The sequence below is a fragment of the Athene noctua genome, chromosome 1 (genome assembly GCF_965140245.1).
Source record: "Athene noctua chromosome 1, bAthNoc1.hap1.1, whole genome shotgun sequence".
Taxonomy (NCBI): domain Eukaryota; kingdom Metazoa; phylum Chordata; class Aves; order Strigiformes; family Strigidae; genus Athene; species Athene noctua.
Genome location: NC_134037.1, coordinates 148,266,339 through 148,374,643, shown reverse-complemented (window position 1 = coordinate 148,374,643; position 108,305 = coordinate 148,266,339). Strand labels below are relative to the sequence as shown.

Sequence of the window (108,305 nt, the reverse complement as noted above, 5' to 3'; positions counted from 1 at the left end):
TACAGATACCAGAAAGCTCAGAGTCCAGGTGGGCAACAGCCCCGCATGTTTCAAACCAAGCAGAAAATCGAAATCTTAAATAGAGGCAAGACCTCCCCCAGAGGAAGGGATGCTCTGGACGAGGGAGGCAACAAAGCACTGAAGGGACTCCTTTACCCTTGTAACAAACCATAGGCACTTTATGAAGCCCGAGACACCAACATCTCACTGCAGCAACCTCCACTTAGTAGCTTTCCTGAAAACCTCGTTTACTGCAGATACCCTCTTTGCCCCAGTCTCCACAGCATTTTTCTGGTGTGTTTTTTCAAAGACCATGATTCACCAGTTCCAGAATTGCAGGGAGTGCTCCAGCTCCCAACAGACAGCATCCACTTCCAAATGGGAGAATCAGAAAGAGGGAGATAGCGAGTGCAGTGTAGTTAGGTCTGCAGTTATCTATGGACAAGTTAAAGAACTGATCTTTACAAGCAGTAAAGTAACTGTTTGATAGCTTCCATCATCCCAAATTTCTATAAAACTTCCCCTGATCTCCTTGGAGAGTTTTAAAATGTTGACAAGAGTAAAGAGAATTGGGGGGAAGACAGAGGACAAGGGTAACCAGGAAAAGGAGGGCACCAAGAACCATCAGCACCAGTAGGAAGAACGAGGGGGATAAAACAGGAAAGGGAGTACTGAAACCTATAACATACATGAGGAAGCAGGATGGCAGCCAAGGGGGAACACAGAAATCCCTAATAAATTTAAGTCAAGTGGATGTGGCCTAAGGCAATTTGCTTGTTCCCTGATAAAAGTATTAGTTATGCCAGAGTGATGTCACCACCAAGTCTTGAACCAGAAGATTCACAGGAACCAAGGAGACATGAACCTGACGACTGCTTTATAAGGTCCAAGAAAGGCACAGTTCTCTAGCTTTCACATATATCAAAGTTATTAGCTACTATGCTAAAAAGATGCTGAATAGCATTGAAGTGGTAATTTGTGCAGACTCACTGGTCCCCCACATCACTGCCAGGAAAAGAGAAGCAAAGATTTGAAGAGACAAGGAGTGGAATGTGCACCTCCAGGCACTGGGTTCACATTCACCCTGGGGTAACTTCACCAAGTGCTGCCGGGGGATGCCAAGAGGCAGCTCCAGTGTTACAAACAACCGTGAACCCCTCCAGGTAACATCAGGTTAATGACATGGTGGGGCGATGCCTTCACCCACCTCCCTGCTGCAGCTCATCTCCAGCCCCGGCAAGGCCAGCGCTGTGTCAGCTCCTACAGCCGTGGCGGGGAGAGAACAGGCAAGACCAGTTCAGTGATGGTTGGACTGGATGATCTTCAAGGTCTTTTCCAACCTAGACAATTCTGTGATTCTATACTGCCCACTGCACCCTTCCCAGCGTGCCTGCACCTCGGCATCCAAACTGAAAAAGATCTTGTTTAGCAAACTCACAGTGAAAATAGCCTTCATTTAAACAACAGATTGTCGTTGCCACATTCAGCACCAACCGCAAACCTTTGCTGGTGAGGTTAACAGGGTGACCGAGTACAGGTGGGGACAGAAGCTACAGGGGTAAGGGGCTGTTCCCTCCCTCAGCAAAACGGTGCCATTCACAGCGAACTGGAGGGAACTCGAGAGGGCGGTTTCTCCCGCTGCTCGTGCTACATCCACACAGGCCGATTAAAGAGCAAAGCGCTGTGCACAAGTCTATAAACCCGTATGAGATTTGAGCCGAACGAACCATCGCCCCTCCCCAAAATTTCCTTCTCGTCAGCGGCTGTTAATAGGCGGGACACGCAACCGGGCGGGGAGGAACTCGCCCTCCTCGCAGGCTCTTCCCTCGGCACTCAATTCAATCCACCGAGCCTTCGTTCAACCCAGCGCGCCTTCAGAGGGAGACGCTGGAAGATTTAAAAAAAAAACAACAAAAAAACCCCACCACCCAACCCCCCCAAAAACCCGCAAAACACCAACCACAAACCCCACAACAACCCAGACGGGTTTCTCCCTGGCGGGACACCGTCCACTCGCGCCCGGTGAGTTCGCCCGCAGCGAGAGCCCTGGGGCCTCTCCCCGCGGGGAAAGAACTCGTGAAGGCGGAGAGAGGAGGCGCGCCGAAGCGCCGCTGACGGCCGCCGCCCGCCCCGGAAGCGCGGCCCGCGGCGCAGCGCCTGCCGGGAGCTGTGGTCCGCGGCCGGGCCGGGCCGCCCAGCGGGGCACTCCGCTTCCCGCCCCGGAAGCGCGGCGGTGCCGGCAGCGAGCGGGTCGCCGCCATGGGCTGGGGGACCCGCCTGGGCCTCTTGGGCGGCCTGGCCCTGTGGGCGCGACGGCGGCGGCGGGCGGCGGCGGCTGCCGCCCAGGAGGGCGGCGCGGGCGGGGAGCGGCGGGACCTGGAGCTGAAGCTGGTGCAGGTGGTCTTCCGGCACGGGGCGCGCACCCCGCTGCGGCCCCTCCCGGGGGCAGAGCCGGTGAGGAGCGGGGCGGCGGCCGGGGCGCGGCCCAGCTACTGCCTTGCTCCCATCAGCCTGTAAACGGGTTTTTTTCCCCCCTTCCTACCGAGAGTAAATTTGGGGAAGGCGAGGGGATTTGGGAGTTAAAAGTGGGACGGCGCCGGCGTGGTCCCAGGGCCAGTTGGTGGGACGGTGATGGCAGAGGGAGGGAGGCCCCGGGGATGGGCGTCCCGGCGCGGCGGCGGTAACACGAGTTGCCGCTGCTCCGCGGGGCTGTCGTCGCTAAGGCCCAGCACCGAGCCGCTCCCCGCAGCACCGCCCGGTACAGCTGATCCGCGGAACAACGGGCGCTTCCTCGCTTCCGCGTCGCTGCCCCCAGCCCTGAGAAGGCAGCCGCTTGCGCGGGCAGATGCTCGTTCTGGTGGTTTGCTGAAGAAGCAGTTCAGCGTGAGACAAAGAGCCGCAACGGAGGTTTCCTGCAGATTCTTCTCCTGTAAGGGGAGGAAGGCAGGTACTGCTTTTCACGCACATCCTCTGTGCACGATGCACGGCACAGCAGCAGATCCGAGACGCAGCACTGCTGCCATTCCTGTAGGCGCTGTATGAAGCGATCAGTTCTCCTTCGCTCCGTGTTGTGGTATTGGCAAGGCAGCACACAGTAACAGCCCAGCACTGGTGTAATGCTCCTGAAAGTCCACGTTTTCCACTGAAGCACTGTTTGTTTGTTTTGAAACAGGTGGAATGGCACTCCTCCCTTTTACACGTACCTGCTCAGACCAAGTTTGATTACACGGTGACTGCCCTAAATGGAGGGCCTCAACCTCCCTCGCCCTATGACGAGCAATACAAAAAGACCACTTTCAAGGTGAGGCTGTATTTCATGGTGGTTTCATGTTCCCTCTGTAGACTTGTTTACTTCCCTATTCCACTGGAGACCCTTTTTCTTTGCACTTAGGGTGGTGCAATTGCAGGACAGCTGACAACAGTAGGGATGCTGCAGATGTTTGCCCTGGGGGAAAGGCTGAGGAGAAGCTATGTGGAAGAAGCCAACTTTCTCTCGCCAACATTTAAGCCTACTGAGGTCTTGTGAGTCTCAGTTCCCTCCTGGACTTTCCCTTGCTTTCTCCCTCCTAACACATAGCTCCATGCTACCCTTCTCCACCCTGTAGCAGACTGGCTGGCCCCTGGGCTTTCATCTTTGCTCAGGCTGCAGAGCCCAGCCCTAGAACTCACTGGGGACACAAAGCATCCAGTTGCCCAGCAGTCCTGAGCAGGATGCCAGGGACAGATTCATTCACCTAGGCTTAGCTGTTGACAGCAGGATTATGTATCTTTGCCATGAGTAAAGAGGAACAGGCATTTCTGGAGTACGGTTTTAACTCACTGTAGATGAAATAGCTAAAGTTCAGTGAGATGAAGCACACCCCTGCTGCTCACATCAGTAATGCTGGGAAGGTCTGGTTTAGGATGCGATAAAAATTACACCAGAGAAGGGCCAATTCATTAACTCTGCTGTCTCTGAAGGAAAGTTAAAGGGCAGTTCAGATATAGGTGTCTATTTAAGATAGCTATAGTGAGGCAAGATGAATCCCTCCACAGGTTTCCAAAGCCACAGCGAAAGCAGAACCCTCAGTTCCAACTTCCCCAGCTGCAGCAACATCCAGCATGAAGGAGAAAGTGCTGCCTCACAAATTGCTTTCTCTCTTTCAGCATCCGTTCCACTAACATTTTCCGGAATCTGGAGTCCACACGGTGCCTGCTAGCTGGGCTGTACCAACAGCAGAAAGAAGGTTGGGGAGTCTTCTGACCAGTGCCCTTCCTTTCTCATTTTCCCCTAGAGGCACATACCTTGCAGATCCCAACTCTCTCTAACTCCTTGTTGTTACTTCTTCCCTGGTTGTTTGCACCTGGCCCTCTTCCTCATACTCTCCTGGTTCTGTATGCTCTTTATCAATTTGCCACTTGCTCCCTCTTTGTGTAGCTTTCTGCTGGTGCTCGGATTGGATCTGTTGCCGTGAATGCTGCAATTTCAGACCTATTGATCAGGTTAGCATTAACCCGCTGCAGAATCAAGAAGGCAAAAAGTTCCAGGTCCAACATTCATGAGATGCACATGTGAAAAATGTTTCTCAGAGAAACCCAAGTAGCTCGGCCAAGGTCCTTTCCAAATTTGCAACAACTGTTTGTATGTTCTAGAAATACACTCTGGGTCTTGATGATCTCACCTCTGCTCCCTCCGTATTCAGTTTCAGGAACAAAGAGTAGAAGTGACTTATCAGAGGTCCTCACATGTCATGACACAAAAACTGATTTCTGGCACGTACAAACACTAGAAAAAATGAACACACGACTAGAAAAGTTTTACAAGGTGTGCAGCAGACATCCTGGTGGAATTAAACACTGTGTGCACAGAAACAAGCACAGGGGCTTGCAGGTGATAGCTCGTGGGGAATTGATAGTTGACAATAACGGACTTGAGCAAAAAGACCGTGGGAGTGATTAAAGCAGTCTAAAGACAGCAGATGCACTAGTGATCACATAAGCTTCCTTCTTGTTCCACAGGATCTGTTGTCATTGTCACTGATGAAGCAAGCTCTGAAATGCTCTACCCCAATTACCACAACTGCCAGCGCCTGAAGTGCTTGAGGAGGTAATTGCCAGCCATACCTCCCCATATGATTTCACTGCTGTTTCATTTCAGCAGTAGTAATCTCAAAACAGCACATTTTCTTCCCATTTCCCAATTTCTTCCCCTGCCACTTACTGTTCTTTGGGAATGGTTAGCTAGTTGTATAAAATACTCAGTGAGGGGAGTCATATACCAAGCAGTGGCAGCAGAAGAAAAAAAATAGACCTTTTTCTTGAAAGACCAATTTAATTTAGTCTGTGTCTAGCAAACACTCATTACCAGCTAATGTGCAGCATTGCTGCAGGGCAGAATTAATGTCATCTACATCCCTTAACAAGCCTTTCAAGTATAAACATACTGGGCCTCCTTTTTATATTCAGCTTCTGGTTTGGGGGTTATTACAACATTCCTGTCGCATTTATACCGTGAAGAAACTGAAATCAACTCAGCCTTGACACATTTAACAAAGACTAATGAAGTAAAATAAGGAACATCCTGCATTGAAAGAACACTCATGTTTGCAGAGTCAAGTACTCTAAATGCCAGGTTGGGCATGGGGTGGAAACTCAACAAGAGAGGCAAATGTATTATATACTTGGGTTAGGTTATACATTAGCATGTTTTCGTCCAAAATGGAAGAGTTGTCAGAATTCACTTACAAAACCTCATTATATAGCTTGACTCTTCAGGCAAAAGGTGGTTCTGGCAGTGGTGAGGCAACAGCCCATAGAAGCAGTCCATTCAGCCTCCTCTAGTAACAGCAACTGTCCAAAACCAAGTAAACTGCAAGCTCTTCCAGTCCCCGCCAGCCCACCAACTGAGCGCACTGTGACCACGTCAAGCTGGTTTAAGCTGCAGTGAGAAACATTGCCTCAGCTTACAGGCTACCTGTGCCAGAACATCTAGAACATTTGATTTCAAACAGAAACTAGAGCTGTTCCTAAAAAACCTAAAAAGCAAACTTAAACTTTTCCCACCTCCTCCTCAACAGTTCAGGGTCAGAGAAAACAAAGCCTATGCAACATAACTGTGCTTGAAGTACATGGCCAGCACGGTTATTCTCAGCTAAACTTTTAAAAATAAAATTTAAAAACTGTGAAGACGCAAATGGCTTCTAACAAAGTGAGAAGTGAATTTAAGCTAGAAGTGAGTATCTAGGTGTTTCCCTTTTCCCACACCATAGAGCAATCAGTTCAAAGCTTCTACCCTTTCTTCTTTCACAGGCAGATAAAGGCTACTCCCTGAAGACAGAGACTTGCACTGTTCCAGTATGACCAGATCTGTTAACTGATACACAGTCCTTATGGGAACCACTTCTGAGGTGTTCACATCTCATCTTAATTTTTTCCCTCGCCTTTGTGAGAACAGATAGCCAGCTCTGATCATTGACATCTAGACACAGTGTCTGTCCGTTTTGCAACTTAGACTCCCAGTGTCAATAATCCATCATTATCATGTAGTGCTTCTCTTCTACCCCTCACTGATGTGAGACAACTCCACTGGGCTGGGGTCATAAAAAAAACCTAGGAAGTCTGATTTATGAAAAGTTTTTGTTTTGTTTTCTTAATTCCCTGACAGGCATAAGTTGAAGAATGCTCTGCAACAGCCAGGTATCTCTGATGACTTGAAAACAATTAAGGAGAAGATGGGCATTGATGGTGATAAGCCTGTGGATTTTTTTCTCCTCCTTGATAATATTCTTGCTGAGCAGGTGAGCTGAGCAGTTCTGTTGCGCTGTCACAGAAAGAAACATCCCTTTACCATGCATATGGAGGAAACCAGAGAGTACCAACGCCCACTGATACCAGTGGGTACCCCAGTACCTTTCTATGCAATCCAGAAAGTTTATAGAAATAGCGTGGCCTTCTTAAAAAGCAAGATGTAGAGTCAGCCTTGCTCTAGGGTGGATAAAGACTCATCTCCAGTATTTATGTGCTTATGTTGAAATCCAGTATCTCTTTCAAGTGTAGTGAAGTAGAGCTAAGGGAGCAGTTGGGCCTTGCTTACCCCATTAGAGTGATTTCCCTTTTTTGGCAGTCAGCACCTAACAGAGTCATCTTAATCCTGGTTCCAGCATACTACCTGTGAGCCAGACTGCATGTGCTACTGGAAGGAAGCTAAGCATATTTATAGCCCAGTTAGTATCTCTTTTTTGCTGGAGCTAATGGTAATTGGTCTGGCAGTTGGTTGAATAGCTCAAGGTGTTACACTCCCTTCACACAGAAATACATCCCCACGAACAAACATCCATCCTTTTGGTACACAGAGCAAGTCTGTATGTTTAAAACCATCCTAGAACTCCTCACCTAAATACCATAGTACAAATGCTGTGACAGGAACAGCTGTTTTCTGTGGGCAGTCATCCATGTGTCTTCAGCCTGGGTTCAGAAAGGGTCAAACCCTGTTGTTGTGCTACATCTTCTCCTTTCAGGTGCACAATTTGCCAAGCTGCCCTGTGCTGAAGAACTTCCAGCAGACAGTTGAGCGTCGATCTGTTGACTCGCTGCTTTTCCTTCTGGAGTATGGTTCAAGGTGATTGCTGTATCCATGCCTCCAACCTTAGGGGTTGTCTTAGGCTTACCCAGGGTGGATGAGCTACACCAGCTTACTGTGGCAGACAGAAGTCCTTTCTGATCTGCTGCATTCCCCCCACAGAGGCTACTGCTCCCTCACAAAGTCTGTACTTCAGCCATCTCAGTGTAAAGTCTGGTGTCTTGAGTCAGGAACGTGAGCTAGGATAAAGGAGTCTGCACTGAGGAGGACAAGATGTGAGTTTACATTCTGTTTTGCTGACAGTCATGAAGAGACAGTAGTAAGCTACTGAGGTAGGCAGCGAACACCTCAGTTGCCACAATTGTTAAGTGAACCTGTATCAAAGGCAAAAGCAGATGAGAATAGGACATGCTTCCAGCCTGAGCACCATGGCTGCACAGATGAGGCTGCCCTTGCAGCTGCACAGCTACAATCTGAATTCCAACCTGGGAAGTTTATCCCAGGAATGGCACCTGCATAGCTGGGCTGAAAAGTGGTGGTGGTAGTGGAAAAGGTGATGCCAGGCTCTGCACACATGTAACTACTTGCAAAAGAATCTGCTGCTACACGTAGTTAATTACCTCCTCCACAGTTTTTTGTAAAGGTGGCCACGTTGCCAGCCTAGCAGCTGGTTTCCTTTCAGATTCATTCACAGCTGCCATATTCTCCAGCTCTTAGGTGGTGGTATAGGACTGCCTTTTCTGTTAGGGCAGTTGCCTTTAGCCTTTTCTTTAACTTGTATTAGAGATCTTGGGTACTGAAAGACAGATTTCCCCCACTCCCACAACACCTGGGAGAGCCACAGTCACACTCATCTCCATTTCCACTGATTTATTCATTGAAGTTTCTTCACACTGGAAGTTGTCTGAAGATCTCCTCTAATACAGGGATAAAACCTAATTTTTAAATATAAGTCACCACTTCCTTGAATCCTGCCCCTCCCCTTCCCACCAAAGATTCCAACCACTTCAGTCGCTGTTTTGCCTTCAACTACAGTCATCTTCCCTAGCTGAAAAATCACAGCCAGGGAAACAAAACAGCATTAGAGAACATCAGGTGTTTCTAGACTTCCCTTTATGTGAGCCACACCTCATGAGACTGCTTGTTAACACCTCCCCCCTCCCAATCTGCAATCACATTGGAATCTCTGTGGTGACGATGCATCTGCTGAAATAAAAAGTAACCACAGGAATTGCATGTAATAGTTCTTAGCTACACTCAGTGCATGTTATCAATTTGCAAGAGTTTTGTTATCAATTATGTTATCAATATGTTATCAATTATGTTATCAATTTGCAGGTTTCCAGGTGCTAGTTTGAAATTATTTAATTTGAAAGTTTAAAAACTAATAATTTATTTCTGCTGCTTTTATAGAGAAGTTATCCAGATGTGTGTTGGTCTCCTTTTCTATACCTTACAGAAGAACATTACAGAAGCAGTAGATCCCTCATCTCCAGCTGAGAAGGCCAGGTACAGGGCAGATCTCTTCCTCTAATCTTTATAAATTCTGACTTGTTGTCAGTGTGAAAAGCTGGTTCAGAAAGATGTTGAATGTGTGGGGTAAAGAGACTAAGTGCTCATCTGCTAGAAAAAGCATGAGTGCTACTGGCTATCCATGGAGGAACACTGCTAACGTTTTAGGTTTGTTTTTTTTTTCCTTCTCTTTTTATCAGAAAGCTCTTTCTCTATGCTTCTCATGACACTACCCTTGTTCCTCTCCTGGTGGCACTGGGCACCTTTGATCACAAGTGGCCACCTTATGCTGCAGATGTGACCCTGGAACTGTATCAGCACCGGCAGTCCAGAGAGTGGTTTGTTCGCATGTCTTACCATGGAGAGGTGAGATCCCAGGGGAAGTCCATCTTACAGACCTTGGGCTTTTGGTTTTGCCATGCATGAGTGCAAAGCTATGAAACAAGACTTACTCTGATCGTGCCATCAAGCCAGCTAAGAGTAAGACACCTAGAGCACATCCATGATAGCCAAGGTATCTTTTCTGTTGAGCTGGCTATTGATCTAGCGTGAGTTTAGGCAAAGGCTTTAAACCTCTGACTCTGTGTCTTTGCCTCAACTAGCATGTTTCCCTGCCACAGAATGCATCAGTATCAGCACAGAAGGGCTTTGGCAATACATGTGATCTGTGATTTTGTCTCTTTGCCTTTGCAGGAGCAAGTGGTGAAAGGATGCAGAGAAGGCCTCTGCCCACTCGAAGAATTTCTACAAGTTCTTTCACAGTACTCAGTCAGTCCAGAGGAGTACAGTAACCTGTGCTCACAAATGGAGGGGAATCAGCAAACTGACTCATGATTTGTCTTAAATTAAAATTTTTATTGTCACAATCTTTGAGTATTTTTCTTTATATTCCTGCTAGTCTTCCCTATTCTAAAGGTATTTTAGATGAGGGGACTTTTTCCTACCAGACACAGGGTGGCACAGTGTCACTTTTCACTGTTACCTGGCTTCTTTCATCTTGCTGTTAACAGAATGGCTCAAGTTCACTTCTGAGATAGCCACACAAAAGCACGGGGAGGCTGGAAACAGCAAGGGAGAGAACAGACCTCTTTAAATTGCCCTGGTGCTTCAGGAATATGAGGAAAAACATACCTGTTCCTCATATGCTGGGACTGTGGGATGATCTGTGCTACCAGACCTGAGAGCTTTGACATAACGATTGCTTTTATGGATGGTGAACTGCAGAAGCCGCTGTGCCTTTCCCTTTCTTTTGTCACGTTGGAAGGTTGCTCTGCAGACAGATGAGCCTCACAAATGGCACAGCATTGAGCTGCCCCATCTTCTTGAGGGCATTTCTGTGCACACAAAACCTCCCCAAAGGGACAGAAAGCCTCCAAACCTCTTCCCTGCACTCTTGTAATTACGGAAATTCTGCTGTGAACATGCAAAACAACCACAGTGGGCCAAGTACAAGAACACGCGCTCTTGGTGAACTCCATCTCATGTGCTTTAAACCAGGAAGTCCGGGGAGCTGCTATTGACTTCAGCTCTGGGCAGCACTGCGTCTATTTTGCACTTGCTGAAACCGGAATACACTAGCACAGCCAACAGAAGTACTTCTAGCTGAAACGATGACACTTTTTCCCATAAGACAGTACTAAGGATCACTGTGTTGCTAAAATCCCCATTTTTCAATCAGTAAATAGAACTTGGATCCTGACCTACTTTCTTTGGGATATATAAAGGCTAAAATAGGGGGTCCACTTACTAAAATGGCCCTGCAGTTTTGGGTCTGCATTACCCCCTCTCACTTAGCAAACAGACTGCAGTGATGTTAATGTAAGTCACTGACAAATATGTAACTGGAGGCACTACAGTACCTTCTCCCTGAGAAGCGTGGGCTGGATTTACCTCTACTCTTTCATTAGCCTGCCCCCACCACAATTACATGTTGACACCATGCACAGTGAACAGAATAATTTGAATACTAAATACATTGCTGGAGGTCTCACTGAACTGCTATTAGAAGCTGTCAAAAAAGCAAACAAAACATTGTTATTTTCCACCAAGTTTTTATACAGCCTAAAAACATAATGCCATTATATAAAAAAATCAATGGCCGACTCTTGCTTAAGAACAGTTTGTTCTGCTCTAATCAAGCTCTCTTACGCACGATATAAAGTATTTGGAGAATGGTGATGGAAACATGAGGCATATGATTGCAAGTTATTTGTGAGACATGGACTGCTTGGGAAAAGGGTATCAGGGAACAGCATCAGCAGCTTTGGCCATACCATTAGACAAAGGGGGAATTTGCATACTTACTCCTAAAGAAGAGCTAGGACCACTTCCCAGCAAAACTGACCAGTAACCAGGTTAAAAACTGCAACACAGTCAAGACCCACAGAACTCGGCAGCGTGAGCTGCCCTAGTGCATGCAAGATTGTTAAGGGGCACTGCATTCACACCATTAAAATAATCATATCGCTCTAGGTAGGGTAACATGCATTTTAGTAACAGCAGAACTCAGAAACACAGGCCAGCTTCTTGGCAGTTGCTAGGAAGAAACCTCTGCTGGGAACAGGTCACTTCATCGTCTCTTACAGGTTTTCTGCGGTGCCCTGTGCGCCATGCTCCAGCCTTACCCTTCCTCCTGGTGTGGAAGTGGTTGGGCCATGCATTGGCCTCATCCCACTGAGCAACTCCATGGTAGTTGTGGCCCACAGAATGACAGAGTTATAAATTTCTGACTACAACTAGCATAAATAATGGTTTCCGAAAAGGACTAGTGGAAGAGTTTTAAGACCAAAGGACAGAGGTAAGTAGGAAGTGCTGAACTGCAAACACAGCAAGGAGGAGCTGAGGCATTTCTGAGAACATGGAATAAAAATTTCCAGAAATCAACAGTTTCCCAAGGAAGCAGTGCATTTACATGAATAGGCCAATTCTTTGCAAGAACTGTGAAAGACAAAAGCCAGGGGACTGAAAAAGAAATCCAAAACTTTCTTCCCCTGGGCTGTTAATATGAGAACTGATGACACGAGCAGCTAGCATACTCAACCTCAGGTTCCTTCAAACTTGAGCTGGAGCTCCTAACCCAAGTTAGTCTACCTCTCTCGCTATTTTAGTCCAATGCAGTTAACACAGGCTGGTCAACTTAAACCTAAAAGACTTCATTTTGCATCGCAAACCTATTCTCATACAGTATGCTTCATTCAAGACGATGTTAGTATAGTAGGTAATTGACAGGAAAGAGGTCAGCTTAAATTTAGGGGTTCATAAAACGTGTAAAACATCCTCTTTTAAAGTTTCCAGAATTCTATACAAAATACCATCGCTATTCTTTCCTGCCTCATGCTCTGGCTCAAACAAAAACAATTGTAAGCTTAAAACCTGAGTGCATAATGCATCATGAGGACCTACATCTCTCAGCACAAAAGGTTTGCTGGTTGAAAGTCAAAATGAAAACAAGAGGATTTTTTGTGTCAATAAACTCAACATAATAAAGCTAGCAGGGTCTTTTGGGTCTTTTTAAAGCCTGAAGAACACTCCTGATAATGCACTTTAACCTTAAACAGAAAGAGCATGATAAAGCTAAGTGTTACACATCTACCACAACAAATAGCATTAACAGAAAAGACTGTAAACTACGTGGACTGGCTAAAAACTGTAAAGTCTTTCAGCCAGAGGTCATCGCACAGGAAAGATGACACAGCACATATGCAAGACAACTTACCTTTTTTAGGTTGAGAGTTACAACCAATCAATACAGCGAGGTGTGTTCTACTAAATAAGGCCTATATCAAACATGGATCATTTCTCCTCAAGAAACATCAAAATAGGGAACAGGTTTCAGCCAACAGCCTGCCAAGACTCCATGAGGAAAGCATTCACCATCGCGAGTGCAGAAGAGCACCACAAATTAAATGTAGCCTTTTCTGCCACTAGAATGATAACCAGCATAGCAGTCAGCATACCAAGATAGTAGACAGTCAGCATACCAAGCACCTCGAAATTAAGCCCCATGTATACCACATTTGTCATAGCTCCAACACTATAGCACAACAAATGCTGCGTTCCAACAGTTAAAGAGCATGTTTTGGATTCACACCCTCAGGAAGAGCTGGGCACCCACATCTACTCCAAGTCAGGATACATGTACCAGAAGCACCACCAGCATTCAGATTCCAACCAAAACTGATGCAGATGAGATCTCCACATACTGATCTGTCTTCTGAAACATTACCCATTAGATACCACTAGGAGGTCAGGACTAAACTCGTAATGCTGGCTACTTGCTTCTCATGTTCTTTGGCAGATAAGCTAGCCCATGCTACAGGTACAAAGCTTGAGTTTATTTGGATGGTGCTTAAAACTGCCAGTGTACTTCACAGATGACCTGTTTGCAAAAGTCTACTGCTTTAAAATAAACAGATTTCAAATATCTTAAACTTTTGATTTAGCAGGCGCATTACTTTGCGTTTCAGAAGTTCACCATCTGCTGGGTTTACCTTTTAAGTCTCTCCGCACTCCGGCTGCGCAGCCATCTGGGATGAGATAATTTGAACAGCAGACTGTTTCCTCCCATGTTACTAGAGAGGAAGAGCAGCCAAGCATGTATGAATAAAGTCTATTTCATTCTTTCAAACAAAGGTGGAGGAGGATGATTTGAAAGTTTTAAAAAAAAAAAAATAAAGAAGAGGGGGAGGGGAAGAAAACTAAAAATGGCAACCTCACTTTCTGTCTTCAACTGCACCATGACTACCAGAGCTGAGTCACAGTTACTATTGATTATAAATAAGCAGGAGAGAACAGAGCCTGACTTACAGATCCCAAGGTGAATTTGCAAAGCTGGCAGCTAGAAAGCTTTTTCATTTGCAAAGCAAAAAGGGGAGAAGTAGCATCAGAGAAAAAGAAGTTCAGTCTACATCTACTGAGTCATTTTTCCAGCCAGAGCCAGTTAAGGCATTAGCATCCCTCATCCATCAGCTGGTGCAAAACAGGCAAGGCCACTGAGGTTAAGTGTACCTACGTGGTCTCAGGAAAATCCACATCATCTGCATTTTTTGTAGGGAAAAATCTTGTTAAGATACCAAATGCTAGCATCTTAAGGTAGATCAACAAGAAGAAACTTTAATTATCCAGCATCTTTAAAATGTATCCTTTCACTATCAAGCGGCTTTGAAATAATGAATCCCCTATGCTAATTTTTCTAGAATAAGTCGCAGTCACCTCAAATCCTTCACTATTCAGAATACCTCAACAGGCATGGGAGGCACTGAGAAAGACCATTAAAAAAACCCCAAACCCTCCAGGTTATTTCTGTGTCGATCAAGAAGTTTGCTTTGTTGAACATGGTAAAAACAGTCAAGAGGCATGGCAGAAATGGCAACACTTAAAAGGTTGTACTGTGACAATTCCTGTGCAAGGCAACCATTTAAAGAAGAGGTAACTCCGCTCAGCAGAAATAACACTTACTGTGTCATTGTCAGCTTTTTCTAAAATCTTGACAAGCCCATGCTTCAGGCAGGCTGCTTGTCTTGTTAAGAGGGAAGCACCACAACATACATCCTACACTTTGTCAAAAGAGTAATTCTCACCCAAAATCATTGTAAATCTGCATGACAGAACAAAGGTGAATTTGGAAGCAGGCAACAGAAGGCTCTGAGGCTTTCATGCCTCCAATGGTGCATGGCTTCACTCATGTTGTAACACTAGCAGTAAAACTTTGGTAAGCCAGCTACCGACAGCAATTCTTTTTCCACTTGTTAAAGAACAGTTAACTCTGAAAAACTGTCACACACAAGCATATTGGAGATATTCATTCTCCACATAAAAGTTTCACACTAATAGCCCTCTGAGGAAACTACTCATTGAAACAATTTCAAGTATCAGTAAGTGGACGGAAGAACAGTTTACACATTCCCTATACAGTGCTGGGGGACTAGAGAGCAGCCAGCCACGGAGTCCACAGCCTGCCCTACAGATCCACATCTGGCTCATCCTGGTCTTCTGGAGCAGCACTCCTGGAAGGATCCATATTTTTCGCATCCAGTCTTTCACTTCTCATAGACAAAACCATAAAACCTTCTTGCTGAAAATCTCTCAAAAGGCAAGTTTGGAAAGACAGGGGATTAGGAAGCGATCGATGAGAACTGCAGCAAAGCAACAATTTACCCAGCAGGGTTGCCTTGATAAAAACCTACTCACTGATGATTTCTCTCTCACCTTTGTTATTTAAGTTAATCGGTTCCCCACTATCTTGGCCTCTGAGTGCTGGCAGTCAGAGACCCTACCCAATCCAAAGGCCCCAGGGGGACACACAACCCCAGTGCCCCGCACAGCGTTGGACTCCAGTGCTCAGCAATCAGATGCCGCTGCTTAGGGAAAGCTCAAAACCACGTACCTTGTAGTGCTGCAAACACACACCAGGAGGAAGTGATGGAGACAACAAGTTTCATCTATTCCTTGACCCCCAACAAATTGAGGAAGAAAGACTGTAACTATCGTCCCTAAGGCATTCTGAAATAAGACCTCACTCAGAGGAAAAACAAGTTAGTTCAGGATTAAGTGAACAGAAGTGCCTTGCAAGTAACACGCAGCTGAACACAGACTGGACTTTTAGGAGCTGCCAAAGCTTACCCCACCTGGCCTCTAGACTGGCTGTGATCATAAGAAAGAACAAACAGTCATCTGGCCAGCTGTCTGATGTACACAGAAACAACTGGACCGGATAAAGAAGACAGTTCAGTTTTGTAAGAAACAATATATTTTATTTTTCTGACACCACAGCCCTGGCGAGTGGTTTTGTACCAAATTTAATGGAGGTTACACAGAACGTTTTACGCTGGGGAGGAAAAAAAATAACCACAAAAAAAATCCTGGATAACTTTTAGTGTCTGTTCCACTCCCACATTAATAAAATCACTTGGGGTTTCTAAGAAAAGGAGAATAGGAAACAGTGAGAGAGACTACTGTAGGATGTAACAGTGTCTAAGTCCAGCCCCTTCCTAAAAGTGGGAAGAGTCCCCACGTGAGGAGAGGCTCTCCTAGATTTACTCCCCAAAATAACACAATGTATTGCAGCTGCCATAGGAGTAGACAGAAGGGGGACGGAGAGAGAGAGAAGCCTATTTAATAAAGAGTGGGAGGGAGAGACAGAAGGTGCTGGACAGCACGCCATAATTTGAAAAATATGTCCTTAACTTACTATTTATTTCTTTTAAAAGATTCCCCTCACTGAACTTAAGTTCCTTTTTGTGCTTTTCATTAATACTCTGCTCTGAGGTCGTAGTTTGGTTTTTCTATACATTGGAGTTGAAGGAAAATAGTCCGAAGTTCTGAAGATGGATTCTCCACCTAAAGTAAACAGCCTAGAATCCCATTCTCCTCTCACCCCAAAGACTAAAGTCTCTGCTAAAATCCCTTTTACAATATAGTACAGTACACAAAAAACCCCAAAAATAACCAAGAGTCCTGGGAGAAGCCAGTCCGAAGGACGTAAACATACAGAGAATGGTGCAACTTGTGACAAATGGCAATTCTCAAAATACAGCTACAGATTCTCAAAGCAGGTGCCGTCACGGGATACCCAAGTCCACAAAAATAATTTTTAAAAAATAAATCTTAAAAAAAAAACAACCTGTTAAAATGAATAATTTTTTTTTTTCAGGTAATTCCATACATTCGAGATTTCCCAAAGCATCCTCTGGTCTCTTTTCACCTATTGCATGGCCAAACTGTACTCCTGAAGCTCCCAAAAAAGCCCTCAGGACTTGGAATCTCATCTTGACAAGGATCAGAACATCCAGTCTTATGGTAGCAGCTTAAAACATCATGTTCCCTGGGTTTCCAGGGCCTTGGCTAAATCCTCCCATGCCAACGTCAGCAGCCATACCTCGGGGCCTCATCTGGGGGGGAATCATGATGTTTTGTTGGGGTCCCATCATGCCCTGCATTGACATCATCATACCAGGTGACCCTACAGGGCCCGGGTGGCTGTACAGCCCTGCAGGGGCTCGGTCCTTGCCTGGGATCATGCCCACGGCGGCCACGGGGTTACTCATGAGCGCGGGCTGGCCAGGCATCGCCGTTTGTGCTGGTGACATCATGCGGTGGTGCGGCCCCATCATGCCTTGCTGCAGGAAGGCAGGCGGTCTCATCGGGTTATGACCTGGCATGGACGGAGCCGTCCCAAGAGGGATATCCGGAGTTCCCACCGGCCCAGGGCCCCCCATGCCAGGCAATGTTAGTCCCATCCTCGGGGTCTGCTCTCCTATCATCCCCTGCATGTGGGAGAACCCAGGCCCAGGACCCTGTGGCTGCTTGCGGCCTGGCACCTCCCCACGAGGGAAATACTGTAGTGTCTGGCTGGGCTTCTCCGACGGGATAATCCTGGACAGGTCAAACTCGGGTATTCCCGTGGCTCCAGGGCGGATCACCTCCTGCAGCTCTGGATCAGTGAAAACTGAAGGCATATTGTTTCCAAGAACAGTGAAGGAGTCTGGACCGCCAGGGCCTCCAGTCTTGCAAAGTGCTGGATCTGTCGAACTTTGGGGCAGGTTGGTAGGACGCCCCAGGGGTCCTTCTCCGTGGAAGCCCATTCCCGCTGGGAAGTTGCCTTGTCCACCGCTGGGCCCGTTGTGTGGAAATGGCACCTGCTGTGGAGGGGACTGTACGGGAGGGAACCCCTGTGGGAAGCCCAGGCGTCCTTGAGGTACCATTGGAGACTCCTGGGAACTGTGCCCCATCATCGGGTTGTGTGACATCAGGCCGGGTCCCACAGGGACCCCATGAGGAGGTATATTGGGTCCCATAGCATTTGGAGAGGGCATCTGGTTGTTATGGGAAAGAGGCTGGGTCATTCCCATTGGGCTAAGGGTTGGCATTGGACCCACTGGGTTTGGACCTGAAATTCGAGGATTCTGAGAATTAATGCCCATTCCTAGGGAAGAAATAAGGAATCACATTTAGATAACAGCCAATAGTAATCAATAAAGCTATCAGAGAGCTTTCTGCAAGGCTACCAAGTTCACACACACACAAAAAAAAAATCAGTGCTAGTAAAAAAACATCAGTAGTGGCCCTGGAAAATGTTATTTTAACCAGAAAATTGATGCCACCTGCACCACTGACTCCCTAAACTCGTCCCTGCCCTATCAAAGAGTGACTAAAGGCTGCTCTGTAAGCAGGATCTCAATCCAATCCACACCTTTACTACTTTCCTGGCAGTCTAGATAACACAGGCAGTAACAAACATGTCTGTGACAGATTATCAGCAGATGGACGCTTGTCCACTGGGAAGTGACTGAATCTCCTTTCAAAACTCAAGTGATAAATCAGGTAACCCTCGTAAGAGTAGGAGGCGGCCATCAATGAGGTTAATAAGCCATTTATCATGAACTTACTCAATTAGCCAACTTCCCCAGGTATATTCAGCCACTCCGATCATTACTGTGTGAAGAAGACAGCAAATCTACAGGTAAACTCATCAGGAATTCATTACCGGTTGCCACTCATGAAACATCCACTCACCCTCTCTTTCAACTATGTTAATTCAATTGGGTGGAGGAGCTACAGCCTACTTTCGTACTAAATACGTACCCACGAACATTATGCTATCAGTAGGGATTGGATTTCTCATATAAACATGCTCACCCACAAGACAGTCCCAAAGGAAAATGTTTTAATTTACTTTTCCTTTAACTCTCAGGTAGGGACCAGGACAGTTTCCCTCAGTTCTGGCAGAGGCCACCTGCCATTAGCCATTACACATTTCCTACACGAAAAGATGTATGTTTTGAGAAAACACTCTTAACATTCTCTTCTGTAACAAAGGCAATCCACAAGACCCAGGAGAAGACCAGATGATTCAGTGTCCAAAAAAAACGTGTGAAGCTTCTATGACACCACCTTAAGACAGGGGAAGAATGGTTTTCTCTGGATAACACGTTGTAGATCTGACCCTTATTCCCATGAGCAGCCTTCACTCACACGACTAATTCCAGTGTATCTGACTGGAACATAAGGGTTTTCCCAATTAAACACTTTCTGAAGAACAGACACTTTCCAGACAGAAAAAAATAGTTGCAAGGAGAATTTCTGTCTCCTCACTTCAGAGAATTGCAACTGCCTTCCTCAAAAACAACCCATGGCTACATATTCTTCAAGGTTTTCCCTCTCACCATCTTCATTTGATGAAGCTTCTATAAAAACCATATTGCCTGATAGCTTGGGCTTACGTTCCTTTGAGTTTCTTACCTGGTACGCTGTTCATAGGTGGCAAGTTTGGGGAGCGTGCTGGAGGGGAGTCATCATCCGAGCTGGCCACAGTTTTGATGGCATCATGATAGAGCGGTGTAGAGCTGGGCATGGCAAATTTGGACATCCTGGACATCATAATGGAGAGGGGATTCTGGGAGAGGGTCGGCTCTGGAGGCATTGTGTAAGGACTGCTAGAGGGAAGATTTCCAGGGAGAGTCACAGGAGCAGACTGGCTGACTGTGGAAGGAGGTGGACCACCTTAGGTAAAAAAGAAAACAAGAGAAAGAAAAATACTTTTAATTTTTTTCCTTAATTCCCACCCTCTTCTCCAAGAAATCTCAAAAACCAGAAATCCTTTTTTGTGCAAGAGACCACCTGACTAATGCAGTCAATGCCTGTGAAAGGTAACCAGAAAAATAAGTCTGTTGGTTCAAGATGGTTAGCATGCATTATCCTGGATTCTGCACTTCTACTGGAACTACCTTGAGCCTCTACAAATCCACATGAAGAACTATCAGGTAAGTCTGAAAAACCTACTGTTCAGCTTCCATACACTGAACACAGACCTGTACCAGGTCTGGCCATGAAAGTCAAAATCTATAGTCCTGCACCCGCCAATATCAATTGCAACTCTCTTCCCTTTTTCTTTAGGAGGCAAACATAGGCAGCACAATGGAAGCTGTAACAGGTATTATGCAGAGACATGCAAGCACATTTATGACAAGCTGGATCAGCAGCAGCTGATCCCTGTTTGTTTCATTTCAGGTTTTATAAACATGCATTTACTGCTCATTCCAGTTAAAGAAGCCTTCTCTGCACCTGTTAGCTTAATAACACCCTTTGCTCTCCCAAAACTAGAAATAACTTAACTGCACTTCCAGTGTCTTTTGTTGTTCACTAGTGAATTTCATGACGCCCAGACCACATGTGAAGGAAAGATGCTAAACTGAAGTTCTACTATCACTGAAAATTCACTGCACATTCCTCAGCCCCCCCTCTCCAGAGAAAGGAGAGCAGAGAATACAAAAATCCAGCAACGCCAAAATATTTGTGCTTTAGAAGAGCTACATGTAAAAGCATTCGTTAAGGACAATGTTAGGCACAGCATAAAGCACTTGGTTCTGACTTGTAGGCGCTGGGGCTCAGGTCTGGCAGGGCCTCAGCAGCCTCGAAGGACACAAACATCCAGGCTCCCCCTTCCCGAGCACAGCTGCGAGGGGTTACAGGGTCACCCTCCTAGACGTGGCAGGCACTCCCCGGCCACCGGCGCCGTTACCGGCAACGGCACTAGAGGGCAACGTGGGCCAACGGCTCCGCTCCAGGCAGGGAGCCCGGACCGCTGAGCTCTGGGATGGTTTGAAAGCAGGGAGGGGGCAGAGGCCCAGAGCTGTTCAGGAGCAGACAGGGTAGTGCCAGCACCTGCGCCCCAAGGTGCTGGGCATGGCACGGCTCCAACACACTACCCAGCGGTGTTTAGCTCTCTCCAAAATGGTTGAAGCCTGAACAAATGTTAGCACAGCTCCCTGCCTGTGGCGGTAAACCTAGAAAGCACTAACCGTACCTAGATGCACGACTGGCTAACTATGCTCAGCATGTCTCTGTAGGCACCTTTTATCTTCATCATTTTTGTAACATCAGCCAGATGATCTCCACAAAGCTACAATCACCAGGAGCCATGGCAGAAAAGGCAAAAACCCCTCCAAGGAGATCTCTCCCCTTAATACTCTGCATCTTTTCCCACCCCTTGATCCCACCCTCTCACTTTCATATCCTCCAAGTGACCAGCCCTCCCCCTGACACACGGGAGGCATGGTGCAAACCCACAAATACAACGGTAGGAAGAAATGTGCTTGCACTCCACTCACGTAGCCACCCACCAGACCTTCAGCACAGACGCTTTCAATCAGGCAAATTGCCTTGTAGCTTCTGCCACCCCACAAGCAACCCCCTCACTCCCCTTGCTGCACACCTTAGGGCAACCCGAGGTGAACCAAAGAGCCAAATCTGGCTAGCAGACTCAGCACTCACCCGACTCCACGTTCCCCAGCATGGCTGGAGAAGACATGGTGAGAGATGCCTTGTGGTTCGGGGGAATCCCAGGGCTCTGCAAAGGAGGCTTTGGAGATGAAGTCCATCCAGGAGAAGGTGCAGGGAGAGACGGAGACTTGAGGTGGACAGGAGAAGCAGCAGCAGACCCCAAAACAGGGGGGGACTTAATAGAGGCAGCAGCAGCTGCGGCAGTGGGGCCCGCAAGCATTCCTGCCAACTGGGAGGGCGTCTGAGGGGACTTGAGGTTCCCGGAGGGAGACCCCATCATGGGAGACTGGACCTGGCGCATCGTGGGGGACTTCAGGGGGTTGATTCCTGGCGAATGCACCTGACCGGCTGCAGAGATATCCAAGGGCTTGCGGCCGAGGCTGCGCTGCGCAGGGGGAGCAGTGTTGAGGCTATTAGGGTTACTGGTGGGATTGAGAGGTAGTGGCGGCATGTGGCTGAGCCGGTTGTTAGTCCTTTGGTCAGGCCCAATCTGTTCTCTGAGATTTCGGAGACCGACTCCTGGGCCCTGAGACATGGGAAGGAAAGGCCTGGGACCCATGCCATACTCCTGCTGTGGGTGCTCCCCAAATGGCAGCGGCACCATTTTCTGCTGAGATGAGAGCATCTCTGAAACGCCGGGGCGCAGTTTCATCATCTCTTCCGGCCCGACTCCTGCCTCCCTCAGCTTCTGAGGGACCAGGGGTGGGTTGGAGCCCATGCTGACATTCAGGCCCATGTCCCCCTTCATGCTGCCGGGGCCCATCCCAAACTCCAGCTCCCTGCTAGAGGCCATTTGTGGGGGTATTCCTTTCGGAAAGTCCCCCCTGGAGGGGCTCATCGGCCCTTCCACGGGCATGCGAGGGAAGATGGGGTTGTTCCCAGGCTCCATGTGTCTCTGGGAGGGCATCATTCTGTTTATCTCCATGCCAGGCCTGATGCCTTCCATGTTCAGGCCAGGAGGGAGGCCCATCTGTTTCTCAGCCAGCTGCTGCTGATAGAGCTCTTCGGGCAGGCCCTGCGGATTGGGGAACCGCTCCCCTCGGCCAGGGCCGCTGAAGACACCCTGGCCAGGAGGGAAGTTTCGGCCATCTGGGATTTTTGGCACGTCATCTGGCCAACTAACTCCCGAAAGCCCAGGCCGGGAGGCGGGATTTGGGACACTGGGGCCTTCCATGTCAGGGTTCATCATTCCTGCAAAACCAGGCAGGCGCATCTGGCTCCCGGGCACGTTGGGATGAGGGGCCATGCCCCTAGGGGGCAGAGAGTGCGACATGTTCATGCCTTCAGGGAAAGGCTCTGGGCCCCCAGGTCCCCAGCCCTCCCCAGGGGTCATCTGGTAGGGAGGGGGAGGACCTCGGACTACCCCGCGAGGCCCGTGCTGATGGACCATCATGTCCTGCAGGGAACACTGCTGCACAACCACCTGCTCTTGCTTTCTTCTCTTCTCCTCGTAAAACTCCTGCTGCAGCTTGAGCCAGGCCACCTGCTCAGGAGTCATGTGGTCGAGGTGGTCTGGGCCTATGGGTCCTGACTGGGAGTTCATTGGTGGCGGCCCCATTTCATCTGGGGAAAAAGGCATGTCCCTGTGTCCTTGAGGGCCAAACGGAGCCCCTCCATCTGTCCGAGACCCTGACCCTTTGCCTAAACTTTGGGATTGAGCCATCATGGCCTGTATCGGCCCTTCGGGTTTCTTTTGGGGACCATCCAACACCCCAGCATTTGGGGGTGGCCCCCCACTTTGCCCTCCCGCAAACTCCTTCTCATCAGGGAAGAGCATGCGCTGTATGTCTCTCAGGGTCTGCAATGAGCGCTCTCGATGCTCCAGCTGCTCCTGTGACAGTCCATCTGGATTCTCGCCCAAACTGGATGGGTCCCCACCAGACACCTGCTGGGGAGGACCTTTGGGGTCTGCAGCAGAGCTATTGCTACCTTGGGAAACTGGGCTAACTGCTCGATTATTGGGGGTCGAACTCTGCCCAAATCCTTCCGTCTGCAACGGGGTAGAGTTGGCAGGGCTGCCCACAGACATCACTTTGCTTTCCACACTGGGGCTGTCCTGATCTATGGGACACGGGGGACCAGTGGATTTTGATACCGGTGCTGACACGGGTGGAGTCGGCTGCATTTTGGCGTTCTGGGGAGGGTTCTGGTCCTGGGCAGCGGGGGGCTGGGGCTGCGGCAGGGGCTTGGGTTCAGTCCGAAGTGCAGTGATCTGGGGGTTCTGCAAGAGAAAGCCACACGCTGTCACTCGCTCTTCTTACAGCCATGTCACATAAGCGGTGGTGCAAACGAAATGCCCTGTCTCAACCCCACCAGCCCACACTTAGCAAGAAAGGGTAGCCTTCATGCAGATTAGAGAGCAGCATCTTGGCCATGCAGAACCCTATTTCTCTAAAACATTATAGCAGGTACCCCTTGCTTATGTGCTAGCTCTGCATGAGCAATGGGTTGGAAATACACTACCCAAGTATTGCAAGACTCAAGCTCTTCTTCAGATGATCCAAGACATTTATTTGCAGAAGGCTAGAATAACTCTCTCTCTTCCACCCTAAAACTTACTTCAGAGTGTAAATAATCACCCATCTCTCTGAATCATGCACACACAAGCACGTTTACCATTTCCCTTCCCACCCATATGCAGGTATTCCCTACCAAGGGTACAGTGTTTCGTTCCGCCTTGCTGTTTGAGATGTTCTGGATATGAAAGGACACAATGGTTTCCACCTGTCCCTTCAGCACAGCTTCTGCAGCCCTGCAAAGACAGACAGATAGATGCACATATCCAATTGAAGCTAAAAATCAATTTTTCTTAACCGTCCTCCCTTCTACCCTTCAGCTCGCAGAAGGGAGAGAGACTTAACCACACATATTTCACTCTAGATGAGTAGCAAGAGAAAAATGCTTACATCTACAAACTCATCAGTATTCAGGGTTCATGTCTCAGTTTAAGCCATCTTGGCTGCTACTCACGGCATGGATTGCAAAACAATATCAAGCAGCATTTGCCAAAAAAAACCAAACCCACACCTCAGATGAATAAAAAAAAAAAAAATCATTTCTCAGAGGGCAAGAGGTAGTGACATTCTCCATTCCAGCCCCTTCAGCATCCCCTAAACGAGTAACGACCTTCTGCTACAAGAACACACTTGAGAATCTCCTAAAAAGGGAGCACAAATAGAAGCCCTGCTCCCTGAAGACATTCAAGCATCTACCTACTTACTTGTTGGCCATCTCAGTAGAAAAGACGTAAACCACTTTGGATGGAGTCTTCTGCCCACTTGCTGGCTCCAAAGCGGCAGTCAGGCCATGGGAAGGTGTGGAAGACCTTGGGGCTGAAGCACTTGAAGGAGTCATGGAGTGTGGTGTGTGCTGAGACTCCTGGGACTTCACATGATCAGCAGAATTGCAGTCTGGAAGGGGAAAAAGAGGAAAAGAGAGGAATCACTACCTTGGGAATGCTTTGGAAACCATTTCTGGAAACATATCAGGGTTCTTCCTCCTCTGAAATTTCCTGCTTCTCCCTCAAGCAGCACTAAAGGCAATTCTATTACACCATGCATCTTCCCTCTAAGGCCATGCTGCCCCTTCAGGAATCACTGGAAGAAAGCTCATCTTGTCCCTTTCCAAGGCAAGTGGTAGTTCCCAGAGCTAATCCCTTTGAATGCTCTAACGGCCACACAGAATAGCAGGAAAACTACATACTAAAATAAACAAATATAAATATGTCTGAGCCCAGGGAGAAGGCTCTGTGCAAAGCTTTACTTTTTTTTTCTTCAGACACCTTATAGCCAGGCTGACCTAGCAAACGGACATCAAAAGAAAGACAGACAACTGCACATCTAGTCTTGTTTTTACACTACCTCACAGAGGCAATGTTGGAGCTGGGAAGAGAACACAGAAATCCTAACTCTCTGGCTTGTGTTACCAGTCAGAGTGCTACGCGTTATGTATCTGTGTTGACAAAACAGGCTTGCATATTGTTCAAAACCCCAGTTACAACAGAACAGTTCCTGAAAGGCCAAAGGCCAGAAGGAAACCAACAGGTTGCATTTGTACTTTCAAATCCTCTGGGGAGTTTCAGAGTTACAAAGGAACTTTCCCACCAGAGTCAGGTCTGTGCTTTAACTGAGCGTGAACGGGACATTTACCGATGTCAGCTATGACAATCTCTCCTCTTCACCCGCTCTCAAGACCTTTAGACTTTGTTGGTTGCAACTTACAGAACTCCAGACAAATAAATGTTTCGCTAACACTTGCATAGCAATTCTCCATCTCAGAGGACTCAGACTAATTGTCTGCATTTGCACACGAATCCTAGCAAACATACCTTTGATTTCAGGGTCATCATTAGGAGTCCCAGCTTCCCTCTGTTCAAAGGAGTCTGCCGAAATGCTCCTCTCTCTCTTCCCCTTCCCCTTGGCACCATTTCCAGCCCCATTCTTCAGCCCCATGCTCCCACCTGGGCCAGGGAGCACTTTGGGGGGGTGACCTCCACTTTTGGGGTCACAGGGAGAGGGCTGGGATTGGCTGGTGGAGCCCCCTTGTTTGCCCTGGTTGGAAAATTTGGAATCCAGCTGGGGGTTGCCAGACGGGGACATCACTGTAGGGGGACGGACCATCACCTCCTGCTTTGATTTGGGGCTACTGGGGACAGAGCAAAGAAAGGAAAAGTGACAAATCACACCGTTGATTCATTCAACCCTGTAGGAACAGATTAGAGAGAAGCAGAAACAACCACTGCCACCTTTGCAAGCTAAGACAATTGCTGACAAATAAAAAATGCCTGCAAGCTTAGAGTCATGCAGGTGCTTTTTTGAACATGCCCTGAAAGGGTTATTATCCAAGATGGGATCTCATTGCTCAAGAAGACACCAGGGCAAGCTACAGATCTACCAGATCCCAGGAACTGCTGTCACATGAGGACCTACCTCTGGGGCTTCTGTCAATAAAGACAACGGTTTCTATGTGCACAGAGAAGAGCCTCACACCAAGACCAGCTCAAAGTAAACAAACAAGGCACAATAAAGTTTACCTCACTACTCTCCTGGACCACAACTATATGCTGCAGCTCTGAACAGAGCAGACCACCTCCCCCCCCCCGCCCCTTGCACCTCCCTATCCAGTTCTACAGGGAGCACAAGGAAAACCCAGCATTACTGCTGCATTCATCATACATTGGGGCGAGCTGCCAGGAAAACACAAACCTCTGACCGTGAAAACAATTAAACCAGCTACAACCTGCCTCTGAATAAGGAAAGAGAAGGATACCATCTCCCTGCACACTCCTGCAAAACGGGGCAGATGAAGCTTCTTGGATTTGTCAGAGGAGATCCAGTCTTAACTTCCCTTTTCCATTCAGAAAATTGCATCCTAAAAATATTTTGCTCCTCTGGGTTTTACAGAGGTATTAGACACTCCTTCCTCCTCACCCTACAGTTACTCCATTGCTATCAGATCTTCTGCACTGTGTTTTCCCATCATCATTACCACTTCCAACAGGCAGCACTTGCTATCATCCTCACTGCGGGACTCACACAACCCACTTCCTCCTTTGGACACTGCTCATCTGACTCAAAGGCATTGTCTCTGAATGATGACCTCTAGGAGTAAATAATCAAACTTGAGAATGCTGTCAATCAGACCATTCTGAGTCCCTCGACACCGCTTCACTTCCATATTTTTCTCCTTCCATATCAGCAGAGGAGAGATGTTGATCTGCTGCACTGGCAGGTGAATGATGCAGAGGATCTCAGTGTACAGCTGATCAGTTCTCCAGTCTGTTCAGGCCAATAATATGGAAGAAGCATTTTGTGTGAAAGCACAGACAGAGAGACCTTCTGCTGCCCAACTATCTCTCAGGGAAACAGATAATTAGAAGAGGGGGAAGTAAAAATAAACTGACAGAAACAGCATGTTTACTCTCCTACAGCCTCTTCCGCCACCTGATGGAAGGGAGGAGGCCATGAGGAGTGGAGAATCTGCACCTCATGATTTTACAGCTTTCAGCTCCTCCTGAACCTAGCAAATGGGGAGGCTCGTCAGCACTGGGCAGCCAGTGCTCTGGTACTCAGCAGGTCAAATGGGAGCACAAGAGAGGACAAGTAAGTCACATGCACCAGTCCTTGGCTAATCCTGCAGCAGAGCAGGGACAGGATCATGCACCAGTCCAGAGCAGCTCACTGCAGGCTCTTCTTACCTCTGTGTGTTGCCTGACGGGGAGTTCCTCACTTTGGGGTTACTGGAATGCATTGACAGAAATCCTGAGCTCACAGTCTCACACGCACGCAGATGGGCTCTTGTCAAGTTCCTCTGGGGAGTGTGCCGCCAGAGGCAGCGTTGAAGCACTTTCTGCCACCCGCTTCTCTCAATGCTGGCTGCCTGCTTGCCTTTTTTCTCCTTGCTCCTCTCTGGTTTTGCACTGGGTGCTCCCCTCCTGCAGCTCCAGCATTCTCTAGACGCGTGCCTCCAGCTGCCCAGGGGAAGTCTCGCATCTCCAGGGCACACTGTTAAAACCACGCCACAAGAAGAGAACAGAAAACCAGTGAGGGACTTCCCAAGCAGATGTGTCTGGTGTGAAGCAGTAAATGACAATTCTTCCCCCGTTGCTGAGAAGACACAGGAGAAGAGCTGCTTTCGGACAGCTCAGTACACCTGTGTATTTCAAACCAGAGGCAGCCCTGGCTGGCCATTCAATTTACAGGCAGTGAGGCCATCTTTCCTTCATCCATAGCAAATCACCCTGGAGTCAACAAAACAGGGAAGTGCCTCGCATCTGGACACTTTGATTCCGCATCTGTGCTCAACTTGAAGACACCTCACAGCAAGTCAGTAGGAAGCCAAAACTACAAACGCCCAGCGTGATTTAGCTATCCAGAATTCCCCTGTGAATGGCCATAATCTGATATTTCTTAAGAACATAAACTCTGCTCAAATCTTTTCTGTCTCCTTGGTCCAATACAACTAGACATATGTTCAGTGATGTGTGCTAAGGGTTACACAAAGGGAGGAAAATAAAATAAAATGCCTTCCTGATCACCTGTAAGCAACCAGCTATGCTGTGATTACTCTGAAAATACCAGAGGTTAGTCACTCATTGTATCTGTTTGAAAGGCTAAAAGATCACTAGACTACTACCCCTCTAAATTTGCCCAGCAACACTATATAGACTATTGAGATTTTTTTTTAAAAAAGCACTTTTTTTTAAAAATAGAGATCTTTATCAGATTTTTTTTCCTAAGAAACAATATGAATGATGCAGGCAATAAGGCACACGAAACTGTTTCTGGAGGAGGAAACTTATCGAACATTACTGTTTATATCCTTTGGGCTAAATTATTTTGGAACAAATTTCTGTCTTGTTTATGTTTCAACAAAATCTCTCCTGTTCATCTCACCTACTCAGATGCAAATCCACTTAATTTAGAATCTAACCAAGATTTATTGTTAATGTATTAAGCATTGCTAGTTAAATATTATTCAAATGTAAATATTCCCAGTATTCCTTCTCAGCACCAAAGAAGCAGTTTCTTCCTGTGTATATCAAATGAAACAAAATAAATCTCACTGGACTGGGAGTGTCTTGAATTTTATGAAGAAACTACTGTTCAAACTGCATTTAGAAAACAAAAATTGGTTTGCTTACATGGTGACACCACAGGATTAAGAAACATGGGCACTATATGACCACCTGTGGCCAAGGAGAGTTATCAGAACTTGTAGTATTGAGCACCATGGTTTTCCAGTTCCCCAAATTCATCTTGTTGTGAGGTTGTGCCATTACACTTTTTAGTGACTTAGCACTCCTGTACACTGCAGTTGTTCCATGAAGCTCTGCATCATCTCCCAAAATTCTCCTCCCTACCACATGCCTCCTTCACAAGCCAGAGAAATCACCCTGCTCCCTATTCTCACCTCCACTGTGTTGCACAAACCCATTAATGTAGGGAATGTTTCTGCAATAAAGGTCTCATTTTTAACGCCTCCTATTAGGCACAATCACATGAACTCTAGTCTGAGCCACACGCTTCTCTGGGGGTATCAGCTGGTTATCACACTGATTTTGAGAACAATGCTGGAGTTACTCTATTAATATAGTTACTGCTATCATGTTGTAATTGGAGCTGGTGCTATACAGACACATTAAAGTCAAGAAAGAACATCTTCACAAGCATCTAAATTGTACCATCTTTGCATGCAAATTTGGCTGTTTTGACAACAAAACCGTAACATTAACAACAGCACCCAATTCCACTTTTCAAAGGAGATTTATGCATCTGTAAAAGTCAGCATGACTTTTCAGTATGACTGAAAATATGCTGAACTTCAGGTAAAAAAGAAAGGAGGAAAAATAGCATTAAAGTAAGCAGACCTCAATGCTAAAAGCATGGCATAGATGTCTGTGTGATGAACTTAACTATTCTAGTTGTATCGTCCTCTGCTTTTCCACTTTTCATTATTTATGCATTATCATGTTACCTTTTACTATAAGATGAGAATTTTCTCAGACTCCCAGGCTTGCAGAGTGCCATGAGAAAACATGAAGAACAGAATCAGGATTAGAGTGGCTGCACAGCATTCCAACATCACCAAACTTTCAAGTGCTTTGTTGTGTGGAAAAAACCCTCCAATTTTTTTAACCCTATTTTTTTATTACCCTATATACATGTATCTTCCATCTATTACAATTGATGCGCTCTACAAGGGAACTGTATTTTCCAATCTCAGTTTAAATTTCTTCTTACCAGAGAGAGCTATAAAGGACACATCAATATATTCATCGGTGGAACAGCAGCAACTCAACCTCCTCACTTCTCATTTCTGCACACTGGGAACGTACCATCTTTTATAATGTGAAATGGAATGCCTCATGATTTTTCTAAATGCACTTCTAATGTATGTATGTCTGGGAATCTAGGGTTCAATAATGGAAAAGCTCTACAGAAATGTATTTTTGCAGCTGGAGTCTGCCTGCCACAGCAAAGCCTTTATCGTTGCTCTAAAATTAGAGGTAGGGGCAATGACAGTGAATGGTCAAGCCACTTTTCAAAACATTTTGGCAAGCTACATCCAAGGCTGTATTTTCAGGATTGCTTTAAGGTATGCCAGGCAACAGCTGCAGGGAAAAGGGATGGTTCAACTGGCTACTCATTCTCACCACCTCTCTCCTGACCACATCAGGGAAAGATCTGAATGGGAGCTAATCCAAGGGAAACACCAGAAATCTCTATTCAGCTGGATTAGTCGCCTGATTCTGGTTGATCATGTAACCACATCAGTGCCACTGCAAGCTCAAAGGAGGAGGTGAGAACAGGTAAAAAGTAGCCTCACCCCACTTGTTTGCAGCTTACATTTTGGATGGCTTAAAATGGCTTCAAACCTCAATTGCAGAGACAAAGGAGACACACCCACATTTATGGAGATGATAGGTCCTTGCCTTTCCAACAAGTAGCTTACCAAGACCCCTGGTGTCACGATACAGCAGTACTCATTGTGGAAGCCATAAGTTGCAAACCACTCGTCTCACAAGAAAAGATCACCTGGAAAAAGAAGAGAGGAATAATTTCACCACCAAGAATGCACAGCCAAGCATCAAGCCACAGAAGCAGAGGAATCATAACTTGCTCTGAACCACTGACAAGAGGAAGCCTCTGCTCAAACTGGCAAGATTTGTCAGCACCAAAAAAGCTACCATCAGACTGGAAGAGTCTGACGATGTGTGCTGCACATGGAGGGGAAATAGGTCGGACCTGCTTTAGCACTCCCACATCTGAGCTAGCTGGATTCCCATGAGCTCATCTGTGCTTACAGAAGCTGGCACAAAGCTCAGACATGTTACCTCCCCTTCTCTGCACCCATCGCTCTTCAAAGGCTCACCTTCCCCTCACTATGTGCTCAGCAACTTCTGCCAAACCCCTGTCTTTTGTATATACAACCTCCTCCACAGCCAGACAACGTACAATAAAAACATCAAGCATCAGGTAAAGCCAGGCAATCACATCTAGGGGAAAACCAGGCAGGTTTTAGAAGGAAGAAGCCCTATCTACTGTTCTGGCAGCTCCTACCTCACATCACTGTGCTACAGTACAAAGAGAAGGGAATCCAACTGCAAACTTTCCCGAGTCAGACACACTGTAAGTTTGCTCAAGATAGAGGAGTTGGCCCCACCTTGCACTACAGTTATTTCCTATAAGGCCAAAAGAGTTCATGGCCCAGAAACCAACCAGCCACACTTTCAGTAATGGAGACAACCCTGCAACAATGAATGTTCACTTACATGTTAAAGCAAGTTTAAATGCCTGAAAGTTCAGTAATACAAGGAAACGTGGACTCTGAGGAATGGCTTAATGGTAAATTTGAGGTCAGTAAAGAAAGATAGAGCAGCTACCTGCCAGCTTCTCCCTCACCCACTGTGAAAACTGGAGAGGCTGTAAGAACAGTATGAATCCAGACAACATTCACACTGTCAGGGCCAGCGTGGTCTCTCAGAGCACTCTCAGCTATTTACACATCATGGACCGCCTTGCAGCCAAAGTACGACTGCAAACTGAAATCGCTACCAGAGGTTTTCTGTGTAATCCCAATGCATTCTGCTGACCAGATCTCCCAACAGGAACACGGGAGGCTCAATTAGTTACGCATTGTGAAACCCTGTGTGCATACTCTCTTCCCTCCAACATTCTCCAACTATTATCTACTGCAGCTTCACCTTAATAATGTAGCAATGCGCTGCCATGTAATCCACTTCAACAAAACCAAACTACAAAGCTAGTCCCAAACAATGCAGCTACATTCTCCACCCAGTCCAGCCAAATCAAACAATGAAATCATCAACGTGATAGACCATCCTTATCTAACCAAGTCACACCTGCAGACAGAAGCTGAAACAAACACCTATCGCAACAAGCTGCTTCATCCAGTAAAACCTACCACAGCAGTACAATCATCCCTGGATCCAATTACTCAGTTATATCTTCTCTCCCCTTTCCCCCACCCAACGAAACAATATAGGCTAAGCCATGCCAGTGCCAGTGCTGACACACCTCCATCAAAGCAGGGACAGAAATCACCGTTTCCCTTGAAAGGGAAAACATGCGAAACCCGGCATACATCAGGATGGAGAGAATCTGTCACAGCAAACGGTTGGAGCTCTATTGCTTGAAACATTCAAGTTCAACTTGGCAAAGCACTGGAGCAGGGCAGCCTTACATATCATAGCTCAGGACCACAAGAGGGACACAAATGCTCAGCCATGATCCACATTTAAGGCTGCCCAGACAGTTACCGCAATGTAATTCCATCCCCTAGTTTACCATCTCTGCTGCTCACCTGCACAGTCTTCGCCTGCAGGCAGCACAAGACAGCTTGCTTCACAGCAAATTAAGAGCAAAAGGGTGAGAGCACGTACACAGGCAGGCACCCCAGAGCAACTAACAAGACACAAATGCCCACCCCTAATACCTCACAAGTATTCGTGAACCATCCCTGCACTTCTATGAACTTGCCACCACACTGTATTGCAAACAGAAGGGAAAAAGACATCCAGACTAGCTGATTCCTACTTTATGACCTTAAACTGCAGAAGCTTGATAGTGACAAGTGGTCAGGTACTTGGAGGGGTACAGGATTACGGCTGCTTCAGCACGAACAGCTGCAGTTATCACTGATTCACTTCAGTCTTTTCTCCCTCTTTGAGAAGGAGAATGTGGAGAGATGAAATAAAGGCATACCAAATAGATAAAAGTATCAAACTTGTGGCCTTACTGTGACATGAAGCATTAAAGGCAAGAAACCTCTTTCTCTGTGCACAAGAAAGAGCACACTTCTTTTTTCCCTGTGGCCTTTCTGAGGCTCTCAGTCTGTGCTGGACTGAGGGTGGCAAGAGCCCAAAATCAGCATGGAAAAAAGAAAAAAGGCTAGAGACCTGCTGCTACAGAAAACAAATGGTAACTCTGAACGCAAGCTGAGCCAGCACCCTGGATTGTAGCTTTGACAGTGGAGTGGGCAAGAAAGGAGAGAGGGAGAGAGAGTGGAGTAAGAGACTACTCTGGGAAGAGCAGCATCACCAGCAGCAGGAGCTGAGGTCTGAGCAACTGCTCATCCTGACAGCCACCAGGAAGCGAACCAGTGCATGTGCATCCACCGGTGGATTCCCTGCGCGACCAGAGAGGTGGGGTAAGGCAATGAATCAACCCATGCACTCCTTCAGAGCAATTTTGCTGGGAAGGGCACATCCTATTTCTCCAACTCTCATCCAACCACATAAGAGGGAGAACAGCTGCACTGGCAAAAGGTGACTCTATGACAACCCAAGACAGCCCACGAACTATCACTGGTTTTCACCACATGCTGCCCTTACCAGTTTTGTTAAGCATTTGCTTATTTTGCACACTTGCAGCTGAACTGCACGTTACTTTTTAATATGCTGCTGTTTAATAAAGTACTTGATTACACACCTCATTGATAAAGAGCGCAACTGGGAAACAAGGAGGACACAGGAAGTGTTATTCAATGCTTTTATTGAACTGTCAGACTCCTTTAAGATCATATGCAAGTAAAAGCAAATAAATTGATGTATTCTACACCCCACACATCTTGCCATGACACCTGAGGATACAGGGACACAGAACACTCTTCAACCCCTTGAACCAGTCCAGCTTCTAGATACGGCCCCTACTAAGGTGGGCTTTGAATTACACCTTTAAATCCGCCCCATCTCTTAGCAAGAGGTGTCCTCCTCATCCTTTCCCATGAATGTATAAAGCATGTGCCTGTACTACAACTAGTATTGGACCCACCAGCATTCAGATAGGTTTGCCAAAAATGCCGTCTTACCCTCTGTACACCAAGTGTGTGCTGGACCCAGGAAAGCAACTTCAACCAGACTACCTCTATCCAACTCTACCTCTTCCAGCCATGGCTAGCACTTGCAACCTAGTTGAAAACTAACTCTAGATAAGATATGATTAATTTTCAGGAGACAAGCTTCCTGTTTCAGCCAACCAGGTGGCCACATGTTCACTGGCACAGAGGAGGAAGCAGTGACTGATGGCACAGTCATGGATAGGCTTAAGCTGGTTGTTCAAACACACTTGCATCCTTCTCCTGCCAGGTCCCTCTGCTCCTTTTCTTAAACAAGGGCAGAAAATACATCAGGATCGGGTACCTAAGGCACTGCTGAGGCTAAAGACACATTAGCAATATGCATGTCATCCGGACAAAACACAACTCTGCTTGTCCAAGCAAGTCATCAGTAGAGGGCCTGACTACCTACTGTCCCAGCTCTTTTCATTGCAGGGTGTGCAGATCTCATCCTTTAATCAAACTACAGTTATCACACAGTAGACCTTCAGCTGATTTGCTCATGTGTCCCACCTGCCAGAAAGGCAGTGGCTACTTGCACCAGGGGCTCTTCATATGGTACATGGACGATACTCTACCCAAAACAGCTGCTGATTTGGGGAAAACACCATGTTCTGTCATTACCTAGTAAACCACAAATTCCACTTACTTATAAATCATTTTCTCAACATCAAGAGCTAACTTGTTAATACTAAATTGATTAGATAGCAACTGGCAGACAGTCACCAGTTTCTAGATGGTCCTAACTTATGGACTTCTACTATATGTTTATGTCTTGGCAGTAAAGAACGGTGGCATACAAAAAGTCCTCAGTTTCCCAAAGCCAAGAATTCCTCCTTATGCACATCAGAGAAATCACTGCTAATCCCAAGTCTGCACAGCATTACCTCTTTGCTCATGGTCTTGTACTAGAAGTGACTCTAAACTGAAAGAAGAATCAAGACTTCGTCACCTAAGCTCATTTTGCTACATGAATGTGGGGACTACATAATCTTCACCAGGCTCGTTACAATCTCCACAGAGAAAATAACTCTTCTTGTACATGTGGTATGTTTGCACCTCTCTGTTAGCCTCTGAAACGCAGGCAGGTTATTTCCCACAACTACCTCCATGCCTTGAAGCACTGAGAAAGGGGTTGAGCAAAAATAGGTTCACTTAAAATTAACACCTTGATGATCTACAAGCACATTGACGGGGAAAGAGCAGACAAGTCTTTATGCCATTACAAGGAAGAGAAGTTCGTTCAAGTAGCTCAAATGAATTTAAGAATTTAGGACCACAGGATAAACCTCCCAGAAACTATAAGAATACACTTAATCACCCCCATGCAAATTCAGTATGTGTGGTCATACAGATGTATCTGCTAAGCCTACCTGTGCCTGCCCATCCACATATCTTCAGTAAGACAGTGCAGATACTTTCTCCTACGCTTTTCCCCTCCAGCTCCTATCACCAGAGACATGGACATTTCCCAAAGAACCAATCTCTTCAGAAGTCCGTTCAAAACATGGACAGCTACAGGAAGTCCAAACTTTTACTCTCTACCCTTAAAAAGCGTAGTCAAGATAATCACTGACAAATTACAATACAAACACGAACGCTCAGAGAACAAATTCTTTTATGACATTTCTCATGTAACCATCTCCTCCTCTCAGAGAATGGTATCTCCACCAACTATTCTCTTCCTTCCTCCTTCTGACAAGCACATGGATATCCAACAGTAGCCACGATGTAAAGGCTGTTTAAGTAATTATTCTTTTTATATATTTACAGAAATAATTCTAAAATAACCTTTTGCACATTGTCCACTACACTCATAACAATTACTTTTAAGAACTGTAACACTAACACTTTTTGACAAAAGACAACTACATGCCATTAAATTTTATTTTTAGTGCATCTAACAAACACTTCAGTGTGTTTTTAATGCAGTAGGGATGAACAGCTGTCCTTATACCATTTCTGGTTTTGCACAACTCTTTCCCCAAAGTAATGGAGGAGACAGACACTTATGGACACTGATGAGCAGATTCAAGGCAGAAACTTGAAGTTCCTTTCAATTTCCCAGCTGCTATTATGTAAAAAACAAAAAAACCCAAACCACCCTGAACTACTTGGTCCACCTGGGACTAGAACCACCACCTGGCAAATTCTGACACAGTTTCAGAAATCAATTGGGGAAAAAAGGCAAAAAGAAAAACCCTAAAAAACTCCCAAAGCCTAAGCTAGAACTATCTTCTGTACAGGAATGTTCTTAACGCTCCCCCTCGCTGCTCACACCATTTCAGCTTTACCCAGTGACATCTGCAGGTGCAGGCCAGCCAATGCCAGCCAGACTGCTGCCAGGGTACTAGGCACACTGTCACACAAGCCATAGTGTGCCATGACATCATGCCGACCTCAGCTCAGCCTTGGTGTACTCCAGCGCAGCTGCCAACATCAGTTCAGCTCCACCTATGTTAGCAATGCTGGGAGCAGTCTATGTACATTACGACTGGAGTTCCCAGCACTTTACGTGGAGCGTCGCTTACCTTAGCAGCAGCCTGTCTGCTCTAGGGTTCCTACTATTGTTAACGCTGATAAAGATCAAAAGCTCTAGCAATAAGCAATTTTTCAAGAGATGTTTTAACAGTATTTCCCTAATATATGACAGGCTTCTGCAGCTTACTACATCATGGTAGCAGTTAACAGCCCCAGCATCAGCCAGCATTGCATGCAGGGGTCCGGTGGATAACACTACAGCTTTCCGCGGGCTGCTTTCATAGCTCTGCCTCTGTCAAAACTTCATCTACTTTTCAGGAAGTAGGCAATGCATTCAGAGCCAGAGGCGATCTCTTTTCCCTTACTTCTCTGGTTTATTTTTTCTGAAATTTAAATAGGGACATCAGCATGTACAACCGTAGGTAAAAAAGAGACCTGTATCAAGCTTGCCAGCAGCCCATTCTTCAGAAACTAATCTGCGGAGAGATAGGAGGAAAAAAAAAAAAAAGCTGAAATAATGGATAAGAGAGGACTGAGGAGACACCAGTTTGTTCTTCAACACGTAGTAACACCACACTGTTTAAGCAGAAGGCTTTGGAGAAATAAGCCACCTATCACGGAAAAAAACAAGTGCTTTTTCTTTTCATTTCAGCATCCCTTCACTAGGCTTCCAGAATGAAAGATAAGAAACAGTCCTCAGGCATAATTCCTCAGGCTGCAGTCTTGTCAGTTTTCATAAGCTAAGTGGGGCTAGGATGGGTCAGTACAGGACAGACCTCCTCAGAGGAAAACTCAGTGCTACAGCAAGCAGTAATTCCCCAGTATGCTGTAAGGGGACATCACACATGACACCTCTCAGAATTGCTGGGGGAGACCCACACCCCCTCCTTCATGTTAACCTTCACCTTAACAGGTGTCTGGTCTCTCTCATCCCAAATAAGCAGGTTTTCAAGGCTTCCCCAAGGATTGCTACCTTCCAGCACTATCCATGAGACCAGTTTTGGACCAGGACTGTCACCACCAGCTATCCTGCTGCTCTTCTCCCTTACACAAGCCCTCCTGCTGTTTTATAGCACCAGGCACTCAAGCCTGGGGAGCTCAGCACTGCAAAACAGGCATTCCCACAGGGGCAGAGCTGAAGAATTACTATATCCTATGCAGCTTACCACTGGGTAAGATGTGTGTTAAGGGCTATGTGGTCCTGGCGTATTGAACCTCTCGTTTCTTTGCTTTCAGACTCACATTGGGTATGTTGGATGTAGCACAACCTTTAGCAACACAGTGCGCTGCTTCCGTATACTGGTTTCCTTGTCGTTAAATGTAGGATCTTCAGCAGAGCAATGACTCTTCTCAGGAGTAAGGCACTTCAAAGAACTCCAGCAAGCAAAGACGGCATGTACACAGTATTCCACGATGCTACATGATTATATCAAAGCTGCTGGGATGAAAAACTGACATTTGATAAATAACATGAGGTCACCTAAAAGATCTCAAAACACTGCATGCAAAAATGTTATTTTGACAAGAAATTAAGCAACTGTATAATCAGGTCTATTATCAAATCTACTGCTTTGACATGATCTTATAAAAGTATGAAGAGCCTGCAATTCCAATTGCTGCAGGATCCTCCCTCACTCAACACAAGATGTACACGTTTAATATTCTTCTAGTTAGCCACGCATGTACAGCAAAGCCTACCATACTTCAAAGTATTTACTGTACTGTATAAACAGAGCGCTATTTTCAAAGACTCGTAACTGTCAAATCAAAGCTAGCTTTCACAAGAACATTCAGAAGCATTTCTGCTGGATGGTGGCTATTTGCCTGACAGTTTCAACTTTCCATCCCCAATCACAAGAAGGTTACAATTTTTTTTCATATTTATTTATTTATTTATTTTAAGAGACAGAAGAAAGCATTTTCTTGCTAACGAGCTGTCAAGCCATTTTGGCCTGAAGTTCTTTACTCCCTTCTCATACACGCATACAAAATGTGGTGGAAAACTTCAATTTCGCTAGCAGAAGTTCCAAGAAGAGTTTCTCCATACAGAAGACTGCCTAAACTCTCCATCATAACAGCTCTCACTGTAGAAGCTGTGGCTGCTCACCTCAACAACCTACAGCTTTGTTTTCTATTACACTGCAAATACATTTCTAATCAGTCCTCAAACAAAACCAGATTGGTACATAGATAAACTACTGCCATTTCACAGGCAGTGGAACAGTTGATATCAAGTCACCTGAAGAAGCCAGTTCAGCAAAATGCAGACAGCGTAGCTCTGAGCAACCTGAAGAAAGGTCTACTGCTTGATCTTACCCAGTGTTTTTAACAGTGAACCACTAAACTAGAACTTTCCTTCAGATTTTGCATAATTTTATACACACTGCAAAGGTGGCAAAGATGGCTTCACGCAACATACAGGAGCAGACTTAGAGATTTAAATCAATTTGTAGAGTGTAAGTAACGTGGTCGAGTAGATAAATCGCAGGCATGTTAAGAGCCAGGTTCTGTTCTCAAATTCACCACCAAATCCAACCTAACCTGGTTTTAGAAGAGCCTATGGGCCCCAGCCACCCCACTGATAAGGTAAAACAGGTATCTGCACCCTTTGTTCAGAAGGCAGAGGACAACAACAGGCACATGCAGACCATCCAGTGACAAGATGGCTCAGAGATTTAAAAGCTCCCTTGCTCTGCCATTAGGCAGACTGCCCCACCAGAAAGACAAGTAGCAAGAATACAGTGGCACTGCTTTCTCAGGAGGCCAGGCAGCCATGACAGCAGGACAACAAGCTCAGAATAACTGCAAATGCTAGCTGAGCAGGCAGCTGTATGTATGTCTATCTGTGCCCAAGTCACAACTGCTCTGAACTCAATACAAAAAGAGGCAAGCTCTCCCACAATTCTATATGCACTTATATTATTGCATATATCATACACTCTTTTTGCCATAGATTGTGCCACTAAGGAGCACTTAAAAATCAGTATTGTTTTCAAGACTACAGCACCCAATTTTCGGTGAACTCTCAGAGGACATTGCTCTACCACCTCCCAGCCCTGCTTTGTTGAAAGAAATTATGTCAATGGTAAAGCACACTTTCCATTTTTCTTCCTTCAAAAGGATTTCATTGATTCTGTTTAGGCTTTAAAAACAAACAAGCCAACCACCTCATAGTTCCACTTTTCATCTCTCTTCCCTATTCCACAGGCTCCTTCTCAGAGGCCAAACACGGAAAAGCTCACCTCTGGTTTTAAGTCTGTCTGAAAAAAAAAGGGGGAGCATGTCTATCTACTCCAAAAAGATAACATTCATTCTTCAGATATAGTAAACTGCAAGTTCATAAAAGTCTTTAAAATAAATTCAATGAGTGTTGTCAAAGTATTATCAAAAACAGAACACCGAGATCTGACTCTGCCAAAGAGCAGGCAAGAACAAAAGTAGCAGCAGTTTGCTTTTCACAACAGGCACAGTTTGGTAGCTCAGACCAGATTTCAGGATGGGTCACCAGGATCCAGCCAGAAGCCTTATGCAGTTTAATGGCACATCTCACACACTGGTCTCAATCAAGTTCCCAGAGAAGTGTGTGAGAACCCTGCAGCAAACCCAGGCACAACCTCTCTTTCCCAATATAGAAGCACATCTGTTAGAGCAGAATAAAAATCAAGGTTTAGACCACAGGCTTCATACCTCTTCCAAAATTTCTACTGTCACTGATTATGATAATTGAATATTCTTCATATTCCTACAGACATCTGATCCTTTTTAACTCTTGTTGAATTCTTGCTCCTGATGATTCTCACAGCATGAGTTTCACTGCTTAATTGCAACCATACTAAATAGCCTATCATCAATTTACACTACATGTTCTGTATCATCAGATAGTCTTGAAGCGGCAGAAACTCTTCCACAGCTAAACCACCATACTCTTCTTTTTTGCTCTGTTCAAAGCTTCTTAAAGAGTCTTTCTCTTTTTCTACATTGTATATACGTTCAGAGATGAGAAACATTTTTGGCAAAAAGAACAAGGTAAGCTGAAGGAACTGTTCTCAGGCAAGGGAAACTGTAACAAATAGGTGTAAGTAACATTTAGCAAGTTTAGCAGACTCTTAGGGGTATAGTTAGATGAGCACTCCTTTTGGCAGCAGCACCAGCTTAAAAAAACTGCTGCTACCAATATTTACTTCCACCACACTCTGATGTACCCAGTGAACCAGTTTGGCAAACTGATGGGGGCTAAGTATAATAATTTTTTACCTATAATCCAGATCAATTTCTTGATCCATTTTAGCATACAGCTGCTCCAGCAGCACCATCAGCATAGAGGGGTAGTGCAGAGTCAAAATGGGCAAGTGCTGAGGACTCTTCAAAAGCCAACTCTAGCACCAAAAGAAATGCTCACAGGCATACAAACAGAAGCCAGCCAGGCTTATAGGTAAGGGAATACTCGCAAAGTACAATCCTGCTTCTTCAAAAATACAAATAATGCTCAGATTAAAATCAAAATTTGAACAGTTCGTTTGGTTTCAGCACACATTAAAATATCACCTTATGTTTTGCTCTTGTTGTTAACTAGAGTTTGTAAGACTGCACGGTCTTCAACGCAACTCTTCAGAAATCTCCCAACAAATGTGGGGTTTTTTGCTAGTTCTTCAAGATTATCCAGAAATCCTAATTATGTATAAAGTCCCTGCTCTTCTGCACCTGTATAGTCCCTACCACAAATGAGGTCCAGCTCCAAAACGATTAACTTTTAAAACAGAAAAAAAAAAAAAACACAACCTAACAGACAAGTAAAAGTACAAGGGGAAAGCTATTTTAAATACAATAGGCAGAGCTGTGCTCTGACAAAAATTCACCGATGAAATCTCCTTCCATTCACAAATTGCCCTGAAAACCTCAGTTAACACCTTCATTTTGCCAGCAGGAAGACTAGAGGGACTCCAGCAGAGCTTGTAAGCAGGAAACCCAAGCCCACAGCAAATCATGCTGGGTTAAAGGACTTCATATCTATGTAAACAGACCACAGACCTTACCGAGGCACAGAGATTTCTGTGAAGTCCAAGGCCACATGAACTAGATAGAAGGATTTTATGAAGGCTGCCAGCACCACTCTGAAGAAATTCTGGTAAAATTCTAGAAAGCGCAAGAGATCAAACCCCGCTAGGTAGCACAGCTGACATTTAAAGTGGGAATTAGTTTGAATACTCACTTGAGTGTAAATTGCTCCACATGATAAAGTTGTTGGGTTTGGTGGTTTTTTTTTGGTGGGGTTTTTTTTTTTTTGGTCCATTGAATTTATAAAAGACCAACAAAATTCCTAAGCCATAGGCACAGTTTGTAAGGTAACAGAATTGACACAGCATGTCAGAAACTCAAGAGGAAACAAAATCTAGAAAGAAACATGTAGAAATAGATCTGGGAAGTCAACATATTACAGAGTAGCAAGTCTTTGAATAGCTAGCAAATATGGATCAAAGGTACTCCATTCCACCTCAAACATAGAAACTGTTCAGGAAAGCTGTTGTATATGAATATTTTAGCCTTGTGACTTATAGTTGCCTTAGTTTCTATATTTGGACATTCAGTGACAAATGTAGTTTCTCTGGCTGTGGACTAACCCTAACTGAAAACAATCCAAGTACACGAACTGTAAAGATGAAATGCAAGATGGGGGGAGGGAGGGGGGAAAGCACAGGGAAGAAAGAGTCCACACCCTTTGCATTCATAATAGAAGAGATCTACAAAGTTTCTGGTTGTATGAACAGAAACCTATTTCTTTTATTTCACACTAAAATTCAGGTCCTGCCTATCTTAGAAGACTGTGTTGACCAATAAACAAATTAACTGATCACAAGAGAGGAAAGCAAAACATCTCCTCAAAACCACAAAAACCTAAAAAGATGCACACCCCTAGCCCACAAAGAGATGGTTAAAACAGTACTGTCATAGTCTAACTACTTCCCTCACACCAGAGCTGATCGCAGTTTCTCCCAAAACATCTTTATTGCATCCATGAGCTAAACAACCTGTATTGGGAAAACTATACTGGGAAGTCAGCAACAGAACCTTTACCAAACATTGCCAAAACCAAGTACATATACACACGCATAAAATACATACCCAGAAGAAATTCTAATGTTAACCTGACCAAAGATGAGCAGCTGAATGGGAGGGGGACTTAGACAAAAACTTGTTTAGGGTGGGGTTTTTTTGTTTGGTTTTGTTCACACTTATTTAACGTCAATGATTGATTAACATTTTGAATAAAGGAGGTCTTTGTTAGAGATTCAGCATCTCCACCCCTTCAATTAAGGTGTTAAGAGTTCACAACAGTGCTGTGAGACCCAAGATCCCCAGACCCCTCTCCACAAAAAAAAACCCAACCCAAAAAACCCATCAACAAAAAAACCCACCCACCCCACTGGGAGAATTCCAAAATCCCAAAACTGACATCGTTGCTAACTCCAACTTAAAAAAAGCTGCCTTTCTTTTGTTGTTTGAGGAGGGGCCAGCAAGGGAGACAGGGAAAGAATATGAGCCCTTGAGCCATTTTTATGCTCTGAGTAAGAAAAAAGGACACATTCATTAAAAATAATCTCTTTAGAGATCACTGTTAAAAAAAAAAAAAAAAAAAAAAACAAAAAAACAACCACCACACAAAAACCCCACAACAGCACACAGCAGAGCCACCATGCCAACTTGTCCAAAATGGCTATAATATCTCACCAAAGCAACTCCTGTGATTGCCAGGAGAAAGCAAATCAGTCTGCTATGGGATATGGGCATGTGCACTTCTGCTAGCCCAGCTCTGCTGCAAGCATAGGATGAACACAAAACAACTGTGTGTTAGCCTCTATTTAATTTCACCAGTTGAACACCTGAAACACCCCACTGTAGACATCAATCGGGCATGACAGCCCTAAAATAAAACAGGAGAGAGGTAAACAAAAAGAAGACAGGAATAAAGCTGCTTAGGTATGTTAATTCTTTCATTCCATACACTGTGATTTTATTTTTTTTACTTTGATTTCTTGTAATGCCTTGCCTAGCTTTACAACACTTGTTTTTGTAATATCTTGAGCAATCACTGACCAAATACTATCTTCCAACAAAGCAAAAGAAAGAATAAATCTACATCACTTTTTTTTCCTTCTGCTTTTAAAGCTTGATACATTTACGGATGCTTCCGAGCATCCTATGGTGTCTGTCTGTGTGGGCTTTTCACACAGAAATTGAGGACAAAATACCTTCAAGGAAAATAAAAATGTTACTGGAACCCCTCAAAACTGGCGGAACTGTCTCCCCCACTTCCTCCAACCATATTTTGACAGTGGAGCCACTAGTCACCAACAGGGAGGCTTAATGAGACAAACCTGACTTGGCACAACCTTTTCTTCTCTGCCCCAAAGTCTGCAAAGCTAATGTCCAAACTAAGGCGATGATGTTACTTCACAAGGTAAGAGCTACAAGAATTGACACTCCTCTCCCAGAAAGTGAGGTTCATGGTTATTTCCAGACCAGTTTCAGAGTCCAAGTTAGGTTTGGCATCTGGAGAATAAAAGCATCTTCCCTTTCACATTGGTGGGCTTTGAACTGTTCCACAATCAGCTCCCTACTGCCATTTATTATTTCATACTTTCCCTCTTCGCCGCCTGACAATTTGCTGATTTCTCATTTTGTTTACTATTAAACCACTAACCATGTAATCATCCCACCTTAATATTTTATACCCAAATAACAACCCACAATTGACTGTCACATCGGATTCTTCCCATCTCTGTCCTCGTGCTTTGTCTACCCTCCCAGAGTAACATCCACCTTCCACATCCCAAATACTCCATCGTTGGAGGCCTTTTTAGTTGCATCATCCTATCATCTACACAGTGGCCTCAGGGACAGAAAGCTGAACACCACAGAAATATAGGGTGCTCTTCTCATCCTAGAAGTGGAACCTTGCAGCCTGCATGCATCCACCTGTGCCGTCATTTCCCTAAACATTTGGGGTCTCCAGTGTGTTTTTTTGCTGTTGTCCAACCATTAACCTCATGAAGTTGCTATATCTCTGCAGATTTAGCCTCTCTCATCCCACTGACAGCCTCCCATACACCCCTTAGCAGTAGGCCAGGGCACAGACTCCCTCTCAAGCCCACGTGCCTCTTCTCTACCTAGTAGGAATACTCCCGAATAAACACATTTCTCCTGCCTTGTCAGACACCGCTCTTCCCCACGATCCCTATATATACACAAGAGCCTCTCCCACACTCTTAGTATCCCACAAACTCCTCTTGCACAACTATCACATGTACCAGTTTGACACTACACACTTAGCTTCCCTGGATTCCTGCTCCCCTGAACTACCTACACTGCTTCCCAGCTCTGTACTTTTACAATTCCCTTTACAACGACATGCACCACTTCTTACCCCATATTCTGGCTCCCAGTGCTTCCCTACACCACAACCCCACTCCCATATCCCTCTCTCCCAATCACATCCTCCCATCACATCCATTCTCTTGTGTATCAACTTATTTCTCCCCGACATACCCCATACTCCACATTTCTCCATCCACCTCTCCACACCCCTTCCTGCAGACATACACATTTCAGTTCTTCCTGCAACAAAGCCTCTCATCCCTTCCTCACAGCATATCCCCAGGTGATCTAGTGACCCACGTACCACCTCCTATCCCCTCACTGCATGCTGCACCTCACACCCCACTACCTACATCCATATCGTAGACCTCTGTGCTGCAGCCCCTCACTTCAGCTCCACCGCAGAGTCTGCGCAACCCTGCTCTCACCCCACATGTACCAGCTTCTTTCTCCTAGCACAGCCCACACACCCAACCCCACCAGCCTAGTCCTGATGTCAAAGCCCACCCTACCCTATGCCCCAATCCCTCACGGGGATTAAACACTCAGAGCTACCTCTCTAATCCACCCAACACCTCTTCTCCATACAGCACAACCCCTAGGGCACCTCAGCATAACACAGAGCACTCCATACACCTACTCAAACAGCACGGCCTCCAGAACACCCTAGTGCTGCAACCCACGGCACCCCACACCCTGACACACAGCACAGCTACGGGAGCACCCAGTGCCCCCAGCACAACCTAGAGCACCCCACACATCCCTCCAGGCAGCAGAAGCCCTAGGGAAACCCCTGCACCCCAAGGCATCCCCCACACTCCTCCACGTAGTACAGCTCTTAGGGCATCCCATGCACCGCAATGCAACCCCGGACACCCCGCACACCCATCCACACAGCACAACATCCATGGCATCTCCTGCAAGCCAGAGCAACCCATACACCCCTCCATACAGCACAGCCCCCAGGCCACCCCTGCACAACGCAATGCAAAGCACCCCATGTGCCCCTCCATACAGCACAACCTCCAGAGCTTCCCATGCACCCCCTGCACCCCACACATCCTTCCACAGAGCTCTGCCCCCAGAGCCCCCCCCGCACCCCACACATCCTTCCACAGAGCTCTGCCCCCAGAGCCCCCCCCGCACCCCACACATCCTTCCACAGAGCTCTGCCCCCAGAGCCCCCCCCGCACCCCACACATCCTTCCACAGAGCTCTACCCCCAGAGCCCCCCCCGCACCCCACACATCCTTCCACAGAGCTCTGCCCCCAGAGCCCCCCCCGCACCCCACACATCCTTCCACAGAGCTCTGCCCCCAGAGCCCCCCCCGCACCCCACACACCCTTCCACAGAGCTCAGCCCCCAGAGCCCCCCCCTGCACCCCACACATCCCTCCACAGAAATCAGGCCCCAGAGCACCCCCCGCACCCCACACATTCCTGCACAGAGCTCAGTCCCCAGAGCACCCCCCGCATCTCTCCACAGAGCTCAGCCCCCAGGGCATCCCCTGAACCACGGAGCGCCCCGCACCCCTTCATTTGGGGCACCCCCCAGAGCACCTCTTGCGCGCCCCGGCACCCTGCATGGCCCCTCCACTGAGCGTAGCCCCGGGGCACCCCAGAGCACCCTCCAGCCCCGCCACGCAGCACACCCCCAGGACACCTCACACCCCTCCACGCAGAGCAGCGGAGCCCCCGGGGCGCGCCGCGGAGCCGAGCAGAGCCCCGGGCGCCCGGGAGCCGCCAGTAGAGCCGCCGGGGCGCCGCCGTCCCGGGGGCAGCGCTCCCCTCAGCCCTCGGCGGCGACCACCCGCCCCAACACCCCCCGATCCCCCGCCACCCTCGGGCCTCCCCCAACTCTCAAACTTTGGGCGGGCGGCGGCGGCGGCCGGTGCCGGTGGTCGCCCGGTGCCCGCCGCGCCGCCTCCCCCTCACTCACCGCCGGGCCGTGGGGGAGGGGCGGGGTCGAGGCTCCTCTCAGCCCCGGGCGGGAGGGGGCGGCGCAGCGTCTCCCCCCGGCGACGGCGGGTCCTTCCCCCTCCCGCAAACACACACAGGCTCCATTGTCCGCCAGCGCCTCCCCCCCTCCTTCCCGCACACATGGTACCGCCCATCGCAGCCCCTCTCGCCCGCTCCCCCCGCCCGCTCCCCCTCCCCCTTTTCCCCACACCGTTCCCCCCCCCCCCCCCGCCTCCCCCCTCCCGCCGCGTCCCGCAACCCGGAGAGAGGAATGGTACCGCCCGCCGCCGCGCCCCGCCCCGGGAATGGTACTGTCCCCCGCTCACCCCGCCGCCGGGACCGCCTCCTGCTCCCCGTTCCGGGCAGTGGTCGCGCCCGGCCCCCCGCCCCGCCCCTCCCCGGCGAGGGGGCGGGACTGCGCCCCTTCCCCCCCGCACACGCTCGCCTCCCGCCCTCGCCCACACAGTGGTAGCAGCCGGGCTCTTAAAGGGACAGGCCCGCCGCGGCGAGCGCCCCCCCGGGCCCGCGGGAAGCGCCTCCCGCCCCTCCCCGCCGGCCGCGGCGCCGCCCCCGCCATTAACATAGCCCGTGCCCGCCCCGCGCCGGCCCCACCCCTCCTCCCCTTTTAAAGAGACCGCGCGCCCAGGGCGCTTCTTAAAGGGACCGCCCCTCCCGCCACCCCCCAACCCCCCCCCCGCGGAGCCGAGTGCCGAGAGTACCAACCCCCCTCCGCGCTCCGCTCCCCGGGCGGGGCCTCGCCGCCGCGGGGGGCGGGGGCTCCGCGTGCCCCCGGTGCCCGCAGCCGCAGGGGAGGCGCCCGGTGAGGCGGGGAGGGGCCGGCGCGGGCCCCTGTCAGCGCGGGGCGCGAGGGCCGGCGCGCTAGCACCCCGCGCTCCCCTGAGGCGGCGCGCGGGGCCCGCCCCCTAACGGCACCCCCGAACGGAAACGGCGCCGGCCCCGCGGGGAGGGAGGAGAGGTGGGGTGGGGGGAACGCTCCCGCCCGCCGCCAAGCCCTGAGGCCTCGCACGGCCGCGGGAAGGCGTCCCCCCGGCCCGGAGCGGGTGTCCTGCCAGCCCTCCTCAGCACCGGCCTGCCCGGAGCCGCCTCGGCTGCCAGGGGCAGGCTGCGCCATGGCACCTTCGCCGGGCGCCGCCTCAGCCTCACGGCAGGCGCCCGTGGAGGGGCTTCTAGGCACCGGGAAGCCGAGGCGGGCACTGGGCGCTGCGGCCAGCCGCGGGCCCAGCCGCCAGTCCGACGGGGGCACAGCCCGGCGGGGCCGGCTGGCGGGCAGGCAGAACCGCTATGGAGCAGCACGTTCGCTCGGCCCGCTCACACCGAGGGTGGAATTTCCCTTCCACGTATTTGTGAAGAAGGAAGGGGACGGCTGGCCGTCGGCAAGGCAGGAGGAAAAGCGGGAGGGAACTTCTGGAGGAGAAGCACGTTTCTCCTACCTGGTGGCTGAGCAACTTGACTGCCCACCAGCTAGCTGCCAGCGGGTTGATGGAGCCGCTTTGAGAGATCTGAGGGCCTTTGCTGATGGGAGAAAGCACTGGGTTAAGCATCAGCTTGCAACTAAACAGGGAGGAACCAGACAGTAATGACAAACAGACACAACCTATCAACTCCTAAATATGCTCAAGGGCCCTATCCTGAACAAATGCTCCATGTTTGGGGGATTAAACGACAATGTAGTTTGAAAACGGTTGGCAGTTAAGAGTTTTGAAGATTTGTAGCAATTCCCCGCCCTTTTCAGTCTGCAACTTACTCTGTGAAAAGAGCGCTTTCAACATCCCCTAATCCTTCTCCTTCACCTCCACAAAATGTTCTTAAAATGGGCGATCTTGTGGGTTGTAAGGAAGAGCTTTCCAAACCACCAGTGGCACACAGATGCACAGAACCGCTGCAGTCTAATGAGAGAAAGCAGGCTGATCATTTTTGCATATCCGCGATGCCTGAATAACCTGTTTTGCCAATACAACATAAGTGAGTAGAAATGCAGAGTGTGTCCTCCCTCTTCCTTTATCCTCAGACGACCCACTCTCTACCCTGTCCAACTCCCGCTTTTAAACAACACAGCTCTTTGGAAGAAGACCCTTTCAGCACTGAGCATTCACGCTGGGTGTTGCTCTGGCAGATAAAACCACCTCCTCTCTCTGCTCAGCCCTCAATCCCCAAGGGGCTTTACCTCTTTTTGTCCCTCTCTTCTCCTCGCCTTGTCCTGGTAACGTCCTTAAAGAACTCTTTACAGCTTCCTGAGCTAAGTCACACCTCTTACCCCAGGTAGGTGCTCCTCCTTGAGGGGGATACTTCTTAACGAGCAAATTTTCAATCCTGTCTGATTTGCAGACCAGGCCCCCTGAACGCTTCTCTCCGGACAGAGTTTCAGCCCACTGATGCCTCTTGCTTGCTTCTCTCCATTACTTTTTCCAGACAAGTCCTTTGGGCTACGTGTTCCCAGGATCCATGTCCTGAAGGTGGAAACCGTAGGTCTCTGGACAGTGCTTCCAACTCATCCACCAACACTAGCCTTACCTGTACCTTTCCACAGAACACAGCAGCACTTTCTGAAGCTGAAGTGTTGGTGAAGCGTAACGATGGGCTCCACTTGAACTCCACCTTTGTTTCCATCGGTTCAGCCCCCTCCTTTACCTGATGTATAAACCTTCTCTATTTTGGCATCGATATGGCTCTCTTTTAATGTAACACCTACAATTCCCCCTCTCCTTTATGCACCCCACACCAGAGAGGGCTCAGTGGACTGAGCCCAGGAAAGGCTGCGACAGCAGTAGCTGTACAGAGTAGACCAGCCAGGCAGCAAAAACAGTGTAAGAAACAGATCGGCATCGCGGTGCTTCAGACAGAAGACCCAGTCCTGCTCTCCCCGACATCAGGGACCCATCATGGTTTGCTTAAAAGGAAGTCTCTTTCCACTGGGCAGTAGAGGCTGGGATCTTTCTAAGGAGCCTAAGGAAGCCAGGCACCCAACTTCCATTTCCTGAAGGTATCTTTGAGAATCCTGCTCTGTGCTTCAATCCTGACACATGCAACAGCGGCGATAAAAATACAAGGTGTTAGCGGACTGCGTTTTTTGTTCTCCTCCCTCCTCTGATCCGGTACTTCACTGTCTTGTCCCTTGGGGAGTTAGACCAGGGAAAGGGAGCATAAAATGCTACTAGTTCGCAGATGCTGTGGTTCCTCCAACTCCCCTCCCATCCCCCCGACCCCATCCCCCCACATTTCAAACAGTTATAAATGACTGTGCAACTCTGCAGGCAGCGGTCTCAAATAACCACACCAAGCCTCTCCCCTCCAACGGCTTTATGTCTCTTCCTTCCTCTCTTTGGGGCTCCGGATAGCAACTATCAAGGTGTTTTGCTTCACTCTCAAGAGTTAAAGCTGCTGCTTCACCCACCACCTTTGGGAATCTGCCACAACAAACTGACACGAGCAGTGAATTCCCAAGGCAGGGATTCTCAGCTGAGAAATCCCTCCTGCTGTCCTTGAAAGGTTTTACCATGGGAACTGACAACAACAGGCTCCCAAATGATCTTAACTGCGATGACAGGTTGTAAGGCAGGATTTCAGGTAGTGGAGCCCCAGACCACAGGACTGCCACTGCCAACCTCGAGAGCATCCCCCTGTACTGGGCCTTACCCTCCCTTGGCCAAGCTCGTAAAAGCTGCCCCAGAGAAGCCAGCTGTCCCAGCTCTTTAGAGCACTCCGGCAAATCCAAGAACATCTTGGAAACATTACAGCTCTCACCACACTGTGTACACTCTCCTCACAACTCCCCAGCGGTGGCAGGGACAGAAGATCAGCCTTTCTATTCGAAAGCGGGGTCCTCTTCCATTAAAGCAAACCAAGCCTAAGGAAAGTTCCTACAGGAACTCCAGTTCTGCAGAGCAGACAGATCCGACGAGATAGGCCAGCCAGCAAAATACATTTGCATTACACTTTCTACATATGGTTCAGAGCATGGCACACCCCAATCTCAGCTTCTATTCTCTTTAAGGGCCCAGCCCTGCAAACACTTAATTTTACATGTGTAAGTAGAGTCCCACTGAAACACAATGGAGCTACTCATGCAAATAACGTTAAGAGCGTGTAGGGCTGTGGCTCTGTTTCACTATTCCATCTGCAGCAAACCCAGTTTAAGAGGATCCTGCCACGCTCGCTCACTGTTACTGCCGCTCACTTGTGCCAGTTAAACTATTTATGTAGCCACACTCATAGGTGAGCTGTTTAAATGATCTGACTTTTCTTTAAAAGCCCTACTAACAGGAACAAATCCTTAACGCCAGACCAGCTCCGATGTAGATTTCATCCCCACAAGCAGCTGAACTGGCACAACTGGAGGAGGTGGAAACATCTGAGGAACAGGAACTTTTGAAGATGGGATTGAGGGCAGGCCAAACGGCGACATGGAGCCTTAGCATGTGAAAGCTGGAGGTATTACTCTCTTCTGAAGTTACACCCTGCCCCTGACCATCCACTCTCTGAAGCGGAGCCTCTTCCCCAACCACGCAGTTGTTTCACATGAAACAAGCTTCACCTCAAACGCAACAGCAGATTGAGCCTTTCCAGTCATCAATGCTGAAAAACCTTCCTTCAAGAAAATCTGTCATCATTAAGAAGAATCTGCCAGCAGTCACTATACCAGGGCCAGGGATGTGTGCTCCTCCCTGCAGGTGAAGTACGTAGTCACCACGTGCATCCGTAGCCAGTACACCACTGCTTCTGCAGCCAAAGGAGACCTCGCTATTAGCTTTGACATGGCACATTTGGGCTGTGCAAAGTGTCCCCTAAATTTTTTTTATTTTACGGGCTATTTTATCTCTACCAACTCTGTGCTGAAATTGCATCACATACTTCCTGTCTGCTGAGGCAAGATCTCCCTCTTTCCGTGTGATTACAACCTTCCAGCAGGGAAGCTCCACTAACTCCCTAAGAGCTTTGCTCTCTATACTGCCTCCCAACTTCTGCATTCGTGTACACCTGCACGAAATGGGTGTAAAACGCTATTGCTGTTGGAAATGAAGAACACACATCATGGGGAGGATGCTTTGCTTTGTTTGTTTGCTTTAGGTTTGGGTTTTTTTTTTTCCTCTTTTCCCTCTGGTGTAAATGATCAGAGGAGTTGCAGGCAGAGAGATCAGGCTTTAGGAAATCTTTTTCCTATGAGCTTTGAGTTTTACATGGCTGCATGCTCTAATGAGCCTTCTCGAAAGGAAACAACCCATTTCTGTAAGATCCAGGTGATTATGGTTTGCATACTGCCGTGATCTCTCTGCATGAGCACAGGGGAGCTGCCTTCACAAATCTGGCTGCAGGATGAAGGCTAAAGCTGGGCAGTGTGGAAAAGATGGGAAAGGACCACAGGGAAGGGTAGTTTAACATCCCCTGTTAACTTGGAAAAAAAAAAACTTTTAGAAGGTCTTTTATTTACTGTAAATCATTCCTAAAAGGTTAGGAAATCAAACCTGGGGGAAGGGGAGAGATTGTTGTGGTTTGCTGTCTAGTTCAGTGTCTTTTGGTATTAGACGTTACCCTGAGTCTCGCCAGTTGTGCCAAACCTCAGTCCAGCAAACGCCAGAGAACATTTCTAACTTGGTCCAGGTGAACAGTCCCTCTGCACCCTGACCTGTATGGCACTTCACAGACTCAGAGAGGAGGGAAATGCACATATATCCCTACCTATGTCAGCATCCATCCACACACACACTCCCCAGAACACACATACACACGGCCCTACCTCTGTCCCCACTGCTGGTGTAAGACCACCTGTAGCTCACCTCCACGATCGCTACTACCTCGCTGGCTGCTCAGCCCACAGAGCTCTGTTAGGAAGGAGACTGGCTGATGGATCTGACCAGCCCTGGCTGCACAACACCACCCTCCAGCAACAGCATGCAGATGATGGCAAATTCAGCTGGGCAAGAAAGGCCTTGCTCTCACTTTTCCTATCGACACTGAACAGAAAAATGGTTGATCTTGTGTTTTCCTATTTGCACATGAACATCCAAACAACCTGAGCCTTAATCAAGCTTAGGCTGGAACATGGAACTGGGTCTATGGTTAAAATACTCCTCTGGATCTCCAGAGAGCCTTCTAGTTGATCTGCCCCCCTTCAAGACATCATCCCACATCAAAACTCTGACGTGGTGAACAAATCCCACGTATTATAACATTTCCAATTGCAGGAAGCTCTTGCCCTATTTAGAAAGTCATCTCTCAAGTCAATAAGCAGGTATGAGGCAAATACCACGCAGCCATAAAGATAAATGCTCAGCTTTATCTCCTATGATTAAAAAATGGGAGCAGAGGAAGGAGGAGAGAAGAGATACTGAATCAGAAGGGAAATCAGGTAAACAGAATCTGGGGAAACATATGCTCATGCAACACAAAAAATATGAATTCATACTAAACAAAGGTGGGAAATTTTGGCATACAGAACACTCCAAAATCAATGTTTTCCTAGGAATGCTGCTCCCATTACACCATCCCCATGCTTTACAGGGAACCACTCACACACGCACAGTGCTGTGGTGCCACCAGGAAAATTTGGCTGTGGAATTGCCTGATCCTTGAGCCTTTTAAGATTCTCAGCCATGACTTTACACTCCCTTTGTATGTGTATGACCGTCTTCGACTTCAGTGAGAAAAGACACGGCAGCAGCTCAGAAAATTGCCAAACTCACCTCCTGTGTCCATTCAGCCACCTGCTGAGCCTAGTCTAGGACAGCAAGCCCCCTTTCACCACCACACAGCTACGTCCTCTCTAGTGCCTGCCCTACAGCACCGAGGCACGTACGTGTGCACTACCATGGTTGGTGTAAAACCAACCAAAAGAAATTTCATTCCCAAAGGAATACTGAGAAAGCCATGACCAGCTGAAGAAAGTCCTTTTCATTAGAAGCATCCTTCTCACAGGATAAATAGAAGGACAGACAGAAGAAGCCATCTTTTGCCAACACGTAAAACAGCTCTCTTGGCAAAACAGGCTTTTTTGTGCCTTCCAGTGCTGCTCCTCCAGCATCCGGCTGTACCTGCCTGCTATACAACAGGGCAGCAGCACAGATGGGTGATGCTCACAGACTACAGCTGTCCCTCCGGCCAGCGCAAAGGTGCTTGAGGGTAAAATTTTGCTCAGGTCTCTCCTGCAAGGCTACAACAAAATAAAAATAACTTCAGCATGATTTCCCCTCTAGATGGCACAGGAAGAAGAAACCAAGCCCCCACTGTACTGCAGACTGGCCCATTAAAGCGAATGGTTAAATGCTTGCTATGAAAAAGTAGGCGTTGTTGTCTGTTTTGTGAGGCAGAAATCAATATTCCCGCCTCCTCTCCTTCTGTTATTTCACCTTGAGATACTCATGCTCAGATAGATGAGATCTGAATCTTACTCACTGTTACTGCAACTTTTCTCTCTCCAGCATTTCACAGGGTCACAGATGTTCCTGGAGTCCTAACCTGCCTGCAATTTACCACTCAGCTCCCTAAACTGAACACCACTGGTGACTGAAGTAGTGACTGATTTTCCTTCCAAATCACACCACTGCGGCTATTTCTAACTATTTATCTACACCCTCTATCTCAGTCATTTTGCTCCCTGTGTCCTCCAGTAACAACCTTCTCTCTGCCACAGCCTCTTTCTTCTCTGGACCCCTATAATTCACTCCCCGGTGCTAGCCTCTTCCATACCGCGGTCATCTCATATAAATGATGTTATATTGTGAGATGCCCCTTCTGCTCTCTGTTTCCCTTTAATCTAACTGTGGGGGGTAGCTTGGTTAAGCCTATAAATGGGGGGAGGGGGCGAGGGGGGAAGGACCTGGGTGACTGATGCTCAGCCCGGGCAAGCCTGAAGCAATGTTGGCTGGGGAGAGACAAGCAGGGTGAGATAAGCTAGCACTGTACCTCAACAGCTGCTCCTTCGACCAGGTTTCCATTCAGCAGTTCAGATTCAGGGGCCTGGACCGATTCCCACAGACCAGGTAGCAATAATGCCAGGCTGACTGGGCTGTTCTGATGAGTCCTCTTGGATGCATCTCTGTCTACTATCATGCCTGCCTCTGTCACCTAAGGATTAGACAACTGCAATATGCTCTGTTTGGCACCATGCTTTAAATCCATTCATAAACTGAAGGCAGTGCAGAACTCAGCACTCTCTTAGATAAGCCGTGTCTCTCACCCACAATCATTCTCGCATTTGTGCTCCATTTTTATGCCATCTGACCACTGGTTTCCAGACAGATTTTAACATGTTCCTGTTGACCTCTAGTGCTTCGCATACCAGAACCCTTCCCACCTGAGAAATCACCTTTTATATTTCGAGAAGCTGTAGAAAAGACTTTGGGTATTCTCACACAGCTACCTAGGAGAGTAGAGCTGAGGGTTGTTCAGTCTTTAATTTGCCATTGTTTGCTGGTGACAGTCTGATGAAATTGCTTGAGTTATAATGAAGACAGTTTTCATTATCTGTCATTTAAAAATGTCAAGGGAGCTTAGACTGAATAGATAGGTGCTACCTGTTGTTTCAAATAGTTTTTGATGAAGGAAATACATTTCAAAAGTACCAGTCACTGATTTACAGGTGCTGTACAAAGATTACATAAAACACTGAGATCCCTCCAAAGAAAACAAGCAGGTTTCCCCCTTGCTCTTTAGTTTAGACTTATCAGTGTGGTGCTGACTTTCTTCTGCAGTAATCATCAGAGCTTTCAGATCTGCAAGATCCTAGATGATAGAGGATGATACCAACAAAAGCAGGAGCCTTATTAGAGGGCACTCGAGAGTTTTGGCTTAGCTACATGAATGCTTCACTCCTGTTCTTGTGCATTTTTACTTGTGCACTTTTATCGTGCAAACTCTGGACCACTTTAGCAACAGATGCCATGACTGGACATGCTTCTGCCCAAACATTTTGCTAGTCCCTCTCTGCTGAAGGTGTTGGCCTCTCACAGATGAACTGCAGTAACAGACTGCGTGAATGTTCCTAGTCCATCTGAGCACAAAATCTGCCAGCTTATTTTAAATCGTATCTGTTTATTCCCTAGCATGAATACATCTGCTTACAATACCTGCCTTGCAGGTCCTGAGAGACACCTAGGACAGCATATTTTTTTCTGTCTAGATCCTTGTATTTTAGAGCATCCAGTTAAGATGTGAGATGGTGCTGCACAGGGGACCTGCCTGGGTAATATAACTGATGGGATACACTCCCTGTGCCTTAGCCTGCTTACAAGATGGGCTATTCCAACACACAATCCGTACCTTTTGCCTGTCCTTTCTGTCAAAGCAAGACAAAATGAATGCCAGCAGTCCAGCCAACATGCAGGGAGTGCAGGTAATACTCTGTCTACAGTGTCTTTAAGAACCACTTGCATTTTTGGTAATTGCTTTTATATGAGTATCCAGCATCAACGACTGTACCATGAATCTCTTGTGAACATTGAAATGCTGAAGCACAGGTACCTTCCACTTCAGAATCAGATAACAAAGATTGCTGCTGCTTTGTCCAGTAACACAACTTCAGCCTGCCTGGGACCCATGCAAGTCAGCTGGCTTCCTCATCCAGGTCCCTATTTCCCCCATGTGCAGAGACTGCCATGTCCCCCATGGTGTCCCAGCTCTTGGTGGTATAGATGATGTTCAAAACTAAGATTTGATGACAAAGAGGAAGGAGAGAAGGACTGAGCCTTAGGATGGTGGACTCTGAAAGTCACAGATGTGGGGAAGAAATAAGAGTTGTTCTGATATTTGATCATTTCCATGTCTTGTTTTCATTAGGACATTTCCCAGGCATGCAGTTGAACCATCCTTACAAAGCATCTCCCAAAGAAAAGGGTTTACGTTCCTGGCAACACATTCCAAAAAAACACGTCCCCAGCTCCCTGCTGCCATAAGCAAGCACAACTCCAATGATTTCAATAAAGCTGCATTTTCTGTGGCCCTAAGGCTATAACACTACAGTAAACAAAGCCAGATATTGTAAGCCTTTAGGGTCTGAATGCAAGTCTTCAATGTCTTAACACATACGATCCACCAAAAGATGGCTCAACCCACACCTTCAGCTGGCTGTCACAGAGCTCTTTCACCCACCAGCAGAACATGAATCCCAGGGCCTCATCCTGAGGCAGAGCGGTGGCTGGTGGACCTCAGCCTGCTCCTCACGGGCACTTCCCCTTGAAAGGGCAGCGGTACCTCCGCCTCTGTGCTGTGTCAGCACTCCCAGCCTCCCCACTGAGTCCTCTGCCCTCTCCAAAAAGAAACCCCTCACCTCACTCTAATGGCCATGAGGATGATTTCGAGCAATAAAATGCTGATACCAAAACCAAATGACCTTACAGTTTCAGCTGCTTACCACTCTGGTTTCTTGACTTCTCCATTATACAGCTTGTTTTCCCTTTACATCTAAAACATCCAAACAAACACCACTCCCTCCAAGCATGGGACAGCTCGAGGCTGTTACCAGACTAGGTCTGGTATCCGCTGGCACATGCTGAAAGCAGACCCATGGTTCAGATGACAGCCTACATCCTGGAGTAAGAAGGATGTAATTCTGGATAGTTGCTCAGGACTGAGTGAACACAGCAAATGAATGGTCTTTCCAGCATCAAAAGTGGTCCCTGAAGGCCAGCAGTAAGGGACTTGGGCTTGATAATACAGTCTGGGGAATGTACTGCACACAGATCCAGTAAGTAATGTTAAAAATCCATAGGCAGAGGAAATGTTTTAAAACAGAGGAGGAAAATCTACTTGAAATCAATACCATGAAGGTCTCTAAAAGGAAACACTCTGCAAAAAAAGGACACATTTGCCACATATAAATCTTTAATGATATCTTGTAGTTCTAACAAAGCCTTTTTAAAAATAAAAAAACCCCAAACCAGATACTGTAATACACCTGATAAAGCAATCATCCTCACATGGCAAAATATGATTTTCACACCTGGTAAATGAAATGACTCTGCTGCATCCTGAGGCCAGGGTTAGGGGCTAAGGTGAGCTGTTAATGGAAGATTAGAGACCACATAACGGCTCTTCAGGGAGCACCTTTCAGATGCTCTTTTCATGTACAGTAGCGCACAGTGATCAGAAGGCACTGGCAGCACATACTAAAGTCACTGTCACTGACAGTGGTTCTAACTGTGCAGTCGCCCGTTGATAGCTCGGGTTAAGATAGCCAGCTTGCATGCCAGCACTCCTCTGACTCAGGATAAGGCTCACTCTCTTGCAAGAGCAATCCTGTATTCTTTCATCTCCCTCCTGGCATGCCTGCTGCAGCACACCAGGGTTAACCACTCACTCTCCTCACAAACGAAGAGTGAAGCTATAGAGCCAAGACAACAAACTTTTTGACTGCATACAGCTAAGGCCTCTGAGCCGTTAAAAGAAAAGCATGCAGTGAAAATCAAGGAAAATATTGATCACAGACCATGCTGGCAGAAACCGGATGGCATCAGAATCTGTCCTGTATCAGCATTCGAGACTGCTAGATTCAGGCAGGATGGCTACGCAGTTTGCCAATCACTCGGGAACAAGAGAGAAGAGAGACCCGCAGGGAGGCAGCAGGCCCCAGGGACATGGATATTTGCAACAAAAAATCCGAGTGGAATGAGCAAGAGGAAGAGGTAAGGAGAGATAGATACACTACGTGCTCTAGCACCAAACAAGACACGTGGCTTAACAAGACGCCTTAGAGTATCTGGCTCCATAAATTAGACTGTGATTCCCAGTCTTTAGCTCCCAGCTCCTGCTGATTTCTGTGGATAAAGGGGATGTTTGTCACTCCCAAGATCAGATGCCAGATCGAATGCTTTTCAAGAAGTACACAGATGAGTATGTTCCTAGGGAAGAATGAGCTAGAGCTAAGCCTTCAAATGAGCACAAGGAGAACCTCCTGCCCACAGACAGGAAAGTGGTAACCTCCTTCACTTCCTTTGTGGCTTTAACCTAAACCACAACTCCTCCCTTTGGGTTAGGAGTCTCTTCCACTCATTCAGATGTTTGTCAGCTTGTCTCTATAATACCCAGCATCCGTCGCTGCCACATAAGAAAAAAAAAGGTCTCTTCTTTTTTCCTCTCTCCCACACCTCTACTGCTGTTTCTTTCCTAAACAAGAATGGCTTCAATGCATGGCAAAGCAAGTTTAAACTATAGCTCTTTGGGCACAGGCAGAGAAATCAGCAACTGCAACACGAGGGAGCAGGGAGAAAGGAAACGTTGGCATACAGGCTACACCAACATTTGGGAACGCTGGCAGTGAGGAAATGTTGCTGCCAGCAAGAAGAGTGATGCCAAACCAACTCACAGGGCTTTTCCATGAGCACTCCTTCCCAGGCCAGGGTGCAACATCCCTACTTCTCCCCAAAAGAGCTCCAGAGCATGGATGAGGTGCTGAAAGCAGGGGATAGAGGGGGCCAAGTGCAGGGAAGAGCTGTGCTCACAGGAGGCCTTTTGCCCGTGCATATGGAGGTGAGAAGGACAGGTTCCATCATCCCTAATGTGGGATATCAAGTAGGGAGAGGCGGCAGCTCCCCCCCCCCCCCAAGATTCCATCATCTGTGGAAAGGAGGTTTAATGATGGAGAGACAGTAACTCCCACCCAAAACCCTCTGGTTCTAAAGCCGGGTTAGATACCCTCTGGTATCTAACCTTATGATACACGGGTGATGTTGGGGTTTTTTAGACAGAGTTGGGCCTTGTGAAAGATTTGAGCAGTACTGCACAGGCATTTTTTTCTACCTTACAATTGCCTATACCAGGCAGGCAGAGAGGTACTCGGGAGGTAATCTCTCCCACTGCTCCAACTGCAACGCACCAGGCAGCCACACTAGTGTCCAGTGATACAGTCGCTTCCTTGTTGCCCCCAACTCCTAGTGCAGTTTGAGACTATCTAGGGTGAAAGGGAATGCTTTTTATTCCTTCGAGATTTCAAATCATTGTTCTATATCTGATCAGGGAAAAAAAATAGTTTTGGAAATTTTCAAAACAAGAAACTATGACCAAATGAATTAAATGCAAGACTTCATTTTACCTTCCCGAAGCACTTCATTTTCACAGCTTCACAACTTTGCTCAATTTTTTTTTCAAGATGGGACAGGGAACTGGAATCAACTTTTCCCAAAAATAGCAACAGTTTTTGGCAAATCAGCAGTTTTCTAAGAAAAATGTATCACTGGAGAAAAATCCTAACAAAACCTAGTTCTATTATTTCCTCCCAGTACCACACAAGAATATGCCTCCGTGGTGTAATTCAGCCTTAAGTTTCATAGCAACTCTGATTCAGACATATTGCACACACAGATATTAGAATATGCCTTTGACATCATGAAAGCAATGCAAAATAGTATATATACAATATGGCCAAGCAATGCTGCTATGGAAACCCTTGCTTTGAATTCCCACATATGGGGTGTTTAAATTCTTATCCCTAATATTGCTTTCACAGAATTTTGTGTATTTTATTTCCTTGCTCAAGACACGTCCCTCTTTCTGGACTCTTCCCCTTAGAAAAGAAAGACGGTTTTGTGGGTGAAGCAGAAGGTGATGAGATCTGCACCGCATTCCTGGTGTTCCTTACACACCACCTCCATGATCTACATCAAGAGGAGTAACTGATTTGTGCCTCAGTTTATGCAGCTGTAAAATGGAAACAAGCTGATGTTTTACTTCGGATATGACTTGAATGTGCTCTGAAATCCTTTGTGACAGCCAGAAGATACATGCATCCTTATTCCTATTTGTTACTTTCCGTAGGCGAGGAGTTACTGTCCTCTACAGACCTATGCTGATGATCTCTCTATATTGAAGAACCAAATCAGGAAGTACAGTCGCCCACTCATGTAGCGAACAGATAAGTAATAAAGCAGCGCACTTGCCAACTCCTAAGGAGGTGGTTTCTTAAAAAGACATAAGAAGCTTTCATGTTTTGAAGCTGACTAATTTCAGAAAGTTCCCGTTTCGCTCTCTTTTTCTTAAACTTCTTTGAAAAATGTCTGTTTACCCGCTCTTCTGAAGCGTCTTCTGCTAGGGAGGGTCAGACCAGCTAGATTAAAGGTAACAGTGCTGGAAGAAAAGCGGACTCTTTATCTGTCCATCTCCTCCACCTGCACGGTGCTCCTGGTGACCCTAGCGGTACCTTTCGGGTTTCGCCCCGACAGGGAGAGGATGCTGCAGCCAGCAGCAGCCATCTGAAACTCTGCCGACTGCTTCAGGGTGCAGCGCATCCCAGGACCCACGGCACCACCTCCTGCAAAATTTGAGCAGAATGTGCAATCTAATAACGATCACCCAGCAGCCAAACAAACTCACCCGTGCAATCCAGTGATCGCAAATGCAGATTAAGTTACTTGCATTTGTCTGATGGTGTAATTGCCAGACTGCACATTCAAATGAGTATTTGTTTAACTGTGTGATATACAGATAGAGTTTATGCACTTGAGGCCAAATTCACCCCTGTTGTAATTTCCCTAACTCCAGTAGCAATTACTCAAAGGATTAATTTGGCCCACAGTGTTTCCTAGTATATGTGATTCATCATTTCTTTCCTATAACAAAGAATAATACACTGTTTCAATCAGTGGTGATGTCCTGGCCTCCTTGAGGTTGCCGGACTCCCTGTTTAATCAGACATAAAACAAATCACTTGCAGAGGCAGAGGCGTATAAGCGTGCTTTAATTACAATATTGTAACACCAATTAGAGATCTATCTAATCGAGGACTCAGTACTTCCTACTCGGGTATTACTCCCATGTTGGGATAATTACTGCTAATTAAGCTCGGAACTAATTAGCCCAAATGATCTCATTTATACCAACATAGATGACTTCTAGGAGTTCACACACACAAAAAAAATCCAAGGGTGATTTTATCATTCCTGGACTCATCAGCACCTTGCTTTTGAAATGGACTGTCCCTCCCCAATGGATAAGCCCTGTTAAAACTCAAGTCCCAGATCTCAGATGATCTCAGATTCTCCCAAGGTAGAGAAATGCTCTCTGAAGGCCTTTCAGTTGGTTGGTCCAAGTCACCTTCTGCTCTAATAGACAGTGGATTAACAGAGCCGTGTCCCATCACGGCCTGGTTCATTTGAAACCTACAGGCCGTTCTCACACAGCTACACCTACAGCTTCTCAGTGCACTTAGCACTACCTATACCACCACGGTTGCTGCACAGATTAAGGAGGTTTGCTATAGGGTGTTCACTGATAATAACTTAAAAAATTATTTCTTAAACACACCAATAGCCGTATGTACTTGTTGCATGATTTGCACCAATGCTGTGAGCATAATTAGAAATTGCATCCCAATACTGTTTAGTAATGGTGACTCAACTGTGCTGTATGTGCTGGCTGAGGGAAGAGGCTGACTCTAGCTAATGGTGTTCCTTGCAAAGCCTGTCTGTGCTACAGGACTCCCTGTGTTCACACAGTCCGACTGTTTCTAACAAAGTTGGATTTCCACTGCAGTTGGAAAAACAAAGGACAGCCCATGAGGCTGGGTTTATGTTGCAGCTTCTCCACCTCTCCTCTAAGCCCAGAATTTCTGCACCAGCTCAGCACTGAGATTCTCAGATATAAGAGACGCCAAGGCAACTACCGTTTAGACCTGGCTTATGGAAACAGTTGCAGGCAGGCAGTAGGTAAGGTGTTTCCCACATAATGTTGACATGGCTGAACTGGTGGGTAAAACAAAGCTTAAAAACAAAACCTCTAAGCACTGCATTTTTGTCTGGGTATTTTGGAGACTATGACTTGGCCAGGATTTCAACAGCTGCTTCTCACCCAAAGATGGTTTGCACCAGTAGTGTGACTTCCTCTGCACTCTTTCCTGATTTCGGTTTCATGCTGAGTGAAAGAAGAATGCCACCTACCAAAATACCAGTCCCACCTCTCAAAGTGACTGGACATCTCTAAAATGCAAGCAAGGACTAGTACGCAAGAACTGGCTGGGAGCACCCATCCTGGCACACACCTGTCTGAACCACAAACGTGCACCTTGACACCTCTGCTTAGCCTGTCACATCAGCCGAGGCTGCAAACTGGTGGGTCTCTGCTATCGTAAAGTACTGGTAAGTCAAGAACGGTTCAGTCACGTTCACTGCACAGGCCATCTCTTTCTGTACATCCCTTCTTCCAACTCCTGCCTCAAATTCAAGCCTTCCAGGATCCACTTCAAGGCGCAGCATGTAGTAAAATCTGCTTTCTCTTTACTTTTGGCTTTCTCTCACCAGCTGCCTTTATTACTCCTAAAGCTTCCTCCTAAATACTTCATTTTCTTATGCTTTCTCGTACTTCGGGCTGGAATCCTGAAGATGCTGACCCCAGGAATTCACCATTGTCTCCAGGTCTCCTTCCAGCCTGCCCCTTTATCCTCACAGTGATCACTGTTCCCTGGTGAGGCACAGATACCCTCCCTTTTCCCCTTCAAATGCCGCCTGAACAATCTTCTCTTTTCCAAAGCCTGTCAAAACTGAGCCCAGCAGGATTCCCTACACCAAGCTGACCTGGTTACAATACCTCCTGGAACTGATCCTCCAGCTGTCTGTGAAACTTCTGTAGAAATGCCACTTCTCCATGCAGTACCATTAGCAGAAGATTAATAAATAATGCACAGGAATAACACAATCCCCAATAAACAATGTACTACTTCTCCTATTTTCTTAAGTGAACAACATGGATCCTAAATCTGATCTCCCCCTCCACTTGTTACCCAGTCCTCATCTCGGCTACCAAACTCTCTCCTCCCTCCCCTGGCAAGCCTGTCATTCCTTTCTTCCCAGCTGCCAAGGCTTTCACTGCTACGCCCTCCAGCCCAAATACTCCAGCATACACGAATGCAAGCATCCACACACATATCAGGTTGCATGTTGAAAATGCACATGCTTCCATATGCTGCAATACAGTAGCCCATAGCCCACTGCATCGTATTTATTTGGGTATCTGCTGGAACCCCTGAAGGAAGAGGTGAGTTGGAGGAGATCTCATGGAAACAAAATCACTGAACCCAAAGTCTGAGCAAGACAGCGGTAGATATATGATCAGGGCAGCGTTCAGCAGAAGCACACATTGGGCCCAGGGGGCCTCTCTGAATGGCATCTTTAGCGTTAAAAGGGAAGAATTCAGGAGCTTTAGATCAGAAGTGCATCCCAGCTGGGCATTAGACTCTAATAAATAAGATGCTTTACACTGACAGAGTGCCAGAAACCTCCTAACATCCTCCCCAAGCTCTGCATACAGGCACTTCAGTCGATGGTGGTTTGGATGGCATAAACCAAGCAAACAAGCTCCCTACGTAACAGAGGAGGGAAAGGAAGCAACATCCTGGTGGAGGAACATCAAGTCACAACCACCACAGAAAGCACCATGAATGCTCTAATTTGGGACTACAATAAGTCCTTCAGGACAGGGACTGTCTCTTTCCGGTGTCTGGAGAGCACACTGCACAATGGGTTCTCAGTCCCGTATCAGCACTTCAGTATGCAGTGTACAAATATTTACTGTCACCAGTGGCCTGCAAAGACAGGCCGCCTCAGATGGACCTCCCCAGGGGCACCTCCAGGGGATGATGGATGTTTAAGTCAGTGACCTAAGCCCCACACCTGGGGAGCTTGCTGTGAGTCACGGTTCACTATGTCCTCCTTCCAGACAGGTTCCCTCAGTTATTTTCAAACACAAATTTGGGGATTTTAATACTTTTTTTTTCAGAGCAAATCCCACAGTCATATTCAGGGTCTGCCTACATGCAGAGGCCTAGTTGGTGGCCAGCCCTGTGTGGGCCTACATGGTCAACCCTGTATGTGAAGAGGAAGAAAGGGCAAGGGAACAGACATGGGCCAAAACCAACCAAACTCTTGTTCTCCCGGAGCACTAACCACTGGGAAACATCCAGAGTCCCAGCAGCAAGATGGCAGGAGAGCAGGGACACTGGCCCTGTCCCCTCCCATCCTGAATATCTGGGCTGGTACAGGCTGCATTTTCAAAAGGAAAGCAAAGGGGTTGCTGCTTACTGCAGGCAGCTGCCAGGTTCTTATCCTCAACCCTCCCAAGAGCCCTGGCTCAGGCTCTTGTTGCATAAGGCAGGGACACATCTCTAAGCCTAAGGTTTAGAAACAAGATGTATTTATTTGTTATTATTTTCAGTTATCTCAGTGCAGTAAAGGTCAGAACACTTATCTTCTGGGGTTGGTGCCTGCTGCCACTCATGTGATTCAAAACCAATTGTATGATTTTTTCCATACTTCTCAGGCAGAAAAAATCCAGTGAGAATGAAACCTGATACAGGGCATGTTCTAAAGAGGATCTGTGGGAAACGAGGATCCACCACAACAGGAGGAAGGGGAGGCTTGTGGGCATTCCTGGGTACCTCCTCCCCAGTCCCCATTAGACACAAGAAACATGAATAAAGATGGTGGGGAGGCCACAGCCTTTTACTCAAGTTTTAAGCAAAGCTGATCTTGAGGACTGGAGTAGACAGTGTCACCTACATGATACTCCCAGAGTGGCATTTTGGGTGACAAGACCCAAGGACATAGCTGCATGTCCTGTGCCCTGTACACAGGCTGGTCTATAACCTCTGAGATTAATTTATGCAAAACACAGGAAGATGTGCTTTTTCCTTTTGCAGTGAATGACTTCATTAACCTTTCAGGAGCTTGCTAATAGTGAAGCAGAAGCAATGGAAAAATCACTCTTCCCAGGGAAGGGGACTTCTGCCATGTTGCTAATAGCATGTACCTGGGAGAGGCCAAAGACAGCAGCAAACAATGGACCCTGATCTAGTAATACCCTGCCTTCCCCCTCTGCTCTCCAGACCCTCCTGTTTCTGCCCTGCTCTTACAATGGTCCTTCTCCCCTAGCTGCTGACAGCTCATGGCATGGCCAGAGAGACGAGGAAGCCAGATGGGAAGGCAAACAAGGCAGAGGAACACGATTCAGGAAAGAGTCTGGTGAGAGACCTAGCCCAGGGGCAGAGCGGGAGGGAAAGAGCAGGTAAAACAGGTGAAGCAAGTATGAAAAGGAGAGAAACTGTGGGAAATATGGGAAAAGGTGTATGGCACCCTGCATGGACCATGAGGGATACCATCTCGGCATGCTAAGGAAGGGTCGATCTGTTGCAGAGACAGAGGGGAGAAATCAGGAACCGTCTGATTACAAGAGCTGAGGCTCGTGACTTAGGAGCCTGAGACTGAGTCACACCTGGCAGGGGCAGATGTGGTGCTACTCAGAAATGGAGCTGAACTCCACTGGAGGCCAGAAAGTCACTATGCCCTGTCCTGCAGGACACTGGATGAACTTCAATGCACAGCCATCTGCGTGACCTCTTTGTGCTTTGCTGTCAGGAACACCTGATGAGCCCTGATTTGGCCAGCTCTCCCATCAGCCTACCAGCAGCCAACTCTCCCTGCCTGAGGGAGAGGACTTCTCCACACCACATGTGCCCACTGTGGGAGGCAAAACAGAGTCCATGAAGTGATACCCAAAAGGCACCACCTTTCTCTAGTGGCTGGCCAGGATCCCTGCAGCCAAAATGCTGTCTCTGCAGGGAGGTGGTTAAATAGGCTGCATCCACTCAGGCTGACTTGGAGGCAACTCTATCCCACATCAGATAGTGGGATAACCTCTGCGTGGGATCAGATGGCTCTCTCAGGCAGATGGGAGAGGGGTTCTCCTTAATGCAGTGACCCTGCTGCTCCTGTCCCATCCAAAGAGCAATTCTCGTCCCCTGCCAAGCACGGGTCTCCCAGGAACAGAGCACAGCTGTCCTGACCTGCTGGGCACCGGCTTGCTGGCTGAATACAACTCTCCAACAAGTTGCAGAGGTTTCCCCAGATGTTTGGTGCTAGTCCTCTCCCTCTTCCATCACGGCTTTCCCTGGCAGAGCATGGGACCCTGAACTCAGGTGGAGTGACACAAAAGAACAGTCACCCTCCTCTTGACAACCACAGATGTCTCCAAGCAGCCAAGAAGAACACAGTCCACGTTTTCAGGGCAGTGTGTCTAGAGCCAGGGGGGAAGCTGGGGGAATGGGAGTAGGATAACAGGCCAGAACCAAAACAAGTCATGAGGTCGTGTCCAGGGAGGCAAGGTGTGATGCCAGGAGACAAAATTTGAGACAAACTCCATAAGGCTCTCAGGCAGAAATAAAGTACTCGGACATTGAAGTGACAACTGTGCCGCAGCTCAGAACAAGACCCGAGGTAGTCCCATACCAAGCCGGCAGCACAGAAGCAGAGGGAGCCTCACCTTGTTCTGTCAGAGGGCAAGCTCCTGCCTGCCTGGCCCGCAGCAGGCCATGGCCACAGCAAGGGACTGTCCAGCTGATCCCACACCTTATCCTTCTCAGTCAGGCCCTGGCCAGCCAGCCCTGCCGGCACCTCCCATTCAGCTGGGCTGCAGAGACACGCAGCCATGGACAACAAAAAGGTCCACATCAGAGAGACACGTAAGGGAGAAATACGGGGGATAAACTAGAGAGAGGCGATAGGAAGAGTGTGCGGCGCACGAATAGTGGGGGAGGGTAGAAGATACAGGGTGAGAGAAGAAAATGACATGAACAGAAGGAAGGGAGCTACAAATAGAAGGGGATGTGGAAACAGCAGAGAGAGACAGATTGCAAGAGCGGTGGAAGTAGAGGAGACCTAGAGGGACAGAATATAATAAGAACTCTTAAAATGAAAGGGAAAGGGAGGAAGGGAGAGGAGTGGAGATGGATTTATGGTGTCCTGAAGAAGGAAGACAAAAACCCTGCACCTTCTTAGCTTTCAAAGGTTTTGTGGAAGCAGAGTGAAGAGTTGTCATCCTCATTTTAAGAAGGGAGGGACCAAGGCACTGAGACTGAGAGAGGCAGTGAATGAGTGAGATGGTAGAAAGGAGCTTAGCTGCCTACTTAAGAGTCTTCCATCAAAGATACAGTTGAAGAAGTCTTGACTTTCTTTTCCTGAGCACACCAGAGAGAGCCCACTACCCAAAGATGGTAGGAAGAGGGCCTGCTAGAAGATCAAGACATAACCCAAAGTAACACAGGAAAAAGAACAGCATCTGCTCTTTTTCACCAGCACAAAGGTCTCTGAAGATATGGATTTAGACATACACAGAGTAATTAAACCAAGAATGCACCAAAACAAGCAGTGTCTGAGTGCTTACAGGAATAATTACTTGCAGGGAGAAGATGATGTGTTTCAGGTTCAGGTACCTGCCAACCCTACCAGCTTACAGCCAGCTGCAAGGGAGACCAAAGAGGGTTGCGCGGGAGGCTGTGCAATGGGGGATCTGCTCCTGCAACACTCACTAACACCTTTCTTTTGCAGTTGGTTTTTGGTTTTTTTTTGGTGTCTACTATTTATCCAGTTTAATTTGTACCACCACCTTTATGTTTCAACTGCCACTGTGGAAAACAGGCTTTTTTGTGCATACAAACAAACACCAAGCCCCCAACGCCACATACACCCAAGCCAAATATAGTTTGTAAGAGTCCTGAATAAACGAAATACCTGGTGCCTGCCTGCACTCCCATACACACATGGGCAAACAGAGCTTCCCAGTTACTCACTGCACACAGGAACCCAAAGGATCCGGTGTTTTCCTAACCTCAGACAACACTATTTTATGGCTTGCTAGTGCAGTAATTGTCTAGGATTCCCTCATCAATGAGTGACGAAGGTCTCTCTGCTATAAACTGATGTTAATGGCAGGTTGTGTACCTTGTTTGTTTATTGCCGAGGAGGAATGTTTGTCGTGGCTGTCAAGTTTATAAAAATATTCCCATGACTTCAGACAGCTTGGCATTTTTACATGCAGCTGAGAGAGTGGGTGAACGTACAGATGAAATATTGAAGAAACATTATTAAGGGAGGAAAGAGAATATCTCCTAGCACCACCAAGACAGCTTAGAAAGGCCAGGGAGGTCAGAGACATTTCTGAATAAAATGCTTTTTTTTTTCCCCTAGGGGTTTCTGAAGAGCTGGCAATAATTAAGCATTACAACACCTTTCTGGAGTAGATAAGTCAGCTGAGGCCGTCTGGGGTTAAAGGACTTGCTCGTGATCACACACAGCAAATCAGTGGCAGAGAGGAGAATTAAACCCAACAGGCTTAGCTTCCATTACCCAAGTCCTGCACACCTGGCTGATGTCCAGATCAAAGGATGGGAGCTGTGCTGACTGTGGACCTGACTGTCAAGCACAGGTCCTCCAAGACAGTATAGCAATTGGGCGAAAAGCTGAGCGGCAGGCATCCACCCTAACTTAAAGATGGTAATTGTGAAAACAAGTGACAGAAGGCTGGGAAGCAGTGCCTAGTTACGAACTGTGGTGCCAAGTGGATTAAATATACATCAATAGATTCAATTACAAAGAGCAGCATGCAAAATGGAAGTGACTACAGTCAAGGACCCAGGATGGCAAGAAATAACCCTAAAATATAATCACGGTTTTCAGTAGGAAGAAATCTGTGCTTCCAGACCTGGTGGAGAAGGCTCAGCCTTCCGTCTCCAGGGAGACTGTCCCAGGCCACCCCAGGCAGCGAACAGACAGTGACACCCAAGCCCCGAGGGCTAGTGAGAAGCCTGTGGGACTCAGGTTTAGTGGGCTGAGAGAGATCCATATCACCTAATGCCGAGCAGCCCTTTGTTATCGCTTGTCACCAGAGAAGCAGGAGAGTGAAGTGGCGGAGAAAGTGAGCTATTCCCCCGGCCCCCCTGGCCGCCCCTGCCTCTCCAGAGCAGAGCTGAGACGCACCCACTGAGTGAAAAGGAGGAAAGCTGTTCCACACTTCAGGAAGTCAGCACTGCCCTGGGCTGGAATATCCAAAGTCCCTCACCGGGGTCGATATTCAGCCCTGCCTCCACCTGTGCCCGAATGCACATTCTGTTTTGGGGGGCCCTGAAAGTACCAGATTTGGCAGAAGGCGAGGTCAGATCCTGACACCACTGGCCAACCCGGTGGTTCAATACTCCTTGTCTGTAGTGGGAACAGAAGCTCACCTCTTTGCTCTCCTTCTTTGCCCATGCATTTCCCCAGGATTTCAAAGAGTTATGAAATTATCATTGCAATCCTCCACCCAACTTCATCCTGTGCTTACCATGACACATGTACTACCCCGATCACTAGTAACGATTTAATTTCCTCCTTCTTGGAGTAAAAATAGCAAGGATAATCATTCAGCACTCCATACACACAGCTGCCACCTGAAAAATGCAGGTGAATGCAGTTAAATGAAAAGGCAAGTACCATCTCAGACCATTTTTTTGTACCTGGAGAACCAGACCAGCAGTATTTTGCATGCAAGATTACAGGTCTGTGTGTAGTTGCATTTTCACATTCCATTACTGCAATTGCACATGGCCAGTTACGTGCCTTAGCAGCAGCTTACAAAAGCGATTGCTGCTAAACATACAAAATCCAGCCCCCAGATGCACATGCACACAACTGAAAAACTGGTCCTTATTTTTCTGCTACAGAAAAAACATGTATTTGCTAGCTGCCTGCCCCCCTGTGCAAACACCACACCAGCATATTTCCTTGCACTTGTATTTGTATGTTGATCCACATATTCATTCGAGCCTTGCAATAACCTAACACGTACACAGCATTTTGTAATTAGAAGTGTCCCAAAAATGCAAAAAAGGCCCCAGTTTTTGCATAAAAAATTCTTCTCCCAGCAAGCAACTGTAACCACCTCTCCAGCCAGAATGTACTGTCTGTTTAAGACTCCAGAGAAATACAGCGCTAACCCTTTAAGACAGTAAGAGATGAATACTTTTTTTCATTTAAACTATAGGGGAGTTTTACCTAGATAGACTGCAATTTCCTGAGCTCGAGCCTGGCAAAGTGCCCAGGGCTAAGACCACCCCCCGCCCCCCACCTCCCCCCTTCTTTTGGCAAAAATTACCATGGCGTCTTTAATAGTCAGAAGTAGGTTTTAGGGCTTGGTTTTTACAAAAGATGCCGAGACAAAACTCAGTTGTAAGCAAGCTCGGGTACTGCAGAATTTCCTCCAAGAACTAAACTGATGCGCGACGTCCTAAGCGAACTATCCCCAAATACCCTACCAAGGGATGGTTCAGTACTGAGTCAGAGGGAAGCAGACTGAATCACAAATAGCTATTCCTGCAAACTGCTCTCCCCCCCTCAGCCCAAGTTTACAATCCGAGCAGTGACCAGGTTGCGGTTAGCTTGGGAAAGCTGATGAGATCACAGTCTGGGGAGATACAGCCTCAGACAGCCTTGAGTTTTTGTTAATCAGCTCCTTGTTTTGTGTGGAGGCACGGACAGCAGTTGTTATACCAGGTTTACCATATGTTTATAATATTGTTGTTATGGGAATTCATGTACAGTCCATGTCACTGGCAAGTTGCGCTGTTTTCTGCTGGAAGGACAAAACAGAATTCACTGTCCAACCGAGCACCGAGTGTGTGCATACTTCTAGCAAAATTTATCATGGCATGAGTCACGCTCGGTGCAAAACCGCACGCTTTGTTCGTGCGATGGTGTGCGAGCCCACCGTAGTGTCTGCACAGGAGCACGCAGCACTTCACAGCCATAAGCAAGCAATTCGGTGTGCTGCTTCTTCTCTGGGAGGTGGGCAAGCATTACCCCCATTTTACAGATTTCAAAAGGAAAAGCAATCCAAGCTTTAATGCAATTTCTCTAAGGCTGCCCATCAAATCAGTGTCAGGATCTCAAGTTCTGTGAGACCTCTGTGTCTGAGACCTCTGTGTTCAAGACCTCCATGTCCGAGACCACCATTTCTCAAACGTGCCAGATGAAGGATAAAGCAAGGGCAACATTAACTCCTTTAGGTGCGTAACTCCACATCACACAGCAAGAATATCAACTTCCCCACGTGTCCCAAAATGGTGTTTAGAGTTTGCTTATAGGACACGGGAATAATGTGTTTGTATGTGCAAGACTGTGACCAAAACTATGACGCACGAGACGACTGCACCCCTTAGGTGTAGGGCAGGAAGCATCGGTGGTACGTTCATCTCCAATAGGCAGGAGCAATGTCGGTGGCTCAAGTGGCTCTGCCATGCAGGGGCAACACCGAATAACTGCTGAGGAGAAATTCTCTTGCCTGATACCCACAAAATCCAGGCTGACAGAGTAAAATACATTTTATTTACTGGCAGCCCCACCGACTCCTGAGCCACTGCTGAAGATCTCGGAGACAAGAGCAGCTGACTGGAGCAACGCACAACCAGTTCAAAGGAAAACTGATTTACCCGTTTAGTCTCCTTCTAGACATCAGCAAACAGCATAAGAAATGGCCAACTCCCCTCCCCGCCTCTCCCCCGCCCCCGGCCCTGACACGTTGCCATTTTCTGTCCCCGTCTCCATGCAGCTAGTCACATCCCATGCCGTAGTTGAGGAGCGGTGTGCAGGGTTTAACTGTGCACGCGCTCTCCGGGGAAGGGCTGCATGGGATGCAACCGACTGTCCACAAAGGAGCAGAGGCAAGAGGCCAAGGCTGGTTATTGGCCTCAAGTCATACTTGCTGATCGGCGCGTCGAGGATTTTAAAGCGCACAGCTGATCAGATCAGCAGCTTGTCCTAGAAGGAGAAAAGTGACATAAAATATGCACAAGCCTTCCTTCTGTCCTGACAGCAGGTTGAGTTTTCAGATGATGTGGAAACAGCAGCCTGCTCTCCTCCCCCCAACATGGTCTCCTCTCGCGCCTTTGCTGCAGCGCTGCCGTCTTGTTCCTGACTCCAGAGACTCCGCTCCCTCCCCAGCCTTCATGCCGAGACTCAGGCTCTGGCCAGGGGGCTCCACGCCACTGTTTTTATGCCTGCTCAGCTCTTGGCCTTTCTTCTCAGCATGCCAAGCAGGGGCTCATTAGTGTTCCCTGTTGTTAAGCTTTTGCGGCTCAAGCCCATCCAGCGCCAAACTGGAACAGAAAGGACATCAAATCCCCATCCAGGGGGGTGCAAAACTTCCCTGTGCTGCCAGCCCAGGTGGAATTCAAACAGGTGATCCCAGAAAGGTGGAGCGTGCATGCGTGTGATCTGCATGTGCAGGAGCAGTGTGTGAGCTCTGTCTGCAACAAGCAGGCGCTGCTTCAGCTTCCTTCCAAAGAGAGCAACTTTGAGTATGTTTGACCCGAGATCAGTCCTCTGCATGTGTATGTGCATAACATTTTTATGGCGTCGCTTGTGCATGCAACGTCTGTGGTATGTGCCTGCTCCATCACAGGAACGCTGCCGTGAACAGAAAAGCTAAAATATGGCACATACTGGTTTTAAGCCTTAGCCGCCTCACATCGTAATTCATGCTATTGCAAAGTTGGCTGTCAGATACTACCACTACCAGGCTGATAGAATAAGCTATTATGTAAACTGAGGAAAACACAAGAATTGGGCCGTGTCGATGCAAGAACCATGCTTACAAGATGTGCACGTTGCCCCTCAGGAGGAAGAATGTGCTACACAAGCTGGTGTGTTTGCACGAACTTGCTGTTTCCATGCATGTGGAGGAGCTGGGTGCACAGGAGCGTTCATGATAAAGCTTTATTCCATCCCCACACGTATTTCCACAAGGGACGGATATTTTGTCCGTGCTGTTGCCAGATGCCAACATAATTAACAGAAATCTACAAAGACATTTTAACAGAAGGTCCCCCTACCAGAGAAGCCACCTATGGAAAAGGCAAACCAAACGCTCCCTCCCCATCCCCACAGCTGCAATCCTTTCCCAAGTCGCTATCACCCCTTGAGCTGGCTACAAAGATCTCTTCCCCCTACCAACTGCCCTGAACCCTGCTGAGTCAGAAAACTCAACCCCTGTTTCCTTTGGTGCCAAAAAGTCCTGATACATCACATGCAGCTTGGGTACGCTCCATCTTTGTTCATGTCCTGATTCGGTTCAAAATTCCCCCTCTTTTTAAAGCCCTCCAAGGAGACGGTCCAGGTCTTTCTTCCTTGGACATCCTTCCTCCCCGCTCCCCCATCTGTCTACATTCTCTCTCCACAGGTTTTCCACCCAGCATCAGAACCGTAGGTGCCAGAGCCACCGCCTCCTCCCCAGGTCCAGCTGCCTGGAACAGGCATTTTTTTCTCCCTACCTCACTGCCTGACAAGTCTCCTTTCAAACATGATCTGATACTTCTCCCCCTCCTGTGATGATAAACCTCCGTCTTTCTCCCTGCTTCTCACATACCTCCATCACTGGACTCTCTGAGTCTAAAGCGTGTGGGATAAAGGTATCATGGAAAATGTTACAGCAAATCATGGGGTTTTGCTTTGATTCTTTTTCTGCTTATTTATTTTTTTGAAGGGAGGTAACAAGTCAGAGGGAAGCTGGCTGAGATTTCTGCCATACATTTTTTTCACAGCAGCAGGATCCTCCATCTTCCTTGCTGGATTGAATAGGGTCTCAGGACAATTTAGACTCCCTCCCTCCCCCATCTCCCATTCCTGCTCATATTCTTCAACACACGATGCTCTCCTCCCAGCCCTGACTGGGAAAGCACATATCCTCACTCTCTCCCCCTCTTTCGGCTCCAGCCTCTCATAGGTTGTGTCAGGACATTAGGATGACGAACGTTTGTGCAGCTCGGATTCTCTTGTAGGTTATTTTTTAACAAAAAAACTAGAATCAATGAAACTTGAATGATGGCAGATGACAAACTTAAAAGACCTCGTGAGGATGCACCTCGCGTACTGGGAGGCTTTCTGAGCCTCATGCCAAAAGGAAAACATAACCCTCTCAATTTTAACCAAACCCAGCGCCGATGCTGTAATGAGGCCAGGCGTGAGGATCAGGGTTTCTATCCCCTCTGCCGGTTTTTTTTTTGTTTGCTTGTTTTTGGGGTTTTTTTTTTTTTTGCTCTTGCACATTCTCACCTCACCGACAGTAGGTTAACAGCCACAAAACCTCCAGCAAGCAAGCAAGCAGGCTTCACGCTGCCGCTCTCGCGCCGAGCTGGGTATTTATTTGCTGATAAACGGCAACGGTAAATACATCTGATTTCATCTCCCAACATCCAGGACGGAAAAAACATCTCCCACCCGCGCGGCAGACTTCCCGGGTCTGCCCTGCTCCGGAGGCAGAGGGATGGAGGAGCGACAAAAGGACTTTCCCACCCTCCCCGGGGCCGCCCCCGCGGGGCTTCACCCCAACGCAAGGCAGCGGGCGGCGGGCGCCCCCCCCCAAGCCCCCGCCGCCCCGTCCTCGGCCCGCCGCCCCCCCAAAAGCCGCCGGGACAGGAGCCAACAGGTGGAGGCGCTTTTTGTCCCTCCCGCGCTCGGCCCCGGCTCTCTCGCCCCCCCCCGCGCCGGTCCCGGGAACCCCCCCCCCCGCCACCGCCGTCCCTCCCTGCGCGCCGCCGCCGCGGAGGGGAAACCGAGGCACGGCGCGGCGGGGACGGCCGTCGACCGACCGCTGCAAAACTTTCCGCCCCCCCGCCGGGCCGGGGGGGGGGCGGGGGGGAGCCGGGCAGCGTGCCGGGGCTGACTGCGGCACACGCAGCCGCCCGCCCGCTCGCACACACATACCGGCGCGCACACGCCGCCCCCCCGGGCCGCGCCGGGGGAGCCGGCGGCGGGGAGGCGGCCCCGGGGGCGGCGGCGCCAGCCATCGGCCCCCCGCCGGCAGCGCGGCGCGCAGGCTGCCCGGCGGCGGGGCCGGGCCGAGCCGAGCCGAGCCGGGGCGGGCGGCGGGGCCGGCGCTTACCTGCCTCAGGCGGCGAAGGCGCGGAGCGGCATGTCGGGGGGCGGCGGCGGGGAGCGGGACCCTGCCGGCGGCGCGGCCTGCGCTGGCCGGGCGCTAGGGCAGCATCAAGGCAACTTAGGGGGAACCCTTGCGGGGCCTATTGTCTGCGCGGGGCGGCGGGGCGGCGGGGCGGCCTCCCCCCGCGGGCGCCGCGGCGCTTGGTACGGCCCAGGCATTCATGCCAAGCGGCTTTCACACATGGAGGCTTGTCTCCAGCGGCTGCTGACAAGCCACAAACAAGACGTCCCCCTCCCTCCTCCTCCCTCCTCTCTCCTCCTCCTCCTCCTCCTCCTCCGGCCTCCTCCATGCGAACTCCCAACTCCGGTGACAGGCGGGCGGGCCGGGCCCTGGCCGCCGCTCCCCGCGCCCGCACCCACCCTCCCCCGCCGGGGCGCGGGGGCAGGGGGAGGCCGCCCGCCGCCGCCCCGGGAAAATGGCCGGCGCCGAGCCGCCAGCGTGTGGCGGGGGGGGCGTCCCCAGCCTCCCCCCGCCGCTCCGGCGGGCTCCAGCCGGAACGGCAGCGGGAAACCCGCGAAGGGAACGGCGCGGGCCCACCGCCTCCCTCCACCGGCTGCGGCTTCCAGCGCTCCGGCTCCTCCAGGGGCGGCAGCTGCAGCGGAGGAGCCGGCGGAGGATTTGGCCCGTTCCCCCAAGGTCGCGCAGATAACAGCGCACGTGGAATGGTGGGGACCCAGCGCCGGGGGCCTCGGGGGTCAGCTTCATCCCGCAGCCGCCAGCCCACTGGGCCGCAACGGGGTGGCAGGGGGCAGGGGCAAAGGGCGAGGAGAGGGAGTGCCAAAACCAAGACCTCGCGGGCTCCCGAAAATGTTAGCGGCTCCTGACACAGGGAGCGAGTGAGCGTAGTTCTCCAGTGGAAAGGTCTGGCTGTCTCCCAGCACGGCTGGCTCTGACAACCCCAGACACCCAGAAAGGGTCTCGCCCGGCAGTGGGGCCATGTTGGGTCCGGGCTCAATGAGATTTGGGCAAAATGTTTTCAGGGGCTTCAGCTAAGAGGTTTTTATGCTCTCTGTCCAGCAAAAGCTAAACCAAAACATAGTCGGCGTGAATCATTAAACTCGGCGTTGCCTGGCATATGGGTTCAGCAGGGTTCAGTCAGCCCAGAAAGCAAACCACGTGACGGGCTGTCATACGTTTCGTAACGAAACCACAAAACTCAAATCTCAAAAAACACATCCCTGTCCAGGGACAACAAAAGTTTTTTCCTGTGACTCTCAGTGGAAAAGGTCTACAGAGCCCAGAAGAGTGTTGCACCTGGTTTCATTTAATAAAAATAATTAGCATAATAATCACCACTTGGATAGCTTTTTTTATCCAGTGATCTCAGAGACATTTTACTAACCCAGGGAAGTATTTTTATCTAAATTTAACAAGTGGTAAAATAGATGCAAGCAGATGAAATGACCTACCCAAGGTCATCTTCTGAACCTTGGGTAGCAGAAGGGAGAATGCACAGTTTTGAACTCAAGTGCTCAACAGAAAAGCCACTTCCCAAAACCAGAGCTTCTACAATCCCTCCAAAACTCATAAAGTTTTATACAATTCAGGGTTTTGCTGTGAGAAATTTTAACCGGGTCTAATTTGCAGCTTGGATACTAGGACAGATGCAAATGAGGTGCTTCCCAGGAAAGAGAAATAGAGGTCAAGCAGGGAAGGAAGACTGCAACCAAGAGTGACTGGGGAGAAAGGAGAAGGGGAAGAGCAAAGCCAGGAGAGAAGGCTGAAAAATCAGAGATGCTCTGACAAATTTCCCAGCTGGAAGAGCAGCGAGAGATCTGCGTGAAAGGACTAAAGGCAACATGAAGAGTACGAAAAGGTGGAAGAACGCACAGGCTAGAATTTGATAGGCAGGAAAACCAAATCAAACCGTTTGCGGTCAGGCACTTGGGAGTAGGTAGAGCGTGCTCTCACCAAAGCCTTGGGCAAAGGTGTCAGTCAACCTGCTGGAGCAAGCTGCCCAAGAGCTCTCCTCAAGAGGACTCTCACCTTGGTGAGTGCTGGGAACTGGCACTGCAGATCCTCAGAAGAGGGTGACTGCTACACTCAACCTGTCGAAAGCAAAGCCAGATTGTATGCAGAGTAGTCCTCACGTCTAGCTTCAACTCCCACAGTCTCCACAATGGGACGTAAGGCAGCAGCTGTGCCTACTGGTACACAGGGTCTGCAGCAAGGCTCTGACATCTCCCGAGCCTAACATCCAGCTCAAGATTTCTGAATCTCTTATGGGAGAACAAAAGCCTCTCTATATTGTCACTGATCATTTCAAGTACCCCCATTCTGCGAATGGGGAAAAATAATCCAGGGCTAAACTTACCTTCTCTGGAAATGGCTGCACCCAATAGATAGACTTTCTTCACTGCTCCAAGTCTCACTCTGTCAGGCCATATCTGAAGCTTGATGAAGATGACTCAGTTTTCTTTTCCAGTCCTTGGACTTCCTAATGCCTAATCAGCTCTGGGTGAGGCCATATTTTCTTGCAACTGATGAGAGCTGCTGCTCTTGGCAAGATGGATTTTCCCCTCTTCCTTCATTTCCATAACGTTTCTCTTCTGTTTACTTTCCCATTGCTCTCCTCATGGCCCCAATTCAGGACAGCATGTAAGCACATGTTTAATCTCATTGATCTCATGGCACTCCATGTATGAAGGAAAACATGGGTCCCTTTGCCCAGTGCCTGTTTATGAATTTTATTTTAAAGAGACATGAGGTAAAAGTCAGAAGCGCTCGTTTGAGAGTGGACTGGAGTGTGGGCTTCCCACTCCTCTCTGCTGAAACCCCAGGCTGGCAATTCCTGCAGATGCTTCCTCTCCGGTGTGTGTGTATGCCCAGGGAAGCCACAGCTCTTTTAAGAAAATCATAATGCCTTTGGCAGAAGAGGTGAGCATGCCCTCTCTCTCCAAAACAGCCAACAGCTCCGGAGCTGGAGCACATCCATGGGAGATGCAGACAGGAAAGCCCTGGGGCAGAGGAGGCAGTGAAGGCTGGGTCTTCCATATCCTCCATAAGTGTTTTAACCCCTTTGAACACTGCACCTTAAAAAGAAGCATCATCCTCTCTGGGGGCTTGCACAGAGCCCAAGGTGGAGATGTACTCCTTTAGGCAAAGAGGCGTTTCCTGTCCAGCTCCTCCTGCTGCTGCTGCTGGCTGTTATGCTTAGCCTTGTCAAGTGGGAGGCTTGCCCAGATAGGTGCAGAGCAGAGCTGCTGAAGCCAGAAGGCCTCACTGTCAAATCTGGTGGGCCTGAGGGGTCTGGGCATCCCCAGCATCAGGCATGAGCTGAACAAGAGTTTGCAGGATAATAATTTGCACTCAGGTGTCTAAAATTAACCCATGTCCTGCTTTAAGAGACCAAGAGCTTCCTTTTATTTGGCTCATCGTCTGTCAAGTAGGAATTACAGTGCCCCTTTCTTGCACTTCAATTAATTTAGATTATATGGTGGGAAATTTGGGGGGGGGGAGCGAGTGAATACTTTTCACTATATGCATGTACAATATCTTGTACAATAGGATCCCAACCCCAGTTACATTGTTTAGGTGGCTGCTGTAAAACAAGTAGCATGCAGTAGGATAGTCTAGCCTCCATACATATGGATATACCTAAGTTTCCTTGTCTACTGCACTGAAGCATTCAGCTGTTCCCTAAGTTTCCTTGTCTACTGCACTGAAGCATTCAGCTGTTCCCTCCTCTACAAATTTCCCGAGCAGGAACACATACACCTGCACCATATAGATGTTCTGCACATGCAGGGTAGACCAGATACTTTTAGAGTGCACTGGGCATACTGTACATATGCAGATCATCTGCAGAGCATATGCACAGCAGGTCTGACAATTTTTGGATTTGTTAGACATAGTGCATGCATGCTATACAGTTCACCTCCCCAGTGTGCAGTTGACCTATCCTGAATTTCTGGATGTTCAGCAGCCCGGCTATCTAAAATTCCATGCTACCTGATGGGCATGCAGAAATTCTGGATGAACGTATGCAGCACTGAGATTTCATCCCAGCAAAATTCCCAGGTGGAGAAAGACGAGATGTCCAGGGAAATACGCACACGTGAAAGCTCACGTCGCTGAAAAAGAAGGTGTGGTTCATCTGTACCTGTGCAGCACCCGTCCATATCTGTTCTGATCTATGCTGCTCTGCCTTGCCTAGTACTTATTCCTCTCAGTTGAGTGCCCAGGCTGTTCTGAAAACTGGGAGTTTTGTGTGTACTCTGCTACTCTGAACTTGCATGGCTCTCTGTGGTTACCCGTACACATGCATCCTGTCTCATAATGTGTAGGCTGATTGTGATTGCTGACAGTCCCTCTGTCCCTTGGAGTAGATGTTCTGAAATGCTGTGCTTGGTCACATTTTGCAGCACTTTAGAGAGTCTTTTGCTCAGCCCCATTAGTTTTTCCCATTGTCAGTACAGCCCATCTAATTCCGTTGCTGTAGATGCTTCATTCCCGGTCCTCAGACAAAATATTCTTAAGAAAATCTTGGGAATCCCATTATTGCAAATATTCAAGCCATCTGTTACTTTTCTTGTAGTCCCTGATCTTGGATTCATGGGCTTATGCAAGAATCTCAGCCTTCACTGTAAAAGGAAAAGTAACTTTTCTAGCTCATGAAAGGCTCCGACACTGGAATAGCAGAAAAGGACCCTGAAGTGATAGTGCATGTATTTTCAAACCAGATTTCTGAGCTCATGCCCTGATTTGCAGGTTCTGCCTCTCAGTGTTGCTTTCTGGGGGTGACAGGGTGCTGTTTGTCTGGTTTTAGACCTTTCTGCTAGAGGCAGAGGATGCACTGTGGAGTGTGGTGAGAGGAGGAGAAGGATGGCTCTGGAGCGGTGCAGTGGAGAGGTATTCTGAAGTCCTCTCAGCCCGAGGGGCGACTGTTCCTCTTGCAGCTGCATTGTTTTATGGTGGTGTCACGCAATGAGATGGTGCCGGTTGTGGTTGTAACCAGCAGGCGGAGCTGAGCTGAATAAACAAGAGCGAGCTATTCATATCCATGAAGAGGGCAGAGCACTCCTCTCCTAGCAACACAACCAGAAGAAGAGCAGAAGAGCTCTGCCCAACTGGTGAAGAAATGTGTAAAATGTTGATGTCCCTCCCTTCCTGAGCAGTTCCGGCTCCATGCCTGGAGACCCCTCACCTGCCCCGCTCCCTTGCTCCAAAACCCCTATTTGATCTCAGCGATGCGCTCGTGCAGGTGATGACATGGTCTGTTTTCTGGGGTTTGATCAGTGAAAACGTCCTCTTCTGTTTAGAAGGACAAACGGATGAGAGGTGAAAGCCGGGGTGCAACCCTGCACCGTGGGCTGCAGCAGCCAGGAGTTCCTCGCAAGGATAGTAGGAACAGGGACACACGCTGCCCTGCTGCCTGTGCCAGGGTGGCTGCCGGACCATCCTTGGTCCAGAGTACCCGCAACCAGCTGGAGGACTGCTGTGTCATGCCATTCCTCTGCTCACTTCTCCTTATCGGAAGACCAGTTACATCAAGACATCAAGACCTGCATGTAGGGCCTGATTTATTTTTTTTTTGGAGGGGGGGGGAGGAAATCCTAGGGCATGGCTCTGGAAGCCTTTGGTGCAGGTATGTGATAAAGCCCACGGCAGGGGAGTAATACCCGGTAAATGTGCAGGGATGTTTTGCAAAGGAAGCTAGCACACCCAGCCGTTTGAAAAATTAGGCATGTAGTAGCAAAGTACTGACAAGTGTTCCACACACCTGTAACACCGCCAGTAAATCAAGCGAAAGCATTTGTCAGCTCAACATTAGGAGAGTAATGAGGTAAGTACAACAGAATTTAGGGCAAGCAAAGAGGCCAGCATCCATCTGCAGGAGATATCGCCAGAGACAAAGAAGAGTCAAAGTTTAAAAGAAAACATGTAGGCTCCAAGCAGAGGGAATCCAGTCCGTAATGAAGCGCGTCCCTCGCTCTGACCTCTGCATGGTGCAGACATACAGTCACACCTCTGGGAAGGACGAAGGCTGCCTTTGTCCTCCTACTGCCATGTAATGATAGATGCAGACTCCTCAGCCCTCAGGACCACATGCTTCTGATTTCACCAGTCCACACACCTAACAAATGCCCCCAAATTAGCATACAGGTATCTTGATCTCCGGCACACCACAATGAGCAGATTGTTGACAGCCATCGTACTTTTCCTGCAAGTTTTCAAAGTGCGAATTTAATAAATTGTTGGGAACAAAAAGAGGGGGGGGGGGGGGGGGGGCGGTAATCATAGGCACAATTACAACATCTATCTGAAAGCTGCATACTAGGCTTCCAGATCTCTCGCAAAACATGCCACCACTTGAACTCCAGGAGTAATTATCTTTTATGGAGTTTGGGGAGGAGAGAGGGCTTCAACTCATAGTTTGCCATTTGGTTACAAAGTATTTGCTAAATAGCAGGAGAATGATCAAACCCAGGAATCCTGGGTTCTGCTCCTAGCTATAGGACCTAGAGGTTAAAACAGCAGAGGGGCCAACCAAGTCACACAGATGTAGCCCATGCAGATGAAAAGCAGAGTAGCTGAAGGGGTAAGACAACTGTATTCTAGCCTCAATGACTGCCATACTGTGCAGCTTTTTTCTTTATTTTTTTCATTGCAGGAGGGTTAGGCATTCACAGGGTCATAGACTAAAGCCTTGGCCAGAAAAGAAGGTTAGGAAGTGCTCTATAATATAAGTGGAAGAGCAGTAGGGGAAAGCCAGTGATGTAAGGTGTGCTTCCTCAGTACAGCCTCCCCGAGTCTGCAGGAAATTCAGCCTGGGACTCTCACTTAGTGTATCTGATTCAACTGAAAAAGTAAAAGCCCAGCACAGCTAAGAGTACATGATAGAAACAATGATAAGACAAGAGAGAGCAAAGAAAAAGGAACAATTGATTTCATGCCTTCTTCATTTGTATTTAAATAAATAAAGATGCCAATAGAAGGCTCTAGGCACCTTACCACACAATTAACACAACCAAAAAGAAACCAAACTGCGCACCACTCCCAAGCATCATGAAATGATTATCCACAATGTGCTCTGCCACCTCCCACAGGAAAAAAAAGACTCGACTCCAGTGCTCCCAGCCTCTCTCCAACGGGTGCCATTTGCAGCACACTTGGCCTGGAGACTTCTGCTGGGAGAGAGGGACAGCACGCCCTCGAGAACCGCTGCTGCCTTACCAGGGAACCCCCTGCACCGTCCGCCTGCCCATGGACTGAGGAGACAGGCGATGCTCCTAGTGACGAACTCATTGTAAGGAGATACAACGTGCTGCTCTTCTTTCTCTGGCCACACTTAGCAGGAAAAATGTTGGCTCGCCCAAGACCCTCTTGACACTGAAGAATATTGTTGGCCCCAGTATAACAAGCTGGAAAACTTCTCTGTCCTAATGAAAAAAAGAAAAAGAAAAAAAAGTTATTTCAGCAGCAGTTATTTCACTAGCAGGACTGTTACAAGCTCCAAGCTCGTAATGCTGTTAGTGTTTCCCCCACCACCATGCAGTTTGAATTGTTCTGTTTTCCATTAGCATCTCTTGCCCAACGCTGCATCTGCTCATACACCCCTCTCCCTGCTGGTGGGGCCGGGGCTGGAGCTGACAGTTCTCCCGCTCCAGGCCCTCAGCTCCGCAGGGACAGCTGGCTGCCTTCCTCCCGCCTGCACCCAGCACTTGCAGCGGGCAACCAGCACCGACACCGCTGCCCGCGCTGAGCTCCACAAGGCAGGGGGACGCTGGGGATTCGGGCAGGGCTGTGCACGTTTCAGCTGTGGTGCCCGGGTGCTTGCAGCTTGCCGGCCGCTCATTTTGCACAGCAGCAGTTACATGACGGGCAGAGGTCCATGCTTGGGTTCAGGTGGATGAACCTAGGGTACAGCTGGTAACCAGAGACCAGCTTTCTAGCAATTGTGCTCAAGTGCTAAGCCAATTGCTCTCGGAGCTAGGGCAGAGTGCTCCAAAGTCATCTGTGAGTGAATGGTAGTGAGTCGTAGGAGGTTCCCTCGTGTTCTCTCTCTCCAGCCCCCATGATTCCCAGCCCAATTTTCCACCCAGGAAGCCCTTGAGATGGTACCATGCTGCAGGGCGAGCTTAGGGGCATGCATCAGGCCACCACAACAGATCGTTGGGATCAGGCTAGGATGAGGCAGAGGAATGGCATGTACCTGTGTGTGTGATGGTCCAAAGGGACCTAGCAAAGCTGGGGCATACAGCTAGGACCCAGAGTTAAGAGGGCACAGAAGCTAGGTGCCACAAGTGGGGACAGTAGGAGAATTTAAACTTCAAACTGCTAGCTGGTGTTTTATTGATGATCTTTTCCTGCCCCATTATCAGGCAAATTGACAACCACAGTTGCTGGAAAAAAACCTGCTGCAGTAATGATTCTCTGCTGTCGTTAGCCTGAGATATCTGCTCCGGATTCAGCATGACCTGGTATCTAGACCATCTAGGTGACTGCAGAGGTGCCAGGGGCAAGCCCAAACTGGAATAACACACAGTGCTGAGCACTGCCAGGTCAAAAGAAAGAGCCTACCTGCATGGGCATAGTAAGGACCAGTGCAGTAGCTGGTTCTTCAGACCTCTGGCAGATCTGGTGTGAAAAGGAGCGCAGCCTCTAAGTCACGTGCCAGCTGGGCACAGGAGACTGACATCACCTTCAGCCTCGGTATCTTGGCAGAACTTGAAAGCACAAGTGGTCTTAAGCCATAGATAGTGGTTTTGCTATGTTAATCCTTACATCTTCTCAGCTCTGGCTCTGCCCTCGTAGTTGACCTCCAACCATCTGCTCTGATAAACATGTGAAGTTCTGCAGAATGAAATTATGAAGAGAAGCCTTTCAACACTCCAGTTATTTCCATTTGACTTTGGGTTCTCTACATGCTCATAGTCACCAACCATAGCAATAACTGGAGTGATCCTATGAAGCAAGGCAGGGTTGCCAAACCAGGGGCACGTCCAAAAATACTTGGGAATCACACTTGGATACATCTCTACAGTGAAGGGGATGACACCTGGTGACAAGGCAATCCTTATGACAGCTACACCTCATGCATCTTGTGGGTCAGCCAATACCCTCAAGAGCCAACCTGCATGGTTCTGCGGTGTCTGACACCTTGGTGACACTGATGCCTATGCAGTACAGAGAGTTAGCTCTGTTGCTGCTAACTCTGTACCAGAGCACACAGGGATAGCAGAACTGGTGGGATGAGTCAGCTTGGGTCCAGTACGAGCCCTGCTTCCTCAGTTCAGCAGTGTGCCTTCTGTAACAAGCCTTCCCCTTATTGCTATGTGCACAGCTTCAAAACAGTAACGTGGCTCCATGGGATCGAGACCCGAGCTATGAAATCTACAGGGCTTCATGGTGATGCACAGACATAGTGACTTGGGTTTCACTGCCACAGACATCCTTGCACCACCTTTTGCATCATGGTGTCAAAATGTTTGCAATATCCAGGACAACAAAAGGAGGAACGAGTGGCATCAGGAGATCTGTTTCAGATAGGGGAATCCAGAGGGCTCATCCCAAAGTGATCTCGGGTATGCTTTGTCACCTGCCCCAGTGCCAGATATGCCTCAGCATGCACACTCACACACTCCCAGCCTGGCAGTCATTGTCATGCATCCCCTCAGTGAGCACTGCCCAGCTCTGAGCCTTCTCCTCGAGTTTTCATCAACCGCCAGAAAAGCTCCCACTCTATTGTCCCTGGTGGCCAGAGCTCACATTCAGCAAGCACAGCCTGGCAATCCTGCAGGAAGACACACTTAAGTCGAGGAGCTGAATTTATCTCCTCCCTCATCCAGCAATTATTTTGCTTCCTCTCCGCATTCTAAGTCCCCAGCCTGAGCGCCTCTGCCTCCTTGCATGCTGGATGCGGTCCCAGCAGTGCTCAGCCCTGCATGTCAGCTGGGAGCGCATGCAGCTGCAACATCAGGCATGATCCCTGATCCCAAGCAGCACCAGCTGTCACCACCTCGACCCGCTGGGACTCGATGGAATGGGATTTTTCTACTTGGCACGTTCTGGCCTCCCCGAGCCTCAGAAACACATCCGAACTATGCGTTACTCAGCAAGTCCCAGTCCTAACTGCTGTCCCAGCAAGGAAAAGCCCCAGTTACTGTGCTGCCTCCTTGGGGGCAGGCAGTCGGCAGAAGGAGGGGGTCACCCTCCCGTGGCTCAGGGAAGCTCCTGGCAGTCTCCCAGCTCACCTCATTCATGTGCTGCCAGCGATAACCACACAGGTGCCCAGCAGAGCTCCCCGGCAAGCTCCAGTGGCACACATGGAGGGGAGAGTGAGTTAGGGCAGGTAGCATGGACATACTGAACCTCTGTGGGAGGACGCATGGAGGGAAACATCTCCTATCAAACATCTAGCCTTGAAGTAGTATAGGCAACCTCGTCTGGCTCCCAGTGTACTCTAAACACTGGTGAGTTGATGTCAAAACTATGCTGCTTAGGGTGGAAAAGCCTGGTCCACTTCCAATGCATTTCTGCAGGAATCTCTTCACTGGCTCCAGAGAGGACTGGGCTTGGGCCTGAGGGAAGGCAAAGAAATGGGATATGGTGCCCCCATGCAGGAATCAACCTGCCTTTGTCAAAGCCATTCTTCTGGAGGCAGAGATAGAAAAGGGAGAAAATCCAGAAAGGGACGAACTGACATGTGGAGCTATCTGGCTCCACAATTCTTTTCTCTCCAGTATTTATTGTTTCTACAGCAGCAGCGATTAGTGCCCTGACCAATGTCAAGGCCTCCCTGTACGAGGCACTGAATAGGCATAATGAGAAACAGCTCCTGCCCTGAGCAGCTCGACTGAAGAAGAGAGCGAGGGCACGGGGAAGGGGGACGGTGATGGGAAATGACTTGCTTATGGTGGCAGGGGCCAGGGAAAGAGCTGGGATCACAGACACGGGTCTCTCCACCTCCCTTCTCTCCCTCTCCCCCAGCCCAGCACCCTCGGCAATGAAACCACACTGACACTCCTCCACAGCTCCGCATGGCTGCGGAGTTAATTAGTGAGGTCTGTGAATTAGTTAATTTCCAGGAGCAGTTCTTTCATTACAAACACCACACAGCAGGCATTTTACATCTACAGCTACAAGAGCAGCCTCTAAGCTCACAACCCTTTGTCAAGAGTAAAAATAGAAAACAGTCACAGTAGATGGGAGTCAGGAACAAGGTGAGGGCAGGGAAAGATGGAAGCACTACAAGTTCTGCAGAAGGATGGAGGCTTCGAAAATATCCAATTATCTCTGAGCCTGAGTGTGCTGAACGCTTGTTTTGGCACAGCAAGATGGTAAAGAGGGTGGTTCAGGGCTACACGAAGCCGTCTCTAAGTTATTTGGATTCAAGCACCTTACTAAATAATTAGGGAGCCTGTCCTTGCCCAGAACTCCCATCCTTCCACACTGATTTAATCTGAACAAGGTCCTTGCATTTGCATCCCACTGGGGTCCAGAGGACCAGCAGCAAGGAGGCTCTAGCAGGGCTCAGGGCCCGGAGGCAAGGAGTAGGCAAGGCAAAGAAAGGCAGCTGCAGACAGGGACAGTGGAGAGGGACAACTGCAGCTCTGGAGAGCCCCTATGGAGGAGCAGTGGGGAATACCGAAGCAAATACACCCTTGGGGAAGGAGTGCTCTGGAGGATGAGAGTCTACAGGAGGGACACTCAGAGAAGAGGGCAGCTCCACCAGTAAGCATAGCTGTGCTGGGCCTCAGAGCTCGGGGCAGCCCAGTACCCCACCTCCAACTGCTGCGAGCAGGAGATGCTGGAGGACAAGCAAGTACAGGGTTAAGCGAGCAGCCTTTGCACTGCCCATCCTCCCGGCCTGAGACATGGCTGCTTGCCTGCAGCGGGGTCGGCAGTGGGTGCACAGCCTGCTCATGCAGGGCACCGAGTGAACACGAGTGGGGATAAAGTGCTGCGAAAGGGAGCATTGCTGCACAGTTGTGGTGTAGAACAGGCATGGAGCAACTGCGAGTTTGGTGGAGGAGCGTTTCTATGGCGGGAAGCTGGGGAGGGATATCTAAGGCACAAGCAAGTGTTGGACAGAGGGAAGGAGGGAGAAGGAGAAGATATTTTAATGGAAGGGAGAGATTAGGAATGGAGAAAAAGGAGATCGATAGGTCTCTAGAAGATAACGCAGTAGGGAAGGAAGAGGCTTTGGTGACAGGTGGTGGTGGAAGAACAAAGCAGAATAAAAGAGAGGCGGTGTGAGAAAGAGAGTGTGAATGGAGTCAGGCTGAAATGAGAGACTGAAATAATGGTGGGGAAAGCACCCCTCAGACATCCTTCAGAAAGGAAATGACAAAGAGAACAAAAGGAAAAAAACCCCATAAAACGCAAGGGAAAGAAGTGGGTATCATTTTATCATTGAGTGTAAGGTAACAGTGGCGTGCAGTAAAACAGCGATTGAAAACCACAGGCAGAAGAGCGAAATTCCCCAACACTTGCTTGCACACCACAGACAGAAATAACCAGGGGATGGAAGGATTGTGTGTTAAATTGGGGTGATCCCCAGAAAAATGGCCCACCACCTTTTCTACTGTGTTTTTGTCCTGGACCTAGAGCTCAGGCACCAATCTGCCCCAGGCAAGAAACCCTCTGTCAGTGCTCCCCTGCCTCTACAGCCTGCCTGGGGGGATGCTTCTGCCCTGCATCTGAGGATGCCAGCCTCAGAAGCACAGGTATCCTGCCTGTGGGGAGCCAGGGCGCTGAAAATATCGGACTGCTTTGAACAGCAAAGAGCTTTGTCTCCTCACCTTGGGTGCTCTGCCTTTCGCCTACGCTGAAGGCTTAAAACAGCCACAGGGAGATGACGTGAACACCACTCAGGGTCTGCCTGGGCTCCCCAAGATAAGCGGGAGGCTGGCCTCAACACATACAGAAAGGAATCCGAATACCACATCTATGGTCCCTGCTCCAATGCTCCAGAGAGGGTATTAAAATCAATTTTCCCCTGTAACTTCCTTTTTAATATTGCTAGCTGTTTGAGCTGGAAGATATGACTCGGGAAGAGTCTGTGGACATCTCACTAAGCAGAGGGAAAAGCAGTGAACATCAGAGAACAGAAATCACACCCCTTGTCATACAGACACCACCCAGGAAGACCAGCCTGCTGCTGCTCTGGAGGAGGGCTTGGGCAGAGGAGGGTTTGTATGCTCCACCACATGCAGTGGGTTTCTTCACTGTGGGGATCAAACGCATCATTTACAGCTGTGATTATCAAAGCCAATCTTTCAGTTTCATTGGTCAAACTGCGGAAATCTCCCAAGTGCTTGTACTGCTAAAATAAGACCTTGTTCACTGGAGATTATGCAGACCCATCTCTTTCCAGGCATATTTTGTTAGCAAGGGATTAACTAGGAATGTTGACATTTAAGTTGTTGTCACTGTGTATTTGAGGCTGAGTGTACATTAATTACAGGGCAATATGGCTCCCAGTCTCGATGTTCCTTTTTACCAGGAGGAGGGACACAGGGCCATGCATCCCCCGTGCGTGAGAGGGGTCGGACCTACAGGGCACTCTGGCAGGGATTTCAATGGGGAGATCAGGGGACAAGAGGAGGGAGTCCTGTGCTACAGAGGTAGGCTCAGCTAACACCGTATTAAGGTGAATAAAGCAGTGTACACTGATCACAGCTATTGTCATTTCAGGCACCCTGTAGATGAAGGCAGGCATCATCTTTTCATATTTAAGGAACTGAGCAATTACTAGAGGCTGTTTGATTGCAGAACCGTATCTATCTCTGAAAGAAAAGGGAAAGGGGAAAAAAAAAAACAAAAAGGAAAAAGAGAAAGGATGATGCCACTTCAGTGACTTGGTATGTTCTCTTAGTGCTCAGAAGGCAGGTAACATTCAGGGCGGTGCTCTCCTTTCTCTCCTGAAAGGTCCTCCCATCGGTATCCATCCAGCCCAGGCATCTCAGATGACTCTGAACTAAACCAGCTCAAAATATCAGCACAACCATCCATCAAATCTCATTCACACTGGATTTCAAATCTCATTATGATCCAAAAAGGCACAGGCAGAAATTCACAGTTTTGTTATTGTCCTAGTATTTCCAGCATGAATGCATTCAAAATACCGCAAGAGAAATGGTGCCTCGGCACACGGACATATGGCAGCAACAGAAAAAGCTGCTCCGGTGCAATTGTTCAGCTCCATTTCATGGAGAGAGCTGCACAGAGGGAGGGCTGCGTGGCGGGGAGAGAAACAGAGCAACACGCCAGGCTACACAGAGCTGACAGAGGGAGCGGGAGGAAATGGAGGGGCAGGCGGAGAGGACAGCGAGATGAATGCAACCCAAGGGGAGAGGCAGCCACACCGACACACACCTCCCCCCCGATCAAAATAAAAAAAGGGAGAAAAATAAAAGGGAAGAGGGGAGGGCGGGAGGGGGGCTGGGGGAGGCCCGGTGCCGCCCGCGGGCTGTGCGGGCTGCCCAGGCCCCGGCCCCGGCCCCAGCCCGGGACAGGCCCCAGCCCGGGCCCCGACGCGCGCGGGAGGCGGGACCGCGCCCGCCCCCTGCCGGACCCGCCGCGGCGGGACGCGGCGCCCCCTGCGGGGCTGCGGGGCTGCGGGGCGCGCCCGCCCCCGCCATCCCGGACAGCCCCCCCGGGCCCGGCCAGCCGCCGGCTCCCACCCGCCCCGGCAGGGGGAGAGCGGCGGTGAGGGGCCCCGCCGGTGACCGCACGCTCGCCCCATAGCTGGTCCGGCCCGGCCGCCTCGGCCGCCTCTCCGGGCTTCTCCAGGCCGAGGGCTGGCAGCTCTTCTGCTGCAGCGCCCGCCACAGGAGCACCGCCCGCTGCCTTTTCGGAACAGGGTACCTGCAGGCTGCTGCCGGGATCCGGGAAGGAGCCCTGCTTACCCGGTGAGGGGAGCTGGATGGGTGGCAAGACCCTCCTCAAGGGCACTGAAATGGAAAACCAGCTTTTCTGGAGAGACTCGGAGAGAGCTAATGTATCCCTTCCGCTAGGCAGGCAACATTATCAGCCCTGCGGGGGAGTGAGGAAGGGGCTGCCTGAGGAAGGCGGACACAAGCTTGCAGCCCACATCCGTGGCAGGCCTCAGCCTGCCCCGTACCTTTGCTCTCAGTGCATGTAACACAAGGATCATCCATGGGATCATCCCATGGGATAAGGGCCATGAAGCCTCGGCAAGGGACTTGGGGACTGTGATCAGAAAGGCCACCAGAACTGAACATGTCTTGCTCCTACTGCAGTGGGGAGGGGCATGTTCTTTTACAGGGATAACATGAGGTGGCCAAGGTGTCTTGAATCATTAACCAAGTAGTATAAGCTTTGTGTATTTTTTTTCCCCCTCCATGTATAAGGGACTGCCTCACTCCTCCCCCTCCACAGTTGCCCCCGGCCAGGTGCTGGGAGTCCTTGTGCGGAGTGCCGGGCACAGCAGCAGCAGCAGGAGGGTGGTTAACTGCTCCCCGAGGCCCTCCCGCCTGGGTGCAAAGCGAAGAAGGCAACTGTGTGTTTACTGTGGGAGGGTGCAAATCAGCCTTCTGGGAGAGCCTCTCCACTAATTTCCCTGCAGCTCCGGGTCGGGTGGCGAGGGGGGGTACTTCCAGCTGTGGAAAACAACCAGGAGGGCGAGTATCTGCCATTTCCTAGGGGGAAAGGATTCAGAGGAGAACTGTCTGAGTCTATTAACTGATGCTGGTTCCTGTGGAGAGATGGTGGCACACCAGTTTAGTTCAGATAGTCTGTTCCCATTTCTAATACCACCTTCAAGCATTCAAACCCAGCTTCATAAAATTCCCTTCCTGCTACCTTCTACAGTGTGTCTCTCACTGATGATTTTATTTTCATAACAGGAGACCTGAAGCGGGGCTTGCAGTAAATGAAAAGAACCGTGTCCATTTGCATGGTTGCATAATCACGTTATACAGGGATCTTTCAGATGCTGGAGAGCAGAGGGAGAGAGAGAAAAGCAGGACGTCACGAGCGGGAGCTAAAAGCCAGATCTCTCGATGAGATCAAGGAAGAGATGTGAAGTCAGTCAGATGGAGAAATGTCTGGATAGCTCTTCCGAACAGCGAGAGTCGCAGGCTTAGCTCGGAACATAAACAAAGCAAGATGTTTCTGGGGGTTGGGCTAGGTTTTGTATAAACTCTGTTTCCTCTTCCATCATTGAAACCGGATGAGAAGAACAGCCTGTAGCCAGGATCCTTTGCCTCTCTGCTGAGGGCTTCCACAGGGCTCAATTCCCAGGGCGGTGAGGCCAGGACCTTTCACCAACATTATATTCACTGCAAAATTAAAGAAAAATCACTTACGTCCATGCTGCTGAATGAGAAGCTGAAGCTGAGCATTGCTTAGGAGCTGTATTATATATTCCAGAATACACGTTTTCCTCTTACTAAATGGGAATTTACCAACACTGGCAATTTGCTCTTTCAGATTCCCCGGTGACCATCGGTTAGCCCAAGCCTCAGCCCGAGGTCACCAGAACCACAGCCCTCTGAGACAGAAAACATCACTCAAAACATAAACACTATTAAACTGAGATGGCAAATTTTTACAGAAATGAAATATTCTCTGAAACGAGGGAAACCAAAACCAGGCAAGTGTAGCATGTTCTTTCTAAGGATGAGAAATTGATTTTGAAACCTAGCATCACCCATTTACTTTCCTGTTACCCTAAAAGTCCTGCCTCCCCTCCCTTGCCTCATTATTTGTTCTGATGTCGGTAGCAGGAGGGTAAGAACATCTCCACAAACATTTCATGGTCCACTTTGTAACTCAAGTACTTCTGTGAAATTTTTAAAATCTAGGACATTTACCCATCCAAACCGTTTGAAATGTTTAACCATCTGAAGGATTTCTCAGCTGCCTCCTTGAGTGTGAAGTCAAACATTGCCTATCCTGTGGAAAAGGGAGAGTGGGAGGACATGTTTTTTACATGTTGTACCTCCTCGCCTCCTTTGCACAGTCTGATTTCTTGCTCACAGAATAGGTAACAAATACAGTTTTAGAGGAGATCTATCCTCAGCCAGAGAGGACAAGGGAGCAACAGGTGCCCAATCTAAATTAACTGTCTTACCCCTAGGTGCAAAGCTGTCATCACCAGCCCCAAATCTGTTACATGGAATAAAAGGCTAACGTGAGAGGCACAAGAGAGCCTTCCCTCCCCGAGCAACCTGCAGCATATGGCAATGGGATCCTGCAGGATTTCCAGTGGCACGAAGCACGACTGCCAGGGGCTGCCTTCCCTTTGACGCTTGGGCCTTTTTGCAGCATTCGGAAAGTGTGAAGAGGCAACAGGCAAAATGCAAACCTGGCCCGCTGTGCTCACATTAAATTCCTCGACATGTGGTGTTTCATTCAAGTGGGATAGCTGTCAGACATTGCCTCTTGAGGACACATTCTTCAGTGGGCTCGGGCTGCTCAGAAAATCCTGGATTCCTCCCCCAAGCCAGGCAGCTCCCAGTTACCCGTCCCTAAACCACTGTGCCAGGTTCTGCCTGCTGCAACTGCACCGTGAAAATTGGGGCATTTATCTGTATGTGCACAATGGTATACACAACTTAGCTAAGTGTATCTCCTCTCACATCCTCGCCACAGCTGTGAACTCCCAAGAGAAGCACCTAGATCTCCCAGGGACCATGAACCCAAGAGTGGAACTGAAAAGTAAGCTGAGAGAGGTATGTCCACAGTGCACACTGCTGTGGAGGAGAGGGATACCCAAGTTACTTGCAAATAAACTTGTTGAAGCTCTGGAAGCAGACGAGGAGGTACATACAGATGCCGCTTGCAGCTGAAAGCCACCTGACATCAAACATGATGCATTTGGCACTGAAAAGGATGGGTAACTCTCTTACAGATTTTGCAGGAAGTAATAAATAGCAAATCCATTGCTTCAGATGTGAGGGGCCTTATCGGCAACATAAAGATGAACAGGACCTTTGCATCAAATTTCCCACTAGTTTTTCTGGCTGGGATGTCAAGAGGAGGAATGAGAGGGGGTTTTTTCATTATGAGAATGTTCCTTTTTGGCCTGGATTGTGCCACACACATCTTAGACACTGAAACAGGGATCAGGTACTAAGTAGGGGAATGCTCCAAGCAGTACTTAGTGAGAGATCTTTTGAAGCTGCTATAAAGAGCTAACATCCCAGCAAGCTCATACCATGCCCCAGGCAAAGGGGTTAGCCTGAAGTTGTGAAGGGGCAAAAATGGGGAGGGAAGGTGACTTACTCTGCCTCTGGATTGCTCAGAAGCTTCTGCTCTACACATGGCTGAGAATGTCTTCTGGATGGCACCCATGAAACCAGTACAGAAGACCACAAGAAACAGGCTCACTCCAGTCAAAGCACGATGCATGTGGAGGGCAGCTTTTGCTGAAGCAGCAGCCTGAGCAAGAAAGCTTCGGTAGCAGTGGGACACTCCAGAAGTGCTGAGGTGTTAGGAATTGCTGGTATTAGGAGAGCACGTACCAAGGAGTTCACCAAGCCACACAACCATAGAAATCCTTCCCGCTGCAAACTAGCCATGCTGTTCATGATACACAAGTAGTGTAAACATCACAGCTACAAAATCATCATAAGCCATGACAGCCAGCAGGACAGACTCCATGCCAGGATAAGTCACAGTGAATCAGAGCTGCATGATGCGGCCAGTGTAGGAAATGGTTTTCCTGTTTCAAAAACGTTCACCAGTGTAGCTGGAACAGAGGTAGGCAAATAGCAAACGTCTACAAGACAAACTGCCAAGGGAATAACGCTTGGGTGTACTGGATCAGCTCTAAAATTCCGCACTTTCCTCATCAGTGTCACTGCAAAAATGATTAAAACCACCAGGAAAAGAAACACCTGAAGGGACAGGGGGTGTGGAAAGCCTAGGAAAATGAGTACCATTGTCAAGGTTTGATTTTCAATTTATGCCAAGGGGTTTTTTTAAGCCACTGGCAAAAAAGATGCAAAAAAATACTCAGTGTGTAGACAGTGGGAGTGTCCTGTGGAAAAAAACTTAGCTTTTCTAAAGAAGTTTCCAAACAATGGGCCAGATCTCTTTCAAAGTGACATTTAATCAGAAGAAAGAAATGGAGCTACTCAGATTTAGCAAGGAAGTGATCCTATTGTTCTAATGTTATTTTGTTTTACTGATGTTATGAGAAATTGGCTCCCTCTGGTTTGGATTTTTCCAGACTGGCACAGGACAGATACAACAAATGAAGAACACCAGTAGGACTATAAATGGAATAGAACTGTAGTTTCTACACTTAGTTATATCTGTATCTTACATACAAAAAGATAAAAGGCGAGGGGGGAGCTATGTTGACATGGAGTTAGGGCTGAGAATATGTGTTAGTAAATTTAGGGTAAGATACATCTCAGAGCATTGTAAACCCTCAGAGTTTAGCATTAACTTAAAAAAAAAAAAAAAAAAAGAAATATCATAGCTCTGGAAATGCAAAGCTAAGGGCACCCAAAAGAACGTGATTTTGTTGTACAGTGCCACTGTTGACCAAAAGCATGATTATAGTTGCATCATTTTTATGTTTGAAACTAAGAACCCTACCCTCTCCTGATAGCCACCATGGTTATTCCCCATGGCAGTTGGAATTCAGATTCAGCTATCTCCATCATTGGTTTAACCTTGAGCCTGAACTGCAAAATTTTTATTCATAGCACATCAAATAGTTACTTCCATCCACCCACAACAGTTTTCTATGAAGTTTACATTTCCATCTTCATCAATATATTTTTCCAAATCTCTTCCATAATTTAAACATTTTAATATTCCCAAAGATGTGCATTTCATACAAGATGAGTTCTGCCATGTCAAAGATCTCATGCTCACCAATTCGAACCTGTCTCAATAAATACTCTCATGGATATTTATTTTACTTAACCTTAAAGCAAAGCAGCTCAGCTTTGTTGTGTAGACGATCCCTATATTTTCTTGTTTTTGTGAATTTGTATACAGATAAACAACATTCAGGATCTGACATTTCACTTTGATTGCAAGTTGCTGTAATTAAGAACCAAAGCTTTATGAATTTTAATCATCAGCTGTAAGTGGTACATTATCTCTAGTTCACAATGAAAGCAATCAAGTGGACAAGATATTTTTAGAGACATTACTGTGGTAATATTACATTAAGTAGTGGTTAGTACACTATTTTCACACCCAGTGATTTCAGACATTAATGCGGCTATAGATCAGCATTAATGACGAGAGAAAGTTATTTTTCAAGTAGTATGAGAAGCGTGGTTAAAAGAGCTACTGGGGATTTACACTTCAGCAGCAGGAGGGGCACCTCAGCGGGGCTGCAGCTGAAGATGCTCCAGCAGCAGGGGCTGCTTCCACTTCTCCTGGTGATCAAAGCAGAAGCCTCCGTTGTCCCAAATTAGTATGGGTTAATGACAGGGCCAGTATTTTCTCCCTGCTTGTTGGAAGGGAAAGAAGGACAGGAGAGGAGAGCAAGACAAAGTACTCTGATGCTGGCACTTAACCCCAGAGCTGGTGGGAGAAATCACATACCATATCTTGCCCAAGGCTGCCACTTCAGCAACACAACACTCCCCCCTTTCACGGAGGGCATGGTAAAGAGCAAATAGAAACACCCTACGGCTTAAAGGAAAAAAAGGCATGGAGTCTGGCACATTTTAAAGTTTCAGTGTGTGTTACTCCATGTGGATATGACAACACTGTCTAGATAGACCTGTAAATACAGACATCTCTTCTTTCAAGGCAGGAGGGACTAATACACAAAGCAGACAGCCCCAAAAGGAGCACATTTAAGGTACAGTTGTCCCACTGAAGGATACCAGTTCATCCAAAAATTGTTTGCCTGAAATTAGGGCTAATGAGAAACACTGTTCTGGGAAGGAGAAATTCTTCTTTCTTCCTGGAGTCTCGGATTTGCAATAATAGGAGAAGCTCCAGCAACCTCACCCGAGACTTGCAGGCCATTCTGTTTTACTGCAGAGGTCCTCTGAGGATGGCAGGGATGGGATTCAGAGAGTTCGGCAGCTAGTGGTACCAGAGAGGGTGTGTGCTACGTTGTCTGGGTGTCACGGTGGCAGACAGCTGTTGTCAGACTATCTTGGATTCTGCTGGAAAAGCCCTCACAGAAAGCCAGTTCAGCTCCACAGTAGGTGGCATGCAGAGGCTGACACCTCTGTCAGCCAGAACTTGCTGATACCAGCATCATGGCAGCACTTTGCAATTCCATTTCAAACCACCTGGTTACACAGGCCAGCTGTTGACAACGGCTAACTGAAAAAATTTATATGGCATCCAGATGCAGTCATATAATGACCTCTTTTGCTACTCTCCCTCACACAGCACCAGTTACATCCCAGTAACAGGCCAGCCCTCCAATTCGGTCCAGAATTACTGGGTGTTAGTGTAAAAAGATTGGTCCACTACTGCTCTGTGATACAGAGAAATGGTATGGAAATACCAATCAGACATTATGTACACGTTAAGATGTTCTTTACAATGTTTGTCTTCCTACCTCTCTTATAGGGTAACCCAAGCAGCTCTGTCACAGAACAACCTGTTAGAGTGCAAGCAGATCTTCAGGTTCTGCACTCCAAAGTAACAGAAGAATCCTACATTTGATCAGTAGGTAATGCTCTCTGACCTACTCCAACTAAGGAATTATTTCTTTCTCAGGATCCTACAGATACCTTCAGAAAGTGGCATTGGACAGACTTTATTCACAGAAGCATCTCTGCAGTGCACACAAAGACGGTACAACTTGGAAAAAAAGGATGTTGAAATAGGAAGTATAACAGGAAAATGTCTACCTGAGAAAAATACACACTGTTAATATACCTGTATGGAAAAACCCAAGATGTTGGTTTGCTCATTGCCTAGCTTCTGAGGTTCTGATGGGTTGTTTCTACATGGAGAAGAAATTGGTTGCATCAGCAAAGTGTTTCTTGATACACAGCCTCTGTCTTTCATTCCAGTCCCATTTCCCTACATGCTGTAGGACCACCCAATGATGAGTGGTTTCCCTGTACAGAAATTGGAGTCTGCCTTTGGAGCAAGCAGTGTCTCTTGTCCCTTGCCAGGCCATGCTCCCAGCTCTTCTCACGGCCCTTCCTGGTGGCAGGTCCCCAGCTCCCCATCCCCTGGTTTTCAAACAGGTTATTTGAAACTAATGGCTTACCTTGTGCTCAGGGCTGCAGCTTGGGGCACCAGCTTCATCTGTGTCCTCTCCCACTACGGGAAAGAAAATGCAATTACTTCATCATTAGGTCAGAGTGGGGGTGATTTACATATCCATCTTTGCCTGTAATTAAAACCAGATAATGATAGAAAACATTAACAAATAATAATAATGGAAAAGTGTGTACATGAGTGAGAGCATTCTTAATTAGGTATCCAGACCTGTATGTATAGAAAGGTCTGCACTTACATTACACAGGGCTTTCTTCACTGCTTTTCCAGAGTTAGTTATGTGCAAAATGCTAATTTAGCATCAGCTGGCACACATAGAGGTGTCTCTGCTAAGTGTGAGAGACACAAGGAACAGACACCTTTCTCTCATTCCCTTACATCAAAATGCAAATTCCTCCTTTGGACTTCTGTACAAACTGGGATTCAAGTCAGTGCCCTGTTTCTGATGGTGCAACACATGGGTGCTTTTGAGGAATGTGTAAGAATGTCCCCAAGAATCACAAAATCATTGCAGTGGGAAGGGACCTCTGAAAATTGCCAGGTCCAATCCTGGTCAAAGCAGGGTTGACTAGAGTGGGCTGCTTAGGGCTGTATCCAGTCAGATTTTTAATATTTTCATGAATGGAGACTCAGCCATGTCTCTGCACACCTGTTCCAGTGTTTTGCCCCTTGATACAGTAAAAAAAAAAAAAAAAAAAAAAAAAAAAAAGTGTTTTCTTATGTTCAGACAGAACTTCTTGCGTTTCAGCTTGTGCCTGTTGCCTCTTGTCCTTTCACTATATACCATGGAGAAGAGTCTGGCTCCATCTTCTTTACTGCTACCCCCATCAGGTATTTATTCACACTGAAAAGAACCCCCTGAGCCTTCCCTTCTCCAGGCTGGACAGTCCCAGCCCTCTCAGCCTTTCCCCCTATAAAAAGAACTCCAAGCCCTTAATCATTTTCCTGGCCCTTTTCTGGACTTGTTCCAGTAGCCCATGCTTGGCTTGTACTGGGGAGCCCAGGACTGGACACCACTCCAGATGCAACTCACCGGTGCTGAGTAGAGGGGAGGGATCACCTCCCTTGACCTGTTGGCGATGATCTTCCTAATGCAGCCCAGGACCTGTTGGCCTTTGTTGCCCTTGTGGCAACAACTTGGTGTCCATCAGGACCCACAGGTCCTTCTCTGCAAAGCTGCTTTCCAGACTCTCAGCCCCCGGCTGGTACTGGTGGTATGGGGTTATTCCTGCCCACAGACAGAGCTTGGCAGTTCCCTTTGCTGAACTTCATGAGGCTCCTGTTGGCCTGTTGAGATCCCTTTGATCAGCAGCACAACCATTTGGCATAATCTGCCTTCTGCAGAGCGCTCTTCCTGATACCAAAAAGTTAGAGGTTGGCTTAAATCTTGAAGGTACAAGGTATCACTACTTTGAAAAATTCAAGCACTCCTCTTGGTCATTTGAATGTCTAAGCACCCTTAGAAGTACATCTGAGAAGTACTTAGCTACATTCAGATCAATGTACCATCAGTATGGGATCACTGTATGACTCAAAAGTAGCAAATCATGAGACCTTTTTTCAAAGAAATAAGGCCTTTAAGGAATTGCGAAGCTTTCTATAGAGGTCATACCTATTCCAAAAGACTTAATTCCACCAGGTTTTTTTCAACAATCTGCTGAGGCTATTTCGGTAAAACTCCAGCTTTAAGGCCAGGAGGTGTCTGGGCCTGGTAGATGTCTGGCAAGGTGCCATAAATACTTGAAGAATTTCCTTGAGCGGATCATCTCCCTTTAAATGTTTATGCATTTTACAGCTAGAGCATGGATCTTCTACAAGCTCTGAGCAAATTCTGCTGTTAGGCATATTCTACACTTCCCCAGCCTTTGGAGACTTTTCTTTGTAAAAGATTTTAAACTTGGAACATTTCACAATCTGTGAAAGCAAATTGTTCTTGATCGTCAGTTGGAGAGGGAAATTTCGTACTCAGTGAAGTTACTGCTACTTCTCCATCAAACTGGAGAGATGCATCAGGCTAGATTTTTCTAGAAAATTCTCCCAGAGCTTGTATTATTCACTATTTTCATTAATGAAAAGAATGAAAGTACAGAGGCTGAGCTTATTAAACTTTTAGATGGCACCTTGCTGGGAGGGGCTGCAAATATGCTAGAAAACAGACTTAGTATTCAAAACAGCTTTGATTATCTGAGAAAGTCTGGGGGAAAAAAAAAAAAAGATGTTATTCAAAAGACATGCAAAATTCTACAGTTACTTAGGAAGAATCAGCTATTCAAATGTAGTAGACAGGGGTAGGACTAGCTACATGGGAGCTACAATGACAGCATTGGAAGACAGGATTTGGACTTAGCATGGAAGCAAGTCCAAAATAAGCCAAAAATTCCTACAAGTCTGAGCAGTCTTCATCATTGCATGTCTTTAAGAAGGGGGCAAATGCTGGTCAAAAATGACAGATACATCTAGCCATGCTGTCGAATAGAGGGATGGACTAGAAGGCATCCCAATACATCTTTCAGTCCTATTTTCTGAGTTTTCAGTGATACTGTACCTGACAAGAAGTTGCACTGCTTGTTTCAGACTGGTGGGCATCTCTGAGCTATGACCTATCATCACTGACAGACCATATCAGTATCCATTTTAAGACAGATCTAGCCCTCTGACAATAGAAGGTAACAAGAAAACCAGCAACTGCTGCTTTTGGAAGTCTCTTTCTTCTTTGGAAGAAGCTTTCTTCTATGATCAGTAAAAGACTTTCTCAAATTTTCTACCTCAATAAGGGTTAAAATAAGTCTCTACCTTTTCTCTTTTATGCCCCTTACTTTAATTAGCACTTTTCCCCCCTCTTCCTTCTTCTCTTCTAATGTTCTCAATATATTTCAGTAACCAACAATGCTGTCAGGACAGGATTTCTCTTGCTTTGAGGACTGAATAAGCCAAGTGATTTTAGCCTTGTGGGTACTCTACACAACATGGATGCTTGCAGCACAAGATCCAAGGGCCTGGATTCCTAGCCCAGGAATATTTTTTCCGAGTCCTGTTACAAGAAGATGTCCCCGGTTGATATAGAGGAGTACAAGCCATCTGTTGAACTCTGTGTCAACTGTTCTAAATCTCTTCTGGATGCATGCATCTCTTGCTCCTCAGGTCTTCAATAAGTGGTAATTATTCACCCTTTATAAACTGTAGAGTTTACCTGACAGGTTAAGTACAACTATTATTTTTGTAGCACAGGCAGTACAGGGAGGACATGTGTTTGGGTTGGTAGCTTATTGCCCACTACAGATTGGTGATTCGTCTACAACAAAACCAAGACAATAAGCAATGTACCTTATGGTCTGCAGTGGACTTGAAAGCTTTTGAAATCTCTAGTGTCTCTGATGACCCTTCTATAATTTCCTTATCCTTTCCCAATCTCTTTCCATGTGTCTCATCTTTTATTTTTCCAAATGCAGATAGAGATTGATCAACTTTTTCTACAACCATCCCCTTTCCTGTTGGTGATAGCTCATCCAAGGTGGCCAGGTCCTTAAACTGCTCTCTAACCATCTGCTCTATAAGAACATCAGAGTAAGATGTGACGCTCTGATGTTACAGCCAATGTACTACTCATTTAAATAGTGTAGTGGGATGCAAAGTTGCAGTGGAAGACTCTAAAAGGGAAGTTCAGCTCTGACAACTGTTCAAGTCAATAGAACTGTAATGGGGATTAAGTTAGCCTAAATACTCCTGACAAATTGTTCTCAGAAAGCATGTTGCTCTCTCTCCTCAACTCACATAGACACAGGTACTGAAGAATCCAGCTGATTCACAGACCAAAAGATGTGCCAGACCTGAAAGAAGGCTACCACAAGCAAGAGGCTTAGTGAGAGGAAGGATTTTTTTAAACCTCGGAGAAGTTCTGATTTGAATTTGCTTCTTCCTGATTTTAATATAAGCTTTAGCTGAACCAGAAAGAACATTCTAGATGTCTAGCTAAGAGGGGTACCACCATGAAGGGAAGATCCTGCTCCTGGGAAGACATGAACTAGTAATGCTTTGGAGACCTTCCTATCCTATTAGGTATGGAATGAAAAGTTGTCCATCTTACAGCCACTTGAGACCCAGCTCTTATAAAGTTTGAGGAAACTAAACTAATCACCATTAGAAAACAAGGGTCAGTAAGTGATAATTAAGTAGCTTGGGGATCTATTAAAAAAACTTTAGAAATCAATGTTTACACTATGCAGTTACAAATTAGCTGCAGTGGGCATTGTTAGGAAACCATTTTTATAAGACAAACACTGAACGCGTGCACATTAGAAGAGTTCTCCCATGATTAGAAATCACAGCACAACTCATTTTATCCCATTCCTAAATTAGAAACTTAATGCCTCAGTTTATTAGCAGAAGGAAATTCTATTACATTCAAGCAATGCTAAGATACAGAAAAGCACGACTTTTGTGCAGCTCTGCAAAAAAACTAGTTGGAACAAAGCTGCTCACAATTATAGTTCAATGCTTCAGTGATTTAACAACTTCAATGAATTAATGACTATGGAGTCACAAACATCTAAGAATTCTCCAGTGACGATGGTCTTCAGGAAACAACGTAACTGAAGCAATGACACTGGTAGTGACAAGTGCTGGGACTTCAGGAGGAACGAGAGCCCTCTCAACACTCAGCACTTTGTACATGAACACACGATTTGTTGCCAGTTGAATCAGCACGTAAGTGCTCCCATATTCCAGTTGTTCAGGAATTACTCCTAACCAGGAAGCCCAAAGAGCTTTGCATTAATCCCTATCTGAGCTCTAGCCAATCTGTGCTGTTCAGCGTGAGCCTCTGCACGATGGCACCTCCTCTGAGAGCTTCTAGAAGGTACAGGTCCCCAGAGCTTCCCTGGGGAGCCAAGTTCAACTACACCCAACTAATGGACAATGGCAAGTACATACAAGCTGTCTGCTCCCCCTAATAAATGTCCTGTTGTCCCAGATGTCCCGTGTTGTCACCTGTGTTCTCTGGAAAACCGGTATTGTGGATAGTTAGCAAAAAGCCCGCTACTTCTAGCTGCTTGCCTTTCTGGACTATAGCCACCTAACCTGACACCACCACCCTGAAAGGCAGCAATTTACACTCTCCCGCTGCCCTCTGGAGTCTGGGAAATGTGAGTCTATTCCTCCAGAGCATGCACTTGCCTACAACTACTTCACGTGACCATGAAGTCTCCACAGAGCACACCCAGTCTGTAATTGTTGTTTCTTGCTGTTACTATGCATCTATATCACTTGTGAAACACTGCCAATCCCAGACTACTAAATCATACCACGTTTTCGTTCCACTTTTTCCATTTACTTATCTCAACCAGCCCACCCATATATGATATCAGTTTCTGTTAGCACAGATGTGACAATCCACTGCAACTGAGTAGTGCCAGAAGTGCAACAGATTGACACTGCCCCCTTTCTGGCAGTATTTCGATATCACTTTCCACTAGCATAGTAGGTTTAGACACTGGAGATTAGCTGCGCTACATGTAAGCTTGTGCTGAACTGTAGTCCATTGCCAGACATTACTGTTATGCATATGAAATCCACTGTTAGCAGATACAAGCAACCTGCTCCCTTATAAAGCTGTAGTGCCTCCCAGTAAAGACTACCCAGCGATATGAAAATGGCTGCTCAGGATTCCCCCACCAAGCTGATGCAAGCCTACTTTGTTAACTTCCTTCTAGAGGGTGAGTGTTTTCCACAAGCACGCGCTCCTCCATTTAACGTCACTTGTATTTCTGACTATTGAGGGAGGCAGAGATGTCTCGCACTGCCTTCAGGCTCTAAATGGCTTTCTGTATCTTTATTTTCCTGCAACACTTCAAGGATCAGTTTTCTTCATGCCTCAGAGAAGTGGTATCTAAATCGTTTTAAACTGAAACAGGGACAGAATAAGCTGTGCAAATCATTTTCTAGTAGAACCTTAATTACATCCTGCAGTGTCTCGTCCTCAGCAAACCACTAGCAATAAAATTCTGCATTTCATTTGAGAACCGACAGGGCTGGGTTTTTCTGTTTTGTTTTCTCCAATTGACATATACATAATCTAGCCTGGTACTTTGTTCCACAGCATTTTTGTCAAAGGCTCTAGAGAGTATGCCTGCAACTACTAAATCTTTCTCAGGTTCGTATTCAATTTGCAAGTTATACAACTGTAGCTAAAGAAAGAGACATTCTGTTTGCAGGAAGGTGTTTGCCAGATCCCCACTGGCAATGGCAAAAAGTGATTTATGATCAGTTTTAGTTAACATGGCCTCTCAAACAGATTTTTAGAAAGCCTTTACAGCCATGGCCTAATTCCAAGGCCTTTTCTATAGGAATATACCCAATTTTAGCTTGTGTTGGTGCCCTGCAACTCAAATACAAAGGCAAATGGGTACAAATATTGAATACATCCTCTTGATGAGACAAACGGCTTTTTACCTCCCAAATCTACCAGATCCCCCCCATGCTCCACCATTACAAAACTGTGCCTTTTCCAGTTTGTTGTTTGTGCAGGGGCATTGATGATGTTTAATCCCTCAGTTCATCCTTCTGTGCAAGAGACCTACATTTTCTTAACTCCTCCAAGGAAGGTGGATTTGCCTGTTCCCTTTTTTAGGGGCACAAATAAGGGTTAAATATATTCCTGACCCCATGTTTATATGTGCACTTACACGTACAGTTCACACTAAACAGGTGTCCCTCTTCCCTTTTGGGGCTGCTACACTCTGTTGCCGTTATAAAAAACCTCTTTATAATACTGTCATCACTGTCATGAGCACAGGCATCCCCCAGCACATACAAATTCCTCAAGGAATGAAACCACAGCAGCTCTTACATCTTCACTCAAGCAGCAGATGTAGTTGGTTTCTGTTGCTCCCATAGAGTACACAAGTACTTAAACTTTGACCTCAGGCTTGAGCTATAGATGCTGTGCCCACTTTTTCTTGGATCGTCCATTGTTTCCATTGCCTTCACAAACCCTCAGGCTGTGCTGAAGGCAGGATTACTGATTTCATTCACTGGCAGACTTGGATGGTGTTTCATCAGGACCAAACTCTGGGATCTCCTGCACTTGTTTTGGCCAATCCAACTCAGCAGTTCTTCAGGCCCTTGCAGAGTCTTAGTCTGAGCCTTAGTTCACGACCCCAGCCCTCAGTGTGTGTCATATTTTGGTACTACACTTCTCATGCAGTGCTCCAGTTGCTGTAACAATTTCATAATTAGCCTCATTTGCATAAAATGATTGAATATTCAATACCAACATCCCCAAGCCACATACTGCAGATGTGGCCAGCTTTTCTGAATCCTGACAGCCACAGCCCAACACCTCCACGAGGCTGCATGTTACAGGACACAGCTCAGAGCCAAAGGGAAAAGAAGCTCCACAAGGAGATCAGCAACAGGAAACAGTCTTGACTCTCTAGAAGCCATGTGGCTTCTTGTGGGAAAGACTGGGCTCAGCCCCAGAAGCCCTGGTAATGTCAATCATAGGTTTTGAACCTCAGCAGCCTGTATAGCTTACTTCCTCCCTCTGCTGAGCTTTGAGACTACCTAAACCTTTTGCAGCAGCCTAGCCCAACTGACAATCAAGTGTGAAAGCTGTAAGAAGAGACACACATCAGCTACCTCTCAACTATTGGAAGCTTCATTTATAATGTCTAGGTATTATTTCCCCTTTTACTAGCACCACCTTTTCCAGCTGCGCATAAGCCTTCTCTAGTTGTCCATACTTCTGGAGGGCAGGTAGGATGGCCATTCTTCATACGAAAAATTCACCATTATTTGAGTTCAGAAAACCTAGGACTTCCATTTAGTGAAAAAGAATGAATTAAAGGAGAAAAGCCTCCACTGGCACCCCTGCTCAAACAGATAGCAGCAATTAGCAAAGCCAGACCACAGCTCCGAGAGAAATTTAAGATGTAGGAAGCACATTTTCTTTAAGCTTAGTCTTATAACCAGCTTAGAGAACCACACTCTTTCCCAAGCACCCTTCGTCTAACCTATGTTGAATATGTAAAGCAAGGACACCAGACTTACAGCCAAGTGATTTTCCACTCCAGGCACATGGAACATGATGAAAGTAAATTTGTGGGTGTTTGTGCCTGATTTGGCAGAGAAAAAAAATGAGGGAGGGACTGTGTTGGAGGGAGGGTATCAAAGATCAGAGCCAGATGCTCCTGCACAGAGCTCTGGATTTGCAGGAAATTAAGAAGGTAGAGAAGGTGAGGCAAAGGCTGTGTTTGAAGTGAGAGTCAAGGGGTTCTGAAGCTTACAACCATCCAAGGTGCTTGGGGGGAACTACAGCGCATGCCAAAACCACACCACAGTGGCCTGGGGTGCTTTCATTATACAAAGCCTGGGAGAGCAGAGGCTGTAAATGTAGCTTCAAAAGGAGCTTCATCTTAAAGTCTTAGCTCTCAGGGCCTATTAAACATTTATGCTGACTACCACTCCTACTCTTTGCTTCAGAGAAAGCACCCGAAATAACCTTTGCTACAGAGCGAACTACTACAGCTCTACTGGCTGTGTAGTTGACTAGTGGGTAGCTGTGAGAAACAACCAGAAACAGTGTTGGAACAGTGCACTGATGTCTCTATTCAGTCAACCGGGAAAAAAAGCAGGAAAATCTGGTCTGGAACCTGAGAGGGAAGACAGAAAACTGTGCTAGAAATAATGGGTGGATTAGCCATGTAGAGATGGCTAAGACTGAGTGAGGTCAGTGAAGGCAAATACAGATATCTAAGAGTATTGACAATTTTTGCTTTTACCTTACTTAAGATTCAACACTTTTGGGGGAGTCTTCAGACCACCCTCCAGCTCTGGATCTATGACTACTGCAGCTGTGAGAGAGACTGTAGAGGAAAAGGAAGAAAGAAGACCCTATTCAGAAATCAAAAGGAAGACAGAGGGACTCTAGGAGAAGATGGAAATAAGGGATTAATTCGCCTGATTTGCTTAAAAATTCTTCGAGTGTGCAACAGCAGTTTACGATGAGACAGCCAGAAGTACACAAGGTTTTCACTCTAGGAAGCTGTTACTACTAATAGCAGATAATACAACATTCACTTATTCCCTCATAGTTAATCCATACAGTCACTCAGTTCCTCAGTTGGAGCAACAGTCAGAGAACAATCCCAGCTGCATACTCAGTATAGGGTTGTGCTGACACACTAGCAGTTTCCAAGCAGGTGTTCAACAAGTCCCTCAGAGTCATTTATTTCAACGGATGCACACTTAATCCTGCAGTCTATGTCTGGGTGTAGAAGCCCCTGCCCTCTAGCCACACAGCCTACAGTTGATAATGAGCATTCCCTTGTGGCCTTGCACAGACTGGGCAGACACTTGGTGCTTTCAGCTTTCAGCTCTTGCAAATTCAGCAGGACTACCTGTCTCCAGAATTTATCAATCCTTGGGAAAACTTCACACTCCTTCTCAGAACATGCTTTTCCTCTTTGGTCTGTTTTCTGGTAATTATTTCTCCACCCAAACCTACAGATACCTACAGGACCGATTCAGTTACACACAAAAGAGGCCTTTATGACAACTTTATGGTGGCTTGTGCGGCTAAACACTCAATATTCACTCTATAGGTAGAAACTTAACATCAATGTGGCTCCTTCCTATTAACAAGCATCTACAGAACCTCCTCCTGGAATCCACAGCCGCCAAGCTGGATCTGAGCTAGGAAAGATGGAGGTTTAAGTGTTGATATTTGACTACACAGGCCCCACAAAGAGGGGACAAGGCTTACCACACTCAACCTAGGGAAGAAACATTGACCGACTGGTCTGGGTTCATGTTAGGATAGCATCTGCTTAGCCCCAGCCTCCCTGACCTACATTAATTTGGCTGCTTATCAGCATGGTTATTACGTCCAGCACCAGGTTAGTGAGCCTGTCTTCTGAAGACTGGCCACGTATGACTGAACAGACCCAAACACTAAGTGGGGATAGTTAGATAGATAGACTGTATTCTTAGAAACCATTATTGCAAAGAGAAGGTCCTGTGCATTATGTTGAAAGCACTGAATGACCCGTTCTCAATCCTGCTGTTTGCCTTTTTTCTTATGGTCCACATCCTGCTGCAGAGGAGTTTTGACAGATCGGTCTAAATCTTTATACCATAATGACAAGACTCATGATTTGATCCTAAATGATTGAATTGAGTCAGGCCTTGGCAACAGTAAGAGGTCGGGCCAGGAGAAGGAGACTTACACAGGTTGGACAACCTGCTTGATGAATTCAGGTGTCTGGGGAAGTTCCCCCGAGAAAACCCCAAAGGGAGCGAGGGCCACCAGGTACACAGGATCTGCATGAGACCCGTGGGATTCCCGAGGCGCACGTGAGCAGAACTAGGAGGTTATTTGGAGGGACTATCGCAGATGCACGCTCAGACCTTCTCT

At 47.7% G+C, this 108,305-nt stretch overlaps 3 protein-coding genes across 10 annotated transcripts; 1 reads left to right on the top strand and 2 right to left on the bottom strand.

Annotated features, from left to right (window-relative positions):
- The first annotated feature begins 2,178 nt into the window (after positions 1–2,178).
- Positions 2,179–9,936, top strand: ACP6 (acid phosphatase 6, lysophosphatidic). Of its 6 annotated transcripts, none has more exons than XM_074900849.1 (10): positions 2,179–2,397; positions 3,173–3,301; positions 3,392–3,522; positions 4,147–4,226; positions 4,999–5,086; positions 6,644–6,776; positions 7,497–7,597; positions 8,972–9,067; positions 9,271–9,436; positions 9,764–9,936. In XM_074900849.1, the coding sequence occupies exons 1-10, from the start codon at positions 2,260–2,262 to the stop codon at positions 9,902–9,904; spliced, it is 1,203 nt and encodes a 400-aa protein (XP_074756950.1). In that variant the 5' UTR covers positions 2,179–2,259; the 3' UTR covers positions 9,905–9,936. The 6 variants fall into 6 exon arrangements, with proteins under 6 accessions (XP_074756950.1, XP_074756941.1, XP_074756960.1 ...); XM_074900840.1 differs by having other exon boundaries at positions 2,179–2,454; XM_074900859.1 differs by lacking the exons at positions 4,147–4,226; positions 4,999–5,086 and having other exon boundaries at positions 2,179–2,454.
- Positions 9,937–15,814: 5,878 nt separating this feature from the next.
- On the bottom strand, positions 15,815–27,654 carry BCL9 (BCL9 transcription coactivator). Its single transcript, XM_074900795.1, has 7 exons — positions 27,546–27,654; positions 25,677–25,993; positions 24,570–24,759; positions 24,002–24,101; positions 21,341–23,570; positions 19,310–19,570; positions 15,815–17,993 (listed from the first exon to the last, which is right to left on the bottom strand). Exons 1-7 carry the CDS (start codon positions 27,596–27,598, stop codon positions 16,876–16,878), a joined length of 4,269 nt encoding a protein of 1,422 aa, XP_074756896.1. The 5' UTR covers positions 27,599–27,654; the 3' UTR covers positions 15,815–16,875.
- Positions 27,649–75,925, bottom strand: LOC141958149 (uncharacterized). Of its 3 annotated transcripts, none has more exons than XM_074900808.1 (3): positions 75,698–75,925; positions 30,803–30,885; positions 27,649–27,852 (listed from the first exon to the last, which is right to left on the bottom strand). In XM_074900808.1, the coding sequence occupies exon 3, from the start codon at positions 27,838–27,840 to the stop codon at positions 27,649–27,651; it is 192 nt and encodes a 63-aa protein (XP_074756909.1). In that variant the 5' UTR covers positions 27,841–27,852; positions 30,803–30,885; positions 75,698–75,925. The 3 variants fall into 3 exon arrangements, with proteins under 3 accessions (XP_074756909.1, XP_074756918.1, XP_074756929.1); XM_074900817.1 differs by lacking the exon at positions 75,698–75,925 and adding an exon at positions 47,347–47,415; XM_074900828.1 differs by lacking the exon at positions 75,698–75,925 and adding an exon at positions 31,734–31,846.
- Between the last annotated feature and the right edge of the window lie 32,380 nt (positions 75,926–108,305).

Bases quoted from the DNA above. Each gene is read 5' to 3' on its own strand.
- ACP6 (XM_074900840.1), top strand. From the start codon at position 2,260: ATGGGCTGGGGGACCCGCCTGGGCCTCTTGGGCGGCCTGGCCCTGTGG. The intron at 3,302-3,391 runs GTGAGGCTGTAT...CTTTGCACTTAG, and splicing joins ACAAAAAGACCACTTTCAAG to GGTGGTGCAATTGCAGGACA. The intron at 7,598-8,971 runs GTGATTGCTGTA...CTGCTTTTATAG, and splicing joins CTTCTGGAGTATGGTTCAAG to AGAAGTTATCCAGATGTGTG.
- BCL9 (XM_074900795.1), bottom strand. From the start codon at position 27,598: ATGCATTCCAGTAACCCCAAAGTGAGGAACTCCCCGTCAGGCAACACA. The intron at 23,571-24,001 runs GTAGGGAATACC...TTTCTCTTGCAG, and splicing joins AACGAAACACTGTACCCTTG to AACCCCCAGATCACTGCACT. The intron at 19,571-21,340 runs GTGAGTGCTGAG...TTTTTACCTAAG, and splicing joins GCTGGGGAACGTGGAGTCGG to GTGGTCCACCTCCTTCCACA.
- LOC141958149 (XM_074900808.1), bottom strand. From the start codon at position 27,840: ATGCGAGACTTCCCCTGGGCAGCTGGAGGCACGCGTCTAGAGAATGCT.